The sequence below is a fragment of the Pinus tabuliformis genome, chromosome 5_1 (genome assembly GCF_031772625.1).
Source record: "Pinus tabuliformis cultivar Carrire ecotype Pingquan chromosome 5_1, CPIR1, whole genome shotgun sequence".
Classification (NCBI taxonomy): Eukaryota; Viridiplantae; Streptophyta; class Pinopsida; order Pinales; family Pinaceae; genus Pinus; species Pinus tabuliformis.
This window is the reverse complement of record NC_142305.1, coordinates 387,476,930-387,621,108: the sequence shown is the minus strand read 5'-3', so window position 1 is coordinate 387,621,108 and position 144,179 is coordinate 387,476,930. Positions and strand designations below refer to the sequence as shown.

The 144,179-nt window shown below is 38.2% G+C and overlaps 1 protein-coding gene across 3 annotated transcripts; it reads left to right on the top strand.

The window, feature by feature from the left end:
* The first annotated feature begins 27,222 nt into the window (after positions 1-27,222).
* LOC149165071 (uncharacterized) lies at positions 27,223-107,437 on the top strand. Of its 3 annotated transcripts, none has more exons than XM_089432233.1 (11): positions 27,229-27,918; positions 28,168-28,201; positions 49,304-49,386; positions 50,165-50,224; positions 50,629-50,733; positions 50,874-50,954; positions 51,082-51,153; positions 105,481-106,183; positions 106,392-106,495; positions 106,653-106,683; positions 106,774-107,437. In XM_089432233.1, the coding sequence occupies exons 1-11, from the start codon at positions 27,583-27,585 to the stop codon at positions 106,899-106,901; spliced, it is 1,737 nt and encodes a 578-aa protein (XP_089288359.1). In that variant the 5' UTR covers positions 27,229-27,582; the 3' UTR covers positions 106,902-107,437. The 3 variants fall into 3 exon arrangements, with proteins under 3 accessions (XP_089288360.1, XP_089288359.1, XP_089288358.1); XM_089432232.1 differs by having other exon boundaries at positions 27,230-27,918; positions 51,079-51,153; XM_089432234.1 differs by lacking the exons at positions 106,653-106,683; positions 106,774-107,437 and having other exon boundaries at positions 27,223-27,918; positions 51,079-51,153; positions 106,361-106,444.
* The last annotated feature ends 36,742 nt before the right edge of the window (positions 107,438-144,179 follow it).

The window sequence follows — 144,179 nt, the reverse complement described above, 5'->3', positions numbered from 1 at the left end:
TTCAGATATCCTCATAAATTATGAGGTTATTCCATCTTCCCTTGACATCTTCAGCTTGTAAAGTTCTTGCCTTAATGAGATGACTTATCCCACAGTGCTTACGATATACAACTCTATCACTTTGTCATAGATTTATTTTGAAGTTTCAAGTTTGGATACATATGGGATGAGGGGATCCTTGCTGGATTCTATGAGAATCCTTTGAGCCCTAACTTCCCCTTTGATTTAATTTGCAAGAGCTTACGCATATTACTTTCCTGTTTTAGTGATAGATCCTTAGACATGTTCCATAACCTCATTTTCAATGAGATTCAGATCTGTTGTAACACCCTCCTCCTACATCTACCCAAGTAACCACCCAATCGGGGTAAACATGTGATGAGAAGTTACTATGATATGATTCGACTCCCTATGTGTTGGTAAGGAAGTGGAATCGGCGGAACACATCACACAAACCTTCCACATTAGCAACAGAACTCCCACGAGCCATCCCAACCACTCAGGTAACCAACCCTTGAGACCAACTAAAGTTTTAATGCATCAAACCCCTGGACGCTCCCTTGATATGGACCAACATACGGTCTAGGAGGCTTCAGACACTCCCACAATAAGGGAAAGTGATCGTCTAGGGAATTTTTTGTCCTGTGTTGTGCCTGCGACTCCAGGATTTGTGCCAATTTTTCAAGCCCAAAGCCCAAGTCACTACCCAGAACTCAATGACACCTTCAAAAATGAAATTTCATGGTTGAACAATGATACATCTACAAAAACATTGACAAGGACTAGACTGGACCCCTACTAGCCATGATAGGCATTTCATAAAACATTACACAAATATGAAAGCTACAGGTCTTAACAACAGAACTAAGCATAAGGGTCTCAAAATTATCTGAGAATCGCTAAGAAGCATTGAGGACTCAACACATTATCTGCAATTTCATCTATTAGGCCATAGACACGTTGTTCATTCATTTACAAGTAAAAAAATGATGAGAGCTATACATAGCCACTGTCATAATACACGTTCATAACCAACATAATAACAACAAAAATTCCAAGGAAACAACAGCCATTTAATCCACATATAAAATAGTACATTACTCATGAAATAACAATAATAAATAACTTCATATTAATGATGCAAAGGCCAACCAGGTTCGGGACTTCCACAAACCACCCGACCATAGACATGGTTGAGCCAAATCTTTCTTCAACCAGTCACCCATGTTCCATATTCCAAGCATGAATGTGGGATCTCATAAACAGATCAATCAAAACCATTCAAGGCTTCTAGAGGCCAAACCACCTCAACCCATCAAATAATGATTCCAACTTATGGTCGGACATCAAAAACCATCACCATATTTGTTTCTACCCAAGCCTTCCAGGGCTCCCGAGCATTTGTTTCAACCAAGGCTCTGGGACTACTAACTCAACCCATAGTTGTCCTCGGGCTCTAAAGCATTTGTCCAACCAAGGCTCAAGGACTAGTAACCCAACCCCAATTGTTACAGGGCTCCAGAGAATTTTTCCAACCAAGGATCCAGGAACTAGTAACTCAACCCAAGTTAAAGGAAACATGAGAACCAACCAGAAAAACAAAGAAATGAACCCACAACACCATGGCTATCCAGGAAATGTCAAGGCTAGGAAAATCCACTTTCAATTCAGCCAAACCTCCATGCCAATGACAGATCATGACTAATAAACCACATGCATATGTCATGCATGCCAAAACTAGTGAGGAAGACATACATGCAACTTGGTACCTGAAAGCAAAACCCGTTGTAGTTGTTGGTCTTGATGTCCTCTTGCGCTTTCCTACTTTTTCTTTGCCTTCTTGCTCCAAAACTCCAAGTATGCCACAATTCCCCAAGAGTTCTCTAAGAAAACTCTAAGTGTCCAAGAGTATGAGAGAGAGAGAATAGAATGAGAGCTCCACCAAAACCTATCAAAAGCTTATCGTGACCAAGCCTGAACCAAAATCTTTCCAACTGATCCTCAAAAGCCTTTTTGTTAATGAGGCCTATATTTTCTTCATTTCCCATTATTTTCCTAATTTCCATTATTTTCATAAATAAATGTGCCAAAAATGTTATTTTTTCTTTCCAAAGCCTTTGCCATTGCATTTTCCAATTTCCTTAGCCATAATAAATCAAAGTGACACCCACTAGGATGTTTTGCCCACCATTCAACTTGGAATGCGTGTCCCATGACCGTGGTCTTATATATTTTTACATGATTTCTTGACCAAGGTTCTTATGTAACCCTCCCCCTTGGGGGAACATCGTCCTCAATGTTCAATGACACCTATAACCAGCAAGACCATTGAAAACAAAACATATTGCCCATGGAGCTTTATAATATAGTTCATTGCAGTATTTGCAATGACCATCTACTAAAAAAAGACAAACATATTGTTTACTGGAGCATTATAACACAACTCATTATGGTATTTACAATAATAACCACGTATACATCCATACACACTTGCTTCACCCAACAAATAATCATATTGTTTATGGAGCTTTATAAATCCAACTCAGTACAGTATAATACACACATATACACATATGCACATTTCCTCAACCAATAAATAAAAGGATACGATGCTTGCATCAGCAACAAGGGAATCTAGAGGCTCACACCTCCACCCTCAAAATAATACCAGGATTCACCTCCTTCCCAAGAAGTCCATAATACATTGCCAAAGTCAAAGTTGCATCCAATGTCTAGCATTATAATCTTGCGCCACTTGTCCTTTCAGTGAACAGTTATCGGCTCATTATTCTAGGGCACACTCCCAATGTGCATTTGATTTCATCTGGCAATGATAATGACCAAAACAAATCCATCCCTGTCCTTCCCTTATCTTCTACATAGTCCCTCGTGCAATCCAGTCACCCTCTTTCGTGCAGTCACACACCTTCCAAGTTCCAGTGGCACACCCATCCTGGGTAGTCCATCCCTTGGCAAGGTTTCCTCGCATCGGAAGGTCCAAAAACCAAGGCATATCCCTACCTCAAACCATCATACCAGTCATAGCATGCTCATGGAAATCAATGGACACTATTGGGTACCAGCGTCCCACAATGGCCCTACTCCTGAATATTTTACCAGCATACAACTGCTTGTTCCAATTCCTTTTGTTGTTGTTGCTACAGCTTGTCGTCAGTTTCGACCACCCAAACGAGTGTTTCATGCTTTCATGTACCAAGCACATAATTTCCATTAGATTAAAAATAAATTGAATAACCTCAAATCATACCTCATTGGTGATATGTCAATAAGGTACACTTGCAATTATGCTCGCTTCCTGCCACAACAAGTCAAACTAACATCTTTGACCAAATCACCATGTATAAACATATCACATCAGGTTAGCTCAAAACACAACCATCGTAGATTAAAATCATAAATCACATGTAACCATCATAAACGAGAATAATATATCACATGTAATTATCATATACCATAATCATAAATAACATGCATATAAAACTGAAATAAAATACTAGTACTCATCGTTTAATCAATCCTTAGCTTCTACCTTTGTCCATATTCTGTACGCACTCCGGATCGATTTCCACACTCGAAAAACACCCAATGCATTCTCCTCAACCATGTGCACATGCACCTACACCTTACATACCACACATACACTTACTCCCAATGTACAACAAAACACATTTCCTATGCCTACATCCGGTGTACACCACCACACAATACATACACCTACACTCAATGTACAACACAACACAAATATGTACACAGAGTACAACACAATGAATACATATGTCACGATACCATGACTACACAATGCACATACATAGTACCGCATGCTTGCAACACAACATGTACAACACACACACAATACCACATGTACACCAGTACCATATGTACAACATGTACACAGTACCACCTGTACACCACATCACCTGCACAACATCACATGTACACGATACCACCTGCATTGTGTACACAATGCCACATGTACATCGCACCACCTATACAACGTGCACACAATACCACATGTACACAACACCACATTCACGACACCACATGTACACAACACCACACGCACGACATGTACACAACACCACCTGCACACAGAACCACAGCTACAACATGTACACAGCACCACGTGCACACAACACCACATGTACAATCATGCACACAACAACATATGTACATAGTACCTTATGTAAAAAATGCACACAGCACCATATGTACATAACACTGCATATACAACATGTACATAGCATAATATTTACACGACACTGCATATCCAACATGTTTACAACACCGTATGCACACAACACCACATATCCAACACGCGCACAGTGCGATATGTACACAACCCCGCATATCCAACATGTACATAGCACCATCTATACCCAGCATTACATATGTAATATACACACGACGCCATATATACAACATGCATACAACATCATATGTACACAATACTATATATAACACATTACACATCGCCCTAGGTATAATCATTGAATATACAACATGCACAACATATACATAACAATAGCACTGCACATCCAAAACCATATTGCCTCTACCAAGCAACCTCGCTTCCAGTGTCTCTCCGCCATCCATGCTTATCATAGCATGCCACAAAGCACATCGTTTTCATTCCACTGATGTATCATTCAATGTTGCCTATCATAACATAACATAGGCATAATACAAGCATACAATATCAATTCATATCCACATGATATTGACCTCATATATTTGTCATGACTACTCTTCCCACTTGATTCCTCATAAACAATGAACTTTTTCATGCCATTCACCTGCATAGGCAATCATTCCTCCACAAGAATGATCCCTGGTGATCCTATCAAACAACGACATACATACATACATGTATACATATAAACATCAACATAAATAAATCATGATCCCCGATGACCTTGTCAGATAACAACATACATACATACATATATGCACATAAACATTAGCATAAAGCAATCATGATCACATCATAATTACAGATATCATAAGGCCAAGTTTAGGAGAAATTCCTTTATTCGTGCACAATATTGAGAACAAAAGTTCCCAACATAGCCAAGGCATTTGAAACCTCAAATCCATTTACTTTACTTTTTATGTTACCTTTCTCATGATTGTCCTATCACCATCCATTTACCTCAATGGACCCAACCAATCCAACTAATTGTCATACGCATTCCTTCAGTTTCCCTTATACATGCACTGAGCTTCATCTAGGCCTTACATCATATGTTGAGTACCACACAACTCTCCTCGAACTCCATTAACTTTCCTCTTTCTCAAACCAAATCCCAAGACTCAAAACATAAAATGCAAGCATAAGAAACAAACAAGAAGAAGACCATAAAAAATCAATAACAATACGACATCGCAAACAAAGTGGTAAGGCCTTGCACTAGACATAACAAAGATGAAATCAAGTGCAACCAAATCACAAATACTGAAATCAGAAAACTAGCAATAAACACCATGACTCCATCCCCATGGTTCCCAATGCCTCCAAGTGAAAGCTCAACTCGAGCCTTCTTTAAGATTTCATCGCAACCTCTCTTGCTATGCAAATCCCTCCATCACACTACCATAAACACATAATTGTCAATGTATAAACAAATATAACAATATACCAGTTAGCTTACCTTGTTATGCCAAGCACGTTGCCTTGTAGCTGAACACATTTGTGCCATGTCTCAAGGGACTCCAATTCCCTTAACAGATCTAGCTATAACTAGACACCAGTTGTTATACCTGTCAAATACATGTCCATGAATATAGCACATATCCACATAATTTCAGACAAGTTAGGGTTAAGAATACTTCTTGTATGAAAAGCACTCATTCGTTTGGAATTGCGGTTTCCAAACATAGCCAAAGGAATTCTCACCCAATTCCTTTCTTTTGCCTTTTAACTTGTTGCAATTGAGTCTTAATATGTACTGTCACATCAACTAATGGATAGTTATATAAACAAATCAACTATTACCTTGTCGTGCTAATACTAAGCATGTTTCCTGCAATTGTTCACACATGTTGATCACATGTTCCAAAAATTAAGGAAATCATATCTATAAATTTGAAATCAACATTTACCAAGACTAACAATCATGTCACAATCCATAGTCATTAGACATAATGCTACAACTTTCACCTATTACACTCAAGCACTATCAGTTGTCTCAACACATATGTGTGAGTACGACCATCTTAAAACAAGATCATTTCTTCATGAAATCTTATAGACACATACTCATATCATGCAATTAATCAAACATTCAAACAAACTATAAATGTACCATGTTAGATAAACCAACTAGACGACATAATAGACACCAAACATTCAAACACCAAATAGATGATATAATCAAACAATCAAGCACCAAATATAAGACATAAGCAAACTCATACCTTAATGTATCTCAAGGGAGGTTATCTCATTTGCACAATCAAGCTAGATTAGCACCATATAGCTTCACAATATATCAATTCAACCATAAATAAGGTCATGATATCCATAATAGTCACTAGCTAACATGTTCACATCATAAACTCATAACACAAATATTATTCATGCATAATAATCACATCTGTACAGTCAGTCTAGATTAGTATGACATAATATCACAACATATTACTCATACTTGAATGTCATAACCCTAACCATTTGCATAAACCAATCCAATTAGTATGATACATATAACATCAAGATCTTAATGTAATAACCCTAATCATCAATTTACTAGCATATAAAAACAACAAGTTATATATCATGATCATCAACAACATATAACCTAATCATCAAGCAAACTATCATATAACAACAACAAGTTAACTTATAACATACTCATTAACAACATATAACATAATCATCAAGTTATCTAACATAAAACAATAATAACAATACATACAACCATAGGTTACTATCATTCATGACTATCTCACATATGTGCATATAACTACACTAATAAACTAGCATCTATCATGTATGTAACAATAATAATAATAGAATAACAAGCATATTAGTAACCCTAATGCTTATAACAAACATTAACCAACATACTTGCATGGCCACCATACAAACCTATATGATGATATGCTCTTACCACGAAGTCCATTGTTGCAACTTCACTTTAATGATCTGCATCTCCTGCTCTATCTCATCCAACACATTAGCATCATAACATACCAATATTATCATGATGACCTAATTACATACAATGGCCTTATGCACAACACCTTTCACCATGAAAATGCATGCATAACAACATATAGACACCGACATGCATAACAAATGCATATACAACCATACAATTATGCCGACACATCCCACAATAACATCATCAACTCCTACATGGAAACACAACTGTAACAATGACCAGTACCATGCATGCATAAGAAGCACATATACAACCTAAATGCATGCATGAAAAACACATTCTTGCCATCCATTCCAAGCGTTGAACCATACTCTGCTACCACTCTATGGTATCAGATATGACCCAAAGAGAGTGCAACCCACTTTGATACCACTCTGTAACACCCTCCTCCCACATCTACCAAAGTAACCAGTCAACAGGGATAAAGATGTGACAAGAAGTTACTATGATATGATTTGACTACGTATGTGTTGGTAAGGAAGTGGAACCGACGAAACACATCACACAGACCTTCCACATCAGCAAGAGAACTCCTAGGAGCCATCCCAACCACTCAAGAACTAGCCCCTAAGACCAACTGAAGTTTTAATTCATCAAACCCGTAGATGCTCCCTTGATATGGACCAACATGTGTCTAGGAGGCTCTAGATGCTCCCTCAGCAAGGGCAAGGGAGCATCCAGGGACTTTTTTTCCTATGTTGTGCCTGCGCCTCTGAGATTTGTGCCACTTTTTTAGACCCAGGGCCTAGGTCACTTCCCAAAACTCAATGCCACCTTTAGAAATGAAATTTCACAACGGAACAATAATACATCTACAAAAACATTGACAAGGACTAGACTGGACCCCTACTAGCCATGACAGGCATTTCGTCAAACATGTCACAAATATGAAAGCTACAAGTCTTAACAGTAGAATTGAGCATAGGGGTCTCATACTTATCCAAGAATCAATAAAATACATTGATGTCTCGACACATTAGCTGCAATTTCATTTATTAGGCAATAGATACATTGCTCATTATTTTACAAGTAAAAACATGATGAAAGCCATACATAGCCACTGTCATAATAAATGTTCATAACCAACATAATAACAACAAAAATACCAAGGAAACAACATCCATTTAATCCACATATAAACCTGTACATTACTCATGAAATAACAAGGAGAAATAACCTCATATTAATGATGCAAAGGCCAACGAGGTTCGAGACTTCCACAAACCACCTAACCATAGACATGGCTGAGCCAAATCTCTCTTCAGCCAATCACCCCCATACCGTATTCCAAGCATGAATGTAGGATCTCATAAACACATCAATCAAAACCATCCAAGGCTTCGAAAGGCCAAACCACCTCAACCAATCAAACAATGATTCCACCTCATGGTCGAACATCAAAAACCATCACCATATTGGTCTCTATCCAAGCCTTCCAGAGCTCCAGAGCATTTGTTCCAACCAAGGCTCCAAGTCTAGTAACTCAACCCACAACTGTCTTCGGGCTCTAGAGCATTTGTCCAACCAAGGCTCCAAGACTAGTAACTCAACTCACCAAGGGCTCCAGATCATTTTTCCAACCAAGGCTCCAGGACTAGTAACTCAACCCCAACTGTTACAGGGCTCCAGAGCATTTGTCAAACCAACTCTCCAGGAACTAGTAACTCAACCCAAGCTAAAGGAAACATGAGAACCAACCAAAAAAAACAAAGAAATGAACCCACAACACCATGGTTATCCAAGAAATGGCAAGGCTAGGCAAATCCACTGTCAATCCAGACAAACCTCCATGCCAATGATAGATCATGAGCAATAAACCACATGCATATGCCATGCATGCCAAAACTAGTGAGGAAGACATACATGAAACTCGATACCTGCAAGTAGAACTCGTTGTAGTTGTTGATCCTGATGCCCTCTTGCGCTTTCTTACTCTTCCTTTTCCTTATTGCTCCAAAACTCCAAGTTTGCCACACTCCTCCAAGAGTGCTCCAAGAAAACTCTAAGTGTCCAAGAGTATGAGAGAGAGAGAATAGAATGAGAGCTCCACCAAAACCTGTTAAAAGCTTACTCTGACATAGTATGAGCCAAAAGCTTGCAAACTGACCCTCATAAGCCTTTTTATTAATGAGAACTATATTTTCTTCATTTTCCATTATTTTCCTTCAATTTCCTCCTCACATGCAACCTGTGACCTTTCACCTTCCTTTTCTCCTAATTTCCATTATTTTCGTAAATAAATGTGCCAAAAATTCCCTTTTGCCTTTCCAAAGCCTTTTCCAATGCCTTTGTCAATTTCCTTAGCCACAATAAACTGAAGTGACACCCACTACGATGTTTTTCCCACCATTCAGATTGGAATACATGTCCCATGACTGTGATCTTATATATTTTTACATGAATTCTTAACTAGGTTTGTTACATCTGTCCTTTTCTTCCATGCAAGATAGTTTGAAGCTCCGACCAATTTGTTGCTTTCCTTACAAAAATACGTTTTAACAGATTCAGATGTGGACGTAAATATACTTACTTGATAGTATGCTCCTTCTCCTTGCTAATTCTTTGATGTTGATGATGATATAGAGAATAGAAAACTTCTCCTTGATGAAGATAATTTTCTTCAATAATGATCCTTGATCTCACAAAGAGGGAGATCCTTTAGGATCCTTTGATGGTGAAGTCTTGTTGATGAAGATCAATGATGACTTCTTGATGATGTCTTCAGTGGTATGAATCTTGCATCAATGAGAGAGAGATTTCATTAGAGTCTTGATGACAATGCCTTTTGATCTAGCTTCCTTTGGATGAATAGTCTTCAAAACACTTCAACGTCAAAGTGATTGAAAGCGGAACCCATGAATGCTTCTTTGATGATGATGTGGTCTTAATCTTGAAGAGATTTTCTTGGATGAATAAAATTCAAGCTTACCTTGATTCGTAGATCTCTTCAACTTGAGTTGGTGTAGGGTTTTGGCCTTATTTTCTTGATGATTATCCCAATACTTCTTTGATCTAGGGTTAAGATGCTTCCTTTGTAGATATTGGCTTCAAGATGATCTTCACTTGGATACCTTCCTCGAGATTTTATCCTTTAGTGTCCCTTGACATGATGCCCTTCCTTGATTAGTCACCTTAGCTCTGATACCATGTTGAGAAATATAGGGCATCAAGGTTAAGTGATTTCTCTTCTTTTGATAACTGCTTATGAATGCTTTTTACTTCTTAGATTAGGATCTTCTTTTACTTATGTTAGTATAATGTTATTTTTCATCAAAAAACTATCGATGCATAAACCATAAAGAGACAAGAGACACAAAATATAGGCTATCATCTAGGGCCAAAACCTCTTCTCACTTGAGAGGAAAACCCAAACAAATTCTTCTTCTTATAGAGATTCTAATTGAAGAATACCAATACCAAGACCCTTGACCTATTTTCTACTCCAAGACCAAGACACAAGTTCCCTTCAACTTCTTTTCTTTCTTGTCCAAGTCAACACTAGTCAAACTTATGCTCCTTCCTCCTTCTTGGCCACCCTTCAACTTTAGCTTCCTTCTGCTTCAGACCTGCACTTTATTTTGACCCTATTTCAGAAACCCTAGCATATGAGATTTTACCTTCAATATTGTTCGCTTGAGGTGGAGATTGTCCTTCCTCAGTTCGCCTTGAGGATACACTTGCTCTTTTCTCAAATATTCCTTCTTATGATAACTTAAATACCTCGACCCTATCTGCAATAGGTGAAAATATATCCTTACATGTGTGGAGTATAATTTAGCCCAAAACAGACCCAAGAAAAACTTCACTCTTTCTTCTTTCTTCACGCTGGTTTTGAGGCTGTCTACTTCGATTTTTTCACACTTCCTCTTACTTCAAACCTTGACCGAAAATATCTTCCTGAAATGATGTCAAGCTACCCTATTTATAGTGGTTGGAGCCTATAATAAGCTGACTTGAGAGAGGGTGAGCTGACATGTGTCTTTATGTAGATTATCTATTCCATCTTGTAGCCTACTTGAAGGAGAGGTCTTGTGTTTGCCTTGGAGGGGTTTCATACTTATTTAATGACTCATAAAAAATGTAACATGCCCAAGAAGGGTCCTTCATTTATGACATTGACTCAATTTGACTTTTATGACTGGATGACAAAACCTAAAGGCTCACAATGGGAGCTATTACTAAAAATAAAATTCCTTGCTCATGAAACCCATGAGACAAGCATTACAATAATATTTTTCTTTTCTTTTTTTCTTTCATCAATTACATAAAATCACAATTACACATGTCTTTATGAAGACCGAACCTAGTTACACTTTTCAACACGTAGATAGAACCTAACCAAAGCTCATTGTCTAATAAAACAAACAATTAGAGGCCTAAATTTCTAGCAAATGCACTACATCCATAGTGTCCCCCCACATATTTTTTAAAAAACTCGACATCGATCATGATGGTGGTTAGCAATACTTTGGCATGATGACTAAATGTAATATCTACTAGATACCACCCAATTTGAAGCATTATACCAATAAGGAATGTCAAAGTAACACACTCTTTAGAAGCAAATTCAAGGGAAATAGAATTTGACTTTGACATTCCAAATGCTCATGATTAGATTAGACAAATAATAATATACATAACTTTAAGAAATAAAAAAATACCTAATAATTTTACATTAAATTTATCTACATATGTGGCAGGTTGGGTGATTGTTACATGAACGATACATTCGAATTATATTTGCAAGCCACATCAGGTGTTTCTCTTGTTGATGTGTTTGATAGTCTAGGGCAACAGATTGACATGGGCATTCATAGACAAGTCTCTACAATAATAGAGGAGCATTTGAGTTGTTGGCTCCAAGCTCAAGATAGAATCACTTGAAGCATGTGTAAAAATCCTTCATCTCATATTACCTAGCGCCAAAATTTCAAACCTCCTAATGCTCTCCCAATCAAAATAAACAAATTTGAAGTTAGCAAGAATCATGTGATATTAAGAGAACAAAATACATTGAAATCCTTCAATATACCAAACTATCGAAACACTGAGACTCCTCTTTCTCTCGATACTAGTTGGATACAATTATTATTTACATTGATTCCACCCAACTATGGGAATTATATTTCATGTGTGAAAAATGCAAACCATGTCTCATATTAATGTAGTGATGGGTAGGATAAAGTAGTTAGAACTAAGAGAATGACAAAGCAAATTAAGGTTGCATGGGACCCAGCCAAGATCCAATTCATCCACGATTGGACAACCTTGACAACTCTAATAAAACTTTGAAGCTTATTGGGCCTTGCCAACTTCTACAATGGGTTTTTGTTGGGATTCTCTTATACCACGTGGCCCTTAATTCAATGCGACCAGGGGTGTAGCTAAAGCCAAGTTTGCTTGGTCTAAATCAAAACATAAAAAATTTTAGGATTTGAAATGGTTCATTTGCTCTTCACCAATCCTGCTATCCCATACCTTCAATAACCATTTGATATTAATACAAATGCCTTTGGCTATGCTATCATTATAGTCCTCACTTAGCATGGACATTTGGTGGCCTATTATAGCAAAATGTTATTAGATATTATTCATAGATATCCCACCTATGGCAAGGAGATCTAGTCCATTATGTGGGCATGTTGATAGTGGAGATATTATATTATGGGAAAGGAAATGATCAACCACACTTGTCACAAGACATTATAATTCATGTAGAGAGGGAAAATTACATAATGACCACCATTAGAAGTGGGCCACATACTTGCAACAATTCCATTTGAACGTCGAGTATAGGAAGGATAACACAATCAATGTTGTAGACTACCTCATCTAGCCCCTGGTTATGGCACTAACCATAGTGACTAACTCTTGTGGGCATGAGACCTCCAAGTGGCCCCAATTATACAACAATGAGCTTGGCTCCATTACTACATATCAGACACCAAGCGTACATAAACAAGTTCGAGGCTCTGAACTTTTAGATGGAGATTTGTGCTATCTAGGCCATCTTTGTCTTCCTTCAAGTGAGTGTGAAAATCTAATTTTGGAGGCACATTTTTTTTGTGACTAGGGTTATCAACAACTGGGTCATTTTCGTACTCAGATGACACAGGGTCGATTCCAATTTCTACTACTATAACCCCTAGGTGCCTACAAAGGCCCCACTTTGTAGACATAGGTCAAACATGGTGATTTAAACCTCGATCACTTCAATCATAATACTTATTTTCACAGGTTTGCCAATCGAGTTGCGCCCCCCACCCCCTGCCCTAGGGCCAATTTGGGAGGCACACTACAGTCAAGTGGGATGGTACTTTGATGTGAATAATATCGTAATAGTACTTCTAAATTATTTATATTCCATTTTTTTTTATTATATATTTTAGAAAATATTTTGATTATGTCCCTAAGGAGGCTTCATTTTAGAGCCTTAGAGACATTGGCATCTCTAAGACCCTATTATCAACCATCATGCATCTATACAAGTTATTTCTCGTTCGATTGCACACAATACACGACCTATCAGATTTCATTTAAAATATTATTGGGGTTATACAAGGTTGCCCCCTGTTTGGGATCTATACTGACAAGCCAAAGTCCTTGTTGATCAAACACATCCAAGATGGGGATGGTTGCCTTCAACACCATGTCATGATTTCTATCCTTTTATTTTCAAATGATTTGGTCCTTCTAGCCTCATCGCTAGATGGATTGTAGTGACAATTAGATGCCTAAACCCCTTTCTATGACCTTCGTCAATTCACAATCGACTTGGGTAAAACCAAGGTCATGATCCTCAATGAATTGAAGAAGGTTTTGTCTGATCACCACTTATTTTTCAAAGATGTGGAGATAAATATCACCACTACTTATGCTTATATGGGGGTATTACTCATAGTTCCTCGCTTTAGATTGCAACATGCACTTCACCCTTGGATCAACAATGGCTAAGGGTCCTTGGCTCTTCCAAAGAGAGAGTTTTTTCAACATCATTGAATTATGATATATCATCCAAGATCTCACTTGAGACACTCTTGTCCACCCCACACTTATATATGGATCTAATGTTTGGGGATGTAATTTACTAGAGTCTAATTAGACCTTGATTGCAAGAGTATATACCATCCTCCTTTGTTGCTTCATTCTATGCAAATAGGTAGTCCCTTATCCCATCACCCTCACATAATTTAGTGCTCAGTCCTTTTAATTGGAGGAAATTTTCAATCTCATCTCACTTATACACCATGATCAGATTTCCATACTTGGCTTACCATTCATCAAAGTCCATTACAACATGTACTTCTTTGTTTCACAATCGATGTTGACATGTTAGAGTCTAAGATCTACTAATTTTTTTGGTATTTTACACTAGAATGGCTTTCTCCATTTAGATATTCCTTGTGTGCACTTACCGCCTCTTACCAGCCAAACAATAGATTACTACCATTCATTCATGAGCATATTTATATGCAATATGTAAAGGTCACTTGGATAAACCCTCAAATTGGGTTATTTCTAAAGATTCCTTTCTACACTAATCATTTCATGATGTTAGAGGATGGAATTACTACTCTTCCCCTCTACATGCTTCACCATTGGATGTATGCCCTCTGAATTCCCTCAAGATAGTTTAAAGTTGGATCTCATCAACTATGGATTGAGATGGACCACTAGATAGACTATTCATATAGGATCTATTAAGTATGTCATCTCTAAGAGATTAAGTTGAAGGGGCACTTCATCTTTCATTTCCCCATTTATTATGAGATCGGTGCAAAATTTAATTTCCCTTTTAGGAGGATTTAAACACTTTCTAGTTTCTTCCAACACTTAAATTAGTGATGTCTAGCCCTTTACATGTGGGAGACTCTCGAGCTTTATACACACTCTCCAACCTCCTCTTAGGCTAGATTCTATTTAATATATCACCCCCTTCTTTATGATGCTTCCATCAACTAGGGGTACTAAGAGACACGTTATTAACAACGTCACTTGTAGCTCCATATCATTGTAGACTAGAGTGACCTTTCTCCCTCCCTAGAGAGCTAAGATATGTTAATAGATTACATCAATTACTACTAGGAAAACCATATAACCTGGACATTAGTAGTGAGTTATATTGGCTAGGAAGTAGCCCAAGCAATGATTCAGACCTTCCCTTAGTTCTTGCTTGGGGCATCATCGTATCTTAAGTTTTGTTCATTCAACATCATATATTGGGAGAAGCAGATCTAGTGTATCATGACCTACTCCCTAGATCATTTTTCTTTCACATCTCCTTCTCGTTGTGGTGGCATGCACTTGGATCTAATGATTCTATCATGCTTTCTCATGTTTTTTCATATCAACTTCTTGTTTCTACTTTATTTCTTGTTCTTTATTTAGGAGACTTCTTAGTAATCCTACTTTGTATTGATGTCATTGTACTCGATAGTCCCATTGACCTACTTTTGTGGTCATTTGTTGGGCATTAATAAACCTATCTTACCTTATCAAAGATGGCCATTTTGGCACCATCTAAGAAGAGTATCACACTTGAGGCCACAACTAATCTCTTCTTTGACCATGTTTGGGTTCATTTTGGGTTATAAACCATTATTTCGTATAGTGATAATAGGTTATGTAGAAATTATGGTGTATATTTGCAACTGCTCATGAATTTTTAATCAAAATCACAAGACACAAACCTACTCTACTACTCTTCAGAATTTAATTCACATTTTAGAAAAAAAAATTCAGACATGCAATAAAGAATAACACACATGCAACAAATATTTTTATCTGGGGAAAGCAATCTGGTAAAAACCCCAATGGCCATTGCATTAATCAAGTGAAATAGAGATGTATTACAATTGCTTTGCTCAACTAAGCTCACCCTGCAAGAGCACAACCTATCTCTCTGCTCACCGAAGGCCTCTAACCCAAACTCAGTCAATTTATGCCTCTACTTGAGCCCCTATTTTCTTGTATTGTTCCTTGAGGAATTAGGCCGCTATTAATTAGGAATTTCCTCCAAAATTCTTGTGCAATTCCTCAAGGTTGATCACTTGACCTCATGCAACACCTGTACACTAAACTAGTTTACAACTGTTGGTTAACTACCTTGGAAACTCCACCACAACAAGGAAACTCGTATTTGTTGCATGCATGAGCTAATTATTAGTTGATTGATTAGTTAACTAGATGATCTCTGACTTAGACTAATGTCCTGCTACTTAATTGGCCACCAACTAGTTTTATTAACAATTAGAACTAGTTTAATTGATTACAACTGAAATTAACTCAATCTAGGCTCCTACAATTTAGGAATCACTACATACAACTGAACTTCATGCCCTTAACTCGAATCAACTGAGCTAGACTTATATTTTTTAGGAATCAACTGAGCTAGACTCCTATTTTTAGGAATCAACACAAGTAAACTGAACTTCAACTCATTAACTTGAATTGAGTGTACTTAACTAAGTGACAAGACCCATGTCACCTCAGTTAACTCCTCCAAGTTGTCTGTTGATGTGGAATTTCAAATTTCCTCAATTTGATTAAGGCAAAATCAAAATTGAGTCTATCTTGCTGCATTTTCAACAAGTTTGTTAGTACCTTCTAATCTAGCCCGTGGTCTTTAATTAAAACCAAGTTGACCAAATCAATTGCCTTCCACCCCCAAACAGGTGGACAAACAAAAGTGTCCAACATGATGATTGTGCATATTCTATGCGTGTACAATTCCAAGAATCGTTGTTCTTGGGATTAGAGCCTCCCATATGTTCAATGTAACTACAATAGAGCTAGCCACAACTCTATTGACCACAATCCTTTTCAGGGGTGTATGGGGTTCCTGCCATTGGGCCCCATTAATGTAGCTTTGCCCATTGCATCTTCATAGAAAGAGTCCTCCCATGGTTAGACTAAGCCAAATAGAATAGATTTTTTTTTTGAATGGATCTAGCTCCTTAAGTAAAAGGTTCATAATATCTTAATAAAAATTCCAATCATAAGTAGAAATATGACTAACATCAGGTTCCACACAAGTTTCATGTTATTGATAAGGTGTGGTTGCATTTGCATAAAGGGCGCATCACAAGCCCCCACAAAAAACTCAAACCACTTCAATGTGGTCCTTACACCATCACAAAAGTTATGGGTGAAAACTCATTTGAATTGAGTATTCCCCCTTTCCTTGGCTTGCACCCAATATTTAATGTGGAGCTACTTCAAGCATATTTTCCACCTCTGTTGGACACCTCAACGTGGCTGAGCATTTGGCCCCTAAAAAACTCAATCTTGAATGCATTGAGCACGCTATAGTGGATTAGATCATGGACACTAATATGGAGGGCACCTACCAATAGAACATACAACTATGTTAAGTTGTAAAAACAAGATAGGTTCTTCACTAAAGCGAGTGGCTTGATAAGATTCAAATTCAGCAAAAGTTTCCCCATGTCATGAGGAAAATTGATGTAGTGGGAATCATTGTTTCCTAAGAGGGAGAGACTAATCCAGGTGGACATCAATGCCCACCTACATCTCCCACTTACTCAACATGGCTCTCCATCTTTGTCGTTTTTTAGGTCCTAAAATTTTTAGATTATTTTGAGGCCTTAAATGATGTTTTTTGGCCATTTGAGGGACCAATGTTACCATGGATTTCTTGGAATAACCAACAATTGTACTTCTTAATTAGATATTTCCAGTGAGCTACTATGCATCCCAAATGGAGATTGTATACAAAACTTGCAACCTCTGGGAAGTTGATGTATCAACTAACCACCTCAAGGTTATAACCTTTCTGTTGTTTCATCTCGTGGGGTTATGGTTTTTTCCTATTAAGTTGTAGTACTTAATGTTAAAAAAAAAAATTAAGCTTCCTGGAATGGCATTTTGCAAATAAGCATAGTTAACACCTCTCTCTTCTGAAATAAGCTACCACCATTCTAGCTCATTTGTTTTTCTTTACATTTTACAGCCTTTTCTATTTCTTTCATTAATCAAATATGAGTTTCACTACATTACTGCGATTCTGCAATATTTCTATTTGTGTTTTACATTCATATTCCTTCCTCTAATTTTATTCTCTATATAATCCATATTAATGTTGAACTTAACCAACCTCCAATAAGTCACTTTTAATGTGATTCATAAATGGAGTAGGTTTTGATTCTTTAAAATCTAGGTTATTGTGGTAATTGATTATGGGTTTAAAACCTAGGCAATAGCTTCAACCTCCTTGATGTTGAATTCACCATGAACCAACGAGGTACATGTGTTCGTTGGGTGTTGGACTTGGGTTGCTTTTAAGGAGTCACTTTTAGAGTGATTCATTATTGCTGTTCATTATGAGTTCATGACACTATTATTATAGTAATTGGTCACGAGCTCAAAACCAAGATAAACCTTTGGCCTCTTGGACATTGATGTCACCATGAGCTAGACGATTGTGTGCATTTACTTGGTGTTGAACTTAGCTTGCCTTCGATGGATAATTTTTAAAGTGATTCATTATGGAGTTGGTTATGGTCTTCACAATACCACTTATCACGGTAATTGGTCATGAGTTCAAAACATGAGCAAGAGAGTTATTTTGTCAATCACAAATTTACTATGAGCTAACCAAGGATGTATGCCTACTAGATGTTAGACTTACCTACATCTAACAAGTGATTTTTAAAAATTCATTAGTGGAGTTGGTTATGATTATCCACAATATTTCTTATTATGGTAATTTCCCATGCATTCAAAACTAGGGAAACAACTTCAACCCCTTGGGCATGGACTTTACCATGAGCCAACTAAGTGCCCGTGTCTAATAGGTGTTGGATATAGATTGCCTCTAGGAAGTCACTTTTAAAATGACTCATTGGTGGAATTGAATGATCCTTCATAGTAATAATTACCATTAGTCGTGATTTCAAACATGAGCATAAGCTGTGGCCTCCTAGGTGTTGATTTCACCAAGGGCCAGTGGGGTAGAGGTGTCCATCGCGTGTTGGACTTGGCTTGCTTTCAATAGGTCAAATTTTAAGTGACTTATTGGTCAAGTTAGTAATGGTCCTTCACAACATTGTTGATTATGATAATTAGTCATGAATTCAAATTCTGAAGAAGAGGTTTGACCACTTGAACACCTCTATCACCATGACATATATCTAATACCATATAGATCTTTATATGGTAAATGAGATAACTAACATTCCAGGAATGTAAGAATCTAAATAATATTATTAAAAATTATCAATTATGACTAAAAAAAAGCCATATAAAACAAATCCATAATGAATTGATTTTGCTTTGCCAATTCCTTACTAGTACAGTTTGAGCGACCTTAATGGTTAAGAGCATGTGCTTCCTTGTAAGAGATCATAGGTTCATATCCATTGTGGGGTAGAGCATGAACGTCTTCACAGACTTTAATAGTCAAATCATTGCACGGAGATGAGTCCTCTGTCCCACAAACAAAGGGGTCACATACACCAATTTGGTGTCTGGCTAGGTCCCAACCTTAAGAGAAAGAAAAATACAACTTGAGTGAGTCTAATGGTTGAGAACAATTATTTCCTTCTAAATGGTCACATGTTCAAATCCACAGAGGGGTAGAGTATGTACACCTCCATAAGCATTAAGAGTCAAATTATTGCACAGAGGCAGGTCTCTTGCCCCACAAACAAGGGGTCTCATACACCAATTTAGTATCTAACTTGGCCATGACCTTAAAATTAGATTATAAATTAATATTATAATTCAAATATATTTTGCCATTACACATATTATGTATTGTTCAAATTTACATAACTTATGTATTATTAAAATAAATGAAACATTATACTCTAACATAAAGTTCAATCCTTAAAATACTTTTTATAGAAAGTTATTCTCATAATCAAACTCATTGAATTTTAACAAATTTAAAATCAATGTCAAAATATTTTGATTAATAATATGCTTTCTTAATGTAAATAAATTTGAGATTTAAGATCCAAAAATAAACCATCTAAAATAGTAAGCTTGGTCCTTGTAATTCTAAACTTTTTTTTTAAGTAAATAACCTTATTTTTAATGAGAAATGAACTCATATATAAATAAATAATGATTAATAATAATTATCTTCATTATTACTTTAACAACCAACATATATATATTAATTAACATTAAATAACATAAAATTATCATTATTCAACCTAACCGCCACTTTTTGGAAGAATTTTTAGTAACCTAAAATAATCATTTAACAATATGACCACAACTTTTTGGAGACATCTAATTAGTTTTAATATATTTATTTAAATATTATGTTAAATTTTTTAGAAAATAAAGTATATATTGGTTTTTGTTAGAATATTAAAAATATATAATATAATAGTATTGAGGCGGAGGAATTGTTTGGATGGTCAAAAGTGGTCGGAATTTGAGCAAAGAATTTAGAAAAATCTTGCAGTAACAGTGTTTGAATCATGTTTTTGATAGTGGAAATAGATTGAGCCCATCAAAAACCTCTACAGTGCCCAAAATCTTAAAATTTAACCATTGTAACTTGGATTTAAAAAAATCCCTACCAAATTTTATCAAAATCTTACCAAAATTTCCATAATTTTTAAAACCAAAAACTAATCTGATTAAACTTCATTTAATAAAATTTTATAGATAAAATATATTAAAAAGTAACAAAAAAATAAAAAATAAAAATAAAAATAAAAATAAAAATTGAGGTATATCGTATCTTTATCATAAATTGTCCAACTCTTAACCAGCTTATTGGATTTTATTGTAATGTTAAAACTTAATAAATCGGAGTAAGAGTTTTGTCAACGTGAGGTTAGCTTCACCAAAGTTGGTTTAGGTGTACGCCTTTATTGGTGTAGAGTTAATTTGCTTTTTACAAGTTTTTTTTATAAGTGGTTATGGTCCTTCACAACACTCGTTATGAGTTCAAAGTTTAGGCTCGAGTTTCAAATTGTTTAAATGTTAAATTAATTATGAGTGCATGTCTATTAAATGTTGTACCCAGCGTACTTTCAATAAGTCATGTCAAAGTAAGTATGGTTTCTTTGTAATTTGTTATGAATTTAAAAGGTGTTATTTGTAGATAAAATGGTTTTTTTTAGTTAATTTTAATTAGAATTTTAAATAGATTTTTAAAAAAATTGGGTTTAAGTTGTTTAATCTGTAAAATTCGAGTGTTTTAGGGGTATTTTAGGGCGCTCAATCTATTTATGTATCCAAAAATGTATTTTAAATAACAAAAAATCACAATTTTGTTTGAAATTGTATTATTGATTCCGATGAAAAATACTATTTTGTCTATAAATTAGACTGTGCCAATTTAAAATGTGGATAAAAGTTTTTAACTCATATGATTAGTTGTATATGTTTACGATATAGTTTAACTTATAAACGAAATAGTCTTTTTCACTAGAATCCAATGATACAATTTCAAGCAAGATTGTGACTTTTCATTGTTTAAAATACATTTTTGAGTGCATAAATATAATTAACACTCTAAAAACCCCTAGGGCAATCAAATTATGTAGTTTAAACAACTTAAAATCAAGTTTTTTAAAAATCTCTGCGAGATTTTGGTTAAAATTAACTAGAAAAAATGCGTTGGAAAAGACCATTTCGTCTATAAGTTAGATTACACCTATTTACTAGGTGTTGGATTTAGTGTATATAAAATAATTTAATTTTAAAGTGATTTGGTGGTGAAATTGACTATAATATTTTACAACAATATTGATCACTGTACTAATTAGATTTATCTAGAGTGGTTTGGAGGAATGATTGTTATTTTTTGTGCTCAATTTCAATTTCCACAAAGTGACATGTTAAGCTCATATTGTTGTTGTAATGACCTTGAGCCAAAATATCTTACCCTTGCCTTCAAGGGCCAAAGAATAAGGTATTTAATTACATGAAAAAACAATACTTATTATGATAAATGTAACAAATATAAAACTCGGGTAAGAGATTTAACCACCTTAAAGATGCCAACTTTAGTGTCTTTTTAATAAGTCTTAGAATTATCTTTCTTCCAACAAATAATTTTTGAAGCCATTAGTTAATGACATTGATTTTCATCCTTCACAGTGTTATCTATTGTAATTGTAAATTCAAAACTTAGATAAGGGCTTTAACTACCTAAACATCTATGTTAATGTGACTTTTTTCTTCTCCTTAAAGTTATACTATTAAGGAAAAACTTTTAATTACTTCCCATATTTCAAAAATGTTACATAATGTAAACCCAACAATCTTTAAGACACAAAGACAGTAACCCATTACAACAAAAACTCAACATATCACTTACTTAAATTATATTTAAGTAAAAAATATAATAATCATTCTTTTAAACTATCTAATCTAAACCAAATAAACTAAATATATTATAACTAATACTAACTTTTATATCTAAGAACTTGATTAATAAAAAAATCCATAAATATAAAAACATGTATTTTGAATATGGCTCTTTAAATATAATTTATATGAGATAATATATTGGTTTACTTATGAGATATAGGCCAATTGGTTTGTGTGGAGTTTAGTTTCCACGAAGTTATAGATTCAAATATCATAGGAGGGGTTATAGATTCAAATATCATAGGAGGGATTGAGGATGAGAATCACCTTTAAAGAATCAAAATATCCCAAGAAAGATCTAAATTTCATTGAGCTTCGCATAATCTTAGTAATAACATTTTACTGATGATTATTTTTCTATCTAACATTAAAATTAATCTAACCTAAACACTCTATATATAATATTATTATATTTTATAATAATATGAAAACATAATGTATATTCATCGACACATATATCACATGTTCTCTTAAGAACCAAATATAGTGTTTTAATATATCAGGAATAAAAACCATGATACACTAAATTGCATAGTAAAGTTATGTTTTCCCATCTTTTAATAAAGCTTTAACTATTTTAATAGATTTTAATATTATGTTTGAAATTTTTGGTGAAGATATATTTTTAATAGTGGGAAAGGTTTGTGAAATATTATAATAAATAAAAGATAATTCAAATGGTATTTATTTAAATATTTAGTTTTATAAATATAAATTTTAATATGGTATTAAATTTTAAAATATATTTTTTTTAATTGGAATTAAGTAGAAAATAAGTTAAAATTTTATTTTTAAAGTAGTAAAAACTATTTTAATAAAAAGTTATGTTAAATATATTTTAATAAATAATTTTTTTTAGCTAATAAGTATATTTTAAGAAATAAAATATTAATTTGATATTATTATTAAATTATAATATTTTTTAACAAATTATCAATTTTAAGGGATTTTAATATAATGTGATTTTGAATAGATTTTGTTAAGAGTTTTGTTTTTGTTTTTTTTAAAGCTAGTTTTAATAGGAGTTGGTTTGGTGCATTGTCTATTGATTGTTGGATTTAGTTTAATTTTATTAAAGCATTTTTAAAATAATGTAATAGAGAAGTTGATTATTATCTTTTACAATATTACTAATTATGGTAATTGGTTACAAGTTTAAACTCAAATAAAAAATTTAGCTTCCAAGGTGCCAAAATACCATGAGTCACTTGAGTATTATTTCCATTGAGTAATTTACTTACCTACTTTCAAGGAGTCAATTTTAAAGTGATTCATTGGTCATGATCCTTCATAACCGCTACTTATTTATGTTAACTCATTGTGAGTTCAAAGCTTAAGTAAGAGATTTGAACCCCTTGGGCATTAGCTTCACCCAAAGTTAGCTAGGTGTGTGTGTCAATAGAGTGTTGGATGTAGTTAGTGTGCTTCCAACAAGTCATTTTTTAAGTGTTTTGGTTGTGGAGTTGGCTATTATCCTTCACAACACTGCTTATCATGGTAATTAGTCATGAGTTCAAAACCTATGCAAAATTTGTAGCCTCTTGGGTACAACTTCACCATGAACCAATGGGGTGTATGTGTTTATTGGATGTTGTACTTAGTATGCATCCACTTTTAAAAGAATTCAATGGTGGAGTTTGTTATGCTTCTTCACAATATTGCTTATTATGACAATTGGTCTTGTATTGAAAGCTTTTGCGAAAGCTTTTACCCTTAGGCATTAACTTCACCATGGGCCAACTGGGTGTGTGTGTGTCGATTAGGTGTTGGACTTAGCCTACATTGAATAAGTCACTTTCAAAGTGATCCTTCACAACATTGCTTATTATGTAATCACTCACGAGTTCAAACATTAGGCAAGAGCTTAGACTTCTTAGACATTGACTTCACCATCAACTAGCGGGCTGGATGTGCCTAGTAAGTGTTTGACTTGACAACTTTCAAAGAGTCACTTTTAAAATGATTTATTGGTGGAGTTGGTTATAATTGTGTGCAACATTTGTTTTATGGTAATTGTTCACAAGTTTAAAACCTAAGGAAAAGCTTAAGGCTTCCAAGCACTGCTGTCACCATAAGCAAACTAAGTGTGTGCATCCTCTCGTTGTTGGACTTAGCCTAGCTCCAAAAGGTCACTTTTAAAATGATTCAACATTGGAATTAGTTATGCTACTTCACGACACTGCTTATTATGGGAACTAGTCATGAGTTCAAAACATGGGCAAGAGCATTAACTTCCTAGATGTTAAAGTTGTGTGTGTATACTAGTTGTTGGAATTAACCTATGTCCACTAAGCCACTTTTGAAGTGGTTTGTTAGTGGAGTTGGTTATGATCACTCACAATACTACTTGTTATGGTAATTGGTCACAAGTTCAAAACTTAGGCGAGAGCATTGGTCTCATGGGTGTTGATTTCACCATAAGCAAGTTAGGCATGTGTCCCCTAAGTGTTTGATTTACCCTATATCCAACAAGTTAATTATAAAATGATTCACTAGTGGAGTTGGTTATGATCCTCCACAACACTTCTTATTATGGTAATTAATCATGAGTTCAAAACTTTGGAAAAGCTTTGCCTTCTAAGGTATTGACTTCACCATGAGCCAATTGAGTGCATGCACACACTAAATGTTGGACTAACTTACCTCCAATGAATCACTTTTAAAGTGATTCATTGGTGGAACTAGTTAGAACTTTAACAACATCTTTCTTTTTGACTTGTGCATCCTTTGTAAAGGAGCTTGCAACAACCACTTGAAAATTAAAATAACAAGGAATTAAAGGACATGGAGATGGGTTTTGATCCATCTAGACGTGCTAGGCTTATGAGGCCATTTAATATAATATCTTTGGGTTCAATCAAGCATTTGACCACTGCCTTGAGCCCTATGGCTTTAGGAAAATCCCTCATGAGAATTGAACCTTACCCACTAGTGAAAAACTCCTTGCTCCTCACTAATGGATCCGACCCTTTTAGACATTCACAATAGTACTTATCATGGCAATTGCCCACATATACAAAACTCAGGCAAGAGCCTTGACCTTTTGGACATTGACTTCATCATGAGCTAATTGGGTGTGTGTGTCCAATGTGTCCAAAGTGATTTATTAATGGTGATGGTGATGGTAATTCTCAACATTATTGATTATCGTAATTAGTGATAAGTTTCTAAACCTAGGAAAAAGCTTTGACCTATCAATGTTGCATCACCATAAGTCAATGAAGTGCATGTATTTAATGTGTTAGACTTAACCTACTTACAACAAATCAATTTTAAAATGATTCATAGGTGAAGTTGATTCTGATCCTTCACCAAATATTTATTAGAGAAACTAGTAACCAAGTCAATATCTAAACAAAAAACTTTGACCTCTTCAAATCTAATTGTATTGTGAATTAACTAAGTATATCTATGTTATTAATATCTTCATATTTATTTAGGTTTTACCCCACTCACCTCTAACAAATTACCTTTCAAAGAAATTGTAAATAAAATTTATTAGGATACTTGGCAACAATATTTATAAGAATTGACACAAAATCTAAGACTTAACTATATATATATATATATATTTCTAAAAATGTATATCATTGTTCCTAAAATGACATTTAAAAGTTTTTAAACATTTAATCATTTTAATTGACTTTGATTATTAATGTCAATTTACTACTTTTTTAGGTTAATTGACTTTGATTATTCATGTCAGTTTACTATTTTTTAGTTAATTAACTTTGATCATCAATGTCAATGCACTATTTTTTTTAGAATTTTAATTTTTTCACAAAGTAAATACCTAATTCCAATAACCTATAAATTGTACTTAAATCTTTTACTATTTTAATTTCAATTAACTATAATAACTAATAAAACATCATTTCCAAAATAGAAATAACTAATTTCAATATCCCATAAATTAATGCTTTTACAACTCCTAATCATTTAATAGGCTATCATGCTATAAACTTTGAAACTCTTAACCATTATTGGTTCCCATGCTATAAACTTGAAACTCTTAACCATTTTAATTGGATCTTATCTTATAAACGTTTAAACAAGCAAGGAAACAAATTCTTTAATTGCCTCTTATCTTATAATCCTCTCAACAAGTTAGAAAACAAACTTCATCTTATAAACTTTTGAACAATTAAAAAAACAAACCCTTTAATTGACTCTTAACCATTTTAACAGAATCTTATCTTATAAATTTTTGACCAAGTCGAAAAACAAATCCTTCTTTCAACTAGTCAAAAAAAATCCTTCTTTCACCAAGTCAAAAAAAAATCCTTCTTTCAACAAGTCAAAAAACAAATCCTTTAATTGGTTCTTACCTTATAAACCTCCTAATAACAAGTCAGAAAACAAACCCTAAACATACTAGTTTTAATGGGCCCTCATACAATAAATCTCTAAACAAGTAAGCAAACCCTAGACATACCTTCAACCATAATTCCATTTTAATTGGTTCCAATGCTATATAGTTAGAATTCATTTTAATTGGCTATCACGCTGGAACTCGTGGCCATTTAATTTAACAAGTTAATATGGCGTGCTCTGCCACTGTACCATTGAGTTGGATAGATACTTTGGTTGGATGTTCTAAATTGTCTAACTGGCCATTGGAGATCATTGATTGGGCTTAACTGGCATATAAAGATTTGGGTTTTTTAATTATAATTTAATTGTATTGAAGTCCAAAGGTGAAATCCGAAACACAAGCGGTAAATGACACAATATGATTGCTGAGTTTATCGAATGATAGCAGAGCTTTCGCGCATCAAGTGAGTTTGTTAGTTCTTGCATGCAAACGTGAAGCCTTCAGCACACGAAATAAGGAATTGGGTAGTGGTGCAATAAAGGCAGAATTCAATGTAAGCTCTTGTATGAGGTTTGCTACGAATTTTATGAGGTTTCACAGCTCAAGTTTCCGGCCATTGCTGCTTGCAAGCTCGCAGTAAGACTGATAATAGCCTGGATTGTGGGTCTGCACGTTTTTTAGAATTGAAGAGTACCCTTATGCTTGTTTTACCTCAAAGCCAAGATGAGTGGCAGAGAAACAGTTCAGGACAAAAACGAGCATAAAGAAGTAGTTGACGGCATAAAAGCTGATAGTGCGGGAAATGAAGGAAGACCTCGAGAGGAGGGTGGTGAGAAGGGAAATGAGGTTCCCGCTGAAATTCAGACTGTTATTAAGAAGAAAAGAGGTAGAAAGCCCAAGATTAAAGGCTCAGAAACACCAATTGAAGTGAAGAGCTCGAGCAAGAGGGAGGACTTTATAACTCTTGCAGGTGACAGGCCTGCTAGAGAGAAGAAGTCCGTGGAACGGTTTATAGCGGACACTACAAGTAAAAAAACGCGAAAAGTTGTTATTCAAAAGGTTCATTTAGTACCCTTGTTATTGTATTGACTTTTCTGTATTGGTTTTAAGTTATTTGGAGCCTGGCAATTTGTTTTATCTGTTAACTGCCAATAAATGCTTCTTTTGCTTTTCAGAGTTTTGGGTCATGTGGGTTGTTTAGAGAGTCATTTGGGTTATTCTGGGGTGGTAGAATTATTTTGTTTACTTACCTTTTGGGTATTCCTTTTTCTTTGAAATTTATGGGGTTTGTGGAATTGCATGTTGCAGGGCAGTGGCACAGCTCTGAAAGATATCCCAAATGGTGAGTTTAGGTTCTGTTATATGTTTACTAGGTAGGCGAAATTGCATAAATTGTCAGTGGTACTTGTCCTTTCTCTCCCAACCCCCTAAAATGGAATGTTGTAGATTGCTTTTATCCATTATCGAGTAACTGAACCACCGTATTTCAGGTTATTGTAGTAGTATCAAAAGCCACTCTTCGTGCTGTGAGAATCTAATATTTTTGGGCATCATTTTGGTTGTTGGTGTCAATGTGACTTGAAAAAATGTCGCCATTGTTATCCAGAATACTGGGTAGGTTAGTATAAATATAAAGAATAAAGAAAAATGAAGGATGTAGTGGTACAGTTTCCCTTCTGACAATAGTTTATTTCTGCAATAGTTTCTTATGACATTAGGACCTATGTTTCTACACGAAAATGAGAGAGTTCCATACATTATGCAGAAATTTATATAAGTGAATAAATTGGTTAAGGTACTAGTCATTTTGCTCATAATTAAGGTACGCGAAGGTCTTGACAACACATACACAGAGTCCATCTAGCTATCTATGAATGGCACGTTCCTGTCACTTTTTAACCTTGCACTCTAATTGGCTTGCCAAAGACATCCTTAAACCATGGAATACTTGGCTAGCCTGTCTAGATGCATGCATTTATGAATGGCCCATTACTAGTATTGATTGAACTTGCACTTGGATTGGCCGCCAAATACAACCAGAAACCATCAGGTCACCTTTTTCCTAAGTTTACTGTTAAACATCAATAATGAAAGTCTTAAATGTAGAAACAGGACGTATTTATTTTTAAAGAACCTTGAGCTGTTTTGTAAAGTATAATCATTTCGACTTGATAGCACCGAGGACAAGATAGGTTTGCAAATTTTCTCGTCAAATATCATCTAAATTACTTTATGGAATTCAATGCCACTGCCATGATCGGTAAGGGGCTTTTTAATTTTCCATGAAAAATAGTCATATTTGCCATTTCAAGGGTGAAGTCAAAAGATACATCATCGAGCTTCATAACTCCTTTTAAAGTCTGAGAATGCCCTCAAAACCTAGCTTGTCTACTACTTTTGACTGCCTTCCGTACATCAAATTAGTCTGTTCAAAAAGGTCCCCAGAACTATCATTCACATCACTGGCCCATGAATAATTTTCAAGATTCCCAGCCAGCCTGTAGCAGTCTTTCTCAATAATCAGAGGAAAGGCGAAATATTTTCAGGTGAGGCCACTTCTCTGAATTTTGAACGATTCAAGATTCCCAGCCAGCCTGTAGCAGTCTTTCTCAATAATCAGAGGAAAGGCGAAATATTTTCAGGTGAGGCCACTTCTCTGAATTTTGAACGATCGGCTGGCGAGGTATTTTATGCTAGTGGTTGTGATTATTAAGTTGAATGATTCTTCTCTATTTTGTGAAGTTTATATTTTGTATATAAAGCAAATTAGCAAAATTATTGTATGTCATAATGCATTTGCCATTGTTTTTTGCATTTTTTTTAATCCCTTTTTGCTTATATCATAAGATGCGGTTAATAGAAGAGTATATTAGATTCTTACTTAGACAAATTCTTTAGGCACCGTCATGGAATTGTTTTAAGGAGAATACACACTAAAAAGGTATGAAGACTTGGAAAAAACATGATTGTAATAAGAGGAAAGCATGCTGGAATTTTTGGATACAACTGTTTGATTAGAAGTGCCGTACAAGGCACACATGCATCTTAGTCATACTTTGAATTGTGTGAATGTAAATTTTAGTGACATGGCTTTCTTCGCATAGCCTTTTAATGCAATTGGAAAACAAATGTTTATGAATTGTATTGAGGTGTAATAACATTGTGTATTAAAATAGAGCATTTGATATAGTATGAGCAATAGATAAACATTCAAGTTAATTTAGTAGCTTAAGGTATCTCATTGAAAACACAATTCTATAAAATTCCTAGATTCGATTAGATTCCTGAGCAAGCATTCAATCACATCTTCAATCCAATTCATGGGTTGTAGGCTTTAAGAGCTAGGGCTTATTTGGGGTTTACTTGAGAGATCTATTGGAAAAAATGTTGTAAGAAGCCAATCATAATTAATAGTTGGCCAAATTAGAGCTCAACATATAACATGTTTTTACAAGATAGATAGAAAAGTGTTTTAACATTACAATAAGTCTTAGATAGGAATATGAATTTTGTAGGTACAAATAGTCACCTATTGAGGGAGAGGATGGAGCCAAGCGAAAGGTAGGAGGGACCTCTTGTTTGTATGGTTCTGTTTGTGGTTGTTGGCTTCACTTCTAGTTGGGGTTTGTGCTCGCAACTTGTGGCAGGATTTCGACCCTATGTGTGGTCATCACTATGACATAACCACCTCTAACAAGATGTTGAAGGGTGCGTTGTGACTAGAGGATCTCATTAGTTGGATTGCTCATGGGACAAAGAACTACTATGGATTGTGCTTTCCTCTTGTCGTGGCATGATGTTGTGACGTAGGTAGGTTTTTGTTGCTTCATGGTAAATTTGGGATTGTTGTGTGGTTTGGTGGTACGTTTGGTTTTTTTCCTTAACCCATTGTTTTATGTTGGCTTTTTCATTTGGTGATCCCCCTTGTAAAGGGTGGCTCTCTTATTTGTTGTAGCCTCGAGAGTGTGCCTTCTCTACATATTATATCAATTGATTTTGGGGGACAATTTCTCTTTACACCCATGTTGCTCTCTTCCATGGTGTTGATGTTCTATAAAGGGATGGTTTGTGGTTTATAGTGACTTCAGTTAGGGATGCCCTTGTCAATATTTGTGTTTCTAGCTGTTAAGTTTTTTTCTTGCTTGTGCTTGTAGATGTCTATTATTGTGAGATGCTTTTTTGTAAAGTTGAATTTTTAATGGAATTTAAAGGAAACATTTTTTTTTCTTAAATAATCAACTATCCCCATTCTTTTAAAAGTTCTCATACTAATGGTGTGTAATATTGTTGGAGAGATTCATGTTTAGGGTTGTAGAAATTATACGAGTACACATAGTAATTGACACATGTGTTTTAGCTATTTTAATATTGTAGCATGTATACTGTTGGGGGCCCGAGGTAGGGTACCCGCGATACATATACCGTTATCTCATCTATACATTACAATATCTATAACACCTTGAGATGGTTATAATGGTTTAACCACTTAACCTATACCACATCTTTAAATTATATTGGTCCTAAGATGGATCTTCTCGAAGAAGTTATATTCTTCTATAAGAAACATGGCGATAATGTCATAGGGGAGTGTAATGTATAGATTGCACAACTCAATGATTTGCATTGGTTGCAATTGTCAAATACTTATATGGTGTGATTGTATCTATGTAATGAAAAAATGGAATTCTTGTAATTTATAAAACACAATATATATAGTATTTTGGAGATGCTAAGTTTATAAAGGAATATGATATGTAACTTTGTTTAACTTTAGTGTTGTACCGATTGTATATAGGTAGATGGATTGATAATGATATTAGGAGTTTTTTTTATGTATCAGTATAACACACACACAAACACTTGGTTTATCACTTTGTTTAACTCCAGTATTGTAGTGGGTGTATATAAGTAGATGGATTGGCAATGATATTAAGGGTATCTTTTATGCATAACACACACACATACATCTTTTAGTCTAAAAGGTTATCTCAATTAGTTGAACCATCCACTCACAGCATGTTGTCGATGTGGAGGGCATAGGTGAAAATTTGGCTAAGTGCTTAGGGATGGCTACCCCTTGCTATTTTGGATGGTGGTTGAGTCACTCTCCATATAGATACTCTAGGCAATAGGGAGTTTTTGATGAGATTTTCCTTGAAAAAGAAAAAACCCTTATAGATGACTCTATATGAGGTGCTTGACTTGAACTAAGAAATCAATGAGTGGAATAGCCTAATCTTTATTTTGATATCTCTTGTAGCTAAAGTAGATGTATTGATTGCTACAAATATAATGACCCCTATCTTAATTAGTTTACTGGGACCATTTGCCTAGGTTTAGTACGACATTTTCCTTTGTTCAAACCTCACTGCATTATATGGAGCATTTGAAGTTGATTTGATTTCAAAGGCAAATATAGAGCATTAAAAAGCTCTCTCTCTCTCTCTCTCTCTCTCTATATATATATATATATAGATTAAAATGCTTCCTTTAATTATTGATATAATCACAATATCTACTTAGTTGACATTTTATACGAAAAGTAGGTTGTAGAAGCAACCACCACAAGCACTGTCAAACGCCAACAATCAAGTTGGTTATTTACCAAAAATGACTGTAAGTCCTATCCACAACTAGTAGGTTAAACGGAAATTGTAATCCATGTAACAAGGAGGCGTAAATATGGCCCCTGGCTTGAGAATAAGCATAGAAATAAAGTCATCAAGCCACAATGGAAAGGAGTCTAGCATCGGGCGATGGGTCATCATGGCTTTTGGGGACCAACCCCCAATTAGTACTAGTAGGCTCAACATCTATTATTTTCATCTCTCGTCTATCAATGTTGACCTTGGGTGCCCTTTTCGCATTTTTTTTGGAAAATCTAGCAGGCTCTGCAAGGGCCCTCACCATATCTTATGGCAACAATGAGGAAGGATTGCCATTGTCTCCTCAACAATATTCCTCCTATTGTTTGGTGGAATTTCACCACAAGGGAGGCTGGTTATTTACCAAAAATGGCTGTAAGTCCTATCCACAACTAGTAGTTTAAATGAAAATTGCAATCCATGTAACAAGGAGGCGTAAATATGGCCCTTGGCTTGAGAATAAGCATAGAAATAAAGTCATCAAGCCACAATGGAAAGGAGTCTAGCGTCGGGCGATGGGTCATCATGGCTTTTGGGGACCAACCACCAATTAGTACTAGTAGGCTCAACATCTTTTATTGTCATATCCCATCTATCATTGTTGACCTTGGGGTGCCCTTTTAACATTTTTGCTAGAAAATCTAGCAGGCTCTGTGAGGGGACTCACAAGGTGAGGGCCATATCTTATGGCAACAATGAGAAAGGATTGCCATTGTCTCCTCAACAATCTTCCTCCTATTGTTTGGTGGAATTTCACCACAAGGGACGCTGGTTATTTACCAAAAATGACTGTAAGTCCTATCCACAACTAGTAGGTTAAACGAAAATTGTAATCCATGTAACAAGGAGGCGTAAATATGGCCCTTGGCTTGAGAATAAGCATAGAAATAAAGTCATCAAGCCACAATGGAAAGGAGTTTAGCATCGGGGGATGGGTCATCATGGCTTTTGGAGACCAACCCCCCAATTAGTACTAGTAGGCTCAACATCTATTATTGTCATATCCCATCTATCAGTATCAACCTTGGTTGCCCTTTTAGCATTTTTGCTGGAAAATCTAGCAGGCTCTGTGAGTGGACTCACAAGGTGAGGGCCATACCTTATGGCAACAATGAGGAAGGATTGCCATTGTCTCCTAATCTTCCTCCTATTGTTTGGTGGAATTTCACCACAAGGGAGGCTTCTCTATATTCACTTATAAGGTTTTTCTAATTAGAAATCCCAAGGTGATATAGGCTAGGGAAATATGCCTTAAAGATGGATGAAATAGGCCTAAATCTTATTTATAAAGGAATAAGTTTTCTAACCCTAGACTAGCTAAGGTCTACTACAAGCTAGGGCTTATTGATATGCAATGATAAAGGAGTACTTAAACATGCAGAAGTCAAAGAAATGGTTATCTTAATGATTAAATCAACACAGTAATAAGAAAAGGCCTTACATAGGCTTCAGATTGAAGCTTGGCTAGGGATTAGGGTTTCTAAGGCACAAAAGAGTTTGGGAAGGATGACGCTAGTCTTACTTGGGGAGGTTTCACCACAATCAATTCTATATTTTGCATTTAAAAGATTTATAGAGGTAAACTTTGGTTTTTTTTTTTTTTTTTTTTTTGCCTGAAGCAAGTGAAAATCCTTCTATTTCCATCAACTAAAAGAAGTATTACAATATATACAAAAGACCAGACTAAAACACGGGCTCCGGAGATAACCAGGCCATTCGGCCATGAATATAACCCTCCAAACTAACTAAAGGACCCTCTATTCTCACATATGGTACTCTCGGTTAATCGATAACTCCCCGTCAAACTCCACAGTCTCTTCAACATAAACTTACAAAGTTTGAACTTACAAGTGGCCCCATAAATTTGCATGACTAAATCGGACCGTTGAATCCTGCTACGCAAACGAACGGCTTGGAGAAATATCGGAAAGCCAAGATGCGCGAGCCTTACGGCGCGATGGAGGGTGGTAAATCGTACCCTACCCTTGCTACATGTCGAGAGCCTAGTGGAATCGCTCTCAAAGCGCCCAAACCACTTACCACTTAAAATCATAGCGATCACCTGGAAACCGCTTTAAAGCCTGGATAGCCAGCCTGAAATAGGAAAATATGAGAATTTCCTTCGTCGGGAGGATCCAATCGTTCTTCCCTTGATAGCTTACTTCTGGACTCTCAACTGATGCAACCGCTGACTGAACGTAAAAACCTTGTGTAGCAATATGAAGGAAAACGAGACTGGTTAACTTACCACAGAGGCTAATGAAACCAATCAGAGTTTGACCTTCTTCAAGGTACCAACCACGGAACTGTGTTCGAATCTGCATACTGAGCTTCATTCTGTGCCTTCCCTTCTTGCCCAATGTCTAAAAATTTCTCTGTCCTCTACCGCTTGTTCATTGCAGAGAGCCTTTAATCTGCTCTGCGGTGCCTCCAGCCACTTCATCTCAATCCTGCTTTCCGAATTAATCACTCCTTGGTTGGCCAATAAATTCGCTAGTTTATTGGCTTTCCGGTGAACATGATTGAAGCTAACAGTTCTGAGACTCAGGAGATGTTTTTGGATTCTTTGGTACACTTGTAATAGTCTCCAGTGTTTTGAGACCCTTTCTGGCGCTTTTCCACAACTGATTCTCTTCACCGCCTTTATAGAGATCTCTGAGTCAGCTTCGATAATGACATTTGAGCTGTGATTTAGTATAAGAAGCTCTAGACATTGTTCCAAAGCCATTAATTCAGCCATGTTATTGGTGGCTCTGCCTAAATGGCAGTGGAAAGCAAAGATTATATTTCCTTCATCTCTTAACACCCCTCCATAACCTGCTGTACCAGGGTTGTTTTTTGAAGCACCATCAATATTGCATTTCAGATAACCTTTCGGTGGAGGTTGCCAGATCTCCTTTTCCATTTCTAAATCTCTTTCCTTTCTGTTAAAACCATTGTAAATGATCTCCTGCATGCCCAGATGCCTGAGAGATTTCAATTCACTCGGAGTGGGAGGGTTCTTGGGATAAGTGCTCATAGTGGTGGAAACAGTCTCCTTAATCTGTTTCAAGATCAGATCCATCAGGCGAAGAGGAGTAGTTTTTTCCTCCTTGAAAATTCTTTTATTCCTTTCTTTCCAAACATTCCAGATAATGAAACTTGGTGTAAAGGTCCAGGCCAAATTAAGGATCTCATACTCCGAAAATTTTTCCTCCACTTATTCAGGGTATTAATGATGCTACCCTTATCTCTGTCTGTCTGTTGGAAAATGGTGTGAAAAGAATCCCACAGCCAGGTGGTATAGGTGCAACTGTTGAGAATATGCTCCATTGTCTCCTCTTGAGCTCCACATAACTGACATATAGAAGGTCCAATAACCCCCCTCTTCCTCATATTGTCCCAAGTTAAAATTTTCTTGTGAAGAACTAACCACATAAAGAGCTTGATCTTCATCCATCCTTGGTGACTCCAAAGTTGTTGCCAGGATTTTGCCAAAATACAGGGATCAAGGTTCAGGATATAACTTTTTGCTTCCTTAATGTTGAAGGAACCTTCTTTATTGAGCCCCCATCTTAATTGATCTTGCCCGTCTATTAGCAAGATCTTCCTTTGTTTCAACATATTCATGAGTTCCTCTACTTTTGTTTTGTTGGGACTGTCCTCTCTGCATTCTATATCTTTCCACTTTCTCCACTTTTCTGAGTCATGAGGAAGATTCCAGAAATCTTAACTTTTATTAAACCTAGGGACTCTGTTTCCTGCTTGAGGCTTATAAAGTCCTCTCTTATCAGCATTGTTTCTTGTTGCCATTTGTCTTCCCAGAAGAGAGCTAGATCTCCCGCTCTGATTTCCCAGAAGCTGTTGTTTTGAACTAGGCTTCTGTTAGCCCAGGCTTTGTTCCAGATGTAAGAGCCTTTTATATTTCCCGACATTCTTATAAGATCATTTGTATGCCAGGAGCTAGCATATTTCTCTTTCTAGGTTTTCGCCCATTGAGCTTCTGGTTCTTTAACCCACCTCCACCAGAGCTTAGCACCTAAAACGTTGCTTAGAATCTCCTGATCATCTAAGCCTAGACCTCCGTGACTTTTGGGTTTACAGATTTTGTCCCAAGAAACAAGGGCCCATTTCTTCCTTGTTTCCTCCTTGCCCCAAAGGAAATCTCTCTGGATATTCCTAAATTGCTGTAAGACCCCTTTGGGAGCGGGAAGGGCAGATAAAAAGAAAGCTGGGATAGATTGCAAAACGACCTTTGTCAAAATCAACCTACCAGCAAGGTTCAAAGATCTGAAAGTCCATTTTTTGACTTTGTCTTGCATCTTGTTGAGCACCGGTTCCCAAATGCTTTTGTGCAGTGGTTTAGCTGTAAGGGGAATTCCCAAATACTTTGAGGGGAGAGAATCCCTTTGAAAGCCCAAAATTCTGGAGATATTCCTTTGAATTGCAATGTTAGTATTAAAGAAAAAAATCTTTGATTTGGAGAGATTGACTTCCATACCTGAAGCCAAGGCAAAGTCATTTAGGATTCGTTTGTACGCTGAAGCTTCTTTGACTGTGGGGATCCCCTGCAGCATGGTGTCATCCACAAATTGTTGGTGAGTCATTGCTTGACCATTCTCCATTAATTGCAGTCCCTTGATCTTTCCTGAGATTTTGGCATGTTTAATGGATCTGCCCAAACCTTCCATCATGAGGATAAAGAGAAAGGGAGAGAGTGGGTCTCCTTGCCTGAGTCCTCTGGAAGGAGTAAAGATCTCTGAGGGTGAGCCATTCACCAAAATAGAAAAGCTGGAAGAAGTAACCAGAGCCATAACCCATCTGACCCAATTGTGATCAAACCCAAAAGCAATAAGGACCTTCTTGATGTACATCCAGTTCACCTTGTCATACGCTTTAGCAATATCTAATTGCATGATCATACCAGCCTGCCTTTTGCTGGTAAGTGAATGAACTACCTTGTGGGCCTGGATAATGTTGTTTAGGATTTGTCTTCCTTCCACATAACCCGATTGTTCCCCTGAAATTAAAGAAGGAAGAAGAGGTTTGAGCCTGTTGGCCAAAATCTTGGATATGATTTTATACACCACATTGCATAAAGCAATGGGTTTGTACTTATCAGGCGTCAAGGCTGACTCTTGTTTGGGGATCAGGGAGATGAAGGATGTGTTGAGGGCTTTCAGAATGGTCCTGCTCCTTCTGGAATCCTCTACAACATTCAGAATGTCTTGTTTGACAACATTCCAGCAGGCCTTGAAAAAATCTACATTAAAACCATCTGGACCTGGAGCTTTGCCATTCTGCATGTCTTTAATGACCTCACTGATTTCTTCTTCGGTAACTGGTATATTCAGGTTAAAATTATCCTCTCTAGACACCATTTGAGGGATATTTTTTGTAATTTCCTTGATGCTTTGTTCTCTGTCTAGATTACTTTCCTTTGTGATGCCTTTGAAATGGTGAACAAGCACAGCTTCGATATTCTTATGGGTGGTTTGAAGCTCCCCATTCTCATTCAATAACAAAGAGACTCTATTGTGCGCTCTATTGGCCATGGTGGATCTGTGGAAAAATTTGGTATTTCGTTCCCCTTCTTTGAGCCATTGAACTCTAGACTTTTGTCTCCAGAAGATTTCCTCTTGTTTGCATAAATTCCCCCATTCTTGATTGTATTTATCAACTTGTTCACTCTTGATTTTATCAAAACCTTTTGTGATTAATGCTTGGTTTAGTTCCTGCAGTTTGATTTCCACTGATTTTTTATCTACGAAAATGTTGCCAAAATCCTTCTTGTTCCATTCTTTGAGTCTGAGTTTAATGTGCTTCAATCTTTTATGAAGGAGGAACATTCTAGTGCCCTAGATCTGCAGATCTTCGGACCACCATTTTTCAATGTTGCTAATGAAATATGGGTGGGAAAGCCAGATATTCTCAAATCTGAAGGGTCTATTTCTGGGTGAATCAATCCCCTTGATTTCTAGTTGAATCGGCCAATGATCAGAGCCTCCAAAGGGGAGAACTCTAGCAGTTATTTCTTTATTTGTGAGCATCATCTCCTCAGAGATCAAAAATCTATCTAATTTGGAGGCAACCTAGGCTTCCCCTCCTCTTTTGTTATTCCAAGTAAAAAGGCCATTGTGCATTTCAGAGTCAACCAGTTTCATATTGTCTGTGAAGGCTTGGAACGCTACTGAATCTTTACTTAGCATTCTGGTACCTCCTTTTTTTTGTTTCTTTCTTTCCCCCTTTTTCTTTCGAAAGAGATTTAATCATATTAAAATCTCCTCCTAAGACCCAAGGCATTTCTGCATGTCTGCTTTTGAGATTTACCAAGGATTCAAGAAATTTGAGTTTCTCATCTATTCGTTGAGGACCATAAACATTCGTAACCACGAAGGTGTCCAACACCACCACTGGTTGAATGATGACTGGTAAATAATTTCTCGATGCCTCCGCATCTTTTATGCTGACTTTTTGGGGATTCCATAGAGTGAGAATGCCCCCAGCTATGTTCTTTGCTTTAACTTCTAGAAACTCAAATCTGTTAAGCCATTTGCTATGTATTTGTTTTAGTTTCTGAATGGAGCATTTTGTTTCTTAAATGAAGATTATGTCTGGTGTTTCTATTTTCATTCTGTTACTTATCATTCTTTGTTTCCTTCTACTGCCTAGACCTCTGATATTCCAAGATATGAACTTCATGATTAAAGATTTGTAAAGGAGTAACTGGTTAGATCTTTCATCTTACCCGAATCTATCATTAGCTTTCCACACTCCATCAAGAGCTCATTTTGTTTTTTCCTGCCCCTCTTCTTTCCTGGATTTCTAGTAGCTAATTCGGGAGTTGATTTCATTGTTTTCACCCCTTTGTGCTCCTGTTTGTGAATGTTTTTACCTTTACCCAGTTCTTTTTCCTGAGTTTTCCATAAAAACAGTTGCTGTATTCTGTTGCATTCCTCTTGAGGCAGTGAATCTATTCCTCCTTTGGTTCCCTGCATCAAGAATCCTTCCAGATCCAGGTTTTCCTTGTCGAGAATTTCTTGCAGTTCATGATCTTCCAGATATGTTTCACTTTGGGTCATTTCTTGGTCCATCTCCATTTCTATTTCACTTATCGTCATTTCTTTTAGAGAATCAATATCAAGAGATTCTATTTTGTCCTCTTCTTTGTCTTTTTCATTAGTGCCTTTCTCCTGATATTGGCTCTCTTGTGATTTCTTCCTTCTCTTCCAGCACTTGAAACTTGTTCTGATTTATCTTTAGCCCCTCGTTGTGTTGTTGCTTTAGCCCCTTTTTCCCCCTTTTCCTTTGCTTGCCACTTTCTGAAAGTTTTCTGAGTCCTTCGTTGGATGGAGTTTATCTTTATTGTCTGCTTTATTAAGAGGGCAGTCTCTGAACATATGTCCATGTTCGTGGCATCTACGGCATCTGAAAGGGATATGCTCGTAGTCCACTGTCTGCACCCATTCCTCATCAAAAACTTCCAGGATGACTTCATCCGGAAGCGCACCTGACAGATCCATTTCTACACATATCCTAGCAAAGGAGGTATATTTTCCTCTTCTTGTGGCTTCAGAAGCTTTGACAAAACGTCCTAGTTTATTTCCAATGGCAGCTAGCGATTCAGTTTTCCAGTAATCAAGAGGTAGAGAGTAGAGCCTTACCCATACTGGTACCGAAGAGAACGTTTCCCTCTCTGGTACAAAGTTCATTCTCCAAGGCCTCATATAGAGACCGACTGCAGCAAAAAAGTAGGGTCCTCCTTCGAATATTCTGTCTTTATCTTCGATGTTTGAGAACACCACTGCGAAGAATCCACGTTTGTAAAGCTTTTTCAGTGGGCCATAGTCCCATGAATTTACAGATAATGGCGTAGGTCCCCATGTGTTCCCTGTGCACCTGCAGAGCAGGATCATTTAATATTACTCTAGGAGTGATTTCTGCTTTTGGTTTGCATGGTCCTTTTTGTTTTTTATCTCTTGAACCCTGACTTTTGTCTTCTTCCTCTTTGTCCGTTGTGCTACTGTTTTCCTTGGTTTTGGTCCCCCCTGTTTCCTTTTCATTCTCCTTGATCCTTTCATTAGAACAATCTCCGTTGTTCCCCGTCGGTGATTTACTTCTGCTAGCTACAACTTCTTTGTAGGAGGGAGCCGAGCTCCCTCCTCTGCCGCCCACCATAAGAGACGTGCTCTGTTGTTTTCAGAAACCCTGGTCGCTTCGGCTCTTCCTCTCCCGCTGCTCGCAAAAAAAGGTAAACTTTGGAATTTCATTAACAAACATCCATTTAAAATTACCATATTTGCAAATCGGCCCTAGAAAAGCCCAAGCGGCTTGCCTTAAAAAGCCTAGTAGAGATAAAATAACGGAAAATATTTAAGTTGTAATAATTTTGGATCAACAGAGCCTTGGCCAGTGCCTGATCCTACTCGAGCAAATGGAGTTTTGTTGTTGATGCATCCCTTTTCCCTTAAATCACGGTAGCCCAAATTTAATTTTTTAATCATACTCCCTTTATTGTGCTTTGATCTCATCGTGGGAGAATACCACAAATCCCTTCTATTTCAACTATGGATCGAACTCTTCACATTATTCGACACTGTCATTTTCACCATAGGTGAACTTGATTCATAATGCACTTGCACATAGAGCCGCAAATTACCTAACCTTAGGCTTAATCCATTTTAGCGCATATGATCAACTCTATTATCAAGTGCTTAATATAAAAGGTGCTAAACCAACTCCCTATGCCATTCAAATATCCGCTTCAAACACAATCTTTGTGAACTCAAATACCTTTTCCAATTCAGATACCTTCTTTTCCACTTGCGATTTGGCGTGGATAACTTTCAGCTAGCACCTCGATCTAGAGATGTGGATAACTCACAAATCCAGATATTTGCTCTGCTCTTTCGACCTGGATGCCTCTACAGCCTGGATGTATTCACCTTGATTTGGATACAACTCCTTGATCCAGGAAATCTTGGAATTCAGTTCACTCGTAAGCATTGCACTTCGACAATGCCAAATTCAACTTGAATCAGACAACTTTTATGGCATGCTTCCCAAAGCTTGCAGAATCCACACCTCCTAAACTTTAATTTGGACGATCCAGGATTCGAGGGTCGCTCTTCGACTCACCTTTGAATAGGCCTGGATTGATACAATCCTGGATGACTTTGCCTTGTCAAATAACAAGACCAGTGACAAAATCTTCCAACTCTTGCTGTTAACAGGAAAATTTGATTCGCCTATCCGAGGACCGAGCTTATTGCAGTGTACACACTTTTGGTGGGGCTTGGATATGTTTAGGGTCTAGATTCCTTGTTTGGTTCAGATATCCTTCAAACTAGATATGTCTTTCGGTTACAAATATTTCCTAAGCTTGGATAACCTTTCTTGGTCTATGTATTTCTTTTAAATTCGGATACTTTATGAGCGCAATCCAGATATTCAGTTGATGGCCCACTGTTGACCCGGATATCCTTGCAACCTGATACTCTTCAATACTCTAGCTCTTCAATCGGGTCCAACTGCTAATCTAGAAATTCGACTTATAGTTGAATGATTGTTTCACCCAGATAGCTGAACTGCCGAATATAAAGGATTTGGTTGAAAACTACAAGCTTGGGTGGAACCATGAACAATGGAACCTTGACGTGACAAATGGTTATTGATAGGAAATTCTCTGTCACAATTCTTTTTTAACTGAATAAATATCACTAGTTTTGCACAATTTTCCTTCAATATGGAAATTCTCGCCTTCCAAAAATTTTGTTTTGCGTTTGAACCCTGAAATTGGACCCTTGCCCTAACACTTGACTTGTTCAAATCTCCATAATGTTCCTTTCCTTATGTGTAGAAGGAATTCAACTTGACTTGATCACTCTGCAACTTATTTAACTTCTTAGAAGGGTTAAATCAAGAGAAACCAATATGTTCAACATGACAATCGTCAAATCTAGACTTAGAGAATAGAATTCATAAATGCTTAGAGAGTGGAATCCGTAATAGAACCAGGACTAGTTCTTTCGCCACAGTATGTTACTCTGTAGATCACAGGGAACCATGCAGATTCATTCTACATTAATGGATTACACACACAATCACACCAAACTGATTTACAATAATGAAATCCACTATAACTATGAGTATTTACAATATAGAGGGAGGATCAATACAATTTGATTGTGATTACATACTCCTCTCTCTCGTTTGGCCTCTCACCCCCTCTCACCTCACCCCTCTCACTCTCCTCCACTCCTTTCTATTTACAAAGATTGATTATGTACATTAAGGATTCACTAAAGATGGATCAAATCAACTTTTATGGAAAATAACAAATCTAAGCCTAAAATCTCTAACTCCTTCAACAACTCTTCTCCAAATAGTGCATTACATGTCGATGAGGAAATAATCCCTCATTTCTTTAATCAACCCCTATTACATTAAGAGAATCAAATTCCTAACTTTAAGTAAATTGAATTAAATTAAATTAAGGAAACCCACTCCCTTTGGTAAACTTGATAAGACCCAATTAGGCCTTGTTGACTTTGAAGAGATGCTCCTGCATCAAGTTTTAGGGAAAATTTTTAAATTTCTAAAGGCAAATTTTTTTAAGGCTATGGAAGAGAGGTTCAACAATTAATAACACTTACATCAAATGAAGTCAATGGTTAATGCCACCAACATCAAGGTACATAAAGGGATTCATGCTCTTGATTAAATGCCAATCCCATAACCTAATACATGATAGAATTCGATGAAAATGTTGCAATTCTACCAATTTGAAAACTTGGAAAATTGTTATGTCTATTATATTTTGAGTTGGGCATGAAATTCTACTTTCTTCAGATGAAGTTCGATAAGGTTGGCACTGCTCTCAAACATCCAGAAACAATTAATGGTAATTTTTAAAATTTAAGTAAAAGGGCATTTCCTTTATATGCTTTAAGAATTTAACATCACTGTTCAGTGTTGATTGCCAACATTGCTAGGGTTGAGTTAGGCTTTTTGTTTAGGTTCAAGATTCAGGAGAGGGAGAATTGGTTTTATAGCTAGGGGAGGGGTTGTTTTGGGAGGTAAACAATCCTTGGTTTCCTCCAAAACCACCTAAAAAACTATTACTAAGAGTCTCGTAATTCCCCTAAACATGTGACATCTGATGGGTTGGTTAGGGTTGGTTTGTACTAAGTAACTAGATTGGTTGATTTGGTACCTAACCAGTACAAACTAGCCCCTTGGTCGGTGTATTACCTAGGCTTGTCTGACTGGCCGATTTGACCTATTACCAATTCAATTCGTTTTGTTACCTAATCGGTACAAATTGGTCCTCCCGTTTGGTTACTTGGCCAATTTGATACCCAGGCCTATTGAACCACTTGGTTTTACTGGTTACCAGTTTGGACTAGGCGGATTTTAAAACTTCGATATAACTGGCCGAATTTTAAAACTTTGATATATATATGTATGTATGTATGTGCATGTTGGGTGAAAGAAGACTGATTCATAACAAGTAGTTTGTCATTATTGGGGTAATTAAATGTCTTAACTTTGGAAACTATGTCATATCAAAGGTGACTAGGGTGTCATCTCAAAGATGACTTAGGTTTCAATTATATTTCTCTGTGTGTGTGTGTGTGTGGGGTGAAATGAGGCTAATTTTTTGCAAATATTTTCGTTATTATTGTGGTAAGTGAATGCTATAACTTTAAAAATTATGTCATGGCAAAGATGACTAGTGCTTCAATTTGTATGCGATATTACAATAAAGAAAAGTAAATGGGAATGAGGATCAAATCCTAATTAGAGATGAGATATTTGCTAAAGTCAGTGTATTTCTAGGTGGACTTTAATATAGGCAAACATTTAAAAGTTGCTTGTTCTTAATATATCCATGGAACTGAATCATATCATGGAAATGTAGTTTTGCCTTCAAGATGATGGTAATAATTTCTTACATCGGTGATTTGAATCCAGTAGTTGAATGTTAAAATTGCAATTTGTGAGGAAGACCATACATGATCCAGTGGTTATACTTTGAGGTATTTTAAGAAGGGAAGGAAAGTAGGCAATCAATGCTTGGAAGAGCTCTTTTAAAGAAAGTTGAAAGCCTATGTTAATGACTTCATGTCATTTTATGATAGAAAACCAATAGTTGGAAGACAACTGAGTATCTATCACATCTTTTCATCCCAAGGAAATAAACATTAAATGGAATCATACAAACATAAATGTGTCTCATGAAACTGCTTGTTACCTACCTCTAGTGGGTGAACCCCTATAGGAGAAATTTTCTCCTAGATTTGTCTTCTGCTAACAGCTAGCAACCCCTTGCAGTACCATTCTCTGCCACCTGAGCCAACCATTGTGTGCCCTTGCTCATTTGTTATGATCATATGTTTGAAGGTGGGCTTTCCAACCCCAAAGGTATGACTTTTCATTATGTAATTGGGTGTTTATGCTCGCTTTTCTTGGACACATTTAGACATGGGTTGGGGGGGAGATTCGGCGGAAATAATGGGTTTGGATTGTACTCTTGTTCCCTCGTCCCAACTTGGTGATTAATATTGTATCCTAGTCCCATGGGATCTCTTCTATTGGCTACTAGCTTTCGGAGTGACACTACATGGGAAACCCTAATTTTGGTTGTGTGGTCCCACTTCCCAATATCATATATATCACTCCACTCCACTCATTATAACCCATTTTCACACTTTTCCCATCCGGGTCCACATTTTTCCATTGAGTCCAAGGTGTTAACCTCCCCTTCCCCTTGTCCACACTGTGGGTCGAGCTTAGAACGATGCCCCAGAGGTTGATGCAGCTAAAAAGAAAGTTAAAAGCATAATTTGGCCACTTACAACAGGAAATGTACCACAAAATACGAAAGATGGCCAGGACATAAAAATTTAGTGCGTGGGCAAAGAGCCAAGCATGAACTCTGCCTCTTATCATTATGGCGATCACCTTGGTTCTTAGGGCCCTTATGAGTGTCCCCTACATCATTAAGGAACCCATGATTGTCCCAACCGCTAGTGGGCGAAGAACTACCCAACCTTAAGGGGGTAATCACTTCTTTATCATACACATCATGCTCTCATCCCCTGGAGTCCCAAGTAGTTAAAAGAAAGAAGAATCAATAAAAGGAAAAAAACATATGCAAAAGGGTGGAAAAACAAAGGTCGAGGTAACTTGTGTACCATGATTGGTCCCTCCTACATCCATACACCCAATGTGTGGGCTTCCCTCATTATAGCCTATGTCACAAGGTTCGTCGAACTTTAACCTTAAGGTTCGAATTTTAGCGATCCTTAAAAATTTTTTGAGCTTCGGCAAACCTCATTGAACCTCATAGCCATTGACCAAGTCCATAGATCAAAACTAATAACCTCATGTCACAACTGAAGCTTGTAATTTATCCTTGCAATTTCCATGTTTGTGATATCATTTTTGATGTTTATTGATGTTGATTTCTTACTATTTTATCCTATATATATATATATATATATATATACGAACCTAATGGCGAACCTCATCTGAATCTCATAAAAAAATTCGAACTCAAATAGAACCTAATCATTGTCGTATATATATATATATATACACGAACCTAATGGTGAACCTCATCTGAATCTGATAAAAAAATTCGAACTCAAATAGAACCTAATCATTGTTGAACTCAAACCTTAACCATGTGACATTGATTATAGCTACCCTTGTACCATGGCATGTGGCTTGGAGCTTCCTTGTTGCCCTACTCTGTTCCACCATTTCACATGACACCTGCCATTTGATTGTTTTACCATGGACTTGTCACTCCCTCAGAGGTTAAAACTGCCTAATAGGGTCCTTTATTAACCTCTCGAGCAAGGTAACACTTGTACCTTCTAAAGCCCATTTGGAAGGGCATGCCATAATGAAGTGTCCACTTTTTCCCTTGGCTAGAAAGCTTATTTACTTAATTGCACTAATGGATTGCTATACTAAAAGGTGAGGAGACACATTGGATGTTATACAGGATTGCAGGCGGGTCTCCATTTGGACTTGGTCTCTCTATATAGAGTCAAGCCCTCCAGAGGGTCATAATGGCACTTGTAGGGTGAGTGTTGAGAGCCATGGGCCTCCACCACAACAGAGCATTGATTACTACACCACGGACTTCTTCAGTGCTACGCATTGCTTGTTCGTGCCCTAGTCATACAGAGATGATGAAGCACTTGGACCACATTGCGCAGGTGACCACACATTGACACTTGTCACTTGGTAGATGATCCAGGGCCCAGATGAGGTTTGTCTCATCGGAGACATGCGAGGGCATGCGTCATCTTCTAATCCTCACTGATGGAGCAACAACTTGTTATGGGTCCACTTGGAGACCCATTAGACCATTAATTGTGCCCCATAGCCACTTGGGAGCACCAAAGGATGTTTGCTTGGAAATCAAGAGGCCACCCCCTTGATCATCATTTATGGAGCCCTCCTACTCATCATGGCACATTGAGGACTCATCTTGGCCATCCAACGACGCTTCACACCGTTATTTTATCATTTCGGCCTCATTAGGAAGGCTTATTTTACACATTTGAGCTATTTGGCGGGCTTGTCACCAAAATTTGTTATTTTATAAGTTAGAATATTATTAGGGGCGTAATTGGTCTAATTAGCTTAATTTGAACTTCTAAAGGCTCATATAAATTAAAGAGAGCCTCATTTGTGTTAGATCATCACTTGGATTTGGGATATCTCTCTCTAAAAGGATTCAAACTTGCAATTGTGGAATGATTTGGATGAATAAACGCATTTTGATGTGTGGAAGAATTTCACTATCTCTTTTGGAGCTTCTTGCTTGCAAAATTTTGGATGGGTATACTCTTCTTTGACTTGGAAGTGCAATTTAATGTTATATTTCTGTTTTAATGGATGTCTAATGCATAGAATCATTTTCTTATGGTGAAATAATGTGCCCTAATTAATGCGAATTAGTGGAATCATTAAAACTATTGGAGATTTTTGCATGTGTTACTCATTGGACAAAGAATGAATGAATGTGCGCATATGCATCCTCGAAACTCCATAACAATTGCCATCGAAGTATAAAAGTCTAAAGTTGCTGTGTAGCTACATCCATAGAAAGTGAAGCTGCTTCTTTAGGCCTCCTTGAAGAGTGAAGTTCCCAAATCTTGATCATTTTGACTTCAGTCTTGCCAATAGCTAAGCACTGGTCCTAGATCCTTGATGATCAACCCTAAACCATTTTTCCTTCTTCCAAATTTTTGCCCTAACCCTAGATGGCTAGCTAGGTCCTTGTACGAATTTCATTAGAGGGATGGCCTTGAAAACCTAATTGGATAGATTACTGTGTTGCTGTCCTTTCTAGTGACCCTCGAATTTTGAGGCAATTCCCTCGACTATTTTGAGAGAAAACTCAAATCCTAGCCCAAAATTTGAAGTTGACCTTGAACGTTTTGGGTTAGTGGCCTTTGAAGGTCATTTGTCCATCAAAATTCAAAATAAATTTATCTCTCTTGACCTTCTTCACTACCCTAACCTAGTGTACCTCTTTTGGAGGATCTCCTCGCGTGATTGATCATAAACCCTAAGTCTCGTGTGGTCACACTCTAGGCTTCTCAAGGATAGTGAAGGTCCATTTAAAGGCATATAAGCATCATTCAAAGCTTCTTGAGTAGTCCTAATCATCTTTGGAGCCTTGACCTTAGGTCTCCTTGTCATTATTGGATATCATAAACCCGAAGTCTAGGTCTCTTCATAGGTCTTTCTTGGAGAGCATTTATGCTTTTCTTGAAGCATTGAGCCTTTATTTGAGCCTCTCCTTTGAATGGGCCTTGGAAATTACATCATACCTTGCCATTGATCCTATTATTCAAGTGATTTCCCTCATACCGACACTCCTCCCATCGGTGAAAGTCTGTAAAGAGTAGGGGACACTGACTGAGGTGACAGTGGGTCTTTGTCCCATTGTTGTGATTTGGTCTAGTAGTTGTTCCTTGGGTACCCTTCCTAGGACCCCTGCTAGATTGCGTGGCAACATTGCTCAAAGCCCAAAGGCCTTGCAAGACATCAGGGTGTAGACCTCCACACACAATGTTGGTGAGTGAAAATAAATATTTACTTTATTATTCACATTGCAACCATATATTCTCCTCACACTCTATAAACACTATATATCACATTTATGAAATTTCATATTGGTTAGGTGGTTTTACCACATAGCCCCTAACTACAACATCTAACATTATGTTGGTTGCATATTAGAAATAAAATGCGGCAATGTATTAATGACTCCTGAGTCCTGACCACTACTTACTGCCCCTAACTACAACATCTAAGATTACATTGGTCACATATTAAAAATAAAATGTGGCAAAGTATTAATGACTCCTGAACTATAGTTACCGAGTGTTACCACTTTAACAAGCTTAGCTGTCCTGGTGTTTGGTGTGTATATATATATATATATATTTGATTTATGGTAATGGCAGTAATGGTGTGTAGTATTGAAGATACATATATATTTGCAACTAAAGAAGTCTGCCATATACTGAATTGTCTAGTCTTATGAGGGTAGTATATATCCTATGGGATCAGAATCCATTTTAGATAATTTTCAGTTGTATCCTGTATTAGATTCTTTGCTTCCGACTAATCAGTTAAGAAAGCATATTGACAACATTAAGACTTTCTTGACTATGCATCCTAGCATTTAGATAATTTTCAGTTGCATCCTTGTATTAGAATCTTTGCTTCCAAATTGTCAGTTAAGAAAGCATATTGACAACATTAAGACTTTCTTGACCATGCAGTGGTGTATAAATTGTCCAAGAGGAGCAGAGCTGACAACACCATTAAAGACCTCCATTCAGTCCTTTATGGAAAACTTGCAAAGGTGAGTGGAAGCTATTAATCATTTCTGACCTTTTTATGACATTTAACATTGTTCTCTAATTTTTATAAAGCATGTATGTTTTTAGGCCATGTTCTTGTAGCCTCTGGGAAGTATGAAAGCTGTTTAGTTTTGTGGATGTATTCTTGGGGTTGAGACATCATATATTGCTTGTTCAATAATTGACATTATTTTGTGGGTAGCTTTTATTGCTTGATACTGTTAGTTTCCTTCGATTCTCTTGCTGTCTATGCTATTCTAGTGTCTTAGAGCTTCCTTTTCGTGCCATACTTTTGAGAACTTTTCTTCTACTTTTCATTCCTGCTTGTTCTTTCTGTTGCATTGGTCTGGCTTTCCTTAGTAGCCTTTAGAGTGTTTAGCTATTTATATTGACAATTACACAACTTTTGTTCTGTTATTTTGTTTCCCTAAGAAGAGTCCACGTTTAAGGGAGTTAGCTGAGTACTCTCTTTTCAAGATGGCTATTTTGTCTATAATTTTTATGGCTCAAATTGGTAGCTACTGAAATTCTTGAATGGCAGGAGATTTAAATATTGTCTTTGAAACAATCTGTGGAAATATGCATCTGTATTTTATTTTCTTGATGTATTGAGACATCCTATGCTATATGCCATTTTGTGCTTTGAAGTGCTTGATGTTATTTATAGTGTGTTGTAGTCTAGCGTTTTTTCACACTAAAATCTATAATGTTCTACTTCATAATTAGATGTATCTATCATGTGCATTCTTTTTCTTACTGCAAGGTTTTCATGTGGTGCAGGCCCCTCATATGAAAAATAATATTTTGCAGTTCTCTGGCTTTGTATGGGATGAGAACAAGGTATTGGTTACAATTTACTTGGTTGTGGAAACTCTGAGGTGGAATTTGAAGGCGATTTAGCAATTCTACACTTTAGAATTCAATAAAGTAATAAGAATCGTGCAGCCATTTAATTAGCATATTTTGTCTAATTGAAGGATATTTTTTTTTGTTAGTGTTAGAGTTCATTGTGAGGCTGATTTAGATTTTTACGTTGTATGCATGTTATATTTCTGTTTACTTCTGTACTTAATCCTTATGTCTGGGATTAGCTTATCTATTTTTAACTAATGTCTTAGCTGCAGCATAAGTTTGGGTTGTTTTGTGTCCAGATGCATAAATTGATTGATTTCCCATTTGCTTTCTGTCACTAGTGGATGCTACTTTCTAAAATAAATTGGCTGCGCTTCTTTTTGAATCTGCAGAATAATGCAAAAGTGAAGGAGAAACTTGAGAAATTTCATAAGGAAAGCCTCGCTAATCTCTGTGATGTTCTGGATCTTCATGTTTCAAAAGCTGCAACTAAAAAGGCAAGAACAGGTTATCTGAAATAATAATTTAGAATATTTACATCTTTCACCTCTAGGTGGAAAATGTAGCCTACTGTCATCAGTGTTCTGTTCTTCTTTCTTTGCGTCTGTTCACATTTACAGTTGATTGTTATCGACAGGAAGAGTTGGTAGCAAAAGTAATAGAATTCCTTGAGGCTCCTCACATAACAACAGATATTTTGCTTGAAGAGACACAGCAGGTATGCTATTAATTGACAAATGCATACGACCTAAATACTGAATAATTAACTGGGATGTTATGCTTTTCACTTTTATATGTGACATAATTTTTTGGTTGTGGCATGCATGGTTTTAACATGTCAGAAGCTCAAGCGCAAAAAGCGTAAGAGTACAGGCAGCGGAACTCCAGGAAAATCACATGGAAAGAGTGCTCAAAAGGTTTTTTATCTCATATATGTAATTGTATCTTAATATGGATTCATTTATGCCCATTTGATTTGCAAATATTTTTATCTTTAGAATAAAGATGTGTTTATCAGACATTCTAAAAAGCATTTATGCGAATTCTGAATATCATAGTAGCATTGTTTGGAGAATATGAAATAATGGTGGGGCCAAAATTTCAAAATATCCAAAAAATGACACTGACAATTATTAATAAGATAAACATATTTATCTAGCCTTTGCCTCTACCTCGATTCTCTAGGGACACTAGTCAACATTGCCCAATTTTGATCAAACTGCCTAATCCAAGCCTTAAATATGGTAGAAAAGGCTTAACGTGCCTGATCATTGATTTTGTCTTGAGTGAAGGATACATTTTTGCTATTCCATGACAAAGGAGTTCAACAATCAACACCACCAACATTGGGGTACATATGGGGCTTGTTGGTTTTGATTAAATGCCAATCAACTCTTAAGCCTATTGAATTTTGAATGGGTTATGAAATTCTATTTTCTCCATATGAAGTCCGATGAGGTTGGAACCACCTTCATCACAATTATTTGTTTCATCTTAACCATCTTTTAATCTTCAAACATTGATAAACTTTTGAGTCCATCTGCATGGTCTCTCTAAATGAGAAGGCTCCAAGCTTGTTTGTACCAACCTTATTGACCATCAACATATTGTGTTCACTAATTGCATATCTATCGCTAGATCCGGTCAATCTGTCCTCATAAATGCATCTTTCCGCGTATCTCAATGGCAAATTTTCTTTTTAATGGTCATATTTTTCCGGTGAACTTTGACGCATCCCATATTGTAGCGAGCAACCCCTCTTACGTCGAGACTCCTATGAAATTCGACAAAATCCAGAGTGTAGCAAAGTAATTTTCCTACGTCGAAGCTCTCTTCTTCTTCTTCTTTCTTCAGAGCGAAGCTGTAGGGGCAGGGTTGTCCTTGTTAAACTCACATGGAATATAAACAGTTCTAAATGATAGAACATTGAATTGCATATATTATTGACATGATCTACATTTATAGTACATGGTGTGACCCTTGGATTCATATTCCAAGTGGTCTCTTGGACTTTGGTGGTTGTTCACATTCCACGCCAACCCATTGAAGATTAGGCGTCCAACATTCCCCCCCTCAATCTGAAGAGGTACGTATGAGTCCATGTTAAAATTGGCAACTAGGGCCAAACTCCATGTGGGTCTACTTATCCATGGCAGCTGATATTTTTCTTGGATTCCTTATGTTGAGAGGTGTAGGATTGATCTAGAGATCATCCGAATCCGACATGTATTCATGGAGATATGAATTTATTTGTGTTATGGGACAATTCCTCAAGGTCGGCCATCAACCAAATTGCCCCCACTTGTGTTCAACTTTTTAGTATAAAAAGAGGTGGCTTGTTAGTCATTTGGACACATGCACTCTTGTGATCTATCATCATTCTGTTTTGGGTTTGATGAAGATGAGATCTAGAGAGAGTGCCCTAAGTGATACGCTGCCCTATGGAGAAGCCTTATGACAGCTTATGATGAAGTCTAATCCTAAACGCTGTCATGAAGTCTATCTTAAACGTTGTCACGAAGAACGCTGTCATGAAGTCTAATGCTAAACGCTGTCATGAAGTCTAATTCTAAACGCCGTCATGAAGTCTATCCTAAACTCTGTCATGAAGAACACTATCATGAAGTCTAATGCTAAAGGCTGTCATGAAGTCTAATCCTAAATGTTGTTATGAAGTCTATCCTAGACGCTGTCATGAAGTCCAATGCTAAACACTATCATGGAGGATCTATCCTACCCTAGCTGCCGTAAGGAAGTAATCTTAGTCACCTAGCCGCAACACTGAAGGCAATAAGAAGGGACACTTATATATACAACCATTATACGCTGTCCTTAAGTATCACGAAGAGTGCTAACTATAGCCTAGCTGCTCTGCTAGGCTGCAAGCCATAGCAAGCAACGAAGGCTTGTAAGATACAATATTGCAGTGCAGTGATGGTGCAGTATTGTGTATGGGCAACATGGTGCAGTAAGGTGCATGGAGTAGCATGGTGCAGTATGGTGCATGGAGCAGCATGGTGCGATAAGGTGCATGAAGCAACATGATGAATGGTGCAACATAGTGCATAGTGACAGTGTTGCAACACAGTGATGATGAAGAGCAGCGTGGTGAATAGTGCAACATGATGATGAAGAGTAGCATGTTGGGTACAACATGATGAGGTACAACTTAGTGATGGTGCAACACAATGATGGTGGACATGGTGATGGGGCAGCATGGTGCAACATAGTGATGTTGGACAGGGTGATGGGGCAGCATGGTGCAACACAGTGATGATGGACGTGGCGATGGTGCAGCATGGTGCAACACAGTGATGGTGGACGTGGCGATGGTGCAACATGGTGCAGCACAGTGATGATGGACATGGTATGATGGTGCAACACAATGATGATGGACATGGTATGATGGTGCAACACAGTGATAGGTACAACAAGGTGATGGAATCACCTGTGTTCAGATTAACTACCTCATGTGACATCTTCTTAGAGAAGATCTCTGCTCTTATTTTGACAAGTCAAAGTGTTGACTTCTAATGTATATGTACTATCTCTCTCTCTCTGCTGAACTATTGAAGAACATAAGAAGAATTGATCAAGGGTTTCCCCACATTGGGGTTTGTCCCTGGCTGGCGCCACATCTTGTGTCCTCTTGTCTTGGTTTGTTTTCTGCGATTTATGTTTATGTTCTATCTACATTTTACTATCATGCTAAATGTGATTGCTAATTTGGAATTGATATTGAGCCAAATGGAAAAATTAAAGTAAATTGCTCTAAGCATAGAACATACCAAAAATTAACAGTGCAAGAAGAGAGATGTAATACAAAAGGTGCAAAAATGCATCGCAGCAATAGGTTGAATTTGCTCTTTGAAATGTTGGTATAAGGGGGTGGTTTAAGGATGACCATCAACACTGGAACGCTTAGTGCAGTTCCCGAAACTCTTCCAAAGCTGGCAAGAAGATGAAGTCTTCTGCTAGAGGAAGTGTCTCTAATGATTTGGAGAGGGAGACCTTCAACCTGAAACATGGAGGTCTACAACCTGCGATGGTTTAAGGATGACCACCAACTCTGGAATGCTTAATGCAATTCTTGGAACTCTTCCAAAACTGGCAAGAAGCTGAAGTCTTCTGCTAGAGGAAGTGTCCCCAATTCTTTGAAGAGATGTCTTAACCCTGCATAGATGGTCTAAGACTGATCACCAACTGAAGGCATGCTCAAGGGCATCTTTGTGTCTGGCTACAACTCTGAATCCGGTATGGCAGGTTGTGGCTCAGGCTCGCTTGATGTGGCTTTGAAACTTGTAGATGACCATCACTTCCCCCTGTTAGATACAAGGTGAGATGATGGAGAAAACTCAACTGCAATATTTTTCAATACTCTAGAACAAGTTTTGACATATGACTGAAATATCTTCTTGGCTATTGAAGCCCATTGCCAAGAAGCAATCCATCCAAGATGAATCTTTGTTCTCTTAAGAGACTTGTTTTTGAAGCATTTCTTTGAAGGATGAGTAGTTTTATGACAATGCTTACATTGTTGAAGATCAAAACAATGATCTTTCACATGGCCAACTCTGTGACAATGTTGGCATTTAACAATTTGTTGTGGTTGTTGTGGAAGAGGACCAAAACCTGAAACAACTGAAGGTGCACTGTGATGAAGAAATCCAACACTCTGAAACTGGATGGGCTTTGAGTAATCTGGAATGTGAAAGGAAACTTCCTTATCATATCCAAGGCTTGTTTTGTGCTTGTTATGGACAAGCTCTTCCCAAGATCTGATGATTGGCTTGGGAAGTGCAAGCTGAATTTCTGCTTTTGCATCCAAATCTGCTCTTGCACTAGGGACAAAATGTGAATCAACCTCAACTTTACTAACTTGATGACTTGTTGGCTGTTGATAGGACCCTGTTTCAAAGCCAAATAGGGGATTCTTTTGAGCAAAAAGCAAGTCCAGAAGGATGTGTATTCTGTTGTAACTCATCTTGCTGAAGGTGTGATTCGAGCTGCAATAATTCTATATTTTCTTGTGTATTGTGCAGGTAAGTCTGAATATCTATGAGAGTGTCTTTGCTAACTTTAACTGTGCTTTCAGTAGTAGACAAGATTAGAGTTCTTGAATCTTAATAACTCTAACAAAGGGTCAATTGAGCCATTTTGTTAACCTCACGCTTCAATAATAAATGAATCACAGAATAATGAGGGAGATAAATACTCACTGGCTATGTCTTTAAGAAAAAATTATCACTTAAGGATGTAGGCTCTTCAAATGTGCCTCCATACATCATATGACCATCAAAATAATATATACTCTAACATACCACTCACGACCTTCATAAAGTAAAAGAGCTCAATGCATAAACAAATATATAATGAACGCTTTACATTCAACAAACCATATACCATAAGAAACATTCTTTAAAAATTGTGCCATCGCCAGGAACAATCGCATGCTATTCATGGAAAAATCGACATGGAGAACCACATCTTTTATATGTGAGTTACGACCTTCCAGGAAAGAAGTTTCGACTTCCCTCCATTGTGTCCCATGCCCTTAATTGACTAACAAACTGTCCGTTGACTTCCGCTGCTCAATGGGGAAAAACTTCACGTCGTTCTTGGTAGAGAGATGTTGCGAGTTTGGAATCAAAATGAATGCGAATCCATCTCAAAAGCCTGGATATTATACCATGTCTAGCTTATTCAGTACGACCCTACAACACAAGTCCTTTCACAATGGATCCCCGAAATGAAAATACCAGCAAAGGCAGTAGAAACATAGCCATCTTCTAGGAGTTGGACAACAAGCCACTTAACAAAGTCCCCCCTTACGATGCTGCTCTCAGGCTCAGGTCCGTTGGCAGAGCCCTTGGATTCGTCATTAAGATGGTTGCCTATGCCAATCGCCACGCCTTTAGCTTTGTCCCACCACAGGTTCAAATTCTTCTCTTTGTAGGTCTTCCTTTATCGATGTTGGGATACCCAAATCCTCCCTATGGAGCTTCAACTCCTTCTCCAAGCCACTATGGCGCTTGACTTTAAACTCTTTACTTTTCTTAGCCTCCACCTTCTTGCATCGATCTTCCTCTTCTTTCACGGACTGTAGGAAGTACACATTGAAAATTCAGAGGGCATTTGGAGCAACATACAAGCTCTGCGAATCACCATTCACGTTAAGTGAATTACCAACACATTCCAATTGATTCCTATCCTTCGCCAACGTTGAGGAACTGACCGAATTTCGATGCTTTGTTTGCGTGGAAGCCAACTTCTCAAGTTTCTTCTTCGATATCATCGAACTAGAAACATTCAATAAGCTGCATGTGGTCTTTGAATGTAGAGATTGTGTTTAACAACATATATGACAGTGTAGACAACGAAATTGGGAGGAGGTCGTATCATATGACAATGTTCAGGGGTATTACACAGGTGGTTTGGAGCGGAATAAATTATCAAACAATTGTGGTATTCAACGTATAATGTTCAGCGGAGTTGGAGGTATGGCAGCATGGGGTTCCACTACATCAAATGAGTTTTCCTCTACATCTTTCATCAGTCAGCTGAGTCGAGACCATCTTCTGCTGGCTCAATCGTAAATACCTTACCTCTCAAGCAGTAATTAACGACAACTCTTCAACTATGATTCAATGCATAAATAAATCAACCACATATAATCAATGCTACATACAAACAATGCTAGAGCTTCAACGTAGATAACTCACGCCGCACAAGCCTGCTGAGGAGTCTTCATCTTCATCTTCATCGCCTTCCACGATGGCGGTTCGACTATTTCTGCATATATGAGTGAAGTCATTGATCTGATCAAGCTTGTGGATTCTCGAGATATTATGGAATTGCAGCTGCATTTGCTCTGGTGCAGTGAGCGATTACAAAGCAAAGATAGTCCTAGACATTGTTAGAATGGGCGAAGCTCATCAAAACTAGAGGACTGTGCAGTGAACAATTACAAAGCGAAAATATCAGCTGTGTCTTTCTTAACGCGCAATGTTTCTACCATAGTGCATTAACCTAATCACTATGACTGTGTAGGCAAACCTACGAGCAGAATGTTATGGAGAGGAAAAAGGTTTTGAGTCCAGTTTGGGAGACGGGCGCACTGAGCGTTACTTGTCAAATGTGCATGGTCCAAGAGAGAAACATAATGTTAACTGTAGAATGACAGACAAATTTAAAAATGGTTACCATGCAAGCGCTCAGGGTAGCGTTGTTGAGGGAAGCTCAGGGCAATGCTTTTCACAAATAATGGCAGTGGTGTTGAAGGCAGGACCAACACTTTTCACAAATAATGGCAGGGAGAGGAGTTACATAGGCATGCATCAAAATTTAGCTCTAACAATCTTAGGATGACAGAGGCATTTTGAGCCAACTTGGTATGAAAAATTCAACGCTAAAACACAACCACCGGATACCAAATTTAATGGAGCCTAGGCACACAATGAGAATGCTCAAGTTCTGACACACAAGATAGAGACAATAGGGCTTAATTGACATGCTCAAAGAGACCATAAAACAGTGGCTCAAACCAGATTGAGCAGGTCAGGAGATCACCTGCTCTGATACCATGTTAAACTCACATGGAATGTAAACAATCCTAAATGATAGAACATTGAATTGCATATATTATTGACATGATCTACATTTATAGTACATGGTGGCTGTTCACATTCCACACCAACTCATAGAGGATTAGTTGTCCAATAGCCCCTGTACAGCTTCAACCTGCTGTCATTTACTCTTCCTTGAACCAATTCTCCATTTAACTTTGCTAATTGAACTGCGCTTCCATCAGTAATATGCTTGATAATGTATGGGCCCAACCAATGCATCTTGAATTTTCCTGGAAATTTTACAAACTTACTGTCATAAAGGAGAACAAGGTCTCCTACTTGGAACTTCTTAATATGTCTGTCATGCCAGGCCTTTTCTCTTGCTTTCTGGACTTGTGATAGAATCCTGCTATAAATCTATCTTCCTCCAAAGAAAGCAACTGCGATATTCTTTCCTCCATTATATCAGAGTCTGCCATATCTGTAAAAGCTGCAATCCTCAAGCTAAGCACGATGTACTCCATGGGCATCACAACTTCTAGTATCTCTAGCTCAGTCCAGTTACTTCGCGGTATCCTTCTGGCTTTGCTATGTCGATGTTGCGAGGATCTTCTTCTTCATCTGCGGTAAGATTATAGCACTCCAGTGCATTTTCTATTTGCGCAGCCCAATCAGGTTGTGGCCATGTCATTGGGGTGACATTCTCAAAAATCCTCTTCTTGACTTTCTGAAGGGCCAAATCTATGTATGGGCAATCGTCCTCAAAGTTGAATGTTAATATGAAGCCATCAACCATGTTTGCCCAGTTCACGGTACCATGTCGAAGCTCTATTTCTAGGTACCAGTTCTTAGGGATTGTCTCTAATGTATGAATGAATCCATGTACCCATTCTTGCTGTGGAATCTCCTTCCATGCTGTAGTGCATAGCTGGATATGCTTCCTAGGATTAGTTTCACCATCATATTTTATCTCCATCTCTATATCTATCTGTCCAAACCTTATCCCCATCAATCTTTGACATTCCTGCCAACCTCCTATATTCTTCTTGTGTGCATTCCACCATCTAGCAGGGGTAGCTTTTAGGGCTATATCCAAGGCTGAAAACCTTTGATTTTTTGGAACTTGTTCTTCATAATCATTAAGAAAAGTATTTACATCACCTAAGGCATCATAAGAAGGCATGTTACATACCTCAGATATCATACAACGAATTGATTTGGTAATTCTTGCACAATGCCTTATGGATACTTCATGCAGCGTATTTTGCCAGTTCTCCAACTCTTCTTCTGAGTCTGAGTTAGAAGAACTATCACGCTCGCAACTCAACTTGCCTTCTACGGTAGGGTTAACACAATCTTGTTCCTTCGTTGTCATTTGATAGATATTGTCTATGTCAGTTGCACAATATTCTTCTTTGACTGGTTCTGTATATCTCACTCCTTCTAATGGACCCAAGGGAACAATTACTCTCATATTGTTTTCTTCAAATTTCATCTGTCTCTTCTTTAGATTAATTATGGCCATATTGTTAAATGCCCAGTCAATTCCAAGCAATGCAGGATAAGGGTTATTGTCATCGAAGATCTCTATTACTTCAAAATCAACAATAGTGCGAACTCCTTCAACATCCATTGTGACACCGGATAGTCTTCCCAGAGGGAAGATCTTTTGTTGATTTTCCATCCTTAACTGAATAGGTGACCACTGTAGCTTCGACTTACGCTTACCCATTAATTCCCATGTTTGCTTTGTCAAGACATTAGCATCAAATCCCAGATCCATAATAATTTGATCCATCTCATACTCTCATATCTACGCATTAAGCCTCATTTCTCTTCTGGTTCTCTTGTGTCAATGCAAATTATTTACTGCGCGCATCTTACTGCGCGGTGTTTCTTTGGATGCACAGGAATCTGTTAACTCCTGAAGCACTTCTACAACCTTTTGATCTCTTAACAATTTCATACAAGTCTACAGAAAAGATTTTAAAATACCTAATTGACTTGCTGAATCCTTATCTTGTGTCGGAGCTCGATCCTGTGTCGACGTTGATGACACGTCGCAGTTACTTTTTTGATTGGGATTTGGTTGTGCATTAGAGGTTGAAACTCCAATATCTATAAAAATTTTCTTTGCTTCCATAAATACTTCTTTTTCTTTATGAATATTAAAATCATGAACTTTCTCAGCAGTGTTTCTAACCCATGCACTTTCAGGTTCTTTCTGTCGTAACTCCACTTCTAGTGACTATACTAATTCGAGGTTCGTCGGTCCTCCTTTCAGCAGTCATCATTTGAATATTCTGTGTCGGCTGTTGATTCCTTTTTTCTTGCATCTTTTCCAAAAGTACAAGACATTCTTCAATTACATGGTCAAAGGATTTACAATACTCACATGTCACTGTGGGGTTCTGGCTGTCTCTCGCAAAATGACCTGGCTGGCCATAGTTATAGCAAATGATCTGCCCATGTCCTTGACCAGCGCCACCACCTCGACCTCTTCCTTGGTAACCTCCTTGACCACCGCGCTATCTATTGTCCTCATTCCCATGCTCTTCTGCTTGCATTCTATAAGCGTCAGCACCGCGTTCCATCATTAGTTCTTAAGCTCGGCAATTATTCTCATTGTGTCCTATTGATTTACATAATTTGCAATATAGATTCCTTGGAGTTTGTACATATTTCTGTAACAAGTAACAATCTCTGAACGATGTTGGCCTCTAGTCTTACATATTTCGCACTACAAGCTGGATTCTGCGCTCAAGGGATTCGGTGCCCCACTAGCCATGTAATTTCTTAAGATAGGGTACTGTTCTTTAGAATGGCCCTTCGATTTGCACTTCGTACGCCTTACTTCTTCCCAAATTTCTTTGCTTTTATTGATGTCTTGTATCTGTAGGGTTAGGTTCGCCAACTGATTCTGAATATGTTGCATGTCTGCATTAGTATCTCTTATAGGCGAAGCTTCCAATTTCATCCCAATCTGTAGAACTCCGGCTTGACTTTCTATCTTTTGTTGCATTAATGACAATCTGATATGCGATAGCAACACAGCTATAAACCATTCTTGATGTTGCTACGGAGCTATGTTGAAGCTTACTTGATCCAATAACACCTTAAATCTCTGATCAAACTCCCAAACAGACTGAGTAGGTTTTTGTTTGATTTCTTTCAATTCGGTGATGCACTGCGACTCAGAATTGAGCTTCTTAAACTCTTTTATCAGTGCTATTTAATATTTGCAAACGTTTTGGTCTGATTATTTGAATACTTCATATACCATGTCAATGCTCTATCTCGAAACGTCGTAACGCGCTATGCTTTCCTTGTATTCTCATCGTTGATTTGCTTCTCTATCTATACAACTTCACATAAAAACCAAAATTGTTTTGGATCCTCCAATCGAGTTCCTTTGAAAGGGGTAGCTTAATATCGTCAACGATACTTCTTCTGGGATGGGGAGGGGAAGGGGGAGGGGGGAAGCCAAAAACACCTTGACTATTACTGGATTCTAGCTTCTGCGAATTCTCGAATTGGGAGGGTGAATATTGCAAAGTTACCTGGGGGTTATCAGGGTGGCTTTCTTCTCTCACTTTTAGATTCACTTAAAAGAGGACTATATTCAGTCTCTACAAGGGTCTTCGGGTCTTGTCCACGAGATCTCTTTCTGTTATCTACTTTATATCTCATTCCACTTTGCGTTACTCCGATCTCTTGCTCAGATTTATTCTCTCTTCTTCCAAACATAAGTAAACTAGCAATCTGTATTCATTCGTAAAAGTCTATTTTCACACAGAAGCATCTTAATCCAAAGTTTCCAGATTTTAAATACTTACCTCGCAATCCTTCGAAGAATCGTCATTCTGCGTCACTGTAGGAGGCGGTCGAGTCTATGACGAACTCAGTAATGAAACCTCCCATGATGCTATTAATCTAGAAATCGACAACCCTTGAAATCCTATTGTCAGTGCTCATGAGTCGCTGTACTATCAGTTTAGGAGTCCACACCGTAGGTTCTTCACCTTTAAAACAGTTCTTCCTTTCGGTCAACCTTGATATCCACTCGTACAACTCGACAGGAAATGAAGCGAAGAAAATCTCGTATTGATCTGTAAAAATATACTTATCTAACCAAGCTTTGGATATCAGACGAGGGTTTCTATTTTCTTGATCCGCAAATTCTCTTTTTTTCATGTCTATCCAGTTTTGAATTTCCTTCTTCGACGAGTACCTAATTTGATAATCACCCTATTAGTGACCTCAGTTAAAGATTTATTGAATAAAGGTATTACAGACTCATTTGCTGGTGTGTGTGTTTATGTTATTTAAGCAACAGATTGATTAGGTTGCAAATACACAGACACTTGAAATGGAAAGACAACAGAGAAATACAGTAAGCAAATACAAGAACACAAGAAATTAATAAGGAGTTCACCCTATCCTCCAGGGCTACATCTCCGGTCTAGCTCTCAGTGGTGGCCTTATTTTATTGTGTCTTAAGCAGAGAATTACAATGCAGGGACTTAATATGAGTCTCCTGAAACAGGTTTGCTTGGCAGGGTGGTTCTTGGATTCCCCAAGCCACTGGAGTGCACAAACTCTTTTGCCTACCAGCTCTTTGACCTCTTTGGTCTGACAGATCCTCTCGGGGATGGCTTGAATCTCTCAAGCTCTCTGGTGCTCGACGCTGCCTTTGGTCAGCTCGGCCCTCTGTCTTCTTTCTGCTTTTCTTTGCTTCACTGTCTTCTTTGCTTCTCTGTGTTTCGTCCTCCTCTCGGGGTTCTTGTGTCTTTTGTCTTTTGTTCATGGCTTTAAAGCCATTCGAGCTCAAGACTGTTCAGTTCCTCTTCCACCTCCGTCGAATCGCCTTCTGCAGCTGCGCTTGGAGTTCCCTGTTCGGCGTCATCACCAAGCTCACAGGGAGTGGCCACATGTCCTCCTGTAAATGGTGCTAGCCTGCTTCGTCGGTTCAATTCTTCGGTTACGTCGTGGAATGAGTCTTCCTCCACCATGGTGGTCAAAGCGGACCTCAAATCCTTCTAAATCGCAACTCATTCCCTTGTTAAATCTGGTCTTGTCGTCGGGCGCGATGTCAACCGTCAGATCTGGATCCCCCAGATCCAACGCCGTCCGCTCATTTCGCACGGTTGACTTGCTCGACCGTTAGCGCGTGATGAGCGGCGGTTTTCTCTCTCCTCCGCTTGCCACGCGTCGATCGTTGAGTGGAATCGCTCCGCTTTCATCCAAACCGCTTACCATTCAAGGAGCCCCCGATCAATACCGCCGTTTTTTCGAAGCGCGTGTCCCGCCTTGTCCTTTAGCCTTTTCGCCTTTTGTCCTTCGGTTCTCCGGCTCTCCATGTGACCGAGCGCTCGGGGTTACTCCATTTTGAGGGTTTTCGCCCCAAAAACCTCCTCTATTTCCCGATCTGGGCCTCCCAGGGGCTAATTTCGCCTCCCGCGCAGTCTCCATGGGCCTCGGTCAGCGCGCTTTGACCGAGGTCCTCGTCGTTCCATGCTGGCTGCCACTGCCACTGGTTTAGAGGTGTTTTTGATCGCTGTTTTGAATTCTTTGATGTTTGTCCCGACCTGATACAGTCATGGTTCTTTTGACAGTTCTTTATGGATCCAATTCGGATCACGGCCTTCCCACTGAAAAGCTTTTGGACCACCAAAAGTTGGTTTTTAAGCATCGACTAAGTGAGGGTACTGCTGTCTCACTTGCCCAATCTCAATCCACTTTGCACTGCTCGCTTTGAACCTTTGAGCCCAATCCTGAGGTACTCAACATCTCCCCTGCGCATTGTCCTCACCTTCCTGCCCAACACTGTGTCTTCCTGCAATTCATTAAGATATTCAGGTAGCAGGTCATCGATAGAAGGCAATTGACTCTGCTCTTCAGGGTCCTCAATCATTGAAGGTTCAAACAATCTCAAGCATTCGGCATTTACGACTGAGTAGATGTGCTTGTAGGCTAATAGATCAAGGTGAAAATCATTTTCACCAATCTTCTCAAGTATCTTGAAGGGTCCATACCTGATAGACTTTAGCTTTTTACCTTCACCTTGCATCCTGTCCTTGCTGATATACAGCCAGACCTGGTCACCAACTTGAAAACTATGCTCCATCCGATGCTTGTCATGCCTAGCCTTGTATTTGGCTTGGCTCTTTTCCAGCTGTTCTTGTACTGTCTGGTGGATCTCTTGGATCTGTTCAATGAATCTAGTTGCCCTGTGCACATCACTGTGTCCATCAACCATTATTTTTACCGAAGACAAAATCCAAAGGAGACCTTGGTGTGAAACCAAAACAGGTCTCAAAAGGAGATCTCTGTGTAGAAGAATGTTTTGCTCTGTTGTAAGCATGCTGCACATAACTCAAATGTTCATCCCAAAGCTTAGGATGTTTGCTGCAATATCCTCTCAGTAACTGGATCACTGTCCTGTTAACTACTTTTGTCTGGCCATCTGTTTGTGGATGAAAAGCTGTGCTTTTCTTTAATTTGGTGTCCATCAGTTCCCACAGACTTGACCAAAACTTCCCCACAAATCGCGTGTCTCGATCAGATACAATAGAAGTGGGTAATCCAAAATGAACCCATACATGTTCAAAGAATAATTTTGCAGTCTGTTTAGCTGTAATCTGCTTATTACAAGGTATCAAAATACACATTTTGCTGAAATTATCCACAACAACATATAGATAATCACGACCTTTGCTAGACTTAGGCAGTCCACCAACAAAATCCAAGGAAACACTTTCCCAAGGGTGAGAAGGCACCGGCAATGGAGTGTACAAGCCTAGTTTTCTATTGCTGGGCTTGCTTTTAGCACACATAGCACACCCTCTTACATATCTAGAAACTGTCTCATTCATTTTCGGCCAATAACAGAACCTTTGCAGCTGTGCAATTGTTTTACTTACCCCAAAGTGACCTGATATCAAAGAAGTGTGTGCTTCCCTAATTATCTTTACTCTCTCAGTTTGTGGAATGCAAAGTTTCCCACAATGATATAAGAGTCGGTCCTTCACATGATAATCCAATTCTTCTACTCTTTTGCCCTACTCAAAGTTGCATATACATCTTTAAAGTCCATATCCTGAGCATATTGTTCAATGTAACTTTCATGTAGTACATAATTATGCTTAAGTATGGTAGATGCATTTATAATGGGTCTAGATAACATGTCTGCAATTTTGTTATGTATGGCCTTTTTATATCTGATGACTAAATGAAACTGTTGTAGAAAACCCATCCATCTGTAATGTCTTGATTGCTGCAACTTAGTTTGGGAGTGCAGATATTGAAGTGGTTGATGATCAGTATGTATTACTATCTCTTTGCCCATTAAGTAATGTTTCCACTTTTTCACACTCTGAACTAATGCATACAATTCTTTATCATATGTAGGATAGTTAACTATTGCAGGATTAAAAGTCTCAGAATGATAACATATGGGTTTACCGTGCTGTGTCAACACTGCTCCCATGGCATAGTCACTGGCATCAGTTTGGATCTCAAATGGTCTTTGTAGATCTGGCAGTGCTAGTACAGGTGCTGTACTAATCTTCTCTTTCAACGTGTCGAAGGCCTTTTGATGTTTGCCTCCCCACTGAAACACTTTGTTCAATCCTGTTAAAGCATGTAAGGGAGCTGCAATTGAGGAAAAGTTAGAAATGACTTCCTCCAATATTGTGGTGCTCCTAAGAAGCTTCTCACTTCTGTAGCAGACTTGGGTTTAGACCAGTTTACAATCACTGCCACTTTAGAGGGATCTATTTTCAATTCACCTCCCCCTACTATATGACCCAAGTAGTTTAGAGATGTCTTGCCAAATTCACATTTTGAGAGTTTAACATAAAGTTTTTCTCTTTTCAAAACATCTAATGTTTGCTTAACATGCTTTAAATGTTCTTCCCACATTTTACTAAAAATCAGAATGTCATCTAGGTACACAATAACAAAATCATCAAGAAAAGGTGTGAGTACATTATTCATTAATCTCATGAAAGTAGCAGGAGCATTAGTTAAGCCAAAAGTCATAACCAGCCACTCATACAATCCCTGCTTTGTTTTGAAAGCAGTCTTCCATGCATCTTGCTCTGTGACTTGACCCGATGGTATCCACTGTGCAAATCCAACGTGGTGAAATAAACAACTTCCTTTAATTGATCTAAAAGATCATCTATGCGAGGAAGGGGATAACGATTTTTGATTGTTATCTTATTCAGTGCTCGGTTGTCAATACACATTCTCCACGAGCCATCCTTCTTTCTCACCAAAACGGTTGGTGACCCACAGGGTGATGTGCTAGGCCTGATGAATCCCTTCTCGAGCAACTCCTGCACCTGCTCTTGATTTTAGCGTTCTCAAAAGCAGACAACCTGTACATTCCAATGTTAGGCGATGGAACATCTTGCTGCAAAATAATATCATGTACTATTCCCTTTTTGGGTGGTAGACCTTTAGGTTCTTGAAATAAGACATCATACTCTGAAACAACTTTTTCTATATCAACTTGTTGTTCAGCATTACAACGCTCAAATACATTGGTTTTATTAGGTTTCTTTTCCTTTACAACCATCAGTAAGAATTGTTTGCATGAATTTATCACTCTTTTCATCTGCCCTGAGTTTATGAGAGTATAAGTATTCTTGAGTTTATGAGCTCTTACAAAGTATTCGATTCCATCTTTAACAAGTAGATACTTGTTCTCAACTCTATAGAAAATAGCCTTTCTATCATACAAGTAAGGACTTCCTAAAACAATTCCACATATATCCAGAGGAGTTATGTCTAACTCAACCTCATCTACAAATGCTGACCGAAAAGAAAACTTGAGTTTGCACTGTCTAGCCACTTGTAGTTGTGCTTTATCATTCAACCATCCTAATGGGTATGGTTTCTTATGAGGTGTGGTTGCTAATCCCAATTTCTTTACAATTGCTTTAGAAATTAGATTTACTTGTGAGCCACTATCAAACAAAGTATCAATCTTTTGATTTTTGGAAGTAACTCGAATATGGAAAAGCTCATGTCTTTTTCTCTTATTTTCTTCATCAATAATAGATTGAGCATAATTACTAGTAGATACTTCAGAATTCTTACCTTTTATGCCTGTGGCTGCAATAGTTGTTTCATCTCCTGAGTCTGACCCCAAATCTTTTTGAATAGCTGCAGCAACCTTTTTTTTCTTGCCCTCGGGCTTCTTAGGTCTCAGCTCTGGATGCAGAATCCAACAATGCTCATCATCATGCCCATCCTTTTTACAGTGAGTGCATGAAGCTTTGCTTTTCTGTGCAGTGTTAGCCTTCTTTGCTTTCCACTTCTGCTTTTTTTTCCTTGCTCTTGCTTGCAGTGGGTTGGGATGGTCCCCCAACTTCTGGATTTCCATTCTTTCTTCTAGCTTCCAGATGAGTAGCTTGTACAGATACCTCATCTATACTAGTGGGATTAAACATGAGGATGGTATGCCTCATGTAGCTGTGTAGACCACCAATGTACTTCAAAAGAGTCTCTGGTGAGTCTAATGAGATACCCAACATCAATGCTCTCTTTCTAAATTCTTGAGTATACCTTTGCACACTTTGCCCTTTCAACTGCCGGAGAGTTTGCCAACTCATCATGGCTTGTTGCATGTAGGCCAATGGATAGAACTGCTTTTTAATTGCAAAAACAAATTCACTCCAGACAGAGATTGTCTTACCGTGTCTTTTCATATCAGCTTGAGCTCTGCCTTCCCACCAAACCAACGCAGTGCCTCCTAGGCGTAGGCTTGCAAGCTGAATCTTACTCTTGTTTGAGTCGATGTTTGTACTTTGCAATACACATCAATTTGTCTAATCCAATTGTCCAACTTTTTAGCGTTTAGCTCTCCATCATATGTAGGCAAGTCAAATTTAACATCTAGCTTAATCAAAGATGCTTTCTTGTTATGCACATGGCTATTAGGAGGTGTGAGAAAGCTTTCATCTTTCCCTTTTCCCTTGGAGTGGTCATGGGAGTGAGACTCATCTTCTTCTTTGTCTTGTTTAGAACCTGATGAATCTTCAACGTTATGCTTTCTAAAGTCCTTATACATTTCTTCTACCATAGATTTTATAGCTAGGAAACTTTCTATGAATTGAGGGTCTGGCCCCGCAGAACCTTCCTCTGACATTGTCTTCCGACGATAGACTCTCCCAATTTCAGGATTAGTTTCGACCAACTTTCCTTCTCCTAATTTGAGCTTTGATCTAGTGAGCATTCAATAGCCAAACCAACACAAGCTTGTCTAACCTTACAACCTAAAGCTCTCATACCACTTGATTTGATAATCACCCTATGAGTGATCTCAGTTAAAGATTTATTGAATAAAGGTATTACAGACTCATTTGCTGGTGTGTGTGTCTATGTTATTTAGGCAACGGATCGATCAGATTGCAAATACACCGACACTTGAAATGGAAAGACAACTGAGAAATACAGCAAGCAAATACAGGAACACAAGAAATTAATAAGGAGTTCACCTTATCCTCTAGGGCTACATCTCCGGTCCAACGCTCAGTGGTGGCCTTATTTTATTGTGTCTTAAGCAGAGAATTACAATGCAGGGACTTAATATGAGTCTCCTGAAACAGGTTTGCTTGGAAGAGTGGTTCTTGGATTCCCCAAGCCACTGGAGTGCACAGACTCTTTTTCCTACTAGCTCTTTGACTTCTCTGGTCTGACAGATCTTCTCGAGGATGGCTTGAATCTCTCAAGCCCTCTGGTGCTAGACACTGCCTTTGGTTAGCGCGACCCTCTGTCTTCTTTATGCTTTTCTTTGCTTCACTGTCTTCTTTGCTTCTCTGTGTTCTGTCCTCCTCTCGGGGTTCTCTGTGTCTTCTGTCTTCTGTTCATGGCTTTAAAGCCATTCGAGCTCAAGACTGTTCAGTTCCTCTTCCACCTCCGTCGAATCGCCTTCTGCCGCTGCGCTTGGAGTTCCCTGTTTGTTAAGTTATGATATGTTCTATGCTTATAACAATTTACTTCTTTTTCTTATTAGATTCCACAGATTAACAATCACATTTACATAAAGTAAAGTGCAGATAGAACATTAAACAATCGACAGAAAACAAGCCAAGACAAGAGACACAAGATGTGGCGGCTAGCCAGGGACAAACCTCACAATATGTGGGGAAAGCCTTTGATCAAATCTTCTTTTATCTTCAATAATTCAGCACAGAGAAATAATACAATAAATTTGATTTATATCAGCAGTAGCAAACCCTAGATTAGCGCCATCAGCATTAGCGGCTTCATCATCAAACTAGGGCAGACGATATCTCACAAACCGACTGTCGGATCGACTTGATTCCAACACCAAAAGTTGTGGCTTTCAGAGGAGGTTTAAATGAACCTAAAGGGCAGTTCAGATGAGGAGATCTTCTAATCCATGCAGGTCAAACTTTACTTCTACAGTTGCAGCTTCAGTTTCGACAGCGTCCGGCTTCAAACTAGGGCAGTCGATATCTTGCAAACCGTCTGTCGGATTGACTTGATTCCGCCACCAAAAGTTGCGGCTTTCAGAGGAGGTTCAGATAAACCTACAACGTAGTTCAGATGAGGAGATCTTCTAGTCCACGCAGGTCAAACTTTACTTCTGCAATTGCAGCGTCAGTGTCAGCAGCTTCCTTCAAACTAGGGCAGTCGATATCTTGCAAACCGTCTGTCGGATTGACTTGATTCCACCACCAAAAGTTGCGGCTTTTAGAGGAGGTTCAGATGAACCTACAATGCAGTTCAGATGAGGAGATCTTCTAGTCCACGCAGGTCAATCTTTACTTCTGTAGTTGCAGCTTCAGTTTCAACAGCTTTCGGCTTCACGTGTGAGGGAGAGACCCTTTTCTGCGATTGTAGAGAAGAGACTCTTTTCTGCGCAGTAGAGAGAGAGAGAGAGAGATGTGATGAGATGAGTGAGTCCAAATGAGGAAAGGTCCTCCTGTATTTATACACAACATTGGTGTTTGAATAGATGCGACTGTTGGGCTTTTGAGCTTACATGAGTTGTAGGTGGGCTTGATAATAATTCCATAATCAAAATAAATTCATATCTCCATGAATACTTATCGGAATTGGATGATCTTTATATCAATCTTACACCTCTCGACGAGAGGAATCTAATAAAAATATTACTAGACATGAATAAGATGAGCCACATGAAGTTTTGCCCTAGTTGCCAATTTTAACACTCCCTCTCAACTAGGGAGAACTTTATCTGCAATTTGTCTATCAGTCGTTACTATTCATCCATCAAATGCACTGCCCTGTACAGCCTGACCCTTGCCCTGCTCTGCTCTATTCTGCCTGTTCTGCTTTGTTTTGATCTGCCCTGTACTGATTTGTACGGCTGCTCTGTTATGCTCTGCTCTGCTTTGTTCTGTTCTGCTCTGCTTTTGTCCGAATTATGAAGAAGAAGAAATGATCGAGGATGTATCATACTGACTCAAAGTCAGTCTCAGAGTATGTACCACTGGTCGCAGACCAGTCTCAACCAACCCGAAGTTAGCGTCATAGTGAGTACAACTCCACTGGTCCCAGACCAGTGTCATCCTCCACTGACTCAAAGTCAGTCTCAGAGTGTGTACCACTGGTCCCAGACTAGTCTCAATTGACCCGAAGTCAGCTTCATAGTAAGTACCACTCCTACCACTGGTCCCAGACTAGTATCGCAGTCTTAGAGAGTGTACCACTGGTCCCAGACCAGTCTCAACCGACTCGAAGTCAGCGTCATAATATGTACCACCCTCACTGGTCACAGACCAGTATTGCACTGACACGAAGTCAGTCTTAGAGTATGTACCACTGGTCCCAGACTAGTCTCAACTGACCCGGGACCAGTCTCAATCGACCCGAAGTTGGTGTCATAGTATGGTACAACTCCTACCACTGGTCCCAGACTAGTATCGTAGTCTCAGAGAGTGTACCACTGGTCCCAGACCAGTGTCGTAGTCTCAGAGAGTGTACCACTAGTCCCAGACCAGTGTCAACCGACCCGAAGTCAGCGTCATAGTATTTACCACTCTCACTGGTCCTAGACTAGTACTGCACTGACACGAAGTCAGTCTCAGAGTATGTACCACTAGTCCCAGACGAGTCTCAACCGACCCGAAGTCAGTGTCATAGTATGGTACAACTCCAACCACTGGTCCAGACCAGTATCATTGATCCCAGATCAATGGAGGTCATCCTAGCGTAGGGAGTACGGTAGATACAACGATGCGTCCATCGGTACTACTATGGTCCCTAACTTCATTTCCCTGCTCATTGATCAGATGAGAGGTACTTCCCATGAGTCCCAGACTGCATGAGTAGGATGCCTCGACAAGAGAACTAATCAATCCTGTCCACACAGGAGAACACGTCAATCCGGCTACAATCGCCATGGAGAACACATCAATCCAGGCCTCACAGGAGAACACATCAATCTTGCTACAATCGCCATGGAGAACACATCAATCCAGGCCTCATAGGAGAACACATCAATCCTGCTACAATCGCCATGGAGAACACATCAATCCAGGCCTCACAGGAGAACTAATCATCCTGCTACACAGGAGAGCGAATCATCCTATTCCACAAGAGAGCGAATCATCTTGTCCCACAAGAGAACGAATCATCTTATTCCAGTGCGCACCACCAAGAGAGGGTGAGTCCCCCTGTGGTCGTATGTTGCTCTAGTAAGAACCGCAAGCCCTTAGAGCTCCCAAAGCTCAATGTATGCAACATGTAGGACCCTTGTACAAGGGTTTCTTGACGACTCCAAGTCGTTTGGGAAAATCACAGATTAGATCTTTCCTCGGGGCTTTGACAATGTGTATCGACCTGTACATCATCTTAATGCGATGGACCCTCCTTGCTCATCGACTTACCATATCCCAGATGATGTTTATCTACTGGAGCAATCAATGAATATGGGATTCCTCAATAATAGAATCCCACCTCTGGTTATCACATAGGATCACAGTGGTATCTAATGTAAATCCAAATAGCTCACTGAAGAGCTTTCGCAACCAGACTGCCTCACAGGAGGCCATGCTAGCAGCAATATACTCTGCTTCGGCGGTGCTCAAAGCCACCGAATTCTGCTTCCTAATCATCCAGGATATTGAAGTAGATCCCAAGGTGAAATAGCACCTGGAAGTGCTCTTACGGTCCACCACACTGCCTACCCAATCAACGTCAGTTTATCCAAGTAGTCTCACATCTCCCGCAGTGTATCTTAACCCTTTAGTAATTGTGCCACGAATATATCTCAGAAGATTCTTGGCATCAATCTAGTGAGGCTCAACCAAATATGAGCTCACAATGCTAACTGCAAAACATATGTTCGGACGGAGGTTCACCAATAACATCAACGCGAATGAGTTTATGAAACTCAGAGGCATTTCCCAAATCTGGTTCGACATCACTACCATATAACTTCTAAAAGTTAAGATCCTCTAGGTAGTCACAAGCTTGCAGTCCATCATGCCGAATCTTTTCAATATCTTTACCACATATTTTCCTTGAGATAGGAAAATTTCCCTTGGCTTTTGCCACACTTCAAGTCCTTGGTCCTTCATTTCAAATTCAGAAGCCAACTCCCTCTTACATTTGTGAATGAGAGATTATGCACCTGTTAGAAAGAGGTCATCCACATACAACACCAGTATGAGAGGCTTGTCATCTTCAACCTTAAAGGTTAGGATCGGCTTCACTCCTAGTGAATCCCAGCCTCATCAAGTAGCTATCGATCCTCTCATACCATGCTTGGGGTGCTTGCTTCAACCCATAGAGAGCCTTCTTCAACCTGCATACATGAGATTTTCAATCATAAATCTCAAATCCTTCGGGTTGCTCCACATAGACCTCTTCTTTGATCGAACCGTGCAAGAACGCGGCCTTGACATCCATCTGATGTAGGTTCCATCCTTGTGAAGCCACAAGGGTTATGATCAAGCGAATGGTCGTATATCTGTCAATATGTGCAAATATCCAGTGTTCCACCAAGGTTCCGGGGCGAGGGAGCAAGGGGGCGCGGGAGCGGCCTATGCAAAAGCTCCCTACCATTTTTTAGGAAACGTGGGGGAGCATCTGGGTCTTAAAAATTTATAAATATAAAATATAATTTCTTAATTGAGTCCACTATGACAATTTGCCAATTTGGTTTGAATTGAAAAGCTGCAAAGCATAGCGTAGGCCTGTTCATGGTGAGATATGCATTAAACTGTTCATGGCTGTTCATGGTGAGATATGTATTAGACGTTGTTCATATATCAAACGTTGTTCATATATTAAACGATGTTCATGAGGCTGTTCATGGTGTGATATGTATACAAACGATGTTCATATATTAGACCACGTTAATGCAATATGGAGTCCATACATGGCATATATGCTGGAAATATATACATTGAATATATATGCTGGGCATTCATATAATACACCACGCAGTCATACACAGTCATGAGGATATCCACGCTGCTGATGAGGATGAGCCACGCAATAGATCCATTGACATGATACAGCCGCAGGCATAGATGGCAGCCACACAGATCCGTTGTCATATAGCCGCAGTAAGGAAAGAAATTTAAAACACAGTCATGAAGGGAAATTACACGCAGATTAGGGAAACTTCTACGCAGACTAAGAGACATGTAACTTACAGCCAAAAGAAGAACTGTTCACGCTGAAAAATGACAGGTGTGGCAGCCGCAGTCAAAGTTATAAACTCAGGTACAAGGTCCCACATTAATGGCACGTAGCTGTAGATGACAGCGTGGTAAATCCAAGGCTGTCTATAACAGTGTTGACATATGATCTCGGTGGTTCTTCTGTAGCAATTTAAGCATGTTGGACAGCATAATATAACAGTGATTCGAAGATGAAAATCTCGGACGAAGGGACTGTGTTATACACAGCAGTCCTGGGATATCTTGGTAAAATCTCAGTGCCAGTACAAACATCTTGTACAACAAGGAAACGCCCCCTCAGGGAAGGGAAACGCCCCCTGGCACGTCCCCCTGAGTTTCCTCATTTTTGGGAGCGTGGGGAAACGTCCCCTTCTAGTCCCCAAGTCCCCGGAGCGCGGGGGGGCGAGGAAACTAGACCCCTGGGGGGGGGGCGAGTCCCCGTGGAACACTGCAAATATCACATCATAGTCTATACCTTCCATCTGGGAGAAATCACGAGCAACAAAACGAGCCTTATACTATTCCGTACTTCCATTGGCTGCAGCTTTATCTTGTAAAGCCATTTTGAAGTAACAATTGTCTTGTCTTGGGATTTGGGAACTACTTCCCAGACATCATTCTCCATAATCGTCATAACATCCTTCCATACTTTATGCTTGACAGCATCTGAGAATGATGAAGGCTCATTTTGTATAATCGTGCTCATGATGGTTAGGTATCCCTGATACCTATTAGGTTTCGTACTTTCACGGAAGGTTCCTCGGGGTGCAGCATGTCCTTCAGCATCATCAAGTATCCGCCTAAGCCATGGAGGCCTCTTTATAGAAGAGGGAGGCTCAGGTGGATAAATAGGATCCATGGGTACCTTCACATCAAGCATTGTTACATCATCTACCCATAGAGACAACTTCCACAATCATACGGTTCTTCCTTTCCGCCACACCATTCTGCTTAGGAGTATGTGGTGTAGTAGTCTCCCTCTTAATGCTATCCTCAAATATGCCTGAGTGAACCGACTGTAATATATCGGAGGTCTCGCTTTGGCTTGAGGGGAATGGTCCCCTTTTGAGCTTTCCTTCGGCACATCCTGGACATACACCTTCTTTCTCTACTTGGAATTCGGGCATCCCTATCACCATCTGTCTTACATCGGGTAGAGCTTTGTAATGAAGGTGGGCAAACCTCTGATGCCAAAGTTCGGACTAAAGAGATGTGTCATAAGATATGACACCTAGCGGACTTCCATCGACCCGATATAATGAATCAACACGAAACCCAAGAGTAAAGGCATCTTTAACATTATTTTTTCATATATGTACCTTGCCATTGCTGAAGGTTACCTTGTAGCCTTTGTCTTCCATTGTCGAGATGGACACCAGGTTCTTTTTGAGGTCAGGTGCATTTAATACATCCTGGAATTTCTAGCCTTCTTGAATGGTTGTCCTGTTCCTTGATTTCCAACATTCCTTTTACCTTTGCTATCAGAGGGATTTTGATCATCGTCCCGGTGTGAGTCCTTTTTATTAGGGCACTCCCTTGCATAGTGACTGCTTTATCGCAGATGTAACATCGTCCTTTTCTTCCACCCTTTCCTTTTGATTTAGTCCCGGAATTATTTATTTCCTTAGCATGAGAAGAAAAAGCAGTAGGAGGACCTTGAGGCAAGGGCATTTCTTGCTCTTCTACCCTTGTTTCTTCTTGAATGCATCTAGCCATTAATTCCTTGAAACTAGGAATTACATTATTGTTCAGAAGAATAGTCCTGAACACGTACCATTCGGATGGTAATCCTCTAAGAGTTGTGAGTGCCATTTCTCTGTCAGTAATAGTATCCCCAATAGATAGGAGAGGTCATTCTTGATCTCGGTGATTCTTAAGAAGTATGCTTGCATACTCTCATCTTTACCCTTCTTGATTTCCCTCAGCTTATTTCTAAGAAACAAAACTTGATTTGCATCATTAACTTTAAATAAACTCACCAATCTATCGTAGATTCCTTAGAGGTGTCCAGTTCAGAGATGTAGGCCACCAAATGCTTGTCGATAGAGCCCCGGATGATCTTCTTTGTTTTGACTTCTCCGTTCTTCCATTTGTTTCAGGCAGCAGCGGATGCATTTGATGGAGGTTCAACAATATTGCCTCTTACATGGTCCAACACTCCTTGATCTTCTAGGGTTAGATTGATAGACATCTTCCATCCGTGATAGTCAGCTTTCTCACGGAGCTTGTCTTCGGCAAGAAAGAGGGTTGAGGACCCCATAGTTCTTTTAGGATAGCCTTGCCAATCTTCTCTTCGGTGATTGTTCTTGCTCTTGCTCGAGCTTTGTCTTCACCTCAGCTCTGATCCCATGTTAAGTTATGGTATGTTCTATGCTTATAACAATTTACTTCTTTTTCTTATTAGATTCCACAGATTAGCAATCACATGTACATAAAGTAAAATGCAGATAGAACATTAAACGATCGACAGAAAACAAGCCAAGACAAGAGACACAAGATGTGGCGGCTAGCCAAGGACAAACCCCACAATGTGTGGGGAAACCCTTTGATCAAATCTTCTTTTATCTTCAATAATTCAGCAGAGAGAAATAGTACAATAAATTTGATTTATATCAGTGGTAGCAAACCCTAGATCAACAACATCAGCATTAGCGACTTCATTATCAAACTAGGGCAGACGATATCTCACAAACCGACCGTCGGGTCGGCTTGATTTCACCACCAAAAGTTGCGGCTTTCAGAGGAGGTTTAGATGAACCTACAGGGCAGTTCAGATGAGGAGATCTTCTAGCCCACGCAGGTCAATCTTTACTTCTACAGTTGCAGCTTCAGTTTCGGCAACGTCCGGCTTCAAACTAGGGCAGTCGATATCTTGCAAACCGTCTGTCGGATTGACTTGATTCCACCACCAAAAGTTGCGGCTTTTAGAGGAGGTTCATATGAACCTACAACGTAGTTCAGATGAGGAGATCTTCTAGTCCACGCAAGTCAAATTTTACTTCTGCAGTTGCAGCTTAAGTTTCAGCGGCTTCTTCAAACTAGGGCAGTCGATATCTTGCAAACTGTCTGTCGGATTGACTTGATTCCACCACCAAAAGTTGCGGCTTTCAGAGGAGGTTCAGATGAACCTACAACACAGTTCAGATGAGGAGATCTTCTAGTGCACGCAGGTCCATCTTTACTTCTGTAATTGTAGCTTCAGTTTCAACAGCGTCCGGCTTCACATGTGTGAGGGAGAGACCCTTTTCTGTGCAGTAGAGAAGAGACTCTTTTCTGCGCAGTAGAGAGAGAGAGATGTGATGAGATGAGTGAGTCCAAATGAGGAAAAGTCCTCCTGTATTTATACAAAACGTTGGTGTTTGAATACATGCGACTGTTGGGCTTCTGAGCCTACATGAGTTGTAGGTCGGCTTGATAATAATTCCATAATCAAAATAAATTCATATCTCCATGAATACTTATCAGAATCGGATGATCTTTATATCAATCTTACACCTCTCGACTAGAGGAATCTAATAAAAATATTATCAGCCATTGTTGACACCTAATCTTCATGATTGGGAATTTTATGTAAATAAATAAATTGGGAAGGTGAACAGTCATCGGGAGATGAACTGAACAATCACTCCCTATTGTATATAAAAATGGGTTACCTATGGAATAATACACCAATCAGTTTTTCTGCCTTTGGAGAGTTACTGCCTGGCCTGACATGGTATCAGAGCTAGTTCTAAAAATAGTTGTAACTCCCTTATCTCTGCCACTGCCTCTGTCCTGAAATGCTCTGCCTCCATTGCATTGCATTCACCTGATTACTTTGTCCTGAGTGCTGTTCTGTCCTGAGCGCTGCTCTGCCTCCAGCTATCAATTGAGAGCTACGTTGAGCGTCCACCGTGTTGCATTCTACGTGAAGGTGTTTGACCAGTACGCATTTTGATGGGCGTATGTATGCCTTGAAGTGAAAACAGTGAACGGAGATTTGGAATGATGTATGCCTTGAAGTGAAAACAGTGAACGGAGATACCACTGCGCAATGCATTAAAGTTGGTAACGGTGTTTGTATATGCCTTGTTTATGTTTTGAACGCGCTGTGTTGTATATGCCTTGGACGCTGTTTGAATAAGCCTGACATAGTATATGCCTTGAACGCTGTTTGCCTTGGACGCTGTTTGAATAAGCCTGACATAGTATATGCCTTGAACGCTGTTTGCCTTGGACACTGTTTGAACAAGTCGGTTCAGCCATTGGATTATAGTGTATACAACGGTGTTTGTATAAGCTCCTGTGTGTCTACCACCCGTCGCCATGGAAAAATTTGAAGAAAATGTAAGTAGTAGCATAAACGTCTAGAATAGAATAGAATAGCCGCCATGAAGAGAAACTCATTCGTGCTGACAGTGGAACGAAACTCCAGAATTTGTTTTTCTGTGTATAATTTTTATGAATTGAACCAACTTACTTCTCAACGGTGATTCTATCATGGGCATTGACATTTTCCATAGGCGGTGAACAACTCTTTGGTTCTAGTTGGAAACGTCTCGCTATTTATAATATAGCTGATAACATTGACCTTCTTGGTGGATCATGAATTTATTTGATGTAAGTAGCATTGAGGCTTTGATATGATCCCATGGTGCCCTTTTTTAGCTTTTGTTTATGATTGGGTTTTGTATATTACAAATATGGTACTGTTAAGGATTTAAACACATCATATTATATTGTAAGCAGAAAGGGAGGTTGTATCATGAATGGATCATGACGGCATTAAAATAGCCTGTACATATGGAATATGGTGGATATATTATATGAGGATCCTTGGAGGGATTTGAAGAAACAGTACATAAAAGTATTTGAAATTTTTTTGCCCTTTTGAGTACAATTTCACTGTATATCAGCAGAAGTATTTTTTTTCTATCAGCATAATTTTTTTTTTACAGAATGCATTCAATCATCTCTATGGTAGGAATAGTTCTCACTGGCAAGGAGAACTACCCTGAATGGTCCCGGATGATAAAACACACCCTCATCTTCAATGAGTTGTGGAAGGGAGTGTGTGTCGGAGAAGGAGACAATGACCTAGTGCAACCTACATCAGACAAAGAGCTCGTCATTTGGGAAAACAAGAACAACAAAGCCTATGCATTAATCGCAACATCTGTAAATGAAGAAGTAAGTCGCCATATTTCATCATATTCAATTGCCTTTGAAGCTTTACAAAAGCTGAAAGAACTCTATGACTCACATTCTGCACTTGAAGTTGTTCAGCTCATGATTAAACTCTTCACTCTTGAACTGAAAAATAATGATCCTCTTGCTCTTGCATCTGAAGTAAAATCCATAATGCATGATATCAAATCCACTAAGGTTGAGCTGGATATCCCTCTTATTGCTTTTCTCAAGGCACTCTATCCTACTTACTCCAATTATCTTGAGTCTTTACAAGCAAATGGAAATCTTAAAGATATAACCTTTGACTCTCTTGTGAAAAAGTTTGCTGAAAGAGAGAAAGCCTTTGGAAAGAAGACAGTCCCTAAATCTTCTGAAGAGACTGTGTGCCTTGCTCATAAAGAAAAGCATCCTGCTCAAGACTCTATAAGAGGAAGAGGTGGACGAAGAGGAAGAGGAAGATATTTCAGAGGCAGGGGGGGCAGACATTCTCAAGGAGAAAAGGCAGATCTGCATTGCATTCGCTGCAAACGAAATGGATCACATGATGCTTCTACATGCAAGCTACCATGGGACAAAATTGAGCAGAAAAGAAACCAGCAGAAAGGTAAAACTGATGATACAGACAAAGGTAAAGCACCTGAATCCGCTCACTATATTGAGGCACAATGTAACATTGGAGTAAATGAAGATTTGTTTAATGCTTCACTTGCTTCTTCGAAAAATGATTGGTTGCTTGATTCAGGAGCAACCTGTCATATGACTCATAGAAAAGATTTTTTTGAAGATTTCACTGACAATGTTGATGGAGCAGTATACTTTGCAGATCAGTCAAAAATCAAGCCATCAGGGCTTGGCACAATCAGGCTTAAACTGCCTGGTCTTCCAGACTTTCTTCTGGATCATGTTCTATATCTCCCACATCTCAAGAGAAACTTGCTGTCCTTGGTTCACATCCGCCAGCAAGGTCACTCCATTCATATGTTTGATGGCAAGCTTGAGGTAAGAAAAGCATCTGACCACTCACTTGTCATGAGGGGAATAGAAGAAGAAAGACTTCTCAAATTGTAAGGAACCTCTGCTCATGCACAACATTTCTCATATATTTCTCATCATGAAGAAGGTACACTTCCATCAAGTTTATTATGGCATGCTAGATTTGGACATTTAAACTATGACAGTCTCCGCTTATTGAAGAAAAATGGTGTTGCTGGTTTGCCTACAATTCCTAGGAAACATAAGCAATGTGATGCTTGCATTCTAGGAAAGCATAGCAAACAGTGTTTTCCTGATTCACATTCAAGAGCACATAGGAAGCTTGAACTCATTCATTCAGATTTATGTGGTCCAATGCCTGTTCCTTCTGCAAATGGAAATAAATATATCATGACATTTATTGATGATTACACCAGAATGTGTTGGGTTTATTTATTGAAGAACAAATCTGATGCTTTTCAAACATTCAAGAATTTTCATAAATGGATTGAAAATGATGCACAATCTCATATTGGGTCTATTCGCACTGATAATGGAAAAGAATATACATCAAATGAATTTGAAAACTATCTTCGCCAACATGGGATCAAACATCAAACAACTGTGCCTTATAATCCCCAACAGAATGGTGTTGCTGAAAGAATGAATAGAACAATCTTGAATATGGTACGATCCATGCTTTTCTTCAAAAATGTAAAGATAATGTTTTGGGCTGATGCTATTCTATGTGCTGCATATATAAAGAATAGATGTCCATCTAATGCTATAAGAAACAAGACTCCTTATGAATTGTGGTATGGACATGTTCCTTCGGTAAAACATCTCAGGATCTTTGGTTCCACCTGTTATGCTTTGATATCAAAGGTACATAGAAACAAACTTGGTGCTAGAAGTCGTAAGTGTATCTTCCTGGGGTATTCAAACACCTCTAAAGCATACCGCCTCTATGATGAAGTAAATAAAAAGTTTGTTGTATCTAGAGATGTCATTTTTCTTGAATCATCCAAATCTGACAATGTTGTTGAGCGGCAACTTGATCGCTTGGATAGATTCGCAAAAACGAAATCATTTCAAGAATTTGATAATCAGATTCCACATCTTGATGGGGGGATTCCTATACTAGATCAACATGTGGAATCTTCTTCTGAAGAACAATCTCCCCTGCATGAAACTCCAACAACGGATGATGCTTTAAGTGATGTAATTGATAGAATTGGGAGACTCAATCTTGATTCAGTCCCAACTCAATCAACAGAGCAGCCTGGACCATCTCAGAAAGGTCCCCCAAAGTGGCTGACAAAGACACTTGAAAGTGTTCACCCTGATGAAATTGGAAAAACAGGAACCAGAAATTCAAACCGACAAAATGGTGATGTAGATGACTCTAATTCACCTGTTGATATGGATGTTACTTATGATTGTGAATTGAACTTGTCTACAGATTTTGAACCAACTTCCTTCAAAGAAGCTGCTGCTCATGATGAATGGAAAGAAGCGATGCAAAAGGAGTATGATGCTCTCATAAAGAATGGCACTTGGAAGCTGGTTGATCCTCCATTTGGAACCAAACCAATTGGTTGCAAGTGGGTCTACAAGAACAAGTACAAAGCTGATGGCTCACTTGACAAGCACAAAGCTAGGCTTGTGGCAAAAGGTTTTGCACAGAAGGAAGGGGTCGATTATGAGGAAACTTTTGCCCCCACAGCAAAATGGGCCACCATCCGGACACTCTTTGCACTAGCAGCTCAGAACGGTTGGAAAGTCCATCAAATGGATGTAAAAACTGCCTTCTTGAATGGAGATCTAAAAGAGAATGTTTTTATGTCCCAGCCTGAAGGATTCGCTGTGAAAGGACATGAACATAAAGTATGCAAACTTGTGAAATCCTTGTATGGCCTCAAACAAGCACCGCGAGCTTGGTATGAAAAACTAACTGAGCATCTTCTAAAACTCAACTTCAATCATTTTGATCTTGATGATGCAACTTTATTTGTCAAGAAAGTTGGCAAAACAGTTGTGTATCTTGTGGTATATGTAGATGATCTTTTAATGACAGGGAACAATGAAAGCTACCTTGCATCCATAAAGAAGGAATTGGGGAAAAGTTTTGAAATGACTGATTTGGGCTATGTTCATTACTATCTTGGCATTGAAGTAACCCAACATCCAAAAGCCATATTTCTTTCTCAAAAGAAATACATTGGAGATTTGTTAAACAGATTTGGCATGACAGAATGCAATCCTCTTTCTACTCCAATGGAACAAAACTTAAAGCTCACATCTATTGAAGGAAAGGAATTTGAGGATGCAACAAAGTATAGACAGCTTGTAGGAAGTCTCATCTACCTCACTACTACCCGACCAGACATTTCATTTACTGTTGGAATCCTCTCCAGGTTCATGCAAAAGCCTTGTGAGGGACATTGGTCTGCTGCAAAAAGAGTTCTAAGGTACTTGGAGGGAACTCAAGACGTTGGAATCAAGTATACACAGGTGGACGACTTCAGCTTGATTGGATACTCTGATTCAGACTTCGATGGAGACAAAGAAACTGGGGTATCTACCTCAGGATATGCTATGAGTCTTGGATCAGGAGCTGTCTCCTGGAGATCACGCAAACAATCAGTTCGAGCAGATTCCACAACAGAAGCAGAATACGTGGCAACAGCTGAAGCAACGAAAGAAATTGTGTGGCTCAGGAAAATTCTTGAAGATTTGCAGGTAAAACAAGTACAATCAACTCCACTCATGATTGATAACACCTCTGCAATAAAACTGGCCAAGAACCCAAAGTTCCATGATCGAACAAAGCATATCAATACTAAATATCATTTGATTCGACATCATGTTGAGGCCAAAACAATCCATCTCCGTCATTGTTCCACAAATGAGCAAATTGCAGACATCTTCACCAAAGCACTTGGAAAGGAAAAGCTTGAACGATTCAGAATGATGCTTGGACTCACCAACATCCCTTCAGTTTAAGGGGGGGAATGTTGACACCTAATCTTCATGATTGGGAATTTTATGTAAATAAATAAATTGGGAAGGTGAACAGTCATCGGGAGATGAACTGAACAATCACTCCCTATTGTATATAAAAATGGGTTACCTATGGAATAATACACCAATCAGTTTTTCTGCCTTTGGAGAGTTACTGCCTGGCCTGATAGCCATGAATAAGATGACCCACATGAAGTTTTGCCCTAGTTGCCAATTTTAACACTGTTCGGCATCATTACCAAGCTCATAGGGAGTGGCCACATGTCCTCCTGTAAACGACGCCACCCTGCTTCGTCGGTTCAATTCTTCGGTTACGTCGTGGAATGAGTCTTCCTCCACCATGGCAGTCAAAGCGGACTTCAAATCCTTCTAAATCGCGGCTTATTTCCTCTTTAAATCCGGTCTTGTCATCGGGTGCGATGTTAACCATTAGATCTGGATCCCCCAGATCCAACGCCGTCCGCTCATTTCGCGCAGTTGACTTGCTCGACTGTTAGCGCGTGATGAGCGACGATTTTCTCTCTCCTCCGCTTGTCACGCATCAATTGCTGAGTGGCATCACTCCGCTTTCATCCAAAATCGCTTACCGTTCAAGGAGCCCCCGATCAATACCGCCATTTTTTCGGAGCGCATGTCCTGCCTTGTCCTTTAGTCTTTTTACATTTTGTCCTTCGGTTCTCCGGCTCTCCATGCGATCGAGCGCTCGGGGCTACTCCATTTTGAGGGTTTTCGCCCCAAAAACCTCCTCCATTTCCCGATCTGGGCCTCCCAGGGGCTAATTTCGCCTCCCTCACAATCTCCATGGGTCTCGGTCAGCGCGCTTTGACCGAGGTCCTCGTCGTTCCACGCTAGCTGCCACTGCCACTGGTTTAGGGGTGTTTTTGATTGCTGTTTTGAATTCTTTGATGTTTGTCCCGACCTGATACAGTCATGGTTTTTTTGACAGTTCTTTATGGATCCAATTCGGATCAGTACCACATCCACATATCCTTCAAATAGATCTTGGTCCCAGCAACAAAACCATTTGTTGGCTTGGTTTGGGCTGACCTAGGTTCAATCTATATTGCACACCAACAAAACCCTCAATCATTGGCCCTTTCGGCAACGACCTGCAAGCAGATCACAGTCTCACCCGAAGTGACTATGGGAGGATGCAAAACTAGGTTTCTGCAACCTTGAGGGATTGGGAGATGTGGTATTATTATGTTATCTTATTCTTAGTACTTATAAATCACTTCGCCGCATTAGATTAATCACTTAAACATGCCATATAAACCATCACTGTGCTAAAGTAAAATGCAACTGTAATAACTGCTACTCTACAACAGATAATAAGCAAATATACACATCAAAACACCAATTTACCATGGTTCACCCTAGTGTAGGGCTATGTCCACAAGAACGATTGCTTAATATAATAAATCTTTGAACACTAGATAGTTCTTGGCCTGTGCACTAAGTTGCAGGCTGTCTGCGCACTCAGTTGCAAACTCAGGGCTCTGCGTACTCCGCTGCAGAGCCTCTCCTTTTCTACCAAATTATAGATCACAATAATTTTCCCATAACACTGATGTGTAGAAATTTCATCGTAGATTAAACTGATTATGCAATGTACTAAAGCAAAATACCTAATCTACTTCTACAATCAAACTTGCGGAAGCTTAATCGATTTTGAGCAAGATCAAATAGAACACATATAATAGAGAAGAAGATTTAATCACACATGAAACACAGAAGAATACTTTGGGGAAAGACTTAGCTAAAAACCCCGATCTCTGTATTATCATACAAGTGGAAAATAGTTCGGATTACACAAAGCATTAGCTCACAAGCTATCCTGCTCTTAGTACAATCCCTCTGCTGCTCATAGACAGTCAAAGGCTTCTCACAAACCTTCTCCTCTGCCCTCCAAGCCTCCTATTTTCTTGTGCAGTTTCTCCTGTGGTCCAATGCTGCCACTTGTGTGAATTCACCTCTTGCACTGCTCACTAAACTCAGAAGTAACTTCGTAATCCTGAAGGAGATAATTCCTTCTACATGGATGAGTTTCCTATATAGGAAAAATCCTCCAACTGATAGTACACTGTCCCTTCCTCTGATCTCAATTGGGTCTCTGACTGAACTGACATGCATGAGTTATTTATGAGAGAATATTCAGTTATCTGAAGTGCAACAGTTACATGCATGCATGCATTAACTAACTGAACTCACAATCAGTTCCACAAACTGTTGGAACTAATCTAACTGGACTTAACTCAGATAACTAAGCTAACTAATTACAACTCAAAGTAAAACTCATCATGATCTCCTTTAATCAAGGGATAACTTCCTTAATCAGTGGAGAAACTGTTGCATGTCTTCACATAGACTTCATGTTTGATTTCCTACACTTAATTAATTCAAGATGAATTAATTAATTATTTTACAAACAATTGCTAAGATCAAATTCGAATTTTAATTCTCAGTTTTAGTTCAGGGATTAACTAAAATTGGAATCTATCTCGAAATACTATTTATAGCGTTTCCATTTTTTTCATTCCTTGTTGCTATATACAACACTGGTAGCTGAGATGCTATTTATAGCATTTCTTGTTGCCATTTTCAACACTCCTTCTCAACAAGAAAGGCATTCAACTCGAACCCGATCCTGAACCTTTGTAATGTTCTGCATGCAACACTTCTCCCAAGTGTTGTTGCTCCAACAACTCTAGAAACAAAAAAAATCTCCCAACTGACCTCCTTGTTGGGCTAGAAACACCCTCTGACGCTGAAGCACCCTCTGTCGTTGACAAGTGCTCCCTCTGTGACCTTTGAGCTGCTGCAACACTCTTTGCATATCGCACCGATGCACACCTCTCTGTGCCATCCTGCACTGGTGCAACACTCCTGTGCCTCTCACATTGTTGTAGCTTGCTAGCTTTGCGCTGTCCTGGGATTCCTGCATTGTAGCTCTCTTTGCCGCTCCATCCGCATCTGCCTCTACCCACTCAGCGAGTCCTGCTAGTCCTCGTTGGGGCTCTCGTAGCAAGGTCTAATCAAAGAGGTTGGGTACTTCAATGATCGTGCCCCTGTTCTAGCCTTCTTGGGACTGTCACTCCATATTGCCCCACCTCCTACCTGGAGGTATGGATGCATGTGATCCCTCTGCCCACTTGGCTCGAAATTCCCCCCTACTGAAGTTCTCTGCATGAGTGGATGCCTCCACTCGATCTCCTTTCGGCTTCTCCACAACCCCTGAAGCTGCTTCACCAATTGTGGCTCCTCCATAATTGTCTGAGACTTCTTCTGGTGCTGCATGTTGAGAGGTAATGTACTCTCCCTCTCAACCGCCAAGTCTCCAACAGTTGCCTTGCTCTTCAAAGCTTTGCATGGATCTTGAACCTCAAGAGCATACATGTTCTTGACTCGTGAACTGATCTGCTTCACCTGTCTCGTGGTGATGTGTCTAAGGAAAACCTTTCCCGTATTGAAGACTACATCATAGCCTTTATCTTCCAGCATCGCGATCGATACCAAGTTTTTCTTCAGTCCTAGCACATACTTCACATCTGTCAAGGTAATGCGAGCTCCATGCTCCCTCTGAAAAACAATTGTGCCTACTCCTGAGACACTATACTTTTCATCATTACCCATTGCTATGAGTATCTGGAGATCTTTCTCCTCCAAGGTACTGAACAAACTCTTATCGTCGGTCATGTGGAATGAAGCTCCACTGTCAAGAAACCAACCACATCCCACCATGGATGAAACCATGCATGCGAAGAGGGTGAAATCCAACTCGAACTGTGAGGCCAATGCCTCACCTTCAGATCCTTCCTTGGATCCCATCTTGGATTTCTTCAATGGACAATTTGTTGCAAAATGGCCCACCTCATGACAATGAAAACATCACACTTTCGATTTGTCAAACTTCTTCCCACCATGGGAAGAACTCGATTTGGGATGAGAATTTTTTTCCTTCCCTTTCTTTGCCTTACTCGCTAATGCACAATTTACTTCATCCTCCTTGGATGAAGAACCATCTCTGGTGCTTATCCTTATCTCCTCCTGCATCAGATCCGACCAAAGTCGTTCCCATTCTGGCAGTTTCTCTCTTCCATTTACAGAGTCTTGGTAGCTATGCCAACTCTTAGGAAGACTGAGGAGAGCAAGACTCACCATGTCATCATCGGCTGTTGTGATCTTTTCACATTTGATTTTCCGAAGCTTGTCTTTCAACGCCAACTTCCTCTGATCGCTGCTGTTCTGATATAGATCTTTCATTGTTTTCCACATTGAAAACGGTGTCTCCTCCCCATGGAGGCTCGAGATAATGTGGTCTCGAACTCCCTCCATGAGGATTCTCCTTGCTTTAGCCACACATTTCTTCCATTTTGCGAATTCTGTAGCATTAGTTGCTGCTGGCTTGGGGACTTCTTGATCAATGAAGTCCTTTAGATCGTTGTCCTCTATTACTGCTTCCATGTGATCTTTCCAGGCTATATAATTTGTGCTGCCATCAAGGGCATGATCGAGTCTTAAACCGTTGAACGCCATTGGGGAAATTTGAGATGTGATAAGAATTCGAATTCTATAATCAGGGACTTGAAACTTCGAACTTCTCCCTTCTTTGTATACTGTTCTTTGCTTTAATCACCTTTGCTCTAATACCATGTAGAAATTTCACCGTAGATTACACTGATTATGCAATGTACTAAAGAAAAATACTTAATCTACTTCTACAATCAAACTTGTGGAAGCTTAATCGATTTTGAGCAAGATCAAATAGAACACATATAACAGAGAAGAAGATTCAATCACACATGAAACACAGAAGAATACTCCGGGGGAAGCCTTAGCTAAAAACCCCGATCTCTGTATTATCATACAAGTGGAAAATAGTCCGAATTACACAAAGCATTAGCTCACAAGCTATCCTGCTCTTAGTACAATCCCTCTGCTACTCATAGACAGTGAAAGGCTTCTCACAAACCTTCTCCTCTGCTCTCCAAGCCTCCTATTTATTGTGTAGTTTCTCTTGGGGTCCAATGTTGCCACCTGTGTGAATTCACCTCTCGCACTGCTCACTAAACTCAGAAGTAACTGCGCAATCCCGAAGGAGATAATTCCTTCTGCATGGAAGAGTTTCCTATATAGGAAAAATCCTCCAACTGATAGTACACTGTCCTTTCCTCTGATCTCAACTAGGTCTCTGACTGAACTGACATGCATGAGTTATTTATGATAGAATATTCAATTATCTGAAGTGCAGCAGTTACATGCATGCATGCATTAACTAATTGAACTCACAATCAGTTCCACAAACTGTTGGAACTAATCTAACTAGATTTAACTCAGATAACTGAGCTAACTAATTACAACTCAAAGTACAACTCATCCTAATCTCCTTTAATCAAGGGATAACTTCCTCAATCAATGGAGAAACTGTTGCATGTCTTCGCATAGACTTCATGTTTGATTTCCTACAACTAATTAACTCAAGATGAATTAATTAATTATTTTACAAATAGTGGCTAAGATCAAATTCGAATTTTAATTCTCAATTTTAGTTCAAGGACTAACTAAAATTGGAATCTATCCCGAAATTCTATTTATAGCAATGCTACTTTTAGCATTTCCATTTTTTCATTCCTTGTTGCTATATCCAACACTGGTACTTGAGATGCTATTTATAGCATTTCTATTTTTAGCATTTCTTGTTGCCATTTTCAACATGATGTGGATAAATTTGATTGTTATTTCTTCTTATTATTTTACCTTATATATACTATTACATTGTAGGGTTACATCATCAAAATACCATGGTCCAAATACCATGGAATCCCTAAAACAAGCAACTATGGCCCTAAAACCCATTGATCCTTTACAAATGGGTCGAAGCCCTTATGACATCGTGCAGTATATTCAAATACCATGGTCCAAATACCATGGAATCCCTAAAACAAGCAACTATGGCCCTAAAACCCATTGATCCTTTACAAATGGGTCGAAGCCCTTATGACATCGTGCAGTGTATTCAAAATGCTCCATTGCGTGGTCCACTTCGTGCTACACCCCGCAAATTGTGGAGTCTTTGCCAAAATCTAGGCCCAGTTGGATTCAGCCCAAAAAAGGAATTGGTGATTGTGACTCTTAGAGGTGTCCCTCCTATTTGGGAAACTTTTATTACCACCAGGGTTACTTGGGAGCGGGAGCGAGAGCGGGGAGCGAGAGCAACATTTTCAGAAGCTCCCAGTTTGGGAGCGAATCTCGGAGCGTTTTATATATATATATATATATATATGTATATATTTTGATACATATATGTCTACATGTTAACATAGATTGATCATTGAACCATATAACAACAATCATCTAGAAGTTATAATCTTCATCAACCACGTCCACAAGTTAGTAACATACAACATATTGAGTCTCATGAATCATGATTCAAGCTTCAAGCTTTCAAAATTGAAAATTCAATATATAACATTTATCATCATTGATCACCAAAGTTGTACTTGTAAGCTAAGTGTAACCATTACAACAAATAATATCTAACATGAAATAAATGTTATAAAATGAAATTAAATGAAACAACTTTCACGAAGCATCATATTCATAATTCATTACCAATGAGTTATAATTGCCAACTTCAAACTTCAAACTTAAATTGTCATATATTGTTTACAAATATATCATAATAAATATGAAAGAGTCAATAGTTATAAATCCTATTAGAAACTAGAAAAGACAAGTAAATCTATCATTTACATCTTCGTCTTGTCACCACGAATAATGTCTAATTTCTGAGCCAGTCGTGGTGGTCTTCTAGGAGTCTCCTCCCACACAGACCCACGATCAGAACCAGAAGGCACATGCACTCCACGTGAGGATGTACATGGAGGCGTCGACAGCAAAGGAACAGGACTCAAAACTCGAGCACTGCTACTGGATGGTGGAAGTGGCATGGTTGTTGCTTCATCTTCCTCTCTCATAAGTTCTGCTTCTAGTTCTTCAAGATGTATAGTGCCATCTTCCAAATTATCATCCTCTGGGTGGTTGTCCCAAATTTTTTATGTTGGATCCTCATAAGCCCGATCACAGTAATGACTCAACAACTTCAAGTTGTAGTGCACATAAACCAAGCTTTCTGACCCGTTTTCATTGAGTCTATTTCTTCTCACATTATGTATGAAGTTGTAGGTGCTCCAACACCTCTCTGCAGAGGAAGTATTTACAACCTGTGAGAGAACTTTTTTTGCCAATTTTGGCAAAAGTCCTTGGCCACCATATGCTTCCCAACATGTGAGAGCATCAAATCTGTCTCTATCTTCCATTGCATGGAAGGAACCAAACAAACCAGTGCAACTGAAGTATCTGCCTAATTCAAGACGCAGACTAGCACATTCCTCCCTTCAGGTATCAACTTGTTTAATGCTTGCAAATATCCTGTAGATACCTGGTGCAGGTTGGCCCAACCAAAATGCAGAGTAGTATTTTGGCTAAGGATATACACCAAGGCATGAAGTGGAACATTAAGTTTATCCCACCGTGTACACACACAATTGTGAATCAATGTATACAAGTTGGGATCATCTTTCAGAACAATATTTTTTATTTGCCCCAACATGGTCTTCATTTGCTGATACACCTTCCCAATCACTAGTTTATCTGTATCTGCAAACCGAATCATGTGATAAATGGGCTTGGTGAATCCCAATACTTGCGTCACACGGGCCCAAAACTGACCATCAAGAGCGGTCTCCTCTACCTGTTCAAAACCTTTCCTGTCAACTGCATTTGTAGCCCTTTCCTTTGATACCCGCTAGTGTGGACTTGATACCATGCTAGCCAATGACTCTTTTACCTTCAAAAGGTGCCTGAAGGTGAGGTAATAGCTACTATATCTAGTCTTCGCAATCTTCAACAACTCTAATCTTGAGTGACTGCAGAAAAGGCCATGTGTATTGCTATGATTTGTAATAAATTTTATCATTTCTTTGCCTCTTTTGTACAAATCACTGATCCATTTGTATTTTTGGTTTTTGTTCTTAATAAGTTCATGCATCAAAAGGTTCATTGTGTGAACCAAACATCTAGACCAAAATATGTTGGGGTATTTATCCTCAATTATTGCTCCTGCTGACTTTACAATTAGGAGCATTATTAGTGATGACTTGGATGATATTGTATGGCGCAATACAAGGCAATTGTTTTAAGTAATGGTTCTGCAATGTTGATGCCGGCCTTGAACTTGTTTGAGTAATCATATGATGAAAGAAAGATGGCACCACTAATAGACACAACAAGAACACTTATTAATGGCTTGCCTTTTACATTTGTCCATCCATCAGATACAATGGACACCTCATGGTCAGTCCAAGAATTTGTCATTCTACTCAAAGAATGTGATATTTTTGCTTTTTCATGATCAACGGTTCTAGCCTTGTCATACCCAGGGCTCTTGGATCCTTTAGGGGCATCATTTATGGCAGAAACCATTTCATGCCAATAAGGTGAGCGGAGAACATTGAATGGTATCCCACATGCATAGAGAAACCTGTAAACTTTTGAATCCACATCATTCCTACACCCTTCATCAAGGAAATCTGATATGGTTCTACGCCTTAAAGAGATGTTTGGTGACCCTGTAGTTCCATATCCATTGCCATGGGAGGATGCTGAAGGAGTTTTTTGTGCATATGATTGTGGGCTTGGTTCAAAGAAACCCTTTGATTTTTTAGATTTGTATTGGGCTTCCTCCTCTTCCCTTATGTATTTGGCTCTATCTGCTACTGACACACCTGTACAAGTTTTGATTCCTATTTATTTATCTCCATCCCATGGCCTTTTCCCGCAGAGGTGCTTTCTGGCATGGGTGTATGAACCTGTGTAATTATTGTTGCAATGGGGGGCAGTGAAATTTAGTGGTTCCACCCCCTTTCCTGCTTTAGGCCTATTAACATATTTCCATAATGGGGTTTGGTATTCTTTAGTTTTTTGAGCTGACTCATGTTCACTCTTCTCCAGTGCCTCCTCACTAAGGTACTCCTCTCCTAGATTTTCATCAAATCCACTATAACCCACTTCTTCATTTTCAACCCTCTTTTTTCTACTCTCCAACACCATAATAACCAAAAAATGAACCAAGAAGAAGAAAATGCCAAGAAATATAACCATGATGTTTGAAATTTGAAGTTTTGAATCTCAAAAAAAAAATGGAATGGGAATGGGAATAGGAAATAGAGAAAAAAAATTAGTTATTTATTTAGGAATGAACATAAAAAAAATTGCTAGATTAGAGTGTAGACCCTACCTCTTTGGCCTCCAATCTCCCTTGCAAGCTCTTCAATCTCCCATTGGATGCCTCTCCTTGCTCCAAATTCTCTCTTGCTCTCTTGCTCTCTCTCACTTTTAGAAATTTAGAATGAAATGAATAATGAGAGGGAGAGGGTTTATTTATTTCCTCCCTCGCCTCCCCTCCCTCCCTTCCCCTTTTTTTCTCTCCATGCCGTCGCCTCTCCCTCCCACGTGGGTGTCGCTTTCTGCCGGACGGGAGCGATTTTCCAACCCAGGAGCGGTTGGGGGTGATTGCTCCCCGACTGCTCCCGGGTTGGAAAATTCACTTCCGAAGCAACGCTCCCTAATTTGACTTGGAAAAAAACAAGGAGTGAATTTTTTGGTTAGGGAGCATGCTCCCGACCCGCTCCTGAGTTGCTCCCACCTGGAGCGTGGATTGGGAGTGGGATTGAGGGGGGGGGGGGGCTCCCCCGCAACCCTGATTACCACTATAAGCAACAACAATGTCCTCCCATCATTTGATGAAATTGTTGGAAAGCTCACTCAAGAAGAATAAAGGATAATATCAAGAGGAAGGATTCAAAAGCATGAAGAAGGAGAGCTTGCTACATTCATCACTCATGACATGAAGAAGAAGAAAGGAAAAGGAGGTCCATCAAATTCAAGAAAGCCACCTTCTCGAAATCCAAATAGAAGGAAAGAATTATTGCACATTGAATGCTATAATTGTCATAAGAAAGGCCACTATGCTCGAGATTGCCTCGAGAAGAACAATGGACCACACTTCGATACTAGAAGCAACAACAACAGGTTCAATGATCAAAGGAGAAGAGATGACCGAAGGAATGATCGCAATGAAAGAGATGAAAGAAGAAGAAGAGATGCTCCAAGTGATACATGAAGAAGATCGTCATCCACAAAAGAAGTCAAGATTCTCCAGGTATGAAAGTAATGCTGCGAATCAATTTGAATATATTCTTATTTCTGCCCGTACTAGTTCATCTCCTCCGGATTCGTGGGATAGTTGGTTGGTTGATAGTGGGGCCACTCATCACTTCTCTGGTTATAAGGTATTTCTTTCTAATTTGGTAGAGAGGGAGTCATATTTGAAAATCATTCTTGGAGACAACTCCACTCATCCCATTAAAGGTTTTGGGTCCGTCAAATTTCATTTGAATTCCGGGGAATCTATTTTGCTCCATGATGTGATGTATGTGTCGGGATTGAAGAAGAACTTGGTATCAATATCTGCTTTGGAAGACAAAGGGACAAAGTTTGCCTTCATCAAGGGAAAGTTTCTTACTTGGCCTATTGGATCACCTATGAGAGATGCATTCACATTGGGATCAAGATATGAAGGATTCTATAGAGTCACTGGATGACCACTTCTAGCATTGGTCCATGAAACTAATCATCTAAGCGAGCTGTGGCACCGAAGATTGGCCCATCTACATTATGATGCTTTTCCGAAATTAGAGAAATTGGTCTCAGGGATTGCCAAGGTTTAAGCCCATCATGAAGGAGTATGTCCAGGTTATGCCAGTGGAAAGAAGACAAGGGGACCATTTCCTTCTAGCGAGAACAAGACAAATTACATCCTCCATCTCATTCATTCCAATTTATGTGGTCCAATGCCCGTGCATTCTATTGGTGGCCATCTCTACTATATCACCTTCATTGATGACTTCTCAAGAAAGACATGGATAATCATCTAAGCGAGCTGTGGCACCGAAGATTGGCCCATCTACATTATGATGCTTTTCCGAAATTAGAGAAATTGGTCTCAGGATTCCCAAGGTTTAAGCCCATCATGAAGGAGTATGTCCAGGTTATGCTAGTGGAAAGAAGACAAGGGGACCATTCCCTTCTAGCGAGAACAAGACAAATGACATCCTCCATCTCATTCATTCCGATTTATGTGGTCCAATGCCCGTGCATTCTATTGGTGGCCATCTCTACTATATCACCTTCATTGATGACTTCGCAAGAAAGACATGGATGCATTATTTAAAGCACAAGGATGAAGCCTTCAAATTGTTCAAGGAGTTCAAAGCTTTGATCGAAAATCAAACAGGGAAGAAAATCAAAATATTCAGGTCTGACAATGGTGGAGAGTACATATTAAAGGAGTTCATTGATTTTTGCGAGACGAAGGGTATCAAGAAAGAGAAAATTATGCCCTATATTCCCAAACAAAATGGAGTGGCTGAAATAAGGAATAGGTCCATTAGAAGCTGCCCATGCCATGCTTCATGATCAAAAGTTTCTGAAGTTCTTGTTATCACTTAGAGAAAATCCTGGCGGTGGGAAAAACTCTAAGGCAACATTTAACTAACCTTTTGAACTGAAAGCTAGCCCTTTCAATTTGAAGGGGGATCCATTCTATAACTCAGTGAAAATGATTGGTTATGTATTCAACACATCTATTAGATATGATTGGATTTAAACAAAATTGGTCTAGAAAGAGTAGGAAAAACCATTGGGCGTGGAGTCTGCTTGACAACAAGTTATTGCTTACAAGCTATATGAACAAAATACAAAGGCAAGGTAGCAACAAATCTCTTAGACAATTTTCTCATTCAGTATGACAGAAGCAACTAGAAATGAATATCAAATAACAGAGCAACTAATGAATTTTGTAAAAGATATTCAAGTTGAAAAACATATAACACTTTGGCAATGGTAAATTTGAGCTGATAAACAGAGTTCAGTTTTAATAACTTGATTTCCAAAATGTAGAAGACATATGGATAAGATTATGAAACCTAAGATATGACAAACACTAGAAGATAGACAAGAAACCCATTACACAAGAATCTTTGTAAATCTGAGCAAATAACGTTGAACACAATAATTTATATTGATATCCAAATGTATACACTGTACCAAAGGTTTTGCCAAAAATTCCAACCCTGTTTCATTTTACAGAACTTGTCTTTATAGAAAATACTACAAACTAAAACAAGTTTCTAGCATATTCTTAATTACAAATTGCTAAAAATAAAAGAGATAAAGCGTATCTCTCAAATACATACACATAAACATCTTTCCAAGCCTATCTGCATCTAAAGATCATGTTGTTGCTGGAGTCATGGCTGGAGATAAGGATCACCAATTCAAATTTGATGAGGTGGCATCCAAGTCAACAACTGTCCATGAGATTTTTCCTTACGAATTCCTAATAAATAGTGTCCAATCATTCTTTCAAAAGTCCAAAAACGTGATAGTTGTTAGAAAAGCGAGAGAGGTTTTTTAAATGGATCCATTATGGACAAAAACCTCTTTTAGTTTTGAAAAATTCATTCTCATTTGTTTGGAAAGCGTGCCTGAAATCACTGTGTTGTACAGGGAAAAACAGAGTTTTCACTGACCATTTTTACAAAAAGGTGTTGACACTTCCGTTGTCAGCGCTTTAACCCTGTTTATTACAAATTCGCGCTGACATTCCCGTTGTCAACGCTTTTGAAAAATTTCAGGATAAACAATGTGATAACAGTTCCTTTGGGGAGAAGCAACAAATGTTGTTGTATATTTTCAAAGCAAGGTGCCTCATCAAGCATTAGACAATAAGAACCCCGAAGAAATATTCACAGGTGTCAAGCCCAATGTTGGTAATCTCCATATCTTTGGCTGCCCCATATACTGTCATGTGCCGAAGGAAAAAAGAAACAAGTTGGAGGCCATGGGAAGAAAAGGTACATTGGATGTTGTGAAAATTCTAACGCATTTAGAATATATATTCCTAGTCAAAGGAAGGTTGAAATTAGCAGGGATGTTACATTCGATGAAGATGCCGCCCTTGGAAAAGCAAGGGACCTTCCTCGGCCTCCTTCTCTTGAGAAGAATGATGATATGGATATTTTAGATGGTCCTTCTATGCTCGAATCCGAGATAGATATTATTGATGATCCCATAGAGCCCATGGATCCCTTAGATCTCCTCCATGTGATCCTCCTGCCAGGAAGATGCTACTTTGGCTTCGAGACACACTACATGATGACGAGAGACGTGTTCCCATTCAAAGATCATTGAGAGAAAGCAAAAAGTCTTGCAGGTACCAGGGATATGTTGCAACCATGAGCACTATGATTCAAGCCAAACCTCCCACCTTTGAAGAAGTCATAAAAGAATAAGTCTGGAAAGATGCTATAGTCGAAGAATATGAATTGATCATGAAGAATGACGTATGGGATGTTGTCCCAAGACCAAAGGGGAAATTCATGGTGAATTGAAAGTAGTTATTTAAGATAATCAAGCATGGAGTTGATGATAGCATTGAGAAATATAAAGCAAGGTTCGTGGCGCGAGGTTTCTCCCAAAAAGAGGGAGAAGATTATGATGATATATTTGCACCTGTGGCTCGATATACAACCATTATTTCGATAGTTGACCTTTTCGCAAGTTAAGGATGGACCCTTCATCAGATGGACGTGAAGACTGCATTTCTCCATGGCATGTTACAAGAAGAAGTGTACATTGAGCAGCCACAGGGATTTGAAGTAGAGGATCGAAGGACACATGTTTGTAGGTTTAAAAAGGCATTGTATGGTTTGAAGCAAGCCCCCAGAGCATGGTACGCTGACGTAGATAGTTATTTGGTGAAGCTGGGATTCACAAGAAGCAACGCTAATCCCAACCTCCACTTCAAGGTAGTCCAAGGTATGTCGTTGATTTTGGTTTTATATGTTGACGATCTATTCTTGACAGGTAGTGAGCCTCTGATGATCAAGTGTAAGAGGGAGCTAGCCTCTAAATTCGAGATGAAGGACCTTGGACTCATGCATTACTTTCTAGGCCTTGAGGTGTGGCAAAGGCCTAGTGAGATTTTTCTTTCATAAGGAAATATGTTGTGAAGTTGTTGGAAAGATTTGGAATGACAAAATGCAAGTCACTACCCACTCCGATGCTAATGAACTTAAAGAAGTTATGTGGAGAAGCTGTAGGACTTGATTTGGTGAATCCATCCGAGTATAGACAGTTGATTGGGGCTTTAATGTTCCTAGTGAACACCTGTCTAGACATATGCTATGCAATGAATACATTGAGTGAATTCATGACTGAGCCTCTCCATGCACATTGGATCGCTGCCAAACACATTTTGAGATATTTGCATGGGACAATCATGTTGAGAAATCCAAAGTGTGGCAGTGAAATGATTTCTCTTATGATGACATTATCTTGTGATGGTTTATTAGTACTATTCTTTCATTCAGTTTATCTTTTCATTATCATCAAGACTAATGCCAATCAACAAATAGAAGAGAACACAAAAACCCCATTCTAGTGGAAAACCGAGTCAAAATCCTTCCTTCAGTAGATTCAAGATGAGATGACCAAGACCCTTACATCTTAGACTCGAGGCTACCTCCATCAAGTCATCCTTGTTTGTTCTTCCTCTCACTATGTTTGCATTCCAAAATTCATGTCACTGTGTTAGCATTGAATTCTTGTCATTGTGATGCAACGAGACCTCATCACTGTAATAACACCAAGATCTTATCGCGGTAATTATAACGAGACCTTATCACTGTAGTTGCACTGTGATATTTTTCTTTGTGGTAGTATAGAGACCTTCTCATTGTGGTAACACAAAACTATAATGGCACCAAAACTGTGAGGCACCAAACCCTTCTTACTGTGGTAGCATCAAATTGTAATGACACTGAAACTCTGAGACCTTCAAACCCTTCTCACTGTGGTAGCTCCGAACTGTGGTTACTGTGGCAACATTGAAACCTTGTCACTGCGTCTAGACCTTGCACCAAAATCATCTCTACAATCTACAACGAAGTCATCCCATCACTATACTATGCCTTCACTAAAATCCTGTCTCTTTGAGATCACCGAAATTCCTCTCTGAAATTCGAGCTCTGAACTGTGTGTCCATCATAAATGAGCCGACATGAATTCATGAAGAGATGTGTCTCTGTTTTATGCCGACATGAGTTCATTTGATGATAATTCCTTTGAGGCCGACTTGAAGGAGACTTTGAGGAGGCTGACTTGATGAGGATTTATTTGATAGCAAGGAGACTTTGATGGAGGAGTCTTTGACCAAACAAAATTTGACTTTTGGTTCAAGTAAACAATCCTAAAGCCTACAATGGAGGCTTGACCTATGACAATTGACCCAAGCATGAAACCCATGCTTTAACAAGTCAATTCAATTTAATAATAACATTCTTTTTACTTTCTTTTGACAAATATATTACATTTTTGACTTCAAATACAATTATAAAGACCGAACCTAGCTACATTCTTCAAAAAATCACACTTGGTCTATAAGATATTCTACCGGAGATGTTTGACTTCATGGATACACCGATGCTGACTGGGTAGGAAACATTGTCGACAGAAAGAGTACATCTGGATGTTGTTCTAGCCTTGGATCTACCATGATATCTTGGATGAGCAGGATGCAAAAGTCCGTAACATTGAGTACCGCTGAGGCAGAGTATATTTCCGCTAGCATGGCTAGCTGTGAAGTAGTTTGGTTGAGGAAGCTCTTTGGAGAGCTATTTGAGCAAGTCCTAGACACTACAGTGATATATTGTGACAATAAGAGTGGGATCTGTTTGGCAGAGAATCCTGTATTTCATGACAAGTCCAAGCACATAGAGATCCGATATCACTTCATTCGAGACATGGTGCAGAGAGGAGCCATTAGACTCCATCACATATCGACAGATGAGCAGATTGCAGATATTCTCACCAAGGCTTTGTCGAAAGGGAAGTTCTTGGTCTTCAGAGAGCAGCTTGGATTGATGGATGTGACCCCTCCTGATAAGGGGCATCGCTGATCGAGGACAATAAGCCAACTCTTCCCCCTTGTTCGAGTTCCCAGTGTGTGGAATTGAGATAGAGGGCTTTTGGGGTTGAGGGATCCTTGGACAATAGGTTATCACCCCTATCTGTTACCCATAGGGTTGGAGATGTTGCTCCCCTATCTTGGTCTTTGCAGAGTATACCCTAGTTGGCATCATACCCACAAGCCGAGCTTGTTGGGATTGTCCCTCCTCATTTGGCCAACTGGTTGAGGAGGCTTGGGGCATGTGATCCTTACCTTTTCGTAAGTCGGGTATCTAGCCCAAGCTTGGATTATGATGCACGTTTTCTACCACATGAATCTTTAGAGTCATTGTTGGGAAGATTGGTAGGCAATAGGATGGGTTGATATGTGCTCCCCTATATCACCTATTGCTCGATATGGGGTCGGAGATATTTAGCTCCCCCATGAGATTTCGGGTTGAGATGTACTCCCTAATGTGGTTTTGGATTGAGATATGCTCTCTGACGATGTAGAGGGTGGTAGATTTAGCTCCTCGATGATTCTTCTTCTTTAGATTCAAGAATGTTTTAGCAGATAGAGTTGAGTAGAGATGGGACATGATATGATGACATGTTGATCGATGGTCAGATGTTAATAGGTGGAATTCTCCCTAGTTGAGAGGGAATGTTAAATTATGCAACTAGGGTCAAATTCCACTTTGGACAAGTCACTTAATGGAGATGATTATTGCATTGAATTCCTCTTTTCGAGAGGACCAAAATCAATCTAAAGATCATCAAATTTGGATAAGGGAAAGTGTGCTTATGAAAAAAGGCCCACATATGCACACTTGGACAGGTCAACCCTAATGGTAAATTGGTCACCCTTGGAAGCCTATAAATACAAGTGACTTCAAGTTCATTTGGACATCACCAAGCATCTTCTTCTCTTCTTCTTTGATTTGTTCACATAGGTCTGAGGCTGGGATGACAAAAGAAGTTTGCAAAGGTTCGAAATTACAGGGTCCGAGGCTCGCATCTGTTTTAGGGTTTCTGGGTTACAGTCGCTGGCTCGCCATAGGGAAAATTTGACCGCAATCATTGGCTTGCAGGCTCAAGGGAGTGACTGGAAGCCTTTAGTCACTCGCATAGCTTTTCCTCCATGCGATCGGGAAGTTTGATTGAGATTTGACCATTGACCAAAGTTGACCACAGACAGGAAAAGTTGTTTCTGATATATTCTGATACTGGAAATATATTTCTGATTCTTGAATGTAATTGGGTTGTTTTGCTAGATGATATTGTATTGACAATCTAGTAGAAGAAGAATTTCAAAGGGGTTTACCCATAGTGGGTTTTTCCTTGGTCTTTGCCCAAACTTGGTGTCTCTTGTTGATGTGTTGATTGTGTTCTTCTTCTATTGACAATCTAACAGAAGAAGAATTTCAAAGGGTTTTCCCCATAGTGGGTTTTTCTTTGGTCTTTGCCCAAACTTGGTGTCTCTTGTTGATGTGTTGATTGTCTCATTTTTCATTGCATTTATTGTTCTATCTTCAATTACTGTTGATGATTGGAAAGACTAATTGTTATTGGAAAGATTGTTAATTGAAGTATTGAATTGGGCTAAAGTAATTGATACAACATAGAACAATATGAAAATTTAACATATGTAAATGGTGGAGAAACTAGTCTAGAGAAAACCAGACATCCTACTCACTACAGAGTATCATGGCTACAGAAGGGACATTAGATATTGGTCAATGAACAATTTGAGGTGGAGTTTCAAATTGGTTACTACAAAGATAAGGTACTTTGTGATGTTATGCCCATGGATGTATGTCATGTTTTGTTAGGAAGACCCTAGCAATATGACAGAAAGGCCATACATGATGGAAGGAGCAACACCTACACTTTTGAAAAAAATGGAGAAAAGCATACACCCTTGCCCTTGAAAGATGTAAATGTACCGGAAGAAAAGAATCGTAAAGTGCTGCAACTTAGTAGAGAGGAGTTTTTGCAAGAAATCAAACATGAAGAGGTGAACTTTGCTCTGATTTGTAAGCCTAAGGTAATCCTTACGAGTACAAATTTGAATAATTTTCTTGAAGAAGTTAAAAGTATGTTGATGAGTTTCTCAATATTGTAATTAATGATTTGCTGGATAAATTTCCTTCTATAAGGAGTATTAGTCATCAAATAGACTTGTTTCCAGGTACTAGCCTTCCAGATAAAGCAACTTATAAGATGACTCCAACGGAAAATGAGGAGATTAAAAACAAGTGCAAGAGTTCCTAGATACAGGTCTCATTCGAGAAAGCTTAAGTCCATGTGTTGTTCCCGTAGTATTAACTCCAAAGAAGGATGGTGGAAGGAGGATGTGCACCGACTCCATGGCTATAACCAAATTACAATCAGGTATAGATTCCCATTGCCTCGCATTGATGAGCTACCAGATTGTTCAAGTGGTGCTGAATACTTCTCCAAAATAGACTTGAAAATCAGGTATCATCAAATCCGAGTTAGAGAAGGAGACGAATGGATAACGACCTTCAAAAATAATGGACTGTATGAATGGCTAGTGATGCCTTTTGGACTGAAAATGCTTCTAGTATTTTTATGAGGTTGATGAATGAAGTCTTGAAAGAGTTCATAGGTAAATTTGTTATTGTTTACCTGGATGATATCTTAATTTACAATCAGTCAAAAGAAGAACATCCGAGGCACCTTAGGATGGTTTTGAGAAAATTTGCAGCAAGAGAAATTAGTAATTATTTTGAAGAAATGGAGTTTCATGAAGACATAATTATTGTACTTGGGTTTTGTGGTTTTGAAGGATGGCTTAAAGATGGATTAGGAGAAGATCAAGGCCATAGTCAATTGGTCTACTCCAAGTAGTGTTTCCGAGGTGAGAAGCTTCCATGGTTTGGCAAGTTTTTATAGAAAATTTATCAGAAATTTCTGTGTATTTGTGCTCCAATTGTGGAGACTATTAGAGAAAGTAAACAACCATTTTATTGGACAGAAGGCAGGTAATTAGAGTTTCGAGTTATTAAAGAAAAAAAATCACAGAACAACCTATTTTAGCATTGCCAGATTTTAACAAGCTCTTTCAAGCTGAAATTGATGCCAATGGAACAGCAATCGGTGCTGTTTTGAGCCAGGAAGGGAAGCCAAGTGCTTATTTTAACAAAAAACTCAATGAAGCCAAACAGAAATATTCTTCATATGATAAGGAGTTTTACGCTATTATTCAAGCACTAAAGAAATGGAGACACTACCTTATGCCTAAAGAATTTATTCTTTATACTGAAAATCATGCTTTGCATTTATCAACATCCAGAAAAAATTGAATTAGAGGCATGTTAAATGGATTATGTTTTTGCAAAACTTTGTTATCAAACATTAAAGTGGGAAGTCAAATAACGTAGAAGATACATTGAGTAGAGTTAATCTAGTCCTGCATGAATTTCAATTGAATGTTTTAGGGTTTGATGAGTTGAATGACACGTATAAAGATGATCCATACTTCAAAGAAGCCTATGCAGCTTCTTAAAACCCAGTAAGAAGAGACAAAACCCTATGGCTAGATTATACGATACGAGGACTGTTATTCAAAGGCAATCGTTAATGAATTCCAAAATGTTCAATGAAAGAAAATTTGTTAAAATAAAAGCACAATGGAGAATTAACAGGGCATTTTGGACAAGATAAGTCTTTTTCACACCTACATCCATTCTATTTTTGGCTAGGTGTGCAAGATGACGTGAAGAGATTTGTTGAGAGATTCAAAGTATGTCAATATGCAAAAGGAATGAATCAAAATGTTGGATTATATCAGCCCTTGCCAATTCCTAATAGACCATGGGACTCCATAAGCATGGAATTTTTGCTGGTATCGCCAAAAACTCAGAAAGGTAATGACTGAATCTGTGTTGTTGTTAGATTTTAAATTATGGCACACTTTATAGCTTACAGAAAAACGAGTGATGCAAACTTTGCAATTTTTTTTTTCAAATAAGTAGTTAGATTGCATCGATTGCCAAGAAGTATTGTTTCTGATAGAGATATCAAATTTGTGGGCCATTTTTGGAAGACTGTGGAGAAAGTTAGGAACCAACCTCAACTTTAGTTCAGCATACAATCCTCAGATTGAGGCAAAATAGAGGTGGTAAATAGGAGTATAGGAAATATCTTGAGAAGTTTGGTAAGTGAACATCCCAAGCAATAGGATCAAGTACTTGCTTAGGCGGAGTTTTGCATATAATGACTCACCTCACAGAGGCACATGATTAATTCCATTTGAAATTTTGTATGTAATGCACCCAAGGGGAATTTATGAGCTAAGAAATCTTGGTAAACAAGAATTAAGAAGGGTTTATGGTGAAGAACTGTAGTTATTATGCAGGAATTACAGGACAGGGTGAAGCAGCAATTACAGGAAAGCAGTAGCAGGTACAAATAGAGAGCAGAATCAAAGAGAAGACAACTGGATTTTGAAGTAGGGAATTTGGTTATGGCACATCTTTGGAAAGAGAGATTTCCTAAGAGGGAGTATAATAAATTGGAACTTAAGAAGATTAGACCATGCAAAGTCGCGAGGAAATTTCCTCAAATGCTTATGAAATAGAATTGCTGAAAGATGTTGGAATTTCTATAATGTTTAATGTTTGAGATTTTTATAACAAATATTTAAGCAGATGCACTTGTTAGTGATGAAATTCAAACTATTGAATGGGATAAGCAGCTACCTCCAGCACCAATATAGCAAATTGATTCAATATTAGACAAGAGGATGGCTAAAAGGACCGGGAACTAGTTTCAATTTTTGATCAAGTGGAAAAATCAAGCAGTCGAAGATTTGGATGACAGCGGGAAAAGTTTCCAAATATGTTACCAGTATTGAAGAGCTCCCAAAACAAAGTTCATGAATGTATGTTTTCCTCCCTGGGAGTCTGATGCAGGAGCATCTTGCCATTATTAAAAAATATATGTATTTAATTTTTCCCTATTGTAATAAATTTCGAGAAATTCTAGATTACTTAAAATTCCAGAAAAATATGTAATGGCAATTGTTTGTATTATTTAGAATGTATTTAGATGGGCTCCTAAGTTTGAGAAGATTCCTGTAAACTTCCTCCTAGTTTATAGAAGAGGAATTATCTCTTGGAATATCAAGATCTTTCCTTCCTCAAGAATAAATAGGGATGTAATGCAAATGTTGGTGGCAGGCAAGAAAGGTCCCAAGCCTTATTAATAAATAAATTTGTGAGTTATTTGTGGTTTTTCTCTAAGTTCTGTTTATTGTGCCATCAGCTTGGCAAGATTTGGCAAGGCTTGCAGATCTTGGTTTATTCTCCCAAAACTAGCATATAGTCATATCAGGGTTGAAGTGGTATTGGAAGAGACCAGGATGTGGTATTTCAGGAATTATAGGTGGAGGACACGTCAAATATCGTATCGAGGATGAAGCTCGTCAAAGATATGATGTTGCAAGCCAACACAACCTGATTAGGTGACCCTCCTCAAAACGCTCAAATAAATAATGCAACAGCTTCATTGATACCACCTGTGGTATGTCGTGTTTTCTATTTCTCCTTATTCTTATAATTTGGTTTTCTTAGAATTTTTTAATGAAATGCTACTATTAAATATAGGTTATTTTGTCTCATAGTCTGCTTGGCCTCGTGGAAGTTTGAATAAAATTCTATTCTATTCTGTTCCGTTCTCTCCCCCTTGCGTGCACACACGGTTGTATACCACTGAATTGTGTGAATTCTGACTCAGTGATGGTGCCAGATGTTTCTCCTTGGTTTTACGTGAATTGTTCATACACACAGACAATGATCTTCAACAGTTGATCAAGTTACAAGGTTCAAAATGTCATCAAACTAAAATAGAAGAATATAAATGCACATGGGTATTATGTATTTGCAGGCACATGAGATCCAAATTGCAGCAAACTTTGTGAAATATGCATATTATAGCAAGTATTTACAGAGGATATTGGGTGGGCTTTACAGGGGCTGCAAGACTTGTGAAGAATGGCTCTCTTCACATCCTCTGCATATCTCTATGTACTGACTGACCAATAGGAAAATCGGCAGTTACAACTGTCTGCACATCTCCCTGCTTGTTAACACTGGATTACACCATACATAAAGACAGCCTTATAGTTTCACAGTAAGCCCATAAATAAATCAATTGTCTTAATGGATGAACCTAATACTGCTAGTGCATGCCATCTTTGCTACCAAAGATAGATGCCCTCTTGCAAAATAGACGCACATCAATGGACAAATATCTAGTGATAAACAGAGGGGAAACACACAACATATGGACTAAGTGGAGAATAGAACACGAAGTATTAAATTCATGCAAAATACGAAACACTCTACTGCTGTATTTGATGGAAGGTGATACAAGCACCAAAATGAACACACACACGGCCAAAAAACAAAGCAATTAGATTTTTGAGGTGGGCTGTGTTCTCTCTCTCTTCTCCCAGTTATAGGGGAAGAATCTGTGAGGTCTGTGTGTGTTCCTTTTATGATTTTGGGGTTTGTTTTTCTTGAAGATATACTGTGATGACTTATCTCGGTTATTGTCATTAAACTTATAATAATTATTGAAGCATGTTCTCAGTAACATTTTGTGTCTGTTAAGTTTGATTCTCAAGACATCTGGCTTTTTGAACTTCTAATTATATGGGAGGAATTTATCTGGCTGCGTTCTTTTATTTTAAAATTTTATAACATTTTTTTTTCAGAGGCAGAAAAATGATAGTGAATTTGTTGAAGTGGAGGGAATGAACAAGGAAGTTGATAAAAATGAGGAAGAAGCTGAGAAAAGAAATGCACGCACAGAGGAAGATGAGGTTGGTAAGGAGCCACAGAAAGGAATTACTAATGAGGATACTGCAGAAGGAAAGAAAGATGATGCAAGTCATATTTCCAAAAGAAAAAGTTCAAAGGGATCATCAAAGAAAGTATCAAAGAGAGTACTAAATGAAGAGAATATGAAAGGAGAAGATGAAACAACTGGTAAACAAATTCCTGAGAAAACTGTGATGAGTTCTCCAAATTCTACTTCCAAAAAATCCAAGAAAATCAAAACTGAAGTGCATACAGAGAAGCATAAAGGTGAAACTGAGGATAAAGTAACACGTAGGAAAGGTCCAAGGGGCACATTAAAGCATACTGATAAACAAGGCAAGATTGGTAATAGTGGGGAGGCTATAGTCACGGAAGAGGCTTCAGATAGAATCCTTGGCAGGAAATCTTTGAAAAACCCTTCTAAACGTATTGCAAAGCACCAGGGCAGTGATTTTATTGATACGGAGAATGATGTTTCAGTTAGCCTCGACACTCCTGTAGATATAAAAACAAGTGGGACAAAATTGAATGCACCAATTGAATCTGAGGTTGGTCGTGGAAAGAGGCAACGTAAGAAGCAGACAGCTGAAATGGCAGGTAAAATCTCTTGTTGTCAGGAGGGTTAATTTTGTTTTGTTTTTTCTTAAAATACTTCAGCTGTTTACTCCTATGATGCATTCAAAGTATACCTCTCTATGTATACAAACCAAATGGAGAGATAATGTCTCTTCTTGAAAAATGACCACAACAAATGTTCTAAGATTCTGATCTCAGGGAACTCTTCTGTTGATGAAACTTCTTGTAGAAGGAAATTGGAGTTCTAGGGGGAAAGCAAGCCTGTCATATCCTACTGACGAAGAGCTCTGTTCTGCAATTAGAGAGTTTCTTAATGAAGTGGATTTTGAAACTGTAAGTTTAGAAGCAAGTTGGAAGGCTCCCTGATTTTTTCTGTCCCTCGCTTTTAAAGTTATTACAGGTTTTCTTATGGCACAAGCATCTATATTAGGTAAAGGTAGCATTGTGTAAGTTCCTAATATGTATATTAATCAGGGCATTTCTTGTGCAGGCAACTCTCTCTGATATTGTCAACCGTTTGGGTATGTTTAACATCATGTTTTCATTGCCCTCTGTCATTTTAGTCTGGGAGATTCGTGAACAAAGGTTGAAATTGTTGTCATGATTTGCAGGAGAGCGCTTTAACCAGGATTTTAGGGAGAGGAAAGCTCACATGAAATCTCTAATCCAAGAAGAGTTGACAAGAATTGCAGAAGAAGATGATGAGGATGATGCAGAAGAAAATCAATATGAAGGGTAGCAAGGACAGCCATTTCAGATTATGGAGATTGATGAAAGGGATTGTTGGGTTCCTAACATTTGAGTTTTTGGCATGCTATTCCTTTACACATTGCAGTGCGTGATGGAATAGATTTTGTACATGTTAATGCATTTTGTCTCTTTTGGTAATTGATGGAAAATTTAAGTAAATGAAAACTTGAAGAACACTGTTGTGGGTGTGAGTATCCCTGTTTTTCAAGGCTCATGCAGGTATTGTAAATTGGGCTTGCATGCGCTTCATGTTAAATTATCGAAGTATTGGATCTCTGAACGTGTTGACCTTTTATTTCTGGGATTTAAACACAGAAAAGCAGGGCTCATTTTTGAGCTTAGAACATTGAAAAACAAGGTTCATGTTAAGTCAGAATGTGCATTATCTTTTCAGAATTTGAGATGGTTTCAGTTTGCTTTATTTTTGAGCTTTAGTGAAGTCGGGTTGTTATCCATGCGATATGAGAACATGGCTAAACTATGTACTAATGTAGGTTTCTTAATGTTTTTATATTTCAGTTCTTAGCGGCTTTTTGCTACTGTTTGTATTGCTTTTCAAGTTGATAATTTTTTCCTTCACAGTACTAAGATGAAAGTGGTTCAATCCTCAAATACACACATGGAGGTCTGTCATTGGATCTATGCTTATATTCAAATCATCTTTGGTTGGATCTCATGTTTGGGTAGGTAGTCAATATCCAGGCTAACTATCATTTGGATTTCATTCTTAAGCTCAATACAGTTAACTGTGTACTTTCTTGTCTTTGCACAAAGCAGCGTTGTGAAAAGGATGCACCTCTGGAGGCCCATCCCTGGATCTTTGATTATTGTCAAGTCATATATGGTCCGGATCTCCTGTTTGGGGGGTAGCCGATAGGCAGGCTAATCATCATTTGGATTTCAACCTTGAGTCCTATACTATCAGCTTTTTACTTCGTTGTTTTTGCATCAATCAGTGTTGTGAAAGGGATGCAATTCGGGATGCCCATCCTTTGATCGATAATTATAGTCAAGTCATATATGATTTGGATCTCATTTTTGGGGAAGTAGTCAATATTCAGGCTAACCGTCACATTTGGATCTCATCCTTGAGTTTTATACTATGGACTTTGTACTCTTGCTTTTGCACCAATCAATGAAATGAAAAGGATGCACAGCTGGAGGCCCATCCTTGGATCTATCGTTATATTGAAGTCATCTATGGTTCGGATCTCATGTTTGGGGTAGTCAATATTCAGGCCAAGTATCGCCTGGATTTCTTCCTGAAGCTCCACACCATTATCTTTTTACTTCATTGTTTTTGTTTCAAGGAGTGCTGTAGAAAACTTTGCGCTTCACGAAAAGTATTTTTTGAAGGATCAATACAATGTAATGAAGAACTTTCAAGATTACCCTTTTTGATGAAATATAAGAAATCTAGAAATGAGTCTGGATCATATATATTGTATAGCCTATGAATGGCATTGCATATAGCAGGAACTATCATGCTTTTTGATGTTTGTTATTCCCAATTTGGTTTGTAAAAGATATTCAGAATACGGATGAATATTTGGATCACTTAGACACTAGGTTGGAAAAACTTGCCATTTAAATTTGAAGATGCTTCTTACAAACATGCACCATACGATATAGATTTCCTTGACTTAGGTTTGAGAGGTCCTCTCTTTGCAAAAAAAAGAAAAGAAAAGAAGAGGTTTTTAAGATTTGTACTGGGCCTTAAACTTTGTATGACATTTTGTCATTCAAGTGCGGTACATCATAGAGAAAATAAAATCTTGATGGATGACTAACAATTGTACAAATGAAATGAAGCCCTCATCATGAGAAGGTATTGAGTTTTTGATTTATTAAATTAATAAAGTTTACATGACACCATTTGATGTTGATTTCAAATAATAACTTGATCGAGGGAAAGATTTTACCTTTTGTTGGTTGAGGTAATTGAATACTTTTTTCTTGGAATTTAAATTAACTTGCTACCATAAAATAGTTTTATATTCAAAATAAACACAAATTTTGAATAGAAATATATTTTATTAAATAGTCTAAAAAGAAAAGTGTTCCTTTATGTAAGTTGTCTTTCAGGTAAACAATAAGAAATTTTAAAGTCAAATAAATCTGTGCTAAATTCATGATTAAATAAATTTTGATGGTCACTAAAGACAATTAGATATAAGAACCATAATTAATCTGAAGTAGTTCAATTAAATTTTAGAAGGTTAATTTAAGATTTCAAAACGGTCTTGTAATATAATTGAATTCTCTTAAATCAATAACATGGACATAGGGAATGGATTGTTAGTGATGAGGGTATATATGGGCTTTGACATGCTCTTGCCTTAATAACATACACCTTTATGGTGCAATGTTAGTGATGTGAGCATCTATGTATTTACAAAGGAAAATGAATATTATGAATTATTAGTTATCTTTGTATCTTCCATGTAAAAAAGGGTTGTGGAAAAGGAGGGGAAGAAGATAAACACGAAGAGAATGAGAGATGGAAAAGAAAAGGATAAGACAAAAAAATATTACAAGAAAGTCAGAAAACACTAAGAGTAGTAGCACAAAGACCTCTAAAATCTAAAGAAAGATGACCAATAGAAACAAGAAACCAAAGGAAAGAAAATCTAAAGAAAGCAAAGGAAATAATGATCATTTAAAATTGTGCACCATGGGTATGATAAATGGGTAGACATGTATAATTGCTTTTGAGGTCGGACCTTTGTTAAGACAGATGAGATGTATTTTTTTATTTATCATTTTTCATATGCATCTCTTTGAGACAAAGTTTTCCATTGATGAGGGCCTTAGTGTGATGATTGGTTTTATGAATGTGTTATGGCAAGGCAAAATGTTAATCCTTATGGAGATTATTCATGCTATGACTTTTAATCCTAACTCGCATTTGATAAAGGGTTCTCACCAAAGTATGAGATGTGATAAATACCTATGTTTTTGGGATTTTTTGTGTTAGGGATTTATAGAATCTTTATGGCCTTGAAGAGGTTTTTAATAGACGAGGCTAGTGAAATTTGTCTCAATGTTGATATTTTTTATTATTATCTTAGTAATGCTATTGGTAATTTGTTTGAGGTAAGGGAGATTAACTTTATGTTTGTCTTCTACAATACATTTCTCCCTCCCAAAATTTACATTGGCATTCAAGCTTTTGGAAATATTTTTTAATTTATCAATCCTTGTGGCCATTGTTTATGAAGGTTGTTAGAAGGTGATCCTTATCTTCCTGTAGATGTTTATCATCCAAAATTCCAAGGATGCAAGTAAACATCATGTTCAGGGCATCAAGTTTTTAGTCCTCTTTTGTTTAATAGTATCTCATTCTTTCTACCCCTCATGTAATAGTCCATATGTGCTTTAATATTTCATTTTGTAAAGGTTAGATTGTTGGGATGGTAGTTTCTATATTTCATAAAAAAATTTATTTGGTTTGCTAGATCTAGTCTAGGTATTTATTTGTAAATTTGTGTATAGGTTTTGGAGTTCATTTGAACACTGATTTCGCTTTTTCCCTATCCAATAGCAATCATCAATGAATTATAAGAGTAGGAGGTGACATATTGAGCCTTTTCTCTCCTTTCTTTCATTCTTTTTCATCAAGTCCCTATTTTTTCTTTTTGAGATTTGTATGGTTAAAGAATGACATCGTTTGTTGAGAATAATCCAACTTAGAAGGGGAAGCAATTTGACTCTTCTTTAGTGTCATTCCTTCCCATAATAGATTGGTATCTCTACTTGAGGGATTTTCGTTGATTTTATTAATACTTATTAACTTCCTTTAGCTTGGGTGTAATCCCTCATTTTCTAGAAAATCTTGGTTTAATTCAGGTTCCCGTTACCATTTTTAGAATAGCACAAGCCGAGCTCCTTGCCCTTGCAGAGTCTTGCATTATGTAATTGTGGATTTTTGGACTCTATTTTTTGTTGTTTTCACAAATAGCTACGATATTCTTTCTATTTCGTTAATGTCCCGATGTTTCTAATCCTCCTATTTTCACATCAAACAATATTATTATTTTCGAAAAAAAAAACATTGTTCACAAATCTCTATAAATGCAACATTCTTTGTGGCTTGATACTTGTTTTGTAATTAGACAAAGGCACTCTTGTTTGGTTCATACCTACACCTTCACAAATAGCTACGATATTCTTTCTATTTCGTTAATGTCCCGATGTTTCTAATCCTCCTATTTTCACATCAAACAATATTATTATTTTCGAAAAAAAAACATTGTTCACAAATCTCTATAAATGCAACATTCTTTGTGGCTTGATACTTGTTTTGTAATTAGACAAAGGCACTCTTGTTTGGTTCATACCTACACCTTGATTGTTCTGCCACAAAATAGTGGGTGAAAGCTTCATTAGTAAATCATTTTAAGCGCATCTTGAGAAAAACATAAGACAATTTATCCTAAATCAACTATCACAAATGTAATGGAACTATCTTATCTAGCAAAAATATTTGTTGTTGTTGTGAATCTTAATGGAAATAAAGGTGTTTGCTTGTTTTCTTTCCCTAGTTACACTATTTTGTATTATGGATATATGAAATAAAATTGTTTTTGTTTTGTTTTGTTTTCATATTAGGTCGTGGTTGGCCCTAATGTTGGTCGGAAGAAGAATTTGACCAATGGAAGGATGCTTTCACCAAGATTGTGTGAGACTCGGTCGAGGCCTGAACATCTATTGGGACAATATAGCCTCCACAATTGGCTCACACCCTCAACCCTTCCCCATGAGATTTGAACCCGATACTTGATGGGGATTAAACCCGAAACAAACCAACTAGTCTACACATCATGGGTCAAATAAATTGAATTTCTTGTATGTTTTTGTTGGTTAGAAATTTAGAATTTTTTTAATTTCATTTTTGATCTAGTTTCTCTATATTCTTGTATCATTCAAGGTAATTCTTTGGGTAGGTTTGGAGCTAAGGATTTATTTTAAAGTATTATGGTTTATGCTCTCTTTTCTCTCATGTACTACAAGTAGTATTAGAACTCTTTCTTGAGCATAAAGTGAGAGTTTGATTTTTGCATTTTCTTTTAGAGGAAAAAAGGGATGGCGACATTTACGTTAATTTTCAAAATTTTCTATGTAGAATTTGAAGAAACTAACCATATATCTGAGTTCCTCTTGAAAAATTCCCAATTTTAAAAAACAAACCATCCAAAATGTAGTCTAAGTGGTGGAGTTATCACTTATTATTAAGTGTTGGTAGTTGTTTTTGTTGGTTTTTTTCTTCCATTTTTAATTTAACCAGAGCGTCGTAGTTTGCATATTGGATATTTTGGATATAGTGTAGTTTTAGATAGACAAGTGATATTGGATACAAAAGAGCCATGCCATTTCATACTTGGGATCATAACAACCAATCTGAAAGTGTAGTAGAAGTTATGATAATTTTACATTTTCAACTTCAAACCCTATCATGAAAAGTTGGTAATTTTTTTCAAAACCATAGTTCTATTTTTAGGTTTCTAGGAGAAAAATGTTTTTTGTTTTTGTTTTGTTTTAATGGAAAAGATGATAGTGATAATATTAATGAATACATAAAAGAGATGAAGTCATTATGGGTGACGAGATGGAAAAATTGGGTAAGTATGAATCTAAGAGGTGACAACTATCTGGTGGAGGTCGCTTAACTCTGGCAGGATGAAGACACCTTTAATGAATAATATTAACAAATATTTTTAGATAGGTTATTTCATGTTGTGAAGAAGGATAATAACATTATTGATTTATTTTCATGTGAGAAATTTATATTACAAGTTCATGGATATATTCAATAATCATGAATATATTCGACATGAGAAAATAATGATTTCTATCATGATCTAGGTGGATAGCAATGGCCGCCCACCTATTCCACTAACTCAACACAATTTTAGCTTTTTGATGTTTGTAATTCCAAAATTGGTTTGTAAAAGATATTCAGAATATGGATGAATATTTGGATCACTTAAAAACTAGGTCGGAAAAACTTGCAATTTAAATTTGAATATGCTTTTTACAAACATGCACCATACGATATAGATTTCATTTGTCTATGAGAGGTATCTCTTTTGCCAAAAAAGGTTCATGACTTGTATTGAGCCTTAAACTTGGCATGACATTTTTTTTCCATTGAAGTGTGGTACATCATAGCGAAAATGAAATCATGATGGACGACTAATAATGGTACAAATGAAATGAAGCCCCTATCATGAGAAGGTATTGAGTTTTTGATTTATTAAATTAATAAGTTCACATGATACCATTTGATGTTGATTCCAAATAATAGCTAGATCTAGGGAAAGATTTTACTTTTTGTTGGTTGAGATAATTGAATATTTCTTTCTTGAAATTTAAATTAACTTGTTACCACAAAATAGGTTTATATTAAAAATAAACACAATTTTTGAATAAAAATATATTTTATTAAATAGTCTAAAAAGAAAAGTGCTCCTTTATGTAAGTTGTCTTTCAGGTAAACAATAAGAAATTTTAAAGTCAAATAAATCTGTGCTAAATTCCTCATTAAATAAATTTTGATGGTCACTAAAGGCATTAGATATAAGAACCATAATTAATTTTAAGTAGTTCAATTAAATTTTAGAAAGTGAATTTAAGATTTCAAAACGGTCTTGTAATATAATTGAATTCTCTTAAATCAATAACATGGACCTAGGGAATGGATTGGTAGTGATGAGGGTATATATGGGCTTTCACACGCTCTTGCTTTAATAACATAAACCTTTATAGTGCAATGTTAGTGATGTGAGCATCTATGTATTTACAAAGGAAAATGAATATTATGAATTATTAGTTATCCTTGTACTAAGATTCTTCCATATAAAAAAGGGTTGTGGAAAAGGAGGGAAAGAAGATAAACACAAAGAGATTGAGAGATGGAAAAGAAAAGGATAAGACAAAAAAATAAAGGTAAGGGGAGAAAGTCAGAAAACACTAGAGTAGTAGCACAAAGACCTCTAAAATCTAAAGAAATATGACCAATAGAAACAAGAAACCATAGGAAAGAAAATCTAAAGAAAGCACATAAAGGAAATAATGCTCATTTAAAATTGTGCACCATGGGTATGATAAATGGGTAGACATGTATCATTGCTTTTGAGGTCGCTAGCTCTATTAAGATAGATGACATGTATTTTTTGATTTGTCATTTTTCATATGCATCTCTTTGAGAAAAAGTTTTCCATTGATGAGGGCCTTAGTGTGATGACTGGTTTTATGAATGTGTTATGGCAAGGCTAAATGTTAATCCTAGTGAGATTATTCATGCTATGACTTTTAATCCTAACTTACATTTGATAAAGGGTTCTCATTAAGGTATGAGATGTGATAAATACCTATGTTTTTGGGAATTTTTGTGTTAGAGATTTATAGAATCTTTATGGCCTTGAGGAGGTTTTTAATAGATGGGGCTAGTAAAATTTGTCTCCATGTTGACATTTTTTTTATTATCTTAGTACTGCTATTGGTAATTTGTTTGAGGTATGGGAGATTAACTTTATGTTTGTCTTCTAAATTACATTTCTCCCTCTAAAAATTTACATTGGAATTCAAGCTTTTGGAAATATTTTTTAATTTATCAATCCTTGTGGTCATTGTTTTTGAACGTTGTTAGAAGGTGATCCTTATCTTCCCGTAGAAGTTTATCATCCAAACTTCCAAGTATGCAAGTAAACATCATGTTTAGGGCATCAAGTTTTTAGTCCTCTTTGTTTAACAGTATCTCATTTTTTCTACCCCTAATGTAATAGTCCATATGTGCTTCAGTATTTCATTTGATAAAGGTTATATTGTTGGGATGGTAGTTTCTATATTTCATAAAAAAAATTATTTGGTTTGCTAGATCTAGTCTAGGTATTTATTTGTAAATTTGTGTATAGGTTTTGGAGCTCATTTGAAAGCCGATTTCCCTTTTCCCTATCCAATAGAAATCATCAACGAATTATAAGAGTAGGAGGTGACATATTGAGCCTTTTCTCTCCTTTATTTCATTCTTTTTCATCAAGTCCCTTAATTTCTTTTTGAGATTTGTATGGTTAAAGAATGACATCATTTATTGAGAATAATCTAACTTAGAAGGGGAAGCAATTTGACTCATCTTTAGTGTCATTCATTCCCATAATAGATTAGTGACTCTACTTGAGGGATTTTCATTGATTTTATTAATACTTATTAACTTTCTTTGGCTTGGGTGCAATCCCTCATTTTCTAGAAAATATTGGTTTAATTCAGGTTTCCCTTCCTATTTGAACCATTTATAGAATAGCACAAGTTGAGCTCCTTGCCCTTGCACAATCTTGCATTCTGTAATTGTGGATTTTTGGACTCTATTTTTTGTTGTTTTCAGAAATAGATACGTTATTCTTTCTATTTCATTAATGTCTCGATGTTTCTAATCCTCCTATTTCCACATCAAACAACATTATTATTTAAAAAAAAACATTGTTCACAAATCTCTATAAATCCAACATGCTTTGTGGCTCGATACTTGCTTTGTAATTAGACAAAAACACTGTTGTTTGGCTCATACCTACATCTTGATTGTTTTGCCACAAAATAGTGGGTGAAAGCTTCATTAGTAAATCAATTTAAGCTCATCTTGAGAAAAACATAAGACAATTTATCTTAAATCAACTATAACAAATGTTATGGAACTATCATATTTAGCAAAAAATATTTGTTGTTGTTGTGAATATGAATGGAAATAAAGGTGTTTGCTTGTTTTATTTCCCTAATTGCACTATTTTGTATTATGGATATATGAAAAAAAATTGTGTTTGCTTTGTTTTGTTTTCATATTAGGTCGTGGTTAACCCTAATGTTGGACGGAAGAAGAATTTGACCAATGGAAGGACGCTGTCACCAAGATTGTGTGAGACTCAGTTGAGGCTTGAACATCCATTGGGAAAATGTACCCCCCACAATTGGCTCACACCCTTCCCCATGAGATTTGAACCTGATACTTAACGGGGATTAAACCCGAAACAAACCAACTATTCTACACATCATGGGTCAAAAAATTTGGATTTGTTGTATGTTTTTGTTGGTTAGAAATTTAGAATTTTTTTAATCTCATTTTTGATCTACTTTCTCTATATTCTTGTGTCGTTCAAGGTAATTTTTTGGGTATGTTTGGAGCTAAGGAATTATTTTAAATTATTATGGTTTATGCTCTCTTTTCTCTCATGTACTACAAGTAGTATTAGAACTCTTTCTTGAGCATAAAGTGAGAGTTTGATTTTTGAATTTTCTTTTAGCGGATAAAAGGGATGGCAACATTTATGTCAATTTTCAAAAATTTCTATGTAGAATTTGAAGAAACTAACCATATATCTGAGTTCCTCTTGAAAAAATTCCCAATTTTAAAAAACAAACCGTCCAAAATGTAGTCTAAGAGGTAGAGTTATCTCTTATTATTAAGTGGTGGTAGTTGTCGTTGTTGGTTTTTTTCTTCCATTTTTAATTCAACAAGAGCATCGAAGTTTGCAAATTGGATATTATAGTGTCGTTTTAGATAGACGAATGCTACTGGATACAAAATATCCATGCCATTTCATATTGGACACCATAACAACCAATCTAATAGTGTCGCAAAAGTTATGATAATTTTACATTTTCAACTTCAAACCCTATCATGAAAAGTTGGTAATTTTTTTCAAAACCATAGTTCTATTTTTAGGTTTCTAGGAGAAAAATGTTTTTTTTTTTTTTTTTTTTTTTTTTTTTAAATGGAAAAGATGATAGTGATAATATTAATGAATACATAAAAGAGATGAAGTCATTATGGGGGAAGAGATGGAAAAACTAGGTAAGTATGAATTTAAGAGGTGACAACCCTCTGGTGGAGGTCGCTTGATTATGACAGGATGAAGACACCCTTAATGAAGAAGATTAACAAACATTTTTAGATAGGTTATTTCATGTTGCAAAGAAGGACAATAATAACATTATTGATTTATTTTCAGGTGAGAAATTTATATTACAAGTTCATGGATATATTCAATAATCATGAATATATTCAACATGAGAAAATAATGATTTCTATCATGATCTAGGTGGATAGCGATGGCCACCCACCTATTCCACTAACTCAACACAATTTTCCTATTTTGACAGTTTTAATTTTCAGGGCCTAAACTTCTAGAGCCGATTTGAGGCCCTAAATGACATTTTTTGGGGAAACAGGTTGATGATAGTTATTGACTATGTTTGCAATAAAAAAATTGTACTCCTCGGATAAACTTATCCAGCATGCTATCGAGCACACCAAAAAAAGATTGTATGTCAAAGTTATGACCCCGAGAAGTTGACGTTCCAACTTACCCATCGAAACCCATTAGCCTTTCGCACTTCATCTCCTAAGGTTAGGTTTTCAGATGTTTAGTGTTTCTCATTGTTTCTTTATAATAAAAAGGCCTAAGAGACTCATTGTAACACCGTTCAGGAAGGTGCATAACCATTACATCTCTTCTTAGAGATAAGCTACAATCGTTTGAGCTAGTTTACTTTCATTATGCATGTATATAGTTTCAACATTTTCCATTTATTAATTGAAGTTCCATTATATCTCTGTATTTTGGGTTGAAATCTGTATTTCATTTCGTTCCCTTCACAAATTTGAATCAGTGACATCAGAGTGGTATGTTCTTTCTATGTTTTTTTGTGCATGTCGCCAACGAGGTCAGGGTACAAGGATTTGAAACTAGAACTGGTTGAACCCTTGCAAGGCTGTCCTTACTAGCCCTGATGGGCTCCCATGGAGTAAGAAAAAAATACGAGGGAGAAAAATATCCTATCAAACGACGAGAGACAAAGGAACGTGATGATGGATAATTTTTCCTAGCTTCTTCAATGAATACCAATAGGTGACACATATTCATCCATTGGCCATTTCGAAGGTGCTGAACCCTTTAAGGTACAAGTTAAGTTTGATATTCCTATATTTAAATTCCAGATAGATGTAAATGCTCTAGACAAATGGTTAAGTTTACTAGAAGGATATTTTTTGATCCATAATTTTTTCGATGGAGAAAAAATTACTTTTGCACTCTTTAAGACTGCCCTTCATGTCAAGGATTCATGGGAAACTTGCTGTGAGAAAAGGGCCACAAAGAAATCCACACTATTTTCAGTTGCACCTAATTGGAACTCTTTTAGGATGATATTAGGGAGCAATATTACTTTGTTGAAATCTACAAAGATCAGTACATCAGATGGACCACACTATGGAAAGAAAGGGACCAAGTAGTGTTAGAGTTCACAAACATCTTTCATACCTTGTGCGCTAAGTTTGGTATCAAGGAATTTGAGTGACATATGGGGATCAAGTATCATTGCTATTTTCACAGGTACATCCAGATAGTAATGGAGTTCCTGGAAATCTCCATGCTTGGTGCATCATACTGATATGCTGTCAAAATCGAACAAAAATTTAAATAAAATAAATGGTACTTTGGATTTATGAATCCTTCAAGGCAGAAGCGGGGCAAGGGAATTTATAAACTGTAGAACAAAGGACAAAGTCAAAATGGACCACCATATGAAAACTCATTGAAGCTACAACCAAATAATGGTAATGGGATGACAAAGAAAGACAGAGGAAAATGCTACAAGTTCCACAAGAGCCCCACTCATAACACAAATGAATGTTGCGAAAGCAGTCACTAGTGGTTAAAATAAAAGCTTAAGAGTCAAGCATAGGTCTCGACTATAAACCAGGGCTAGACAAGGGGAAAACAATCATTGATGTGAAACTCGGTGCCATTTTTTCCACCACCAAGGTCCAACAAAGTAAGCCCGAAGATTTGGAGGAAGGTGAGTGTCTCTTTTATTTATAAATGTGAGTAAAGGGTGTTCCTTTGTGTTTCATTTATTGATAATAGGAGTCAAAACAACCTCATATTAGTAGAGGTCATTAAGCGACTGGGCCTACCGACAACACCACACCTGCAACTATACACTATATGGTGGCTCCACCAAGGGCAAGATCTCCGTGTCAGCCAACATTGTTGCCTTGTCTACAACGTCAAGCATTTCATGGAAAAAATATTGTTTGATGTTGCTCCCCTTGAAGTTTGTGATGTTTTGTTAGGCTAACCATACTTGTGGAAGCGTCATTTTGTGTATGAGTCTAGACCTCGTAGTGTTCTTATTACTTTGCAGAAAACTATATAGGATACTAGAGGTAGCCTTGCCTACTACCAATTCTTCGATCTTTGCTAAGATATGCATTAATATCATTTCAAATTCTAAGAAATTTATCTTCTTCTTGATTTGATCTCAAACTAAGGAGAAGATCATGGCTACATTCATCACCTCGACGTAGGGCTCCCTCGTATAGTAAAGGAAAGTGGACAAGGATGTGGAAGAGTACAAAGACATATTCTCCTCACCCACAAAATACCTTTACATTGTCAGGTCAAGCATTTAATTGATCTTACCCCCAACACACCTCTACCAAATGGGCCAATCTATCATCGTTCTCTTCTAGAAAATGAGGAAATCACACGACATATCCAAGAGCTACTACAAAAGAGCACATCCAACCAATTTATTCAACTTGTGGGAGCCCAATTGTACTTTTGTATAAGAAGGATATGATCTAGAGACTCTGTATTGATTATCTAGCTCTAAAAAGAAACATAGTCAAGAACAGGTACTCGGTTCCCCAAATTGATGACCTTCTTGACTAGTTGAAGGGGGCTAAGTACTTCATCAAGATTGATTTGAAGTTTTTCTATCACCAAGTTCCAATATAACCAAATGATGTGTGGAAGACCAATTTCAAGTCCAAGGAGGGAATTTTTTAATGGTTGGCCATGTCCTTTGAATTCAAGAATGCCCCAACAACTTTCATGAGGCTGATGGATGACATCTTGTGGCATTTCACCAACTATTTTTTGGTTTTACATCTGGAAGATTTCCTCATCTTCAATAAGAGTTGCACATAACACTTGCAACATATTCGATAGGTCCTTAAGACTTTGCAACAACACAAGCTATGTGCTAACTTGGAGAAATTCTCCTTTGACATGGACAAGGTCCAATATCTATGTTAAATTATTGATGAGCAAGGTTTTCATTTGGATTTGGCTAAGATCAAAGTCATTCGCGATTCATCAGCCCTGACGACTCTAACAGAGCTTCACATCTTCTTGGGCCTTGCTAATTTATATTGAAGATTCGTGTTAGGGTTCTTTTATATTTCTTGGCACTTAGGTCAAGTTACCAAGGGTGGAGAAAAACGAAATCTTTTTTGGTCCGAGTCACAACAAAAGAAATTCAAAGAGTTGAAACACCACCTTTTCTCTACAACAATCCTCACCCTGCCAGAGCTACACCAACCATTTGAGATTGATATAGATGCCTACAACTATGTTATTGGTGCAATCCTCTGTTGAATGGCGTTGTAATTAATGCCAAAATCGATTATTGAATGGTCTTAAAATACATCATAGATTACATCAGTTGGAAACTTCAATAGACAAGAAGCCCTAGAAGGATGGTAGTAAGCTAAGAGAAGCCCCACTTTTAATGACAAAATTGACAAAGAAAATTATGGTATTTGGGACCAAGATCATCATCATTGGTTGGTCCTCATCATGCTGATTCTAATGATATATGACACATCTTGTAACTCCTCACGATTGAATAGATATGACAAATCAAAGGTTGAATCCCCCATCTTATGGTTAAATTCCCCAATACTAAGATGATGTGGTAGCATATTATTTGATGCATTAAGAATTGAATTAAAATTTGTTGCGTTGAAAGTGATTGTGGGGTTTTGGGGTTCATGCCAAAGTCGCTTTTAAGCATCTCTCCTTATTTATCAAGTTTGCCTCATATTATGGGTCTAAAAGCATATCATTGCTCACATATTCAAGGTCGACCTTACATTAAAAAAGGGAAACTCGTATTGTATAAATAAAGGCCACTTTAGCCTTTCAAAAGCACAAAATGATCTAATCTCTCAATGAATTAATATTTGAATTGAATTGACCCTATGGAAGAAGTATTCATTTTTAGGTGGCTCAAGTTCTATTGCTCTTCACTCCACTTGTTGTTTTGTTCAAGAATTTTGTTGGAGGCACAATGTATTGGAGGACATCTTCTGTATTTTTATTGGGTCTAAGGCTTCACTCTTGTTGTTTCTTTTGGGTTGAAATGGGTTCATTTTCCTTCTTGTATCTATGCACACCGTAGTCTTGGTTCTGTCTTGTTTCGACCCTATTTTGGCCCTAAAATATGTCTTGTTTCGATCCTACTCCAACCTTGTATCAGTGCTTACTCTAGCCTCATTACCCCTATTCTAACCTGTAGCATCAAACCTATTCTCTGTCCTAATTCGACCTCCTAAATATGAGTATCATAACCATGTTTTAGCCCTAGTATAAGTCCCTAAACTCTCTCCTATTTCCGCCCACAAAACTCTATGTCCTAAGCTTTGTTTTGACCCTTCAAATCAAAGATCTAGTCTTGGTTAAATTCAATAGTTTAAGCCTATCTTAAGCCTAGGATTAGATTTTGTTTTGTCGTGTGAAAAGTGTTGGGATGGGGTCCCCAGGGTTAGAATTGAATCAATTTAGTCATTTTTGTAAAGAATTTTGTAAAGAATGTAAAGTCTCCGCAAATATGGATGCAGAGCGCATAGCTAGTCAAGAGTCACAGGAGCCTTAGCCCCTTGTTTGGGTAAGTGATAGGCGGTTTTGAAGACTCACCCATGAGCTGGGGGCCATGGTATTGTATTAGAAAATCTATAAATAGTTGAGTCATAGCAAGTCTTAGAGATAAATTTTGATAGATAAGAATAACAAGATGAATTAATGAATGATGTTGTAAAGGTTTGATAGACAAGAAGGTCTGTTCCTGTTAGTGCACGAAGGAAAGGCTCCGCAACTGAGTGTGTGGAGGCCTGGAAGAGTCCACAACTGAGTGCACAGGGTAGTTGAAGTCTGTACTGGAAAGATTCTAATTAATAAAGAATGATTTTGGGTTGGAAATACTTGCATCTATCTATTTAATTGTTATGTCACTTTCAATGTTGTTTCTGTAATTCATTGCGTTTTCTCTATGCGAATCGGGTTAATTGAACATGTTTATGCTTAACAAGATGTTTGAATGATATTTGCGAAAATCTAAATCTATTTTGGGTTAGTTTTGAAAAAGGATGATAGGTCTGCACGACGACATATCTAGATCTCAGAAGCCCTAGAAAACCTGTTCAATTGTGCGAAAGTAGTAGACATATCCTGTTAGGGCCTGTTTAACGCAATTGGCTGGTCATGAAAAGACTTGAAGGTACCTAGGGCAGAATTAGGAGTTTTTAACTCTATCGGAAGGTGAGATCTGCGCGGAAGCAGATCTAAAGCACAGAAAGACATCACGCTAGTCTCTGGATTTAGAAACTTGGTTCTCGTGTCCCCCAATACTGCTTTGGGTGAGGTTGTGATCTGTGCTACGCAGGCTGCTGCCGCAAGGGCCAACAATGTAGGGTTTTGTTGGTTGGCACAACTAACTCTGAACCTGGGTCAGGACCCCTTAAGCCAACAAATGGTTTCGTTGCCGGGACCGAGATCTACTTAAGAGATGTGTGATGTCGCATCATTGGAATCCAACTAAGAAAGAGATTGAAAAGTGGTTAGATCGGAAGATTCACGAGTTTGCGGCTCAAGAAAATAGGAATCCACGCCTGTCTAAGGAGGATTGGTTGAATATATATCTGTATACAGAGATACATGAATTTTTATTTTTCACTTTTCCATGTGAGTTATATGAGTGGTTAGCAAAATTGGAAGACAATCAAGGGAGGTGGAAGCTCAATAGTCCTATAGTGTGGACTCCCGAATTGGTGCAACGACTAGAGGCATCTGAAAACAAGATCACGCGGCTGTCGATCATTGGCTTAGTTGAATTCTGGGAGGATTTGTTACTGAATTAGCAATTGACAACTCAATTAGCTATAACGAAGATTCTTCAAGGGATTGCGAGGTAAGTACTTCAGGTCATTAAATACTTGGAATAAAATGTTATTATGTGAAAAGCGTGTAATTCCATTACCTTAATGTTCAGAGCCACACGAAGTGGTATATTATTTAGAAGTAATGGATCAGGTCTAGAGTATAGTCCATTAATTGAACTTCCTTCAAGCAATGACAAAGGGGTGGTGTTGACTACAACGCGAAGCACTGCTCAGTTAATAACTCAGGGTATTCCGAGGATATCTCATTCATCCAATCCACCTCCACCTCCACTGCATACACCTTCACCTACACCTCCGCCTCCACCTCCACCATTCATCATGGCAAACAAAATGAAGATGCCGATCTTCAAAGGAATAGGAAGTGAAGATCCAGAGCAATTCTGGTTTGTTGCGAACGCTGTATGGACAAAAAAACAAATCACCGATGATAATATAAAGAAGACGCAGTTGGTTACCGCCTTGCAGGATCATGCACTAACCTAGTACATTAAGTACTGTGCTGATAATCCTAAGGAATCGTTACTAGAGACTCAGACAACTTTGAACAAAGAATTTAGTAAGCCTAAATCTGAGGCACAGTCGGTAATTGAATTTAAGGAGATTCAAATGAGAGTCGATGAGACACCTTGGGACTTACTCACAAAAAGATAGAAAAGATAGATCATTGTCTTAGAATTCATCCTCTTCGAGGGGGAAGCCTCCTTTACATTACACAAATGAATGATTCTTTGATGATTCAAATGACAAAACCTCCTTTCTATATATAAGAGTCTAAGGAGTCACAATATAACCCAACCGACCTAACAATAATAATATAAAGGCACAAAAATAACAATAGAGGGATTCTATGGGGCATAGTAATAACAATATGGGGACAATAGGGGCACAACAATATTAATAAGGGATATAACTACAATAGTAATGGGGTAATCACTAGTATTATAGGGACCTAACATGCCCCTCTCCTTCAAAAAAGTGCTGTCCTCAACGCTTGAGTAGTTCTGGATGCTTCTGTATAAAATTCTCATCCTCCCATGTGGAATCTTCAGCGGATAAGTTCTTCCACTTGATGAGATACTCTGAAATTGATCGATTTCATAGTTGTCGAGTTCTTGTTTCTGTGACTGCTTCTGGTTCTAATATAATTTTTTCTTCCTCGTCAAGTTCTGGAAATATTGTTTGAACTGGGAGCTTGTCGCCTATAACCTTGTTTAAACATGAAACATGGAAAACTGGGTGCACTCGAGAAGCTGCAGGAAGCTCCAATTTGTATGCCATAGTACCAATCTTTTGCAACACCTTGTACGGACCGTAATACTTTGGTGATAATTTATTATCCTTCTTAGCTTGCTTGAGGGACATTTGTTTATATGGTTGTAGCCGTAGGAATACCCAATCACCTACATCAAAACTTCTTTCGCTGCGATGTTGATTTGCTTGTTGTTTCATTCTATTCTGTGCCAACATGAGGTTATCCTTTAAGAGTTTGAGGACTTGTTGTTGATGCTCAATGTGATGTTCCACTGCTTGAACCTTAGAATTTTCTCTTAAATATGATGTTATGGATGGTGGATGATATCCATAAAGTGCCATAAATGGGGTCATTTTTGTTGCTGTATGGAAGGAAGTGTTATACCACCATTCAGCGAGAGGCAACCATTTGACCCGTTGTGTCTGTTTATCAGATACAAAGCAACGAAGATATCCTTCCAAATATTTGTTTACTACCTCAGTTTGCCCATCAGATTGAGGATGATAAGATGAGCTATGAGCTAACTGAGTACCGAGACAAGAAAATAATTCTGTCCAAAAATTTCCAGTGAAAATGGGATCTCTGTCACTTACAATAATCTTTGGGTTTCCATGTAGCTTTTGAATTGCTTCCATAAATGCAGTAGAAACTGTACTGGCTTTAAATGGATGTGATAATGCACAAAAGTGTGCATACTTGGTAAGTATGTCAACTACCACCATGATGACACTCTTTCCCTCAGACTTGGGTAAACCTATGATAAAATCTATTGAAACCTCCTCCCAATGTTGGTTTGGAATGGATAAAGGTTGTAATAGACCCAGGGTCTTAATTGTTTCAACTTTATTTTGTTGGCAAACCAAACATTCTGCCACAAACTTTTGAATATCTGATTTAAGGCCATCCCAAAAAACTTCCTTCTTAACCCTGTGGTAAGTTTTTAAAAATCCTGAGTGCCCTCCTAAGGGAGAAGTGTGCAATTTCATAAGAATCTTTTGTTTGAGTTGGGAATTATTACAGAGGTATAAGCGATATTTGTACCATAATGAATCATTTTTCCAGCTAAATGTATCAGATGTACTCGAATCTTGTTGTAACTTTTGAATAAGTGCCCACACTTCTTCATCATTCTTCCATTCCTCCCTTGCTTCGTTTATCCAATCTGGTTGGATAATAGAAATGGAGCACAACAATGCTTCCACATCCTCATCCTTTCTTGAGAGTGCATCTGCCACCACATTTTGCTTCCCTTTTTTGTAGATGATTTCAAAGTCATAACCCAACATCTTTGTGACCCACTTTTGTTGCTCTTCAGAGGATAATCTTTGTTCTAAAAAGTATTTAAGGCTATCATGATCCGTTTTTACCTTGAAGTGTCTTCCCATTAGGTAGGGTCGTCATTTCTTAAGTGCATGTAGTATTGCCAACATTTCCTTCTCATAAATGGTTTTGTGTAAAAAATTTCCCTTGATTGGACGACTTTCAAAAGCAATGGGTCTTTCATCTTGCATTAAAACAACACCAATTCCATTTCCTGAAGCATCAAATTCCACAATAAAGGTTTTTGTGAAGTCCGGTGTAGCTAAGAACGGTGCTTGGCACATTGCCTCTTTAAGATGTTCGAAGGCCTTTGTTGCTTCTGGAGTCCATGAAAATGCATCTTTCTTCAATAATGTTGCTAGAGGTGCTACTATTCTCCCATAATTTTTAACAAACTTGTGATAATACCCTGTCAACCCGAGAAATCCTCGTAGATGCTTTATGGATGTGGGGATTTTCCATTCCTTAATGGCTTTAATTTTGCTAGGGTCTACCTTAACTCCTTCATGGGATACAATATGACCTAGATATTCCACCTCTTGTACTCCAAAGAAACATTGGGATATTTTTGCATATAATTGTTTTTCCTCCAATAGTTGTAGGACCCTGTCAACATGTTCAATATGATCATTCCAAGACTTGCTGTAGATTAGTATATCGTCAAAAAATACTAACACAAATTTTCTAAGGAAGGGTTTGAAAATGGAATTCATCAAACCTTGAAATGTAGAAGGTGCATTGGTAAGGCCAAAAGGCATGACCAAAAATTCATAATGACCCTCATGAGTTCTAAATGCTGTTTTCAGAATGTCTTCAGTCTTCATTCTGATTTGATGATATCCTGAACGAAGATCCAACTTGGTGAAGTAAATTGATCCATGCAATTCATCTAGTAATTCATCAATGACAGAAATGGGAAACTTATCTTTAATAGTGAGCTTGTTGAGCTCCCTATAATCCGGACACATGCACCATGATCCATCCTTCTTGTGCACCAATACTATTGGAGCAGAGAAAGAACTTTGACTAGGTTGAATTATACCAGCCTCTAGCATTTCTGCAACCATACGTTCAATTTCACTCTTTTGGGCATAGGGATATCTGTAGGGTCTGATGTTTGGAGGAACACTTCCTGGAATCAGATGAATAGCATGATCATGATCACGAATAGGTGGGACACCTTTGGGAGTCTCAAATACCTTGGAATGATTTTCCAAGGCTTTTTGGAGATCTGGAGAAATGGATGATTTCGATGTGGAAACATCTAGCAGACATAATTGTGCAATTACACCTCTTTGTTCCTTTTTTAGAAGCTTTGTCATACCGTTAGAGCTGATTATCTTTCCCAATTTCCCTGTAATACCCCTTAATTCAACTTCCTTTCCTTCCGCAGAAAATTTCATGAAAAGTTCTTGAAAATTAAAAGCTATTGTACCCAAGGATTGTAGCCATTGGACTCCTAGTATAACATCAGCACCTCCCATTGGAATGGAAAGCATTGGGCTAGTCAATACATATTCTCCCATGGATAGCTTGATATTATTGCACTTTCCAGAGCAATTTATTGTTCCTCCATTTGCAACCATCATTTGACACTCTGGTGCTAGATATAGGAAGCAATTCAATTCTTTTGCTACCTTACAATGAATAAAATTGTGGGCACTTCCTGAATCAATCAACACTATTACCTTTTTCTTCTTGATTTGTCCTTCTATTATGATGGTTTGAGGAGTGGTAATTCCCACCAATGCATTACAAGATATGGTCGGATTCATTTCTTCTTTATCTAGGCTTTGTTCCTGGAGTATATCCTCTTCTTTTGACCTTTCTTGCTCCTTTTCTTCTTCCTCTTCACAATCTATGTAGAATAATTTCTTCTCAGCATACTTATGACCTTTAGTGTATTTGCTATCACAACTGTAACAAAGCCTTTTTGCTCTTTTTTCTTCCAATTGTTGTGGTGTCAACCTTATAGGTTGTGGAAGACTAGGGGAAACAACACTTCCATCTTTATAGTTGTGAGTGGTATGCTTCCTGGTTGCCATAATTTTGCTTTCCATTTTTCTTGCTAACCTGAATGCCTTCTCTAATGAATCAGGTTCCCAAAGGAGAACATCATGTTGGATATTATCCTTTAAATTCCCTATGAACACATCAATTCTATGCTCCTCTGGAATATTTTTTACCCTTATGTTCAATTTTTGGAACTCTTCAATGTGCTCCATTATTGAACCCTTTTGTTTGAGACTTATCAATTGGCTAAAAAAAGTGTTGCTTTTTGTATCCTCATAATGCGCTGTCAATTCTTCCGTAAAAATTGCCCAAGTGATAATTTTTTTACGAGAGAAAAGCCATTGATACCATACAAACTGATTTGGTTCCAAATATAAAGTTGCAATATGTACCTTTTGTGTGTTTTGCACATTATTGAGATCGAAAAATTGCTCCATCTGTAATATCCATGTTGTGGGATCCTTGCCATCAAACTTCCTCATATCGATTTTTGGATTATGGTGGGTCTTCGATACAACATTAGGGTCTATGAAATCATGATTAACATTTCTTTTGTTCACATCATGAGTTTCCTTTATTACCCTTTCACCATTTGTAAGTATTTCTTGTAGAAAATTTGTCAAATCTGTTTTCAAATCTGCCATGTCTGTCTTCAAATCTGCCATGTCTCTCTTCAAATCTGTCTTCAAATCTATATTCAAATCATCCATATTAGCTTCCACACCATTTATCTTAGCTTCCATTCCCTTTATCTTAGATTCCATGCCATTTATCGTAGCTTCTGTTAGCTTTTGTGAGAGTGACATTTGTTGCACTTGGTCTTGTAATTTGGATATATCATGTAGCATTTCTTCCTCTTCTTCATGAGTCATGCTAGAGCTTTCAGGTTGCTTAATAGGTGTTTGAATTTTCTTTCCTTGGAGTATCAGTTACCGATAATAATTCTCTACTATGCCCTTTGAATTCCTTCAAAATAATTTTTCAAACGAAGCTTAAGCAAAAATTTAAAAAAATTTACACACCTTTTTTCACTTTGTAGGAGCTCGATATTGCCTCTGATGTGTCTCTGTAATTTCGGATCATCCAATTCTAAAATTATGACCTACAGTAGCTCTCTATGTCCTCTTTACAATGCCACCAGTCTGATCCAAATTGGATTCTCCAAGGAAGAGTTATGCCAAATCTCCCACAGTGACCTGATTATATACTAGTTCAGTAGAGCGAACTTGTATGACATGCCACATGTCCCTGTTTCGACCTTTGGCTCTGAAAAATATATACAAGAAACTACAGTCTGTCCTCTTTTTGTAACTTCTTACGAAACTTCAATCCAATGCTCAGAGAGAAAGTTATGACGATTTTCCCCAGGTCGCTTGTTTGGAATGTAATTCAGGAGTCTGAAAAAATAACAACTTCCTTAGATGATATCTCCGCAAATGTAGCGCGAAAAGCTCCGAAATTCGGACCCAAGGTTCAGTGCAATTTCATCTCAAATGGGTTTTTTTTTTTCGCTTCTTAAAAGTCGCAGAAAAAAAATTATAGCTAAAATTCCACGATGACCTATTTGGAGCAGTGAAACCCTAGAATCCAAAGCTCTGATACCAATTGTTATGAAACCAACTCACAAAAAGATAGAAAAGATAGATCAATGCTTTAGAATTCAGCCTCTTCGAGGGGGAAACCTACTTTACATTAAACAAATGAATGATTCTTTTATGATTCAAATGACAAAACCTCCTTTCTATATATAGGAGTCTTAGGAGTCACAATATAACCCAACTGACCTAACAATAATAATATAAAGGCACAAAAATAACAATAGAGGGATTCTATGGGGCACAGTAATAACAATATGGGGACAATAGGGGCACAACAATATTAATAAGGGATATAAATACAATAGTAATGGGGTAATCACTAGTATTATAGGGACCTAACATTTGATCAGAGGTTGAAGTGCCAGATTAGGCAGGCTAACATGAAAATCTCAGATACCCAGCATCACAACTAGTTTATAGGATCACTTTTGCTGCACTTAAGAATACCCCTGTCACAACAGAAGATAGCAATGCAAGAAGAAGCCTTAGAGATCGTGATGAGGCTGAATGCATCACCTATTCTGGACAAGAACTTGGAGGTACAATAGATTCCCTGACAGTTAGAAATCTTGCACCTAGAATTACAGAGTCTAAAGAAAGAGAAGGAGACCAAGCCAGATGTGCGCACAGAGGTTTGGTGCTTGAATTGCAAGGGACACGGGCATGATAAAGATCATTGTCTAGTATATGAAAATTATCTTATTGTGGGGGGGGGGGGGGCAGTCCCCCTGAAGCCAGAAGCCCTAGCCGAGCCGAGCACTGGATCTGTGACATGGTGTGCCATTTGTCAAGTTATTGGGCAACGTTCGATGGATAAATACCACTTACTTCAAAAGTTCATCCATACACCCCAGTAGCTGTTTTGTAATTTCTGTAAATCTGTGGGCCATGATGAGTGCCATTGTCTAAGTTATCAGCTAATGATGGAAAGAACCCCTACTTATCGTATGCAAGTAGAAATTTGGTATCTAGATCAAAGCGCAGGAGGAGCGTGCGGGGGTTTTCAAGGTCAAGGAGGAGGAGGACCTAGTAGAGGTCGTGGTCAGGTTATCTACTACAACTGCGGACATCCAAGACACTTCACGCGAGATTGCTCGAATCCTACACACCCTTCATGTCAATACTGTAGACAATTAGACCATGCCAAAGAGATTTTCTGGTGCTAATATCTAAAATGCAAGAAAATAAAATGCAGCCTTAGCATTCTATGCAGAATTTACAAATGATGAAGGTTGAGCCTCGTGAAGAAGATCAAAGCATTAATATTGTATTAAGAAGTGGTATTACTACTGGCATAGATAAAATTAGCAGCTTGAGGAAGACGGGTGGATCCGAAAATCTCTTGAGAAAGAAGCCGCCCTTGACCTTAATCACGCTAAGGAAACATTCATGGAACCAAAGAAGAGCTTTGCTGAGGCCTCCACCTCAAGAAGCTAGGAAAAGACACCAGAGACCACTGCGACACAAGAGGTTGATCCTTCTGTACTCACTACTTTTTTGGAGACCTGCATGAAGTTGCCGCACAATAGAAAGGCTGTTGAAGGACTGCAAGAATTAATAAATAAATGTGCCAATAAAGAAAAGATCCCTCATGAACAACGTGTGGTAAGAAATATTGGTAAGCATAAGGCATGAACAAGAAGTGAGATGTGGCTAACAACACAGATAGGCGATTATGAAATGGACCAGGTAATTTTGGATCTGGGGTCCAATGCGAATGTTTTGCTGAAACAGACATGGGAAAGGATTGGGAGACCTGCGCTGCAGTGGTCTCCGATTCAGCTTTGAATGGAGAATCAACAGAAAATCATCCCCATGGGACGATTGTATGGCTGACGATTGATACTGAAGGCGTGAGTGCATTAGCGGACTTTGAAGTTATAGAAATTGTCGATGACAGTAATCCCTACCCCGCACTCCTGGGAATCGACTAGGATATTGATATGAACAAAGTCATTAATTTGAAGAAGAGGAAAATGAAGTTTGAAAAGAAGTCGCTTAGGGTTGTAGTGCCACCGGATCCTGCGGAAGGAGCGTGCTATACTGAACCTATCCGCGATTATGTAGAAATTGACGATGAGCTGGATCAAATATACAAGATAACAACGTGAGATTAGGATTGGATCAATCAAATGGCAGATTGATAGATCACATGGGATCGGGAGAGTTCATGTACTTCAACATCAATTCCAGGCAATGGAATTAGCACTGTGTGTTACGACTGCCCGTTGGTTGGTTCCACATCAAGAAAGTTTTGCTGGATGGAGGGATTATAGGCGAATGATGAAGTTAAGATTTGGGTATGCTAATACCAGAATGACTGAGAAGTATAGTGGGAAGGATGATCTGCGCGATCCCCTGGAAAAGTGGACTAAGGCATGTGGGACGGAACTGCAACCAGAATGGGTACATATATTTTGTCATACGTTTGGATACAATCCCCATGAACTGATATCTCAAGACAAAGCTCCACCATGGCACTTCGGAATGGGATGTTTTGAGAGAAAGTTTCTTATTGACTTTCAACTTCGAGAACGGGTTTGCAAGCATTGACGAAGCACTTTAAGAGATTAAAGTGGTTATATTTAGGATGCCAAAGGAACCTATGGAATGGACCCAACTTGATTGGAGCACCTAGCTGCACAATGCATTGGAATGCTACAATGTGACCACTGAAGAGGAGGAAGAAGACCCAAGGAATATCAATATTCCAGAAACAGAAGGGCATCGCATAATAGAAGGACCAAAAGTAGAGAACCTGGACATCTCCACACCTTTGAAAACAAGAAAGGTAAACATTGGCACTGAAGAATAACCGAAGTTCATGAAGATTGGAGATTTTTGGGACAACGCCACAATAAACAAAGTTGCTGAATTACTTCACGAGTACTAAGATCTCTTCTCCACTAAGTTTTCAGGTTTAAAGGGCATACTTGGTGATTTATGTGTTAGGCAGATCACATTGAAGCCAGATGCGAAGCCTGTCAAACAGAGGCCTTATCGCCTTAATCCTACGTATAAGGAGAAGGTTCGCCAAGAGCTGGATAAAATTTTGGATGCAGGCATTATAGAACCTGTTGAAGAATCTGATTGGGTGAGCCCGATGGTAGTCCAAGAGAAGAAACAAAAGGGCGAAATAGGGATTTGCGTAGATCTGTGAAAGACGAATGATGCATGTGTTCATGATCCATTTCCAATGCCATTTATGGATTAAGTGTTACACAATATTGGAGGGCAGGAGGCCTAATCCTTTACTGATGGGTTTTCCAGTTATCATCAAATTAAGATTGCACCAGAGGATAGAAGAAAAACCACCTTCGCGATAGAATGGGGTTGGATTAAAGAATGCGCCTGCAATATTTTCCCGCGTAGTCATAGCAACATTCAAAGAATTCATTCATAAGTTTCTGGATGTATACTTCAATGACTGGACCGTGTTTGGATTGGTAAAACACCATGTATCAAGTTTGCGCCTTATGTTGGATACATGTCGAAGATACCAGATTATTGAAAAAATGTATATTTTGCGTTCCTTTTGGGATCTTGCTGGGTCATGTTGTGTGTAAGCAAGGATTGATGGTGGACCCTGCAAAGATCATTGTAATTGTGAACTTAGAGGCCCCAAGGACCGTCAAGTAGTTGCGTGCGACATTGGGACACACTGGATACTACAGGAGATTCATTAAAGCCTATGCTCAAATTACCGCACCTATGGAAAAACTATTGAAGAAGGATGTGAAATTCTATTGGGACGAGGAATGCCAACGCAGATTAAATGTGTTAAAAGAAAAGATGGTGATTGCGCCAATATTGGTATTTCCCGATTGGAAGAAGGAATTTCACGTACATGTGGATGCTTCTTGCATTGCGCTGGGTGCAATATTAAGACAGGCAGACGAAGGTGAATTGGACCATCCTATAGCCTTCGCAAGTAGGAAGTTATCAAAGGCTGAAAAAATTATTCAACGACAGAGCGCGAGGGGTTAGGCATGGTCTAAGCACTATAGAAATTTAGGCATTATTTGTTAGGGGGACATTTCAAAATGTACATGGATCAGTCTGCCTTAAAGTACCTGGTCAAGAAGCCTATGTTGGGGGGAAAGATTTGCAGGTGGTTGTTATTATTTCAGGAATATGATTTTGAAGTTATTGTGAAGCCCGGTCAGTTGAACGCTGGTGCAGACCACCTGTCGAGGATTGAAACAAGCGAAGAACCCAATAATTTGGAGGAAGGTTTCCAAACGCACAACTCTTTATGGTACGTGTAGTAGATTACCATTTTGCTGACATTATTCAACTCTTAGTTACAGGGATGGTTCCTAAAGGATATACAACTGAGCAGAAGAACTAGCTAGTAGTTCACGCAACATATTTTTCGGTCATTGCGGGACATGTGTACAAAATGGGGGCAGACGAAATATTGCAGAGATATGTGCCAAAATTTAAGCACGATAGTATTCTCGCTAAATCTCATGAGGGAGCTGCGGGAGGCCATTATGCAGGAAAAGCAATTGCGCAGAAGATTTTGCGCTCACGATTACGGTGGCAAACATTGCACAAGGATTCAAAATCATACAGTAAGGCGTGTGATTCATGTCAAAGGACTGGAAGACCGTCGCGAAGGGATGAACTACTGCTACATCCTTAGGTATCTTTACAGGCATTTGAGAAGTGGGCGATCGATTTTATTGGGCCAATTCAGCCACTTGGAAAGAAAACGGGCGCGTGCTACATTAGCACTGCCATATAATATTTAACCAGATGGGTGGAAGCACATCTAGTGAAGGATTATACAACGACTATTGTAGCAAAGTTCTTATTTGAATATGTTTTAATGCAGTTTGGATGCCCGAAATTACTAATGACTGATAGGGGAACACACTTTCTTAATGGAATGATTAGCGCGATGACAGATGAATTTCTGGTCTACCAACATAAGAGCACAACATATCACCCGCAGGTAAATGGGACAGTCGAATCTTTTAACAAAATTTTGGACAACACGTTGAAAATGTATGTAACATGAAGCATAATGACTGGGATGTGCGCATACATGCAATATTATGGGCCTATAGGACAACCTGTAAAAAGATGAAAGGGAAAACACCATTTAGATTGGTCTATGGCATCGAAGCGGTGATGCCTATGGAGTACATTGTACCTAGTCTATGCATAGAAGCTTTGACAGATATGGTGGATCTTGAGACTTTGGAAGAACGACTCGCGCAACTAATGGAGTTAGAGGAGGACCGATTTCTGGCAGGATTTCACCAACAAGTGCAGAAGGAATGCGAAAAAGCACGGCATGATCACCATATCAAGCTTCACACTTTCAATATAAATGATCTTGTGTTGTTATACGATAGCAAGTCACCAAAATTATGGGTAAATTCCAGATGAATTGGTTAGGACTGTGTATTGTCAAAAAAATTACAGAGGGTGACGCAATGCAGATCGCAAAGCTAAATGGTGAACCTTTTCCGGGAAAAGTGAATGGGAGCCGATTGAAGCTACATACGGGGGATCCTACCCTTGCACAATGACTATATGAATGCAGGATAGCCTTCGTGCTCCAAGCAGTTTCAAGGGAGCACAAGACTATAAACTACACTACCCAGCCTGGGGGACAAGGCAGCAAATAGGCTGCACAAATATTGACAAGGGTGCAACAGATGAAGTTGTGCTCAGGACACTGCACCATGGAGGAAGGTTCCACACAACCTAGGCCAAAAATAGCCGTTGGCATCACTGTAGCTGATTGGACTAAGAAAATCCCGCTAGGAGGAGCAGGTAGGCGACAATTAAAGCGAAAATCTTTGAAAATCTGTCGCCAAATGTGCATTAATGACAAAGTTATCGAGGGAAGGGTCAAATTTGAATATGAAAATCACTATAAATATGTCCTGTTGGTCTGCAAAGAAACACTTTGTTGTCTATGAATTTATTTCATGCACTGAGAAGATTGGGAGGTTTTATTCAAGCACCCAGGGCTCACTCATTATTCTGATACATTGTGTCAAGTTCCTTTGGAGAGCATATTTGAGCCTATGAGTTTTGAGGCCGTGGTGTATGAGGCTCCAACTCCAGAAGTTGCGGTCATAGAAGCTACACCAGCAGTGCCTACGGAACCAAGGTCACCTAGGCCAAAGAAGTCTGCTTCTAAGCCAAAGCAAAAGAAGCGAGTCATCGAACCAGTGTGCCACTTGCCCAGAAAGCATCCACAAGAGGTGTGGAAGAAGGGAAAACTGGACAAGCAAAAGCAACCTTTTGTTCCCCTATATCTAGACGAAGAGGAACTCCGCCAGGGGATTGAGAAGTCGGATGCCGAGGATGCTAAACCACTCACTATGTTTTTGGCATACATGCCTCCATGAAGAGGACATAAGAAGGTGACCAAAGACCATGATTCCATCAAATTTTTCAATTGCTACGCCACTACTCCCAGCTGAAGTTCCATTTGAGGGTACACTCTTAGCGCACATACCAATGTTAAATATGGAAGACTGGGACCTCGTCGATCAGGAGAAATTCCCGCATTTAGTGACAAATTAGTATATGTCCCGCATATACTATGAAGATACAGGGGTCACGAAGTTGGAACCAATGAAATGGGTCAGAGGAGTTCAGCTGGTGGGACTATTACACATGCTATTCGTACCCCATTTTCACCACTCCAACATCAATACAATGTGTGTGCGCCAGTTGCTAACATTAGTGCATGATGGGTGTTTATGGCTAGGTGAGCATATCCCCATCATAGATATGTTAATCCATTGGATTACTAAGATACCCTATAAAGGAGCAGACCCGACAAAGGAGTTTGTGGGAAAAACCAAGGAAAAACAACTCGCAGACTGCATGAAGACTGAGTTTGGGCTAGTAAAGAGAAATCATAGATATTCTATCCGCTCCATAAAAGACCAGGTGGTACAGTTTGCAACATAGATACTCACAAGAAAGATAATGCAGAAGTGTCGCATGGATGAAGTGCCCGTGCCCATCATTTCATTAGCAGCGCAATGTGTGAACTTGGTCCAGTATAACTTGGCCTAGTATCTCTTTAGAGATTTTTTGGCAAACTGTCGCGAGGCACAAGAGAAGAGCCAACTGTTCCACTATGCTTAGCTCTTATTTCTAATCATTTTGGTGGCATGGAGGCTCTCACAGGACAGTCAGTTCCCTCCACTGAATGAGACCCTTCTAGAGGTAGCGAAGTTCGCTTCATTGTGGCAGAAAAAAGATGTGGAATAGAGTACAAAATCCAAAGTTTTTTGGGTATTCATGGAGATGGAAATCCGCATGGCTATAAACTAGAGGCCAAGGTTATCTCCCACCTTATTTGAGTAGCTAAGGGCCTTCGCAAAATTTAAGGCAGACTTTCACAATGTCTGGATCCGCGTGAGGAGAGACCCTCAAGAGGTATGGCACAAGCTGCCATACTTAGTGGCTGACACATATTTATAGGAGGTTGTGGGTGGATGGCCAACAGAGTGGCACGAGCCTACCCAGTTGGATGTCGGACAAGAAAATAAGGAGAAAGCTCCTCCGTGCATACCTCTATTGCGAAAAAGAGGAAAGAAAAATAGCAGGTAGTCACGCGGGAGAAGACTACCCAGCAAAAGAAAGAAGTTACTGAAAAGACCACTGCGGAGACAACGCACGCTGAAATGGAGCGTGTAGACAAGGAACGTAAAGAAAAGGAGTAAGCATCAGCTTCCCTGCATACCACAGAGCAGGAGCTATTTGCACAGGGTAGAGATGGGGGTGAGGAGACGTCCAACCCTTTTAAATTCTAGAAGCGCACCAAAGAGACAAAAATCGGTCCGCGAAAGAAGCAGAAATTAGATAAACAGTTGCAAGTGGACCATCTTATGCTAACAGAGGGCGATCTAGATGAGATCGGTGACAAGGTTAGAGATACCACATCAGATCTATGGTCGCACTTTGAGCAATAATATATGCAGACACTGGGGAGTGTCTAGAAGGATCTGCACGAGCTGCAGATCCAGGCTGGTAGGATCCAGATGAGCGTTGGGCAAGTGAGCCCGACTCAAGTGAGCGTGAGTGTCCCAGAAGTGGAACAGAAATTGGACCTAAGGATCATTCCTTTACCAGAAGGATACTTGCGAGCAGATAATCAGGAAGACCGCAACACACTAGAAAACATCAAGGATATTGGGATCAATGTGGCCGCGCTGTCGCTCCAGGACCTCCACGCATTGCATCAGGGGGTATCAGATGAGTTGTAAATCCAGGAGAAGAAAGCCCTTGCAGTCCTCAGTGAGTGTAAATTCAAAAATGCACAAATGTACGAGGAGAAGACACAAGTGCTAAAGGAGAAAGAGGAAATGCAAGCATGAAGCACAAACCTAGAGTCAGTAATTGAACAAGCCTATCAAACAGTTCCTGAATGGCATATCCTAGATGATGTATAGGCCGAGATGAAAGTCAAGAAATTAGATACTACAGTGCACGATGCCAAAGATGAGGTTGGGTGAGTCAATTTTGAGTTCCAGATGAAGATATCCGAACTCCAGCTCAAGCTTCAACCAACCACACCGCCAGAAGTTCAGGAACAAAGAGGTGCAACTATAAAAGAATCAATGGGTCAACTAGATGTCGCAGTTCACGGTTGTGACCAGCTATTCAATCAGGAAATGGGCCTATGGGATACATTGCAGGAGGACCCTAAGCTGCAACAGTTGAACACAGAGATCAGGGAAGCACAACAAAAATATGATGAAATTCGTACGACTGCGCGGCGCCGGTCCAACGCTTCGTGCGCTTGAAGGAAGGCAAGGTGATTCAGATGCAGATCCAGGAGTTGCAAAAAAAGTAGTCTGCTAAGAGACCAGCTTCAGCCTTGGATAGAGGAATCCAACCAACTTTCACAAAATATTCATGAAAAGTTGAAGGTCATGTAGCAGACCCAGCAGACTACGCAACTTGCCGTGGAGGGGACAACCAAAGAGAATTTTGTCCAGGAAGTACAATAAGCAGCAAAAAAGAGTACATCAGAGCTTCAATCATTGTTCAAGGCATTAAGAAAACTCTGCCAGAAAGTGGAACAACCAGCTGAGTGACTCGAGGGTGAGTCATGATATTTGTGTTGGGGGCCTGTTGGGATGGGGTCCTTGGGGGTATAATTGAATCAATTTAGTCATTTTTGTAAAGAATTTTGTAAAGAATATAAAGTCTCCGCAAAATATGGATGCAGAGCGCGTAGCTAGTCAAGAGTCACAGGGGCCTTAGCCCCTTGTTTGGGTAAGTGATAGGCGGTTTTGAAGACTCACCCATGATTCGGGGGCCATGGTATTGTATTAGAAAATCTATAAATAGTTGAGTCATAGCGAGTCTTAGAGATAACGTTTGATAGATAAGAATAGCAAGATGAATGAATGAATGATGTTGTAAAGTTTTAATAGACAGGAAGGTTTGTTCTAGTCAGTGCGTGAAGGAAAGGCTCCACAGCTGAGTGCGCGAAGGCCTGGAAGAGTCCACAGTTGGGTGCATGGACCCCTGCAGCTGAGTGCACATGGTAGTTGGTTGAAGTCTGTACTGGAAATATTATGATTAATAAAGACTGATTTTGGGTTGGAAATACTTGCATCTATCTGTTTAATTGTTATGCCACTTTCAATGTTGTTTATGTAATTCATTGTATTTTCTTTGCACGAATTGGGTTAATTGAACATGTTTATGATTAACAAATAAGGACGATAGGTCTGCACGACAGGACGATAGGTCTGCACGACAGGATATCTAGATCTTAGAAGCCTTAGAAAACCTGTTCAGTTGCGCAAAGTAGTAGACATATCGTGTTATGGCCTATGTAACACAATTGGATGGTCACACAAAGACTTAAAGGTAGCTAGGGCTGAACTAGGAGTTTTTAACTCTATCGGAAGGTGAGATCTATGCGGAAGCAGATCTAAGGCACTGAAATACATCACACTAGTCTTATGATGCAGAAACTTGGTTCTTTCATCCTCCAATACTGGTTCGGGTGACTGCGACCTGTGCTACGCAGGTTGCTGCCAAAAGGTCCAATAGTGTAGGGTTTTGTTGGTTGGAGCAACAAACTCCAAACCTGGGTCAAGACCCATTAAGCCAACAAAAATTTCTAAAATATGTGCAAACATTATCCTCCTAAAGTGTTGGTCTGAGTGAATCATTTGAGATGCTTTACATCAATAGAGATCTTGATACTTGTCAAAGAGGGAACATGTCACACCAATTGAGGATTGGGTTACTTATTTAAGGCTCCATCGATCTCTTAGCCTAATACATGCTTTAAGTCTATGAATGAAGCCTTTGGTGCATATTGAAGCTTAACATTGGTGTTTATCTAATCAAAGATCTATAAAATGTAAACAACACTTTGCTACCCGTTATGGTATGTTGTGAAATATTTTAAGTGGCTAGAAGAAGGATTTTGGTTGTGGGTGCTGATGAGTTACAAAGGGTACAATATTTACATTAAAAGTTGCGAAGAAGGTATATAATCATTGGATATCGTATTGCAACTTCAACATACTTGTGCATTTGTATTTGTATCTGTCATCGATCAAGGATAATAGTGTTGGATCTTCATTCACAATAGTGAGGGCTAAGGGTGGAAGCATCTAATTCTAGGTATGATCTTGAAAATCAATGAATTTATTCATATTGATAGTGAAAGAAAGTGTTACAATGTTACATCTTCTTGCTGTAGAGTGGTGAATAGTATTGGTCTAGGCACATTAGTATCTTAGCCTAACTGAGTTTTGAAGTTGGGACATCATTGCACAGCTAAGCAGTGTAAGGTATGACCCTTGACTTTGCATGAAAAATTCCACTAGGATTTGACTTGCATCCCAAATCCCAATGAGCTAATGGAATTAGGGTTTAACAGTGAAATATGTTGGACTGTTGAATTGAATCTCACATTGTAGAGGTCTATGATCCTATGTTCATTATGATATAAATTGAGATAAATTGCAACTAGGCATAAGTTAGATTGGTGGCATATGGGATTGTGCTTGTGGGCACAAGTCAACAATGATAATAATGATAGTTATACATGATTGTGGGAACAAAGCAGAGATAGTTCAGATTATTGTGACTGTGAGTTTGACCCACTGCTGCTAGGTTTATCATTAGATAGATATATTTATATAACAAGAAGCACTAGTCTCATTTGTTGAAGCTAGGGTTTCGATTGTAGATGGTTTATGCCAATTGAAGTACAATATTGTTATTAAAAAATAAGGTTTGATTGTTTGAATAGAAGAAATGTATGTTGCTGTGTGAGTATTACAGATTGAAAAAGTCCAAGCGATTGTTTTGATGTTATTTATTTTATTGAGCACAAGGGGATTTAGTGTGAAAATTGCAAAACGCGGTCCACCATGGTGAGCTGAAGTTTGGAGCCTTAAGGGAAAGTGACAAATTGTTGACCAAGGTGGTTGGGTGGTACAAGGAAGGAGACTACAGTCTCCTTCAGGTTGGATCTTGAAAACACTTCAGGGTAGTAGGGTGGTGCTAGGGCATGTTGGATTCTGTGCAAGGCGTTGGAGAGTCCTTCGAGTTGGAGTTGGTAAACAGCTTGTTGGAGCATACTTTAGGTTGGGGCTTGTAAACCAAGTCATTGGAGAATCATTTGAGTTGGAGTTGGTAAATAGGGTGTTGGAGCATCCTTTAGGTTGGAGCTTGTAAACCAAGGTGTTGGAGCGTCCTTCCATTTGGAGCTAGTAAATTAGCTGTTGTAGCATCCTTTCAGTTTGAGCTGATAAATTAAGGGGTTGGAGCCTCCTTCCAGTTGTAGATGGAGAATCTTAGAAGTTGGAGCTTCCCATTGATGTAATATTGAAAAGGCCTATATTAAGAAGTATTCGATGGTTTTTATCCTAGAAGGGTTTCCACCTAAAAATCTTTGATGTACTGCCTTTATTGTTGTGCATTGGTTAATGGTGTTGTTAACTATTTAATGTGATGATAATGGTAATTAATGACTTGTAAAGTTAAAATTAACTAATTGAAGAGAAATGTTGATTCAACGCCCTCCTAGTATTTCCAACAATTTGGTATCAGAGCACGTTCCTTTAGTTACAACTTAACAACTAGAAGGAATATCTTAGAGTGCAGAGATGGGAAATTGAAAGAGGCAAACCACCAAATGTTCAAAAGAATCAAAGGAAGCCTCCAATGTTACAATTAATGAAGTGAATCTAGTTGCTTCACCAACTCCTGAATTTGATGAAGCCAAATATGAAATATGGGAATCTAGAATGGAAGTCCATTTACATGCTCAAGGATATGATGTATGAAAATCTATTGTTTCTGGAGATACATCTATCGATGAATCTAGAATGTATAATACAAAAGCCATTAATGTCATTTTGCTCTACTTGACCCTGTAAAAGCCAAAGTTTATTAGAGTTCATCAATTAAAAGTATTTGGAAGAATCTCCATGATCTATACTCAAAGAAGCATGCAGGTCAAGATGAAAATAATGAGATGATTGTGATTCAGATGAAGCAAAAGAGGAAGGAAGAGTAGTAGATTTGGAGTGAGAATTGATCAGTGCATTATATGATCTTAACAAAGTAAGAAAGCGAAATCAGGTACTTGAAGAAGAATTTCCCCTTCTAAGAGTTCAAGTGCAGGAAGATGAAAAGAAAGAGAAAATCATGATTATCCAATTAGAGGAATCTAGTTAGAGGTGTGTTACTGAAGTTGATAGAAAAAAGGAACTATATGCATGTTTAGCATAAATTAATATGCTCAAAAATGAAAATGAAAGGAAAAAGGAACAAATGAAATATCTTAATAGAGTTACAGAAAATGTCACTCATCTAAAACTTCAAGCAAAGGAGGTTGAATAAAGAAGAAGAGTCCTAAAAAGTCGGTTTCGGGAAGATATTTCTCAAAAGAAAAAAGAACATGACGTCACCGTAACTGAAATAGAAAAGCCTAGAAAGGAGAAATATCTATATGGAGAGAGGAAGAATAATGTCATTTCTCAACTAAAAATGAAGGAAAAGGAAGGAGGTGAAGTCCCATGCAATGAAGGCACAAGGCACAAGGTCCAAGTACACACAAAGTAAGATTGATGATAAGCTTGATAGTAGGATCCCTTGAAGGCCAACTGAAATGAAGGAAAAAAGAATAAAAATGTTGCGGCTCATAGAAGTAATGCTGAAGGATTCAATGACAGGGATAAACAAAAGGTTGTACCTCCTCCAAGAAAGAATGACTACAAGAGATCATCCAAGTACGCTAATTTGTTTAATGGTTATTTTTTTCATATACTAATTTTGGGCATATGACTAGGGATTGTAAAGATTATAACATGGACAATTATCAAGGGAATTATCAAAATGCTAGAAGTAAAGTTGCAAGAACTCAAGATAGATATTCGATTGGATTTGGCAGTAGAAAGGATATGTCAGTAGCTCTATCTTTAGGTCCAACATTGAATGTTACAAATGCCATAACTATGGGCATATAGCTCGCGATTGTAGGTATAAAATGGAATCTCCCATGAAAGACAATACTAAGGCACAGAGAAGAAAAAAAACAAGAAGATCAAGTGAATGAGAAAGTATCAACGATTATGCTATCAGGTTTTGTACAATTAAAAGGTCATGATGAATCTAAAATAGAAAATGTACTAATTCATATGATTTGAGAAAAGAGTTGGTTCATACATTATTTTGAGCAATCCAGATTGATGACTCCTTATCCCATGTTGAAGAAGGGGGTCTATGTTGTAGTGGCCACGTATTTGAAGAATTATCATTTGATAATTTGACAGATGGTAGACAAGAAGAATTCATTAAAACATTAGTCAGTATTATGGGTAGATTAATCAACATTGTGTTCAGTGGAACAATAGGTCTCAACTACGGAAAGTCATAAAAGGTATAACATATCAAGGGGAGAAAGATTGTCTATTGTAGGAAGCATAAAATGAAGCTAATTGGTTAGGAGGAAAGAAGAAGTCATAGGAAGACAATTTTTTTTGCAAGAAAATTAGAAGAAGATATTTCATCAGGGGGAGCAACCCTTTTCAATTCATGTCAAACAGGGAGAGAAATCAAGAAAAGAAGATCACAGGCTTAGATTTAGGGGTAGTATGTATGTTGCCTCAATGAAAAAGGGAGAGATTATTGAATGGCATTGTCCTTGATGCCAACGTCGAGTATTGAACACTTTTAATATATAATTGCATTAAATAAATTGGGAAATTCAATAGGAAAGTAACCCTGGAAGGATGTAAGGAAGCCAAGAGAAGTCCCACTTTTAATGACAAAAATGAAAAGGAAAATTAGGGTTTTTTGGACCAATATCATTATCATTGGTTGGTCCTCCTTGTGCAAATTTTAATGATATATGCCACATCTTGTAACTCCTCACAGTAGAGGAGATATGGGTAATCAAAGGTCGAAAACCCCATCTTTTGGTCAAAGTCCCCAATACTAAGACGATGTGGCAACTTATCATTTAATGTCCAAGTAGGAGTTTCATTAAGAGTTGAATGAAAATTTACTGTTATCAAAGTGATTTTGGGGTGTTGTGGTTCATGTCAAAGTCAATTTCAAGCATCTCTCATTTATCAAATCAACCTCATATTATGGGTCTAAAAACATATCGTTGCACACATATTTAAGTTTGACCTTACAACAGACAAGGGAAACTTGTCTTGTATAAATGAAGGCCACTTTAGCCTTTCAAAATCACACAATGTTATAATATCTCAATGAATTAATCTATGAATTGATTTGTCCCCGTGGAAGAAGGATTCATCTTTAGGTAGCTTGAGTTTTGTTTCTCTTCGCTCCTCTTGTTTTTTTGTTCTGGACATTTGCTGGAGGAAAAGTGTATTGGAGGACGTCTTTTGTATTGTTATTGGGTCTAGGGCTTCACTCTTGTTGTTTCCCTTGAGTTGAAAGGGTTTTTCTATCCTTATTGTATATGTGCACACCTTAGTAATGCCCTTATCTTGTTTCAGCCCTGTTTCTGGCCCTAAAATATGTCTTGTTTCGACCCTACTCCAACCTTGTATGAATCCCTATTCTGGC

Coding starts and splice junctions, on each gene's coding strand:
- LOC149165071 (XM_089432232.1), top strand. CDS start 27,583: ATGAGTGGCAGAGAAACAGTTCAGGACAAAAACGAGCATAAAGAAGTA. Junction 27,919..28,167: donor GAAAAGTTGTTATTCAAAAG/GTTCATTTAGTA, acceptor TGCATGTTGCAG/GGCAGTGGCACAGCTCTGAA. Junction 49,387..50,164: donor TTTATGGAAAACTTGCAAAG/GTGAGTGGAAGC, acceptor CATGTGGTGCAG/GCCCCTCATATGAAAAATAA.